Source organism: Nothobranchius furzeri, chromosome 1 (genome assembly GCF_043380555.1).
Source record: "Nothobranchius furzeri strain GRZ-AD chromosome 1, NfurGRZ-RIMD1, whole genome shotgun sequence".
In the NCBI taxonomy this organism is placed as follows: Eukaryota; Metazoa; Chordata; class Actinopteri; order Cyprinodontiformes; family Nothobranchiidae; genus Nothobranchius; species Nothobranchius furzeri.
Genome location: NC_091741.1, coordinates 94,995,154 through 95,104,795, shown reverse-complemented (window position 1 = coordinate 95,104,795; position 109,642 = coordinate 94,995,154). Strand labels below are relative to the sequence as shown.

The 109,642-nt window shown below is 41.9% G+C and overlaps 3 protein-coding genes across 7 annotated transcripts; 2 read left to right on the top strand and 1 right to left on the bottom strand.

Annotated features, from left to right (window-relative positions):
• The first annotated feature begins 14,369 nt into the window (after positions 1–14,369).
• gfpt2 (glutamine-fructose-6-phosphate transaminase 2) lies at positions 14,370–27,821 on the top strand. Of its 2 annotated transcripts, none has more exons than XM_015944729.3 (19): positions 14,370–14,492; positions 16,018–16,125; positions 16,983–17,087; positions 17,248–17,373; positions 17,891–17,949; positions 18,268–18,402; positions 19,246–19,307; positions 20,973–21,052; positions 23,024–23,141; positions 23,256–23,419; positions 23,660–23,755; positions 23,909–24,006; positions 25,156–25,276; positions 26,211–26,368; positions 26,514–26,628; positions 26,741–26,868; positions 26,990–27,157; positions 27,264–27,425; positions 27,632–27,821. In XM_015944729.3, the coding sequence occupies exons 1-19, from the start codon at positions 14,486–14,488 to the stop codon at positions 27,674–27,676; spliced, it is 2,055 nt and encodes a 684-aa protein (XP_015800215.1). In that variant the 5' UTR covers positions 14,370–14,485; the 3' UTR covers positions 27,677–27,821. The 2 variants fall into 2 exon arrangements, with proteins under 2 accessions (XP_015800215.1, XP_015800206.1); XM_015944720.3 differs by having other exon boundaries at positions 23,021–23,141.
• A 910-nt stretch (positions 27,822–28,731) lies between these two features.
• On the top strand, positions 28,732–88,779 carry mapk9 (mitogen-activated protein kinase 9). Of its 3 annotated transcripts, none has more exons than XM_054739020.2 (12): positions 28,732–28,943; positions 57,900–58,046; positions 71,204–71,333; positions 71,582–71,640; positions 71,803–71,941; positions 72,065–72,230; positions 75,696–75,767; positions 86,307–86,489; positions 86,635–86,759; positions 86,847–86,910; positions 88,246–88,317; positions 88,425–88,779. In XM_054739020.2, the coding sequence occupies exons 2-12, from the start codon at positions 57,931–57,933 to the stop codon at positions 88,559–88,561; spliced, it is 1,263 nt and encodes a 420-aa protein (XP_054594995.1). In that variant the 5' UTR covers positions 28,732–28,943; positions 57,900–57,930; the 3' UTR covers positions 88,562–88,779. The 3 variants fall into 3 exon arrangements, with proteins under 3 accessions (XP_054594995.1, XP_015800226.1, XP_054594994.1); XM_015944740.3 differs by lacking the exon at positions 75,696–75,767 and adding an exon at positions 72,358–72,429; XM_054739019.2 differs by lacking the exon at positions 75,696–75,767 and adding an exon at positions 72,358–72,429 and having other exon boundaries at positions 86,635–86,910.
• A 1,116-nt stretch (positions 88,780–89,895) lies between these two features.
• Positions 89,896–103,196, bottom strand: si:ch211-247j9.1 (rho GTPase-activating protein 24). 2 transcript variants are annotated; one of them, XM_015944752.3, is made up of 2 exons: positions 102,181–103,196; positions 89,896–90,212 (listed from the first exon to the last, which is right to left on the bottom strand). In XM_015944752.3, the coding sequence occupies exons 1-2, from the start codon at positions 103,035–103,037 to the stop codon at positions 89,975–89,977; spliced, it is 1,095 nt and encodes a 364-aa protein (XP_015800238.3). In that variant the 5' UTR covers positions 103,038–103,196; the 3' UTR covers positions 89,896–89,974. The 2 variants fall into 2 exon arrangements, with proteins under 2 accessions (XP_015800238.3, XP_054594996.1); XM_054739021.2 differs by lacking the exon at positions 89,896–90,212 and adding an exon at positions 94,642–94,774.
• Positions 103,197–109,642: the final 6,446 nt, after the last annotated feature.

The window sequence follows — 109,642 nt, the reverse complement described above, 5'->3', positions numbered from 1 at the left end:
AGCCTTCTGGGACACCTAATATATTGTGTTGATTTTCTTTGAGGCATTTCCATAATTTCATGCTGGTTTTTATGCTAATTAGCTTCCCCGTTCCGTTATCCGCTTTCACCGCGGCGCTGCTCCGCATCAATCAGGCTGTACAGCAGGATTTCCCCTCGTAGCGATATTTTCCATAACTCTGATTGCTTCATGCTATAGATCTTTGGAAAGCTGCTTTTATGTACTTTTAGGGACCGCTGGAATTTTTTTAATCTGATCAGCCATTCAAAAGTTATAAAACGGAGTATTTTGGATGACAAACTCAGCACGTCTCTGAATCTGTGTTGTGATTCGTTGCGCTCAAGACAGGGAATCCCGGTGGCTACCGTAATGTATTGTATATGCACGGATCTTTTCAGCACTTTTGGAATTTTAATGATATCTTGAATGGTTCAGGAATTATGGTAATGAGAAGTGCGCATGTCCAATCCCGTCTGCGGCGACAGGTTGGTAATAAGAATATTGTGGCATTAACAGAGGGGTGCCGGCGGTCAGGGCTAGGGGGCCCCCCAACACAAGGGGGCCCCAGGCGGCCGCCGACCTATGCCTAATGGTAAAACCGCCTCTGTACATACATACATACATACATACATACATACATAAATACATACGTACGTACATGCATACATACATACATAAATACATACATACATATATTCATACATACATACATGCATACATACATACATACATACATAAATACATACGCATGTACATGCATACATACATACATACATACATGCATACATACATACATACATACGCATGTACATGCATACATACATACATACATACATACATACATACATACATACATACATACGCATGTACATGCATACATACATACATACATACATACATACATACATACATGCATTCATTCGTTCATTCATTCATTCATACATACATACATTTATACATACATACATACATTTATACATTGCAACACATTCTCACACCCAAAGCATCAAAATATGACGGCTGTGACCAAGCCTCAATATATGACGATTCAGGATGCCCCAGCGCGTCAGGAGAGGACGACTTGAGGACGCACTGTCCCAAAGCGTCGGCATCCGACGCCTGCAGTGAGACGGACATTAGACCGACTTGTGAACTACTTAACCTTCCCCTCACCCCATTCTAACCTTAACTCAGCTGAGTTACTGAGTTAAGATTAGGAATGGGATGAGGAGAAGGTTAAATCGTGGAATAATGAACATGTGACCGTGGGCGCCAAATACAGATGCCAGCAGTGCCACGTGTCCCTGATCATCCTCTCCTGACGCGCTGGGGCATCCTAAATCGTCATATATTGAGGCTTGGTCACATGCGTCATATTTTGATGCTTTGGGTGTGAGAATGTGTACCTGCATACATACATACATACTGTAATGTCCACAAATGGTCAGTTTTCACCTTCAGATGACCTACAGGTCATCTACAGACCTAATTCAATCCTATGAGGTGGATTCTATATTCTAGCTGCCAACAAGCCACAAGATCCTGAACTGCTTGTTGACATCCTGGAATCATAACATTGACATCATGTTCTTTCCAAGGTCCCTCACAGAACACCCTTTTATCTAAACTCCTCACTTCAAAGAAGAAAAAAGATTTTAAAATTAAATATGAACTTCAAAAACTTAAGCTAGATAATCATTAAATAAATGTTTATTTATTGCTACTTATATAATTATAAATATTCAAAGGTTTCATTAAGCTGTGCTCATTGATTGTTTCAGCATGTTTACTTGACATGGTCATAACATTTGCACTCACACAAGTACAAAGTAAGGTAAAGTTAAGTCCGGATCAAAGAAGGCGTGTGTTTCTGAGATTCTTGGTAACATCCAAACTTGTCAACCTTTGGTTGGCTACACAGTCATAACATGAGAACATTAAAACCAGAGCACGCTGGTGATTCTTTAGTTCTAGAGAAGCTTCAGACCGGCCACCTGAAGCTCACCTCTTTAACCCACCAAAGATTTTGACACGTCGTCAAAATCTTTTTGCACCTGCAAAGTTGATACAACAAAATAATTCATGCAGAATAAGCTGATATTGTTTAGACTCCTTAAGAGTCCCAGACGCTCGGTTCCATCTGTCTGTCGTGACCCGAGACATCTCTGGACTGAAAGGATCAGTACCACGGTATTCTACAGCCCTTCGGTGCTAGCAGTCATCCGACCTCTCTGACTTTCGGATCCAGCAAGAGGGTCTCTGAAAACGGGTAATGTAGACAAACAAATAGCATCTGATGTGGGTTTTTGACAACAATCAACCTCATAGCTTAACGCAAGCCAAATTATTTTACATCCAGAACTCAGCTCTCTGAGATACGGAAGTTCTGACCAACATCGCATTCACACATAGGTTCCAGACATCACCTTTTAGTTCCATGCATTCACAGTAAATAATAGTTAACCAATTTGTCAAGTTTTAATTGTTTGTAAAATAAATTCTTACTTTTGTAAACCTGACTGTTTTTTGAATCAAAACGAAGTGTTTACAATCCCCTAATAAATAAAGGATCCTAGAATCTTCTGATTAAACACAATAAAGACCAGGCAGGGTGATATTCTATATTTAGATAGAGTATCACAGCTCATTGGTCATAAGTGGAGTTAATATATATTGAGCTCCTAAAGTACTCAATTTACCTAACCCTACAATACGTACGTACATACATGCTTCCATCCACCCATCCAATCATTCATCCATCCCATGCACAATCAGAACACATTTTAAGGTATCAGTTTCAGAATTCAGCACATGTTTCTAAATTCACAGTTCAGCTGCAATTTTTGTCACTTCAGTTTTGGCAGGCAGAGTTTCCCCACAGTCCCAACGCTTCCCTAGGGACTCTTTTGTTGACTGATGTGCTAAGCATCCCTTGAGGTTGAATGGATTTTTTTTTCCAGATTCCTATGAATCCCAGGGGCACTTTACAACAAATTAGCCATTCACGCCTTTACAGACTGGTGAGCTACAGCATAGCCACAGCTGCCCTGGGGCTCACTGACAGAAGTGAGGCTGCCATACACAGATGCCACTGGTCCCTCTGACCACCATTAGCTGGTGAGGAGGGTGAGGTGTCTTACGCAATGAAAAAAAAGACTGTGAAAGTCAAAGAGAACAGAGAAGAACTACAAGTCTTCGGTCTTGAGTCACAGAGACATGAAACAATACACAGCTGGGTCACAATGACCATCAGTAAAACTAAAACACACACACACACAGTGGGTGGAGACACACATGGAGAAGGGAACGCAGAGAGCAGAGGGTGGGGTACCCCAACAGTCATGACGTAATGATTATTTGTCCCTGTCTGGATCTGACATAAGGTGACGGTGACCCCCCTCCCCCTCTTGTTATCCCCCCCCCAAAAAACCCCAAAAAACATCAGGCCTTGTTGGTGACAGATGTGGAACCCAATCAGAGTGACCATTCACGTGAACAAATAACAGGATCAACTCCAGTCTGACACAATCCCCTCACTTACTCACACATGCTCAAAAAAATTGAATGAGTCAGTCCAACAGCAACAACTCTGAATCCTCACTCCCTTTTAATGAGCTACACTAACCAGAAACCACGTCTTTTCCCCTCCCTCCACAGATCCAGGTTTATGTGAGCTGGTAAAAGTATGACAAGCTGTTGTAAAGTCATAATGTGGATAAAGGTCGGCTCTGAAAGCGATCGTATGAGCTTTTATCTAGAACGGGAGTGTAAATGGCTGTGTGTCAGGGTCACCTCCGTGGGATTCCCTCCTGAACACATACAAGTAAAAAAGAGTTTAGGGCAAATAAAGACAGACATGGGATTTAAAATTTGTCCTTCTGATTCTTTATTAACCTTTGGAATTTTCTAAATGATCTCCATGGCAACAAGACAGTAAAACAAATGATAAGATAATATTAACCAGCAGCCTTTATTAATCATAGTGCACTTGTTTTACAGCTTTACATCATCTCTTATCCAAACAACCAACATCATTAATAGCAGACACTGAAAATCAACCTGACATCCCTAGGGGTGAGGGGGGTAAATGTGTGTCAGTCACACAAGAGATGGCTGATTGTAAGGAAGACATAAGCAGAGGGGGACCCCTTCTGACGTCATGATTCTGCTGCATTATCTGAGTCCAGATCAACATCTGGGGATGATTTAGAGTTAAGAGGGTGGAGAGGAGAGAGAGAGGTGCGTTGTGTGTAAGCCTGAAGGATACAGGTTTTAGACTGGATCTGGTGAACAAAAAAAGAAATCTGATTACACAAGTGGTTGAAGTAGTGCAGGAGGTCGTCAAGTAATCATGACTTCAATAGTTTAACTCTGACGTCTTCGGTTGTGTCCTTGGGCAAAGTGCTGAGCTGGTGTGGCTCAGAAGGAAACAGTTTCTATTTTCTAATCGGGCCGTGGTTTCAATTTGATGCAATTTGATGTGAACAAAATTTAAAAGAAATTGTGGACAAATCCCACATTCACAGTACAGGGATTTTAGGAAAAAGAGTAAGAAAACCCAATGTTCTCTAGAGCTATACAGTTCAGATCTATGTTGAAGCCCCATTCTGTAACTTTTACACTTTTACACAATGTTTTTTTGAAAAGTTTTGGTGGCATGCTATCATATGTTGTGTTCATTTTCTGAGCTGTGAACGTGTTATGGGGTCCCACGTCTGTTTACCATACTATACCCGCGGTCCGCCGCTGGAAGTTCTGACTGCGTGTTGCTTTACGGAAGGCTTTCACTCTCCAAAGCAGTGACTGTAGAAAAATAAAATGTGGTGATGTTGCACTAATATTTGACCAATCCAAATATTCAAAAATGTTGGCAAACAAACTCCTTTTGTGCCCCATACAAACATCATGCTAGGTATGGGGTCAGATTTGTGCCAATAGGATCAAGAAAAAACACTGGAGATCAAACAAATATTAAGACATTGAGAGAAAAATAAAATTGTTTCAAAGTAAAGCTTACGATCTGAATCAGCTTCTTAAAATAATCAAGAAAAACAGTTTGACGAGCAAACAAAATTTAAGAAATTGGCAGAAAAAAAATTGACTAAAGAAAAGAAATTTGTTTCAAAAGTTAAACTTACTATCTGAATAAACTCCTTTTTCTGTTTGCCGCTATGTATTTTTGTTATCAATTTCCTTTGTTTCATTCTTGCTGCTCAGAGTTTGCTCTCACCGCCAGATTTGCACTTACACTTCCTGGCTTTCTCCTTGCAATCCGTAAATTTAATAAAATCTATAGTAACTATAGTCCGGTGACTATAGTAAATACTGTAAATACTGTATTTACAAAACCTCCCATCAGTGTCATTTAATACCTCCACAACTAAAATAAGTTCTTCGTTATGCCAGCATTAATCTTTATATTTTATTTTGAGATAATTGCACTTTATTACTTTTGCAAACGTAACTAGCTCTGCTGTAATGAATTATTATTTTGCACCACTAGACCTCTTTACCACCTTTGGGTTCACTTTTGTCAGGGAGTGGAAGACAAAGGTGTTTGGTTACTGTAGTGACCCCAATGATGCCTCTGGCATCAGTTTATCAGTGCTGTTGATCTTGATCGTCCTCACACTTTGTTCCAAGCTTGGCATTATTATAAAGGAAAGCTGCTACATGTTTTGGGCAGTAAGGTCAAGGTCAGCTTTATTTCTATAGCACCCTTACTATTGTTGCTCACGCAACCCAAAGTGATGTACACAACAATACCCCATAAAACACACCCAAAAAGAACATGTTAAAAAAGACAAAAAGTAGATAGTAAAAATAATTAAACCATGAATGAAGTGACAGGTTGAGAGTAAAATAATAATTACACGATCAAGTAATAAAAGCTCAGTAAAACTAGACAAAAAGTAAAAGAATAGCTACACAGATCAACCAACATTAAAAGCCAGGTCAAAGAAATACGTTTTAAGCAATGACTTCAAATCCTCCAACGTCTCAGAGGTTCGTTCCAGAGCTTAGGGCCAGCCACTGAAAAAGCTCTATCTCCTAGGGCCTTTGGAATAACCAACAGGGACTGGGAACTAGACCTCATATTCCTGACAGGAGTGTAGGTTGACAGGGAGGGGCTCAGCCATGGAGAGTTTATAAACAAAAAGTAGTCATTTAAACTGGATCCTGTAACGTACAGGAAGCCAGTGAAGGGAAGCGAGCACCGGAGTCATATGTTCACACTTCTTTGTACCTGTCAAAAGTCAAGCTGCTGCATTTTGAACCAGCTGTAAGTGATTTAAAGAGGAGTGTTCTAGGACATAATAGAGGGAACTGCAGTAGTCCAGCCGACAAGAGACAAACAAATGAATAGCATGTTCAAAGACAGATGCGGCTAGATATGGTTTGACCGTTACCAGTTGCCTTAAATGATAAAAACCAGACTGGGCCACTGAATTTACCTGCCTATCTAGTTTAAAAGAACCAGCCAAAAAACCTTAATGTGTTTTACATTGAACTTTACAAAGGCTGAGAAGGGACCAAGTGGACTCACTGCCCCATTTTAAAGGTCTTTACTGCCAAAGACTAAAATCTCTGTTTTTTGATCTTTTAGTTTCATAAAACTAATTGACATCCACCGCTTCACATCTGTTAAGCAGTCCGTTAAGGAGGCAACTGAATTAGGGATGAGTGGAAGATAGATCTGAACGTCATCTCAAAGTAATGGAAAGTCTTGTGTTGAGTAGGACCTGGCTGCAGACATCAGCTGGCGTGTCACCGGAAGAACTTTCTAGCGAGAACAAGATGGCGTGTCATTACTTTTACCAGAAAATCGATGAGCGAAAGACCTCGGCCGGAAGTTGGTCTTTTTTGGCGGCTGCTTTTGTTTCAACCATACTCGGCGGGCTTCAAAGAGGAAAGGTAAGGATGAAATTAACTAATTGTTGCAGCCGTTCTTAGTTCTTCAATGTAAGCACTATAACATTTAAAGCTTTACCAGAGAATTGTGGCAGAGGCACCGTGTTTCATAGCAAATTGTATCAATATTAACACGCAGTCTTAAAACTAATGCAGAGAGTTCACAAGCTAACACAAAAGCTACATAAATAAAGCAATCAGCAATTGTAGCTTAGCTTTAACTTAGCTATTTGATTTTTCTGGTCTCCCTGTTTGTTAAAACAGTTAAAGTAATATTAACTTTATCTATAATTTAGATACGATATAAAGACCACGGTTTCTAATACTGACTTGACTGAAATGTTAATACCCTTTTTTAATTAAAAAGCGTAGTTTTTCAGAAATTTGTAAGTGTTTTCAATCTCTAGTTTTCATACGAGGCTAAAGTTAACTTCCGATTCGGGACATGGCTAAAGGGCTAATACACCCAATTCTTCTCTACTCTGATCATTTTTAATCTGCTCTAGCTCAAAAACTACAACACATACACTCTTCAAACCTGTTTTAGATTATTCTGGGCTCGTAGCAGAATGCATAAAACATAGTTTGTGGTTTGTGAAACCTTTCTCTGATTTGTGAAACTTCAAAAAGGACAGATTTATGAATTTATTTTTCAGCATCTGGCCCACACTGGAACTGGTCCTGTGCACCCAAAAGTTTAATTTTTTTTTTCTGGACAAGGTTAGCTTTCAATATCTCTAAATATTTTTAAGTTATTGCGTGTGGTATTGTGCTGAGTCATTCAACTGTGGTTGCACAAATCAGGTGTCCTGCAACTGGTACAATAACTTTGAAATAGTAGCCGCTTCTCTAATGATTGCCTCCCTCCTTCTGATTCTGTTTCAGAATAATCCTAACCTTATAAAAAATAGATATTTTTGTCGACTGACTTTGATCGGGTATGGTTTATGTAAATATTACCGGATTTAAGCACATTTAGCTGCAAATCATTCAGGAGTTAGAGGCCTTAAATATAGATCTAAAATGACTATCAGACATCTTCAAGTGACACAGACAAAACTCCTTACATGTGCTTGTATTCTTCATTTGCTAATAAGATGTATTTTTATCTGTATTACAGGACAATCGAGGCTTTGAAAAATGGAACCCAGGCAGTGATTTCAGATGGTGAAATCAAGGTAATGTTTAATTATAATAAATTAAGATTCTAAAATTGGACATAGGATAATGCAATCCCTTGTTTTCTGTGGTAATGTTGCTTATTTTTAACTCTTGTCTCTACTCAGACTTTGTATAAGGATCTCTGCAGCGGTAGAGTGAAGTCTGGCCTCATGTATCTGTGGCACAATCCAGGTGTCTCGCTTAAATTAAAGCAAAGACTAAAGCCACTGATGTTCCACTTTGCTGATGCACAGGTAAATGTATACTGACTTACAGTAAGCTGCATCACATTTATTTATGTCGATGCGTGGCCAGTGGGCCACCTGGGTCCGTTGTCTAATGCTGAGAGGAATGTTTTGTTCATTTTTATGTGTTTTATGGGTTGATGAGCTGACGGAGCGGATTAGTTCATGCTCAGGAATAGATAAACTAACAAAGAAGGGAGAGTTCCAGTTTCTGGACTTGGTGTTTTATGTCCTTGTTCCAGAGGTACAACGCTGTCTTCAGCAGTGATTGGTATAAAAGTTACTTTTTGAAAACATTTGACAGTGTATGAATTAATCCTGCATGTTTTTCAGGTGACAATAAAAGTGTTGGAAAAATGGGAGGGGATGAATCGATATACAGCTGAGAAAGCCATGCGTCAGCAAATTCATTTGTACCCAAAATAAAATGGTTGTGAAATTAAGTGTTTCTTTGGTTTTATTGTCTTTCACTCAAAATAAATACCAACTAGCTAAATAGTTATCAGCTGTAGTCTTTAAATTCTGTTGCAGTGAGCTGCTGTGATACACATATAGGACAGTGTTATATACACACACACACACATATATATATATATATATATATATATATATATATATATATATATATATATATATATATATATATACATATGCTATTGTCATAAAAATTCCCTGTCTGAAGGACAAAGGGATTTAATATGCAATTTTCATGCAACGTAGGTAACAACGTTATTTAAAAGTTTGCCAGTCCAGATCTGAAGAGAAAAAAAATCCGAATTAAAAAGCTTTTTCCAGTAAATTTTGTTTAAAAAAAACTACTTCCTGTGAAAGTAATGACCTCTGGTTAAGGTAATGACCCACCGTATAATTTTTCTCTTAAATATGTATATGTTTATATACATATCGAAGAGAAAAACGACACGGTATGGTTTTTCTCGACAAATCCGAACTACGTCCGGCGAAGGTAATGACCCAATGTCTTGGTTTTCCGGATACGTCATTTCCGGTCAGGGCAAAGACGCCAGCTGATGTCTGCAGCCAGATGCTTGTGGTTGTGTTTGGCAAAAAATAGAGCCTAAAGGCAAAATCTATAATAAAAAAAAAGTGTGGGCCCCAAAATAGAACCTTGTGCAACACCACTGGTCACAGGTGCTGTTTGTGATGTGAAACTCCCCAAGTTCGCATAGAGGGACCTATCATGTAAATAGGACATGAACAATTGAAGAACAGTGCCACTTATAGGACACATGACTCCAGACGAGACAGCAGAATGTCATGTTCGACAGTGTCAAATGCAGCAGATACATCCAATAACAGTAGTGCAGCTGAGTTGCCAGAATCACTGATTATCAAAAAACCATTAAAAACCAATAAAAGAGCACTTTCGGTGCTATGACGTCCTAGAAGCCTGGCTGAAATTTATGCAAGGTCAAATAGTCCTGTAGCTGAGAATGAGCTACTTTCTTTAGAACCTTTGACAAAAAAACTGAGTTTAGAAATTGGCATATAATTAACAGTTGGATCTAAACTTGGATTTTTTTAATAGTGGAGTCACAACAGCATGTTTAAACACACAGTGGGGCACAGCCTGAGAGGAGGGACCAGTTGATTAGCCGATTAAGCCGAGTTTAAGAGCCTGCACATAAGAGGTGGAACACAGTCTAGAAGACAGAAAGAAGGCCTTGAACGATTGATAATGACTGATAATTCCTCCAGCGAAACTGATTGAAACTGGCACCAGGATGTTAGACAAGAGGGGAACGAACTGGGATCCAGAATAGACAGTATGGAAATAGAAGATCTGATCTATGTAATTTTGTCCAAGAAAAAGGTAAAAAAGCTGTCACATAACTTCTGAGGGTATAATGCTACTGCCATTGCTAGGGTTCACAATACTGGTAAAAGCCCTGAACAGGTCTGTGGCTGTTTGTGGAGACAAGATTGTACATGAATGGTATACTGGTGCACCATTTCCAGGAACTAGTAGTGACCCACATCACAGCTGAGCTTCAGATGGCAGGTTTTGGACTCCTGATATTTGACATCTCCCCTCAGATTGGATGTCAGCAACACAACTCGACCACTGACTTGAACATTGATGTTTTATCTCCACAAATAACACAAGGCTGAAGGAGCTTCTGCCGTGTGGTGGTGTTGCTAATGCTAATGCTGCTTCTATTAGTCGAGACGTTTTCTGCTGTTTCATTCCCCATTGTGAGTCAAGATGAGTGAGTCCATGTTGGCAGTATGATGTAGATCTGTCAGGCTTTTCAGATCCTAGACTTTCACCATCTATTTGCATGAGTGACCAATTAGTATCCAAAGTAATCTTTAAAAAATGGGTTTTCAGTGTTGTATATCTTTAAGTTAACCACTCCTCCTTCTTTAATTATTACTGTCATTGTATTTGTGTTTTACTTTGCATTTCATCCTCATTTACTTTTTCATATTTCACCGATTTGGGGATTAACAAATTTGAATCTAATGCTGTAAGCAATTAAAGCAATCTGCAGTACTAAAATAAATAGAAAAATAAAATAAATAAATTTAAATAAAATGTACTAATTATAGTAAAAATTATTTTCTTTTGCTCTTTGATGGGGGGGGGGTAGAAGTGCTAAAAAGCTATTGCTTAATTCAGCTTACTGGAATTAAGTTAATTAAACAAAAAAAGTTTGCAGTTTGTTGACGTGTGTTCTGGTGAACAAGCCTCCTCCTGCCATCCCCCACTGAGGGAGACCATCAAGCCCTGCTGTGGTGGCCTCAAGGCCCTAACACGAAGCAGATGTGTGAGGAGAATCCCTCGGAGCAACTTCTGAACATCCAGCTCACAGGAGTCACGTACGACTGATGCAACATCCATGACAAAGTGCTCATGCCAAGCCAGCTGTGGTCATCCTAAAGAGAAAGTACTGTGTGTGTGCGTGCGTGCGTGTGTGCGTGAGTGCGTGTGTGTGTGCGCGTGCGTGCGTGCGTGCGTGCGTGTGTGCGTGTGTATGCGTATGTGTGATGATTCATTTCTTGGATTTGCAGTCACGAGGGATGAATGTCCGGTGGGACGAGTGGCCAAAGTATAAAACGTTTCTCTTATTTGGGTGAACCAGGCTGCAGGTCTCCCTGTGGAGTTGGCTCCAGCGATTAACATGTCTGTTTATCTGTAAAACGGGCTGCTGACCTGTTTACACCTTCATTCAGTTTCTGTCAAACTAAGCGCTTCTCGACGTTTATTGCTGCTTGTTCAAAATGTTCAAATTTTATCTGGATTTTTCTGACGTTTCACGTCACTCTCATCGTTATCAGCTGCCCCATCACAAGTTAGCATAAACTAGTCGTAAACTACCAAACTACATCGCTGAGGTGAAAGGTTAAAAGATAAAAGCAAGGATGAATCACCAAGCTGAGGCTTTCATAAACTCCTTTATGAGCTGTTTCTTTTATTTGAATATTATTTATTGAGGGGGAAATCTTCCAAGAAAACGATGACTTATACAGAGAAAATGGATTCATGTAAATAGATCCAATGAAGCTGCTTTTAAAGTTAATGAAGCATGAAGCGACAGAGTGTAAAGATATGAATTGAGAAAAATAATACTGACAACACAGTAAAACTGTTTCCTCTCTTGCATAAATCAAAGCTTCTCATAAAAGCATCATTTAATAAGAACCTTTGATCTTTTAGGTGGATCTCGTTGGGTTAGAGGGTCAAAGTGCATGCACGACTCTAATTATAAATCCACATCTTAGGCTCTTCTCGTTGGTTCTCTCTCACACACACGTCTGGAACTCTGTCAGCAAACAGAGAAAACTGTGGTCAGAAAACAAGACGGTGGCATGAAACTGAAGGTCTGAGCAGTTTCCTGTTTAAGTGCACTGGCTGATTCAAAATTTGGGTTTGGGCTAATGTTCTCACTCATCCTGTTTGACGCGCTTTTGGAAAATACGGTGTGGAGAGGAATGTGACTCGGCCACTTGTACGTTTATTCATCATAGACTTGAACTGGAAGTGAACACGATGTGGTCAGACCTCTGTGGGTTTAGAGCTACTGTATTTATTTGGTAGGTGTCTTTCAAAATAAGAGCAGTAGCTCTGTCTTTTGGGAGCCAACAGCTGAGATAAGTCATGTCACTGCCTGCTTCTTGGCTTGTTTTTGCTTGTGATAACAGCATTTATTAAACAAACAAACAAACAAACAAATAATTCAAAGCAACAGTTTTGGACATTTTCATCTCCTCTAGTATTTGTCTCATTAACAGAAATGGGTCAGAGTCATTTAGTTTTGGGCTGATTGGGATAAATTGTGCCCTGGCATCAGATTAAAGCCTTGCCTTTGCTCCAGAGGGGGTTAGTGGGAGTAATCAGACTGGTAAAGTGAACCAGTGAGGGGTTTCATCTTCATCATCTTTAATAATATTTTCACTGATTTTCATCACCACTGACACAATTCTGGCATGAAACATCTAAAAAATGGAGGTAAAAAATAACCCTCAAAAGTAGCTTCATTCTAAAATTGACTAAAGGAATTAGTGGGTATTATTAGACATCATAGATGTTTTAAGCCTCTGTTATTCTAGTTTTTCTTGGTATAAATCTGTCAGGAAGAAAATCTGCAACAATTTTACATTTTGTTTTGTTTTTGGGTGCAGTTACTAGTCAATCATCAGTGAATAATTGTTTCAGTGAAACTGAAGACTTAAAACACAAGATGGAAGAAGAGATTTGGTATGAGAATGAAGCTTTTATTCATAACTTTTCATGGGTTTTTTCCAAATTTTTATTTTCTTCATCATCTTATCAGAGAGGTGAATGTGGCCGCTGCTTCACTGCTTTGAGAACCATATTTTAGGATGTGAACTTGGACCGCAACCAAATCATGCATAAAACCAGATCTAACACATCTTTTAAAAGGAAGAATTGTGAGATAATCTGTCAGCAATCAGGAAATGAGTGAAGCTGTCTCTTTCTCCCAGGTAATGTGAGAAAGTTACCGTAAATGACCAATTCTTACCCTGTCGTTTTTTTTTATCATTTAGCTACTTCATCTGATTACCATTCTGGGTATATTTAGACTTCAAAATAAATGTATAAAACTAGCTAAACATTTGTTGTACAGACATTTTCCCCTTTGTGCTGCAGTATTTTTGCCTTTGCGTCATTGTTCATTTTAAATGTTCAAATTAATAAAATGTTTTATTCTTTTAATTAGAGAAAAGTAAGAAAACCTTTATTAGCCTCTGGGTAAAATTTTCTATAGTAAACTGAGGGCAGATGGAGACAGACAGTTCTGTCTGACTCCATCTAAAAACATGATTTGAGCGTCATCAGGTACTCAGTTAAATTAGTGATCGTTTTGAACTGAGAATATTAGATGTAGAGAAAAGAAAGAGATTTTGGTTTAAGCTTAATATGAATAAAACTGACTAACATCCCCCTGCAGTACAGCCTGGCCCCTCTCAGTTGCCCCCTCCTTTTATGTCCTTTGCAAAGCTTCATTTGGATTCTGCATTTATTATTATTATTATTATTGTTATTATTATTATTATTGTTGTTGTTGTTGTTGTTGTGGAACTTTTGTTTTTATTTTTCCTGTTATGCCAGATTTCCCCTTAAGAAAACATGAAACAATAAATTGTTGTCAAATATTTTCTGTAATTTTTTGGCCGAATTCATTCATAGATAAGAGATTTTCACACGGAGAGATCCAGCATAGCCACCTTTTGCACCACCCACTCACACACACACACACACACACACACACACACACACACACACACACACACACACACACACACACACACACACACACACACACACACACACACACACACACACACACACACGTGAAAAAGTTCTAGATCCGACATAGATTGAATTGAATTGACTTACTTCACATAAAGCAGGATACCTTTGACGTAAGCTTGAGAGTACGAATGAACAGTGTGCTGGGTGGCTACTGTTTCCATCCATCATTGGTAAAACACCTGAGAGAGCTTGGCAGAGGGGAGGTGTCAGAGGAGGTGGAGCAGCCTCCTCTCACCGTTTAAATGAGCAGGAGGAGTGTCGGAGTGAGCACTCCGCTCGGATTTAACTGCAGCAAGCCCAAAGCATCACTCCAGCTGAGAAACTTACGTTCAGAACTGTGTCCAACAATCAGGAGGAAGCGTGAATCATGTGCGGTAAGTCTGTTTTAGGGGGTTTGGGGAAATCTGTGAAACAGAAGGAACAGAAAATAGCCAGAATGGATCAAAGTTTGTGCCCGTTGTGTAAGAAGGGGACTATTTATCATAAAAGATGCGCTCATCTTGCGCCTGGTCATATGTGGCGCAACAGTTGTCTGGATAAGTTGGATTTCTGGTTTGTGCGGATTCCTGGAGCGCATTACACGTGCCAGACTTTGATGGTGAACCTTATTCACCCAGATTTTATTAATAGCATGGTTAGATCCTTCTGTTGTCTGCTGCGCGCGGCTCTGTGAAGCCAAACATTAAATAACAACATTTTGAATCAGTCTTCTCCAACACACACTTCTACGATCTAAAGTTAATCTTTAACTCTACACTAAAGGGTCAGACACATTCAGGGATTTACCGCACCCTGTTCCAACACTTCGCGCAATGTGCGTCCGTCAATGGCCAGCTGTGTTAGCGGGAGGCGAGCTGGCCGGCCGGAAACCACGAGCGCGGGCGCGCGCGCGCACGCTATAAAGGCTGATATGTGCTTCTGTGACGGCGACCTACCTGTTGTCTTGTTGTCCTACTTAATCATATTTAGGCCAGCCTTCATGATGGAGGACACAGCTGACAGCAAGGATCTGTAAATCAAAACATTTTAAATCTCAACGTCAGCGTTTTTACCATTTAAATCCTGGTAACAATAAAATGGGGTGGGACACTTTTAAAGCTAGGGAGAAATTCATCCAACTTTTATTTTGGCAGTCGTTTCATTTTTACAGCAGGCTGAGTTTGCACGTTTTATAGATTTTTAGTTTGAAACTTCAAAATGCAACTTTTAATATTTATTTTGTTCACTTTAGACCAGAGGCGCCCAACCTGGGGGTCCTTGACCCCCAAGGGGGTCCCCACAATTTTGTCTGTATGCGATTGTGAGATTACCAAGATTATATTGTTAAAAGTTAAAAGTATTAAATCCTAATAACACACCTATTTGTATTATCAAACTCGTTATAAGAGTTATAACTCTGAATGCCTGCATAAAGTTTGTAATTAATTATCTTTAATGTGTGTATGGGTAAATGTTGGGGTTGGGGGTCACACACAAGCAAAGGGGTCCTCAAGAAAAAAGGCTGCTTTAGACACACTTTAGTCTAAAGCAAGAGACACAAAAGGGAAAATAAAATGTGTGTTTAAGTTTGAATCTTAATATTTAGATTTAACTTGTTTACTTTAAATTCCAGATAAGTATATTTATCTTCACATTTAAGTATATTGCCATTATTTCGATTTAACTGTGTATTTAGGTTTGATTCTCTTGTTTTAACGTTTTATTTGAAGCTAATATGGCTTTTAATTTTTAATGTATTACTTTACAATGACAGCTGCATAAAATAACAGCTCCAATGTCCTGCAATATAAAACTATTTTGAAAGAGCTGAGTTAATCAGCTTAAGCTGTTAGAAAGAGTTGGGCAGCTGCAGCAGCTCTGAGGGTCTGAGTCATGCTTCTGCTTCTGTCTTTATAAAAGGGATCTTTGCTTACCTGAACTACCAAGTTCCTCGCACCAGGAAGGAGATATTTGAGACGCTGGTAAAGGGACTGCAGAGGCTGGAGTACAGAGGGTACGATTCAGCAGGTAAGACACTCAGCTTCATACAGAGATGCCTCTCTCTCTCACACACACACACACACACACACACACACACACACACACACATGGGTGCATAATCCATGCAACACTTGTTAGTGTGCAAAGCATTAGGAAATCTTTCTTTGGAAATGAATGTTTTGAGCCAAACCCTCGAATGCTGTTCAAAACACATTCAGGTCTTTGAATTGTGGGTGGGTGTGTCACAACAAAGACTTAAAATGACAGGGAGTTAAAATCCCAGCAGAGATGCATAAGACTGTGAATCCAACCTGTAGGAGTGAATATGAAGGCATTCCAATTAAATAATCCAACCTCAGCGATGTTGGGCAGGATTAAACTGGTGTAACAGGTGACACCAGCACATGCGTCATACAGTCCCACCTGTATCTAAGCAGTTATTCTAAGAGAGACTCAAACTCTTTCTAGATAAATATCTACTCCTGCACAGATCATCTCATTCAGATTGTTTTATTACATGGCTGTTATTCTCAAAAAGACACACCCATTGTCTTTATACTTTGTTTGTGCATCCTATTTGAACAGGGTGGAACACACACATACACACACACACACATAGACAAATGTATGACTTTAGCGGATACACCATGGGAGCAGGGCTGGGATCTGAACTACATTTCCAGCCTCAGCCGTAATTACTAATAAACCTAACCACCATAACTACCTAAGCTTGATCTCATCTTTCTCCCATTAACGTAACTATTAATCAGATGAAAGACCCAAATAAGGCAGACATGTTGCTATGAGACTGTGAGCTGGTTCAGACTGCTGAGACATGAGTGAAGAGCACATTACTACTTCATCTGTCCCTGCTTCATCTGCAGGCATTGCTGTGGACAGCCCTCACAAGACAACCAGTGACATCAACAACAGCATCTGCTTAATTAAGAAGAAGGGCAAAGTCAAGGCTCTGGATGAGGAGATACATCGTGAGTTTGTGCACATTTAGCAGCTTTTGCTAAGATGTTTGTGTTTTTGCTGTACCTCAAATAGTGGTCACCATGGTTGTCCAGCTGTTGTTGCTTTAGAATTAGCTTGTTTTCTCTTTTAATTTTGTAAAAACAAAGTTAATGATTAATGTATGTCCAGAGAAAGAGTTGCTAGACCTGGACGAGGAGCTGCACACACACTTTGGCCTGGCACACACTCGCTGGGCCACACATGGAGAACCAAGTGCTCTCAACAGCCACCCTCATCGCTCTGACAAGAATAATGGTAAGTCATGTATTCATACTTTTAGGATGGTATGGGTTTTGTTAATTTATTTATTTACACATAATCTAGATGAATAAACCCCTTCAGTTGAACCATCTCACTTTCAGGAAAGTCCTTTTTGGAGTCATTTTACTGTTTTCCTCCAATACCAACTTTTGAGTCCAGGGTTAGTGTGAATGGTTGAGCTGTTAAACAGACGCATAAAGACTCATGCATCGTTTTATTCATTATAGTAGGCGTGACGATTAGCATTAGGCCTACTTACGTTATACAAACAGACAGAAGAGGTGGGCTGTAGCTCTTCAGTCATACATCAGGTTATCTTAAGAACTGGCACTGTTCAGCCTGAAATAAACTCTTTCCAAGGCCAGCCTGTTGGACTTGCTTCGCTACACATGCCCGAAGGTGTGGTACCTTTCATAGCTCTAATTATAATTTGTGAAATTCTTTCAACAGAAAACTAATTTAAATAGACCACAGCAGTGTTTAAGGTCGTCTTTTACCTTTTTTTTGTCAGAGTTTGTCGTCATCCACAATGGCATCATCACCAACTACAAGGAGCTGAAGAAGTACCTGGTAAGTTGTCCTGCCACCTTAAAATCATCCAGCAGAAGAAAGGAAAGCTTTTCCTTGGATTAAAATCATCTCACGAGTGAGTCAGAAAGAGGGCGTGATGCTGGTTATACGATGGACAGAACATTAATGTTGAAATGCAATCTGAAATCAAGAAGGTGCTCTGGAAGATCATTTTTGTATTAAAATTTGCACCGAATGACGTTAGTGTTACACGATTAAAAGAACACCAGGAAAACTCGTCTAGTTCCGGGAAGTTGTTTGGAACAGCCGGTTTTACCATTCCTTGTTTTTTAAGTGGTGTGTTCTCATTCCCTGCAGATCACCAAAGGATATGAGTTTGAGTCGGACACAGACACGGAAGTGATCCCAAAGCTGATCAAATACATTTATGACAATCGAGAGAACAACAGCATCACCTTCTCCACACTGGTAGAGCGAGTAATCAAACAACTGGTGAGCTGGTCACACCCTAGCTCACACTCTTCACACCAGCATAGGTTGTGACATCATTAGTACTCTGACGAGGTTTTCTTTGTTCTTGGCTTTTCTTTCATTTAGACATTTAAATGTAGACATTTGGTCTGATTATTATGAAAACAAACGTTGAGATTCATAGAAGAAATGTAATCCTGTCCAAAACGGTGCTCCACGTTCTCCCTAATAAAACATATACAACTATTTTCAAAAAACAGTCTCCATGGCAACTGCCCCAATATACTTAATAGTGACCTCATCCTCGCTGTCAGATTCATTTGGGTGAAGCTGTTCGAGGCTTGTTTTTCCACTGTGTGAGCCATGTTTGAAAGCTTCCCCTTTCTGTGGCGAAAGCATTTCTTTTGGGCTAGGAATGATGGAAACCAGATAGCCCAGTCTCACATCAGCGTCACCCTCCTCCTCCCTCCCGCTTTGTGTTGTCTTACCCCCCCACCCCCACCCACCCACTACAGAAATCACACTCTCAGCCAGCTCTGCTTCCAGTACGCACCACAAGCAGCCTCGTAGCCAGTGCTGTCGAAACACAGCTGATGTTATACAATAGACCTCCTGTTTCTTCTCCCCTCTCAGACCTTCCCTCTGATATCCCAAAACTTTTTTAACCCCCACACAGACAACAAGGAAAAACATAGCAGTGTGTTTCAACAATTTGTTGACAACGAATTCCTACTTAAATATATTTTTTTTGTCTTGAGTGTGGGTTTTAACACCACTTCCTGTCAAGCAGCCAGCTGACATTTATTTATTTAACCATTTTCCTCAGGCTAACACAAACATTCTGTTTCTCTGTGTGTGTGTTAGGAGGGAGCTTTTGCCCTGGTGTTCAAAAGCCGTCATTACCCTGGAGAGGCTGTGTCTACCAGGTTGGTAACACACACACACACACACACACACACACACACACACACACGCACGCACGCACGCACGCACGCACGCACACACACACACACACACACACACGTCACGGTTTGTCCAGCTGCTCAGTGGGCCAGACGCACTGCGATATGACTCATCCCTGTTATTACTACATGAAGCAATATCAAGGCTGATCGTAGAAGACTTGCAGATGTAAGTGTGTGTGTGTGTGTGTGTGTGTGTGTGTACTTGTCTTTATAGTTTTAAGAGTACAAATGTTGACTTAAACCTGTAACGTGTGGACAGTTTGCTGGTCCACACAGTGCTAAGCACCCTAGAACTTGGTTTTAGAGGTAAGGTGTGCATTAGCTTTTAGTTTAGGTTAGGGTCCGGAATAGAGCCCCATTGGTTATGGTTAGGGTATAAATTAGGAGTCGCCAACATGAATGGAAGTCAATGGAAGCCCACACACACAAATAAATGCACATGTGTGAGTACTATATACGTCTTAAGACCTGAAGTTGAATTCAGGTTTTTCCATTCCCCCCCCCCCCCCCCCCCCCCCCCCCCCCTACCGGGCCCCTCTCCTTGGTTGTGGCGTCTACGCCTCCTTTTCTGTGACTCATTAGCAGGAAAAAAAAGAGACTCCTTCTGGTTTAGCTCTGGGAATACACCCAGGCTGCGTAAAACTCCAGGTTAACTGCATCTTTTCATGTTTATGTGACTGTCCGGGGTTCCGTGAGCTGTCTCAGACCAGGGTAAAAAGAAGTTTCCAGAGGACAGCTCAGGTGGCACTCTTGTTATCGACGACACTCCTCTGCCAAAGTCAGTATCCTTTATGAACTTGGTCACTAGTTTCTGAGGAAAGAAACCTATCAGAGACCCAGGTGCTAGTTGAAAACATTTAGCTGCTTTAACTAAACACTACTTTAGGTGGAAAAGTCAACTTATCTGCCTGGAATGGAACAAGACAGAAAATATTTATTTCAGGTAGACGCCCTGCTTTTGTTACCTCAGTCTCCCAACAGGATTCCCATATCTTAGTTTCCCCCTCCTTTCTTCCAGACCGTCCTCATTCTGTCATTCAGACACTTTCTATGAGGACACAGGCCCTCTTTTTGACTTTGATCACTATGTGCACATCTGTAGTCTATGCAACATTGAAATCATGTCTGAGTGGATAATCGTTGACCTCAAGGCCATTAGTCTGTCCTCCCATTTCTCAGCATAAATATTGTGGATAGGGACCACATGTTTGTCTTTGCGAGACTCCTGCATTGAGCTCCACACCCTGACTAAACAAAGTCCTTGCATCAGTGTGGCTCTGGGGAAAAACATTAGTGAAAATTTGAGGAGATGTTCTTGTTTTTCTTGAATAGTCATCACAATTTATTTTCTGTCATTAAAGAGTTCCATGACCTGCATTTTACCTTCAGTGTAGCAATAAAGATGATGGAAGTGCATCCACAACGTCCCTGAAGAAGAGCTAAAACTGTAGTAGTTTAAAGTTGGCCTGACTCAGCTGGATTAGATGTCAGGTTGTTTAGCATCACCTGTGATTGGATTAGACGTTGTGTTTAGGACCCAATCATTCTTCCACTAACGCACACTTCTCTCCCTCTCCATCTGACTCCGGCTCTTCCGCTCCGCCTGATCTGTTCTTGTCTCGGCAGGAGAGGAAGTCCACTGCTCATCGGTGTGCGAAGCGAACACGAGCTACACACCGAGCACATCCCCGTCCAGTACAACAACGGTGAGCTCAGTTCCTTTCTATCCCTGCAGCCTCAAACTACTCCCAACGTCACACACTAGAAATGCTTCCTGGAAACTCAGATTTCTTCATATTGTTCTGGATTAAACAATAAAAAGTTTCCTCTGACTTCCATAGAAGTAGCCAAATGGAACAAAACCACATAGATAGCCAAAACCATTTTCTTGGCTAGGAGCAAAGGGAGTTGCTTCAGTCTGTTTTTATTTTATTATTTTTTATTGCACAATAATTCTTCAAAGTGAATATCTTAGAAATCAGTTTTCACTGGTGCCACCACAGCAGCCGTGTGCTTTTAAAAGATGGTGGACCAATAGAACCACACTTTGAGAAAATATTTGCCTGAATAAAAATCCAATATATTTGTGGCTAGTAGCTTGTTTTCCTAATAGTTTCTTTGCATTAGGTGTGTGTATTTTGCTGTCGTATCAGCAGAGGTGAGGAGGCAGCAAATTTCAAAACATTCAGGTGGAAAATTGTCATGGGCTGTTGCTTTCAGTGGTCAAAAAGTATTCTATTTAAATTTCTTTGAATTGAATTTAATATTTATGATTTGTAATTGAAAGTCAAGATATCTTCAGTGCAAAAACTAAATGTGTGGCCGTGAAATTAGGTTGTAAGTGAAGCATGTTTAACAGGATGTACAGGTTTACAAGCAGCACCAGTCAAATGTTTGGACACACCCACTTGTGTAAAGTGAATATCCTGTTCTCATAGAAATGAGTGAATATTTAGCTGAATTAATTAAATGTCTACCAGACTTCTGAGATCCACCAAAGTTTTCCTAGAAGGGTTTGAAGTTAACCATTTGCTAGAAATATTGAAAATGAAAGTGTTTCAGCATGGCACTAACGGCCTATTTACTAAAATGTCCAAATAGGACTCAGAAGCAAACATCTTTAGCCCCTAGATCATGCATAATCCCTCTGAACTCAGTGACCTCCTCAAAAGGTTGTTTGAAAGGAAAAATCAGCAAAGCATCCAAGTCAAATACCAGTAAAAGATTTATGCTAAAGCTAATGTCAAAGCTTTTGGTAAGTTGCACTAAATGATTATCATGATTAATTTATCTTGGAAAGCTGCAAAAACATAAACTTTCATTTACTTAAGTCAATAATATAGTTTCCGATGAGCAGACATGCTAGGAAATACACATGCAGGAAGAGAAGAGAGCAGAAACCGGATTTTTCCTGTTTACCTAAAAGTTATGCTAGCATTAGCATTGCAGCATATTGTGTTAAAAACAGATGTAGAAAGACCAAAACGCAGACTCAGAGATGGAAAAGTTCAGTGAAAGACCGTGGTTCTTAATAAATCAAACAGTAATAAAGTTACAGTGAACTCAGGCAGGGAGAAGGCAGCAGGAACAAACAGGAAGAACCAGGAAACTAGCTGCAACATTAATCTGCAATTGGTATCTTTATTTGCTTTTATGACTACAGGAACTTACTTTGTTCAACCTTAGTACTGGATTTAGCCAGAATCCCCCAGGAAATGTTCTGTTTACCTCCAAGTACAAATAATAAAATGAATAGCAGTGTCTTTAGGGAGAATAAGGGGGGTTAGGTAACTGAACTGTTGTTGGTTTGATCGCAGCTCAAAGTCACTCTGTTTTTGTGTCCTTGGTCAAAACACCTAACACACCTTGCTGGCTCTTCTCACCGTCATTTTGGATAAAAGCTTCTACTAATGTATAAACGGAATGAAAAAAATAAAACACAGGAAATCCAGTTTCACGTCTTGTTTGTTTGTACGGTGCTGTAAAAGGCAAATGTGATACTTGAGTATACATTCAGGGATTTGTTGTCATGCTAGCATATCAGTTTGGGAAGATTACTGAAAAAACCTTGACATTTCATGAATCTCTTGTCTTCAAGTAGAACAAAAACAAGACAGATGTTTGAGTGACTAAGTGTGAGTTCAGCCCACTGACCCTTGACCTTTTCATCTCAGCAGGTCACTTCAAGGAGGAAGTGCAAGAAAAGAACAGCCACAACAAGTCCGACAGCTCCAATGCCATCAACTCCGTTGGGGATGGCAAGGCCGTGGAATACTACTTTGCATCTGATGCAAGGTGAGGAAGCCGTTTGTGGTGAATGATGCCTTATGGGATTTTTTCATTCGTCTCTCTGCTGTCCATCCTGTCGGTATTTCTACCAATTGTGACTCAGTGTTTCTGCCCGCACAGCGCCATTATCGAGCACACCAACAAGGTGCTGTACATGGAGGACGATGACATCGCTGTAGTGAAAGGAGGGAACCTCTCGATCCACAGGATGAACCGGCAGGCCGGTGAGGATCCAGTGAGGGCAGTTCAGACCCTCCAGATGGAGCTGCAGCAGATCATGAAAGGTCAGCTCATAGCAAAACAACCTTTATGCAGAATTTGATAATACTTTATTGCTTTTGTTTCCATATAATATAGTCCAGCAGAGATAAAAACACAGCAGATAAGAAGTCATAAAGAATTGCCTGTTTTATTGCACAGATAAATCATATAGAATGATGTTTGTTCGCCCTCTGCTGGCTAGAAGAGTGAAATCAGTTTGCTGTTGGTCGTTTTTTTTATTTGTTCTGTTTTTTTTTATACAGGAAACTTTGAAGCCTTTATGCAGAAGGAGATCTTTGAGCAGCCAGAGTCGGTTGTCAACACCATGAGAGGGAGGATTTGTTTTGACACCAACGCAGGTGATCCCTCATCTAAGTCACAACTTCTGCTTTCAAGGCTAAATAGATCATAATTTTGAGCGTTTGTACTTTTGTATAAAATGTAGTAGCAAATGTGATTATCCAAGTTTGCTGTTTGACTAAACATTGCTGTCTGCTCTTGTGATTTCTAAGTGGTTCTTGGTGGACTGAAGGACCACCTGAAGGAAATCAAGCGCTGCAGACGGTTAATCATGATTGGTTGTGGCACAAGCTTCCACGCTGCAGTCGCTGTAAGTCCAGCTAATCGTTTTTTCTGATTATGACTATTAATAAGAAGCATTAATCATTAACCAGTGAAGTTTAAAGGTGTGAAACACTGAAATTTTTTTTACATGATTATTTTTTATTATAATCAGTCACTCTGAGTTTTCCATACAGTCTGAACATGAAAATAGTCTCCTACACCTACCTCCTGCATTAGCTTCTGATAGAAAATAGACAGTGAAACTGTAGGATTGGAAAAGCCTGACAGATCTACGTCACACTGTAATATAACATTCATGGACTCACTCATATTGACTCATGACGCGGAAGGCTGTTGCTGGTTTAGCATCCAGGAAAGAGCAGAGAACGCCTCGGCTTGTAGAAGCTAACCATTAGCATTAGCAACTTCACCACAGGGCAGAACTCATCCATGTTTGTGTTATTTATGGAGACAATTCAATGCATTTTATTTACAGTATATAGCGCCAAATCATGGCAATAGCCGTCTCAAGGCATTTCACCAAGTAAACATTCCAGTTGAGTCCAAATCATTATGCCAGTTAGTTTCCTATATAAGGAACCCAGCAGGTTGCCTTGAGTCAACCCCAGAGGTCATCATCCCCCCTGCAGTAAGAATGTGTAACTCCTCAGTTCATCTGGTACTGGCATTATCCTGTTACACAATATCATCAATGCAATATTCATTATGTGTTCAATATTTTATGAATATGATTCTATTCTATTCTATTCTATTCATCAATGTTACAGAGCAAACTGAATCAGTGGTAGAGTCACGTTTCTCTTATCCAATCCAATATTTTTGTCCAAATATCAGGAAATAAAACTCCAAATCCTGTCATCTGAAGCTAATTTCTCCTCCAGGGATTCATTTCTATTATAGACAGCTGCAAATATACTGAATAAACGAGTGAACCACACCTTTAAGTTGGAATGCATCACTTGAATGTTTTAACCCTCTCGGGCTCAAAATAAGTTTTGATAAAAGGACGAACAACAAAGTCCTTCAGGGGTATTTCTAAGTAAAAAAAAATCGCCATGAAATACGTATGTGGAGTAACCAGGTAGGTAGGGTTTAACGTTCCAAATCTGCAACGCCTGCCTCCAGAGGGTTAAGGCAGTATTCATGTAACAGCTGCATTTGTTCTTCTCTTCAGACCAGACAGATCCTCGAGGAGCTGACAGAACTTCCTGTCATGGTGGAGCTGGCGAGTGACTTCTTAGATCGCTATACCCCTGTCTTTAGAGATGATGTCTGCTTCTTCATCAGCCAGTCAGGTAACAATGATACCTGTTTGAAGATCTGTTGTTATGATTCTTTTCTTCCATCTGAAACAATTGACACAGAAAACAACTCAGGACCCAGATGTGCTTACATTGATGCAAACATCAACAACTGATTCACTGTTGGAGTGGAGGGCGCCATCAACTGGCACACAGCTGCCAGCCACTTAACATTCTCCCTGTCCCGATATCAACTTTTACTTTCTTTATCATTGAATGTGCTACTTACTAGTTCACCTGTTGAATTAATTATAGATTCACTTAAAGACAACAAAGTTTATCTCTTACTAAATGGAATATCTTCTAAGAAATCACAATGTAGCCATAGAAAAATTACTCAGTGTGTGTGTGTGTGTGTGTGTGTGTGTGTGTGTGTGTCTGCTCTGTCTTCTTGATCCCCAGTGGGTCATATTTATGCTTGTAAACGGGTTATTCTGATCAACTCAGAAACCTGAATACCGACCTTAACCCGATCATAACCCGGATATTGGCTGCATGTAAACGTAGTCTATGAGGACTGCTGTAAAGACTCCTGACACTAGTCAGTGACTCGATGCAACCTGCTGGGTTCCTTATATAGGAAACTTTTCACAGATGGGCATAATGAACTGACCTGTATTGGAATGTTTACTTTGTTAAGTGTCTTGAGACGACTCTTGTCGTGATTCGGTGCTATGTGAATAAATTGAATTGAACTAAAATGGATTTAAGATGGACATCAAAGTAATCTTATCCAATTTGACCATGTGTAACAGCTAAAGAAAGGCAGCAACAATCCCTCCTTTTTTACATGATTTGTGTTGTAAATTCAGGCTTTTTAAATAAACTCAACTAAATTAAACAATTTAAACATAGACCCTCTAACTGCATATTTTTTAAGTTAATCATACATAATTAACTTAAGGTTTCGCTCTCCTCACTGCTGTAGGAGAAACAGCAGACACTCTGATGGCTCTGCGCTACTGCAAAGATCGCGGTGCTCTCACAGTTGGCATAACAAACACCGTGGGGAGCTCCATTTGCAGAGAAACCGACTGTGGAGTTCACATCAATGCAGGACCAGAGATAGGAGTGGCTAGCACCAAGGTACCTATCGTTTAAAAAGAATTCTGATACTATGACTGAAGTACAGCTATGCCTCAGTGTGTACAAGCATAGAACTGTGTGTAACGTGACACTCTGTCCACCACTTGAGGGTCATACCAGTGTGTGTGTTGTGTCTGTGCTCCAGGCCTACACCAGTCAGTTTGTGGCTCTCATCATGTTTGGTCTGATGATGAGTGAGGACAGACTCTCCCTGCAGAAAAGAAGACAGGAGATCATCCAAGGCCTCAAAATGTTACCTGGTCAGTGCACTAGCAAAATCCTTCATAGTCACAAACATCAGTGTAAAACCAACAGTGTTGTGTTTTCACGCTGAAGTCTTTACCTTCCTTTGTTCTGTCTCCAACCTCACAGAGCTGATCAAAAAGGTGCTGTCGCTGGATGAGAAGATCAAAACCATCGCCAATGAACTGTATGAGCAAAAGTCCCTTTTGGTCATGGGTCGAGGTTACAACTACGCCACTTGCCTTGAAGGGGCACTGGTGAGTTAAAACATTCCTGTTCGCGGTGAAATTGGTTTAAATTAAAACACATGTGTCTTATCTTTTTATTCTGTTGGATTCTTATTTCTCTAACAGAGAAAATGTATTTATTCCAATGTAGAAAATTAAGGAGATCACATACATGCACTCAGAGGGTATCCTGGCTGGAGAGCTGAAGCATGGTCCTTTGGCGCTCATAGACAAACACATGCCTGTCATCATGATCATGATGCGTGATGCTTGCTACACTAAGTGTCAGAACGCCCTGCAGCAAGTCACTGCCAGATCGGTAGGTTCTGGGAAACATTTTAACTGAAACATGGCTGCAGCCACAGTAATGGATTCTTCACCTAAAGGTTTAGAGAATTCTTACACCAGGTTTCTCCCTCCAACAGGGCCGACCCATCATCCTCTGCTGCCAGGAAGATTCAGAGGCGATAAAAGACGCCTACCAGACCATCGAGCTGCCACAGGCTGTGGACTGCCTGCAGGGCATCCTCAGTGTCATCCCTCTGCAGCTGATGTCTTTCCACTTGGCCGTTCTGAGAGGATACGATGTATGTTTGTGTTTTAAACACTTATATTATAATATTTGTTTGCACACATGTTGAAATTCGACTTTAATAACACACTGAATCTAAAATTCAGACACACTTTTCTGTCTGGTAGTAAAATGCTGCAGATTGTGGATTATATTTTGTTTTAATTAGTCTGCTAAAGTGAATTATTATTTTAACATGTTTTCATCCTTCACTTTTTTCAGGTGGACTGTCCCAGAAACTTGGCTAAGTCTGTGACTGTGGAATAATTATCATTTGTAAACTCCAGAGAATTGGCTTTAGAAGATTCACAGAAAAATTGTGCAATCAAGAGTTGTGTGTGTGTGTGTGTGTGTGTGTGTGTGTGTGTGTGTGTGTTCGTGTGTGTGTGTGTGTGTGTGTGTGTGTGTGTGTGTGTGTGTGTGTGTGTGTGTGTGTGAGAGAGAGAGAGAGAGAGAGAGAGAGAGAGAGAGAGAGAGAGAGAGAGAGAGAGAGAGAGAGAGAGAGAGTGTGTGTGTATTGTGTGAATGGTGATGTGAGAGAGGTCTTGAAAAACTGAGACATTTAGATTATTGAACTTGAAGTACAGAAAGAAATGTGACATCGGACCAAAACCTTATGAGGGATTCTGCAAAAACTACAATCATACAGCCAAAGTGACCTGCTGTGCCTTGAATATGTCACGACACGAGCCAAACTTGCCATGAGGCTTAGAAGAAGAAAACTTGTTTATTGAAGTGTTTACAAATGTGCAATACTGACACTAAACATGGATTATGAATGTATATAATCACAGGGCCATTTTCTGTTTTTGTTTTTTGAATTTATTACCTACAGTGGGGTCTTTATTATTTTATTTTAATTTAAATGTCATTGTCAAGAACCAGTTTATACAGGGTTTACTTCATTTGTTTCTGTTTTTCTGCTTTTGTTGTCAGGTGAAACCATATGAAATAAAGAGCAGTAAAATTAATGTTAATTTTTCTTAAATGGCAGCACTTTGTATGGGTTTTATGATGATAATAATAATAATACTTTGTTTTTTAATACTTTTACAGGAAATAAAGACATTGAATGGTATATTCATGATTGCACTGTATATTGTTAATTTTGTATGATAAATAAATAAACGTAAATCAGTAAATTAATATATTACTTTTAAAGTGAGCAGTTGTCCTTTTTCCCTTTATTCTGTTTGTAAAATCTATTTTGTAAAAATTAATTTCTAGGATGAAGAAAATATTTGACATTTTGAGAAAATTATTTAAAAATTAATAATTAATATCGCGTAGACGCACACTGCGTAATGACGTCACTCGGAGCTCGAGCTCTGCTTGTTGGTGGTGCTCCGTCCGTTCCTCTGTGCTGCAGTTGGAGTTAGCTTAGACAACGGCGGACGGTCTCTTTAGTCGTGACACCCGGGTTGGTGGTTTTTCCGTAACTTTTCAGACTCACGGTTGTCCCTGAAGGACCGTGAGAGACTTTAATCTGTGTTTTGGATGTATGGGAGCTTCCTGGGAGCAGCGACGGGAGAAGGTAGGTCTCGCGGCTGTGGCTGCCGCCTCCTGTAGTCTGTCGGACCGCCAGGGCTCCTAGCTCAGCCCCGACGGGCCGACAGCTGCATTGCCCCCGATAGAGCGAGAAACGCGAACAGTTTAGGCCCCGCTAAGTTCGAGTCATATTTAAGGTGAAGTATGGTTTAATTCAATTAAACTTTGATAGAGTAAATGGGAGATTTATGTTTGTCCTAGATACCAGCGGACAGCGCTGCGGTCTCCATAGGAATGACTCCCTTGTGTTGCAGCACGCGTGCTTCATGTTTTAAATTAAAACCAAGATATGTTTCACATCTGCCCTAACACCTGGATGTACACATCTTAACCCTTTGATGCATGAATTATGAAATCTTGAACCATTATTTTTTTAACAATTTTTTTCATTCATCTTCAGGTGTGAATGAAACAAATTTCAACAAATATTTTTTTGTAAAATTTTATAATTTACAAATAATTTATTACATGTCCACCTCAGTGGACAGCGTGCATTCTGAACATGAAATATGTTGGCTTGGCTTACTGAAGTCCAAATGGAGGGGCTCAAATGCAATAAAGTCTTCAACAGCTGTGCTTAATAGCAAAAACAAATGCATAACAATTTTGAGTACCTGTCCACTGTAGTGACCATTATGCATCAAAGGGTTAATCATTGATGCACATGTAACACATTACGTACAGTGGACCTGATGACCACAATTATCACACAAGCACATATGTTGTCAAAACTTCCTATTTTCACCCATATCTAGTTCGTTTGTTATTTCAGAGACTTGTTCTGATATATTATCACATACTAACCTTGTTAAAGCATTCCATAATGACTTGATCTGTGCAACAGTGAATGAATAATAGAGGAATAGTGAAATGAAAACATCTAACTCATCTATAAGAGAGGTCGATCACGGATCTTTAGCAGACATCCGAAGCTGCAGCATCATCCTAGATGTAGCTGTTTTGTAACCCTGCTACATGACAATGAGACTTTAAATCTTTAGGACTTGTTAATGTCATCACCAGCTCAATGACTACCGTCTGACTCCCTGCTGAGAGTCACTTCAGACCCCAAAGCTGGACTGGGCAGAACTGGACTTAAGGCCATGATGAGTTAGGGGTTGAGGATGGTTATGTGAAGGTCGCTTATGAGCCCTTTCACCAATAACAGTAATGTTTTCAGTTAAGAATGGGTTTAAAATCTGGTTAAAAACATAATATAACCCATCATTCCTATTTATCTATGACAAATTATCATAAATGCTGTTAACGAAGTGAAATGTAGCTCCATTTACTATCTTTAGTTTTCACATTGATGCTCCGCTCTTTTTTGCATCAAATTAAGTAGTTTTCTCTATGCAGATCTTTTCATATATTTAGTATTTGTTTGATATTTGAATAGCTCTCTTTAGCACAACAGTATGCCTGTTGTGTCTGGGATTGAAAATATTTTTATGATTCACTTTTAATCCAAGGACATCTTCCAGACTAACACAGACTAACACAGCACATCTAGTATTTTTATTACAAATGATTTTAAATGCACACTATACAATTTTTTTTCTATTTTCAAATCATTTTCTTGAGCCAGTAGGAGCTAAAGTGACCCTTTACAGAGTGAATGAAAATCCTCTCCACCTCTTGTGAGCAGGATGCCATATGTGAAACATCAACCTCTCTGGACCACTGCCCCGAAGTTTCACAAAGTCACACTTTACAGCAGTCCATGTTTACACCTCAGAACAGGCAAGGTTTAGAAGAAGAAACAATCCTTTATATAGCGGCTCGCAAGATAAAAATCACGAGGCACTTCACAAGAACAAAAACTAAAAACTAAAAATATATATAAAATCGGAAAAAGTTAAAATTGTAATTAAAAATGTGAGGAAAGTGAAAGAGATTATGAATAAGAAAAGGTAATCATTTGATCCAGAGGTAGGCATAATTGGTAGATAGAGCTGAATGAGGAGAAGGTAGTGATGAAGAGTCAACCGAAGGTCACACCAAAGCCAGCTTGAACAGGTGAGTCTTCAGCTGCTTTTTAAAGGAGTCCACTGATCTCAGGCTCAGGGGGAGAGAGTTCCAGAGTCTGGGGGCCACAGCAGCAAATGATCTGTCACCTTTGGTCTTTAGCCTGGTGCGCTGCACAACCAGTAGGCATTGGTCACTGGACCTCAAGGACCTGCTGGGAGTGTAGGGACAGAGAAGATCACCAATGGATGATGTTGCTTGTCCATGTAAGGCCCTATAGACCAGAACCAGGATCTTGAAATGAAACCTGATGTTAACTGGCAGCCAGTGAAGCTGGAGGACAAACAGGATGATGTTGGTGTATTTTCATGATTTGGTCAGAAGCCGAGCACAGACATTACCTTTTAGTTAGTCATTTATTGTAAAGTGCTTATCATGGCAGAGCCTCAGAGGAGACAAGGAAAACATTTATCTGATGAAGTTAAAAACTAAAAAGGATAAACCAACAGAACAGAAGTCAAACGAGTCAACGTTGGGAGTTTTATGACATGATTCCTGCATGTTTTAGATCACAAACACACCTGATTTGTTTGAGTTCGTGATGAACCACTGTTGTAGAAATGAATGAAGGCTGATGAGACTTTTCAGCAGTTAGGATAAGGTTTTAAAAACACAAATGGACAGTGAGGAGGACGGTTTCAGTTTCATTTTTATGACATTGAATTAAAACAGACACTATGGGGGTGCTAAAAGCGCAGTTTCCTTTTAAAGTGACAGTGTGTAGTTTTTATCATTAATCTCTGGAAATAGCCATCAAAATGTTGTTGAAAATGAATCAAATGATGTCCAGTTGTTGAAAAATATTGGTGGCTTTGTAACTAATAACCATAAAAATCTGGTCTAAAATACATGGGAGCGGGTCTAAGTCTCTAGGTGACACCATATTAGATGCCGTGTTTCCTTCTACGGGAGCCCTTGAGGGTGAAACACATTTACTGATTTGTAACAAATGGTTACAAAACTGCATTCATAAATGTTGTTTTGAGGGTTGAGAATTTTAAACCAGTTCTTGTTTAGAACCGGTTCCCATTGTTTCAGTTCCTAGGAATCGTTCGGCACTTTTGTAAACAATTCCCCTTATCAATTCCCGACGGTGCGAATGACGTCACCACACTCGTTGCATAGCTTACGGAAGCAGGAATAATGGTGTCTAATAGGGTTGTCACGGTAACCGGTATAGCGGTAAACCCCGGTAAAAAAGTTGACAATAAAAATAACCGTCCAGTTTTTAAAAAACTATATTATCTCGGTGGGTTTACCGTGGCTGCGGTTTCAGCGCGGTGACCCTTACCAGCCACCGTCGCTTCAGCTGAAGTTCCCGCGGCGCGCACACGCACTTTTTAGTTTGCAACGGCACCAAAACTTTGAAGCTGAAATAATGGCCGAAGGAGGAGACGGCAGCGCCCAGGACATCCATCAGCCCTCAAAGAAGACTAAATCGGAAGTATGGGCATATTTTGGATTTCTGAAAATGCTGAGGGACAGTTAATAGAAGACTGCTATCCCGTTTGCAGAACGTGCAGGAAACAAGTGTCTGCAGAAGGCAGCAACACTTCGAATCTAATGGCACATCGATCTCTGAGTGACCATCACCCACGTCTCTACAGCCGGTGCAAGGTAAGTTAACATTAGCATTTTAGCTTAAATGCATGACGTGAGGACTTTTGGTTGAGGGAGAATGCAACGAGACACTATATACTGCAGCCGCAGTGTCCTCTGCCAGCTTTTAAACCGTGTCACGGACACCCTGTTGCTGGATGAAGCATCTTATTTGTTGATGATGAAGAGAAATATACGATTAGTTCCTTGTCATTGATTTGTTTACTTATTCAATGCCATTTATACTTGAACATTTGGATTTGATTACATAGTGTAGTAGTTATTTTAGTAATTTGTTTAAAGTGGCTATTTATTTTAAATACATATTTTTTAAGGTTGACTTGTACAGTGCTCAAGTCAAGCGTGGACTGGAGTTTTAGATTTTCATTTTGATAATGAAGAAAACAAGTATATGAGAAAACAAGTGGTGTTTCTTTGATTTGTTTACATATTGTTTATGTTTTGAATGTTTGGATTTGTATCATTTAAACCTGCACTGACTACTGTAACATGTTCCAGAAAAAGAAGCTATTTGTTCCTTTACTTGTGAAAAGTTGCACTTTTGCTAAGGCTTTGTGTTATTTTAGGTTTAATAAACACTGTTAAACCTTTTCAGAACTATTTCAGTTTGTGTAGAACAGGACTATCAATGCTTTCTGAACATATGCAACACCGTTTAAAAAATACCGCGATAATACCGAAAACCGTGATAATTTTGGTCACAATAACCGTGAGGTTAAATTTTCATACCGTGACAACCCTAGTGTCTAAGTGGCACAAATGCTCAGAAGGTTGGTTATATTTTACAAGAAAGCATTACAACAGGGTAACTTTCAATAATTGCATAGTAAATATTTCAGCGAGGAAAGGAAAAGGCATTTGGGCACAAAATACATGATAACTTTAAGTTAATGACATGTTTTGACCCGCTACGACTAGTGAATATAAACGCAGCAGCAGCGGTGACGTTCGCACATCCTCTCCTGTTAATACTGCAAGTAACTAATCAACTAACACTACCTATCGTGTTAGTGTCATTTACCTTATATTTACACCTCCACTTGCAGACTCCAGCGGCAAAAGTCTGATCTGTGGTGACTTTTTTTCCGACTCTGCAAAAGCTACAGCAACACTGCACCAAACAAGAAGATGACTCTGCCTTCACAGGGAGCATAAATGAGAATATTTGGAAAGATCTTTCCAACCAATACAGGTACAACTGATTATCATAAATAAACCAACAGTTATAATGCAGGAGGCCATGTGCTATTAGTTTTTAACCACCTATTGAACTACTCTGGAATTGATAAGGGAATTGGATCGATAGACTGAATCGACAATGCCATTGATATTGATAAAAACGTATCAATTCCCGCCCCTAGTCATTTTACTCATTTACCTCTTCACTCATTGCCTGTGATGAAAAGGAGTCTGATGTGCTTGTAATTTTGCTGAAGTTTGCACTCCCCGGGCCTTTTTTTACCCTAATAGGCATCCATTGATAAGATCTTACTCCAACACAAAAATACTGCTTGCTTGCAATGATTTAGGTATCTACTGCCCCATCGACCAGAAAATAACACACTGTCTTTAAAGAGGATACGTTTATCATCAAGACTAATAAAAATGTAATTCTTGTAAAATTGCAAGTTATGCATAAAAACTATTCTTACTGTAATGAGTTAGTCAAAACACATCTTTTCCTTCTCTTGAGTTGTTTTTTCAGCTAAATAAAATGTTGTGCTGTCCTCGCTCTGAATTTCCTAGTCTTCACCAGCTAGCCAGCGAGATGGCGACATGAGTTTTCTTTTTTGTGTTGATTTATTGAAGAATGGCCTCTGACCATTGCCTTCTCTTTGACTATCATAAAACTGAAAAAATACAAATGAGAAGTTGAGCTAACATAAGAAACTAGCTTGTTACATGCTAACACAAGTAACATGTTTAAAATGCTAAACCAAAAGTACTAATTGTTAAACAACATCAGAGAACAATAGCTGCTCAACACGGGAACATTTCAGCATTACGTTCAGCCATCTTGGAATTTTCTGCAGTTTCAGGGCAACCAAAACAATACTAGAAGCAGCCACTAAGGGAACTCTAGGTCAACTAACAAACACACTATCCTCTGTAGCTCACAAAAGGCAAAATAAATGTAAATGGAAATTTCAGTTTATAACAAGAAAGCTATAAGCTCACCCATTCCTGCTGTGTTTCTTTTTTCTTGTGTTGGGAGATATTTTTGCTGGAGCTGCAGGGTTTCCCCCAGAAAATGAGTTAAGCCTGGCGGCTTCGGCCGTCGAGGGGTGAGGGGTGGGGGTGGGGGGAATCGCGCGCTCTGTCCCGCAGTGCTCCTCCATGACAGGGGGGTGGGGGGGTTGCACGCTCTATCCCGCAGCGCTCCTCTGTGAGAGCGGGGGTGGGGTGGTTGCACACATTCTGCAGTTTTTCTCACCAGTATCAGCTGATGGAGGGCTCTAGTTTCGCTGCGCCGTTCGTGTCAGTGGACACGGTAGGGTCGGTGAGGGGGCGGGGCATGACGCTTAGCCTGGCGGGTGGGCAAGCAAAGCCTGGCGGCCCGCCAGGCTTATAAAGGGCTGGGGGAAACCCTGAGCTGTTTTGTCCTCGACCTTAACAGGAGCAGTCTTGATGCCATCATCACTGAGGGCTAGAAATGTGATAGTGATAGATGGCATGATAACTACACATTGCAGTGTACCTTCAGTGATCCAGGTTTTCCACGAGAACACCAACTTTACTCTGATCTAATCACATCCTATCGGAACGTCTCCATATTTCTCTCCGTTTTCTGATATGGACTAACTGGTCCCTGTTCAGCTGTCTGGCCAAGCGTCTGACAGGACACAGAGTTTTTATGGGATTAAAGGCACAGTCTGCAACATTTAAATGTAGAATAACTTTAAAAATGTTTGATTTTGACCATCTGACCCAATTTTATTAAAAAAAGTAAATAATCTTTAATATTTCAATTTTCTCCTAAGTCCCTCCCCTGCCCTGTAGAGCTCAGCCAATATTTCTGCAAGCCTAACGCATTGACCAATAGCGCTGCGTTTCCACCAGGGGGCAGCTGTCAATCATCGAGCACGAGCAGATCTCAGCGTGCACAACAGTGTCACGCACCTCACTCGGCTTACTGCAGAAACTTGGAGCAACAAAACCCCAAATTACCGATTCCTCGACTGCCTTCCACATCTCAAAAAACATTTAAAAAGTTTAAAAGCCCTTCTTCAAAAGTGGCTGTAAGACGTTTAAGACAGTCGAGTAGAATTTACATTGGAGATTGTTTTACACACGATGGAGATATTTTCGTGATCTACACGGCCTGAAAACGGATGAAGAGTTGGCAAAGTATCTTTTAGACAGGTAAGTTATTTATTGTTTTTCGGATAAATTTACTTATAATCTTTCTTTCACTGAAAGAAGTAATAGAGCAAACAAGCTTTGTATGCTTGGTGTCCTATTGGCTAATGTAGCATTAGTTTGAATGCTAAGTCGACATGAATCGATGCTAGTCGAACTATTTATGCTATATTGGAAGAAGTTTGAGTAACGAAAGGGGATTTTAGTTTTTTGTTTATATGGGAGCTAATGATTAGTGTGGCATTTAACTATAGGCCACATCAGTATATTGTTTTAAGCTCTTGTTTATAACTTCCCCGTTAGCGGGGTTCAGTTAGCATCTTGAAAGCTGAATTAGGTGTTTACACTTGCCTGAGCTGCGTGTTTGATTAAAACGAGTAATCAGCAGCTCATGTAGCACTTGTAGAAGTCTGAGGAGATGATTCAGCAGTTAGAATTAGGTGTGATTGATCAGGAACGTATCCAAAACCTTACGTTTCCATTAGCACTGAAAGACATATTGTGCTAACCTGGGTGGGCCACGTGTACAGATTACCGTCTGAGTTTGTGGTCTTACCTACGTGAAAACTCCATATTAAAATAAAAGGAATTCTAATCAGCTCGTGCAAAAATCTGTGAAGGCTGGGGAGACTTGTTTAGCTTGTGATCACAAATTTTTGGGCTTTGTTTTTTACAGTCATCAGTCCAAATATGAAGCATCAACATCTACACCATTGAAGCGCCAACAGTTTATTTCTCCAACACCAGTGCCAGCTCTGTCTAGCATTCATGGAGAGTCATCTGAAAGGTAAATAGCTGCGTAAAAACCTACCAGGAATATTATAATTTTGCCTCTGTTTGTTTTAAGTTAGTGGTGGATTATTTTGAAAAAATTCTAGAAATGGGATAATGAATGACTATAAAAAATGTATAGAAATAAATAGTAAAACTACATTTTATATAGCGCCTCTCAAGATAAAACTCTTGAGACACTTCACAACAACAAAATTAAACATATTTAAAAAAATTATATTTTTATTTCAAAGTTTATGAGAAAAAAATAACACAATTGTGTTTTTAAAATGTAAAGAGAGAGACAGGAAATTATTTGTAAAGAAGGAATTCAGTGGATACAGAGAAATGCGTAGTAAGTAGAGTGAGAAAAATAAGGAGAGGGTGATGATGACGGCCAATAGACGAGGTCTGTTACCTTCAAAATGACAAAATATGTATTGATTCTAATCATATTCTTGTGCTTGTATTTTATTTTCATAGGGATGATAATTTGGAGGAGGTGATGGAACAAGGTGAAACTAAAAAAGAAGGATCTTCACAAATGTAAGTACAAGGTTGTATCTGTATACGGCTGTCACATTTGTCAGGAAAAGTAAACAATAATTACTTTTTTAGGTTATCTTGTGTGGGAATTGAAGCAAACATTGACGAGGAAGAGTTCAACAATATTCAAAACTCTGTGTAAGTATTCAGATGTTAATAAAATGTGTCTAATTTTCCATACTAAAAACTTTATATTGTGTATATTCAGGATAGTCATCAGATGACACATGGTCACCAAACAGAGAACCAGAAGTTGATTCGTCTTCAGAGGAGGACGAAACCATCGAGATGGACAGCGGTACTGATGACAGCGGTGATGAGGACTACACACCTTATATACACATAAGGTAATTCCTTTCGTTTAACACAGGGATTCCCAAAGTGTGGTGCGCACACCCCCGGGGGTGCGCGAGCTGCCGCTAGGGGGTGCGCGAGGTGAAAAGTGTAATGGCTGCGGAGCTCAGAGAAGTCTGTCATATGTCACCATTAGCGTAGCCAGAAACTCATTTGTGGGCGGGCCTAAGAAAACGTAAGTGGGCACAATAAATATAATTGAAAACAAGTATATTTTTGCGCGCACGTGTGTGTGTCCTCCACATGTGCCCTAGCTTCATAATAACAATGCGCCGAGCTTCAGCACTCTGGCCTGCGCACGCCTGGCGATATGTTCCGTATTTGATCATTTTTAACGGTGTTGGAGGAATCTGAAGGTGAGTCATTCTGGCAGATTGTAATTAACACCTGTCTCATGCAGGTGTTCTGACATTGTAAACCTCACACACAGAACATTGTGGATGTAACTAAATAAATAAGAAATGTTTCCCATTCAGGCTATTGACAGCGTGCCGGAGATCTGAAGTTCAGAGTGCGTCTGTCAGAGGTCAGACGCTTGCCAGCGGAACCACGGCTCACGGGTGCACAAGTGAGCACATCTGGGCTGGGCAGAAGTCATTTTACAACATTGGTTTAAATAGCGCCAAATAACGAGGCGCGGTGACTGGAGCGGCTCATGGAGCTGTGCCGCGCGCACACACACACCCAGATTCAATAACCCCCAAATTCCACTACCTCCGCTCCGCTCCGACACGAACGCCGGAGCAAAATCGGTCCCGTTGTAGTCAATCAGAGCAATTCCACTACTGCGGCCGTGCTCCGGCAGTGCGGCGCCGTGCGGCGCCCTCTGTTCCGGCGTCCGGCAAAAATAGAATCCATCCTATTTTCGCCGGACGCCGGAGCACCTCCGCAGTAAATGGACAGAAATCACAACCGTCCAACAGGAAAAGGAGCAAGCACACTTTCCGTTTTTCACAATAAATCGATAAACAAAAGGCGTTTTTTGTTTCATATGCACAGGTTTAACAACTTTTAACAACTATCAATGGCGGCTGAAGTTTAAATGCACAAAAGTAAGCCATAAATACAGTTTCCACTATCAAAGTAGTCACCCTTTGTTGATCCAAACACTGCTGATCTCTCAACACAAATGATGGGCAGATTAAACAGTTCATGTCGATGCTTCTCCCACACAACGGGTGTTTGGATCTAACTTCCGCGTTTATTGCTCGGACTGTATCGCAAGATCTCGAAAATCCCGCGCATGCTTGTTTGCCCCCCTCAGGTCTCCGCACCGGAGCGGAGCCGTTGTAGAGCGGGTACCAGTAAAAATTGAGTTCGGAAGCGAGCGGCTGCGGAGGGCGGGGGCGGACCGGAGCGGAGGTAGTGGAATTTGGGGGTAAGAGCGCACGCTGCGCAAACTCCGGCGCCCCAGAAATCAGCGCTGCCTCCTCTGTGATAAAAACTTTTAAGAGGTTTTATAACATTTTTCATTCCAGGTCAAATTAAGATATTAGCTTCTATTTTGGGATGACGTATTAAAGTCGGGTCCGCTCCAGCCAGTGACTCCGAACCTGACTACAACCCCTGTTGCAGCATTTGTTGTTCCAGTCCGCGTGGCAGCGGATCGCAGATTCAGTCACACCATAAAACAGCAATAAGTCGGTCTGAGGCAAAAGTGAACCTCATGGCTTTTCCATATTTTCCCCTATAGACATTTGATTGCGCACAAGTAGGTGACCAGTTCAGGTTTACACAGAGCAGAAGGAAGGAGAGCGCTCTGGCCGCACAGGTTAAACGTTCCTACTTTAAGAAAACCGTTAAATTGCATTGTTTATGTTCTACCTGGGCACTCTAAATATTTATTTAAAATTAAATCAAAGGAAATCGTAATGGTATCGAATGTTTATTAATTACTATTTAAAAAATGAAAGTGATGGGGAAAAAGGTCGATCATATTTTTTAACCCTGTCTGTTTAGCTTGACGTCTGATATATATATATATATATATATATATATACATATATATATACATACATATAGCCATGCCCTGATGTGGGGGCTGGGGGGTGCGTCGACATGGTCGGGACATAGAAGGGGGTGCGCGGCTAAATAAGTTTGGGAACCACTGGTTTAACATTCTATAAAACTGCAATAGCGCATAGTTAATAAAAAGCTTTTGTTCACAGGACTGGAGCAGCATTACAAAAAACATTACAACTTGAGACTCTGCAAGAAATTAACATAGAGGATACAGTTCATGACTGTAATATCCCAGAAGCAACTGACCGACGTTTGACAAGCAAGAAAGGTCTTCCTCGACGCTACAAGCTAAGGCCTGAGGATCCAAGGCGTTATGGTTTGCTGTCCGGAGTTCCTGCACCATCAACAGAGGAACTTCTACAACACCTACGGACTCGCGGTGATGGTAAAATAAAACATTATCTGCCTTACATCTTCCACACAATAGTCCATTGCTAATTGAGTTTATTTTTTATTTACAGGTAAAACTTTGCCACAGACATAGGTGTTGGGGGAGGCAAGAGAAAACCCAAAACCTTCTTTATTTTTGTTTCCTGTTTTTTTTTTTTTTTTTTTGAAAATAAAGATATATTTTGGGGAAATAAGGACTAATAATTTAAAAATTTATGTAAAATGTTGGAGGTAGACATAATTTTTTGTTGTTGTGCAGGAGTTTTAAAATTTATGGTATTTTTACAAATGCAACACAGAGTTGTGCTTTAGAACACTTTATTAGAGCATCAAACAAAAATATATAAAAACAAACTTATGTAAAATATCAAATATATACATTTATTTACAATCGTCTTGGAATAAAACCAGTGTAGTTACCATTGGGGTCAGGGAATTTTGCAGAATAAACTCCTCCATGTGTGGTACAGTTGAAATACATGTCTGGGGAGGCTGTTGGCAGCATTTCTTTTCCAAATCAGTTGGCATATCTCTGCAGTGGGAGCATACACACCATGAAGGTTGATTGGGTGTTGGAGGTGTTGTGGCAGGTGGACCAGAGAGGGCAAGTACATCAAAGAGAACACCAGTGTCTGTCCAGCACCATGGTAAGGATGTCAGTAGCCTGCTGAGGGTTCAGGTTCTGTATGTGTTGCTACAAAAGTGGAAAGAGATGCTACAGCAACAGTTATGCTTACACGTTCAAAGTCTTCACTCAGAACAAAGATTCCGAACTCGAGAGAGATCATCTCCAAGGTCCACAGCTGAGTGTCTCACACTTCTTCGGCCTCTGGATGCACCGCGGCCTCTAGACACACCACGGCCTCTGGATGCACCACGGCTTTGAGATGATGTTGGGCATCTCCTTTTTGCACCACGTCTTGAGGATGCAATAGGAGGTTCAAACTCTTCCTCTGAGGATTCCTCAATCACTGAACTCTAAATTGTATTAGAATAAAAAAAATACTAATATAAAAAGTACTCTTGCATATTAATCAATTTTGACACAGATCAGGTTTACATCTAGTCAAAATTTGGGCTAAACCAACAATAAACAGAAACCCTATGAAAACAACCATGATTATAGGAGGACTACACAGAATGTTGTGTTTATTCATGATTTCCACATAAATTATTTATGTGCTTTGATATATTCATCCCATCTTGAATGGCAAAGCAATTAAAAATAAGCTAGTTACTTCTTAGGTGTGTTCTTGCTGTGTCTTTGTAAATCCATGCTTTCGTTCTTTTTTAAACACAGAAACAGTTTTGTTTACCTGTTTGTAGCTACGGTTTCGCCGACAGCTGCCGGCTTCTTCAGGCTGACGCTGATGGTGGCGCGTCACTTCCGTCTCCGTTTATCTGCGGGCAGCAGAGGACGTTGTCGCCCTCTACTGCCCGCTCTCCCCTCTCCGACGATGCAGTCCCATGCGTGGTCCAGCGTGTAAACTCCGTCGTCCCTGTTCATGGTCCCACATCCACGTCTCCTTATCTCTATTGCTTCCTTGATCCATCTTTTGTATTTTTGTTGTTCAGTGGTTATGATCCGTGTGCTGTCCCAGTCCATTATATGGTTTTCTCTTAAGCAATGATCTGTTACGGCTGACTTTTTTATTGTACTTTCTGCTTCTTCTTTTGCTGCTCTTGTGTGTTTACGATTTGCCTCTTTCTCGCACTCCTTTCTGTGTTCTATTGTCCGTGTATTGAGTTGGCGTCCGGTTTCTCCTATGTATGTTTTATTGCAGAGTTTGCATGGGATTTCGTAGATGACTCCACATTTTTGTCCAGCTGATATTTTGTCTTTTGGGTGTACTAATCTGTTTTTAACTGTTGTGTATGGCTTTGTTGGTGTGTTTATGTTGTGTTTTTTCATTGTTGCTCTTATTTTTTCCGTTATGCCTCTGATGTATGGTAGGGTTATCACTGGTTTTGGTTCTTGTCTTTCTGGGTTTCTGGTTCTTTTTTTGGGTTGTTCTTTGCTTTCTGTTTTTGTTTGTTGTTTTCCTTTGTTTATTGCCCATGTCGGGTATGCGCAGGAGCACACACAAGAGCAGCAAAAGAAGAAGCAGAAAGTACAATAAAAAAGTCAGCCGTAACAGATCATTGCTTAAGAGAAAACCATATAATGGACTGGGACAGCACACGGATCATAACCACCGAACAACAAAAATACAAAAGATGGATCAAGGAAGCAATAGAGATAAGGAGACGTGGATGTGGGACCATGAACAGGGACGACGGAGTTTACACGCTGGACCACGCATGGGACTGCATCGTCGGAGAGGGGAGAGCGGGCAGTAGAGGGTGACAACGTCCTCTGCTGCCCGCAGATAAACGGAGAAGGAAGTGACGCGCCACCATCAGCGTCAGCCTGAAGAAGCCGGCAGCTGTCGGCGAAACCGTAGCTACAAACAGGTAAACAAAACTGTTTCTGTGTTTAAAAAAGAACGAAAGCATGGAGCTAGTTACTTGTAATAAAATGCTAACAATTTGATAGGATTAATTTTATTTACAATATAGATTGCCAACTGTTACTGGTATTTTAAAATATAAATATATTTATAGATATTCTTTATAAAATGCCTTTTGTAAACAGTAAGTGTTTAATGTGCTGGTTAAATACAACTTTCTTACCTCAGATAACTCCATTGCTAACACTAGCTCAGCTCTATTACAAGAAGCAATGCTCCGATGTTGACTCTGCTTTTCCTGTGCGTGCACATTGGGAGGTGTGGCTTTCGGCTCTTTCAGGAAGGGCGGGGGAGTGAGCAACAGCCGTTCGAATTTAAAAATCTCCTCCTCCTCACCCTGACGGCGTCATCCTGCGGACTGTGCCTTTAAGTCAGTAAAAGGTTTGGCTGAAACAATCCTAAACAGCAAACCTTCAGCCTCTGTGCTGCTGACCCAACTTCACATTTTGCCTGAATTTGTGACAAGCTCAGCAGCAAGTGAAAGATTGTTCATCTGCTGCTCTTGTTCTAGCCTAGATGAGTCTTGCTTATGATAAATGGACCCCCGGCAACTCGCTCGTGTGCGTTTGTGTGTGTGTGTGTGTGTGTGTGTGTGTGTGTGTGTGTGTGTGTGTTGCGAATCACCACACCTGAAGCTTAGTTTAAATAGCCTAGTATATGATTTCATATTGCAGGATATATTATTCTGATTATAATGGGTCCGCCAGGCTGTTAGTGGGGGTAAACTTGGGAGGAATCCAGAGGAGTGAGGAGACACCAGCTAAATAAAAGAACAAAGACCAGGAAGGGAGGAAGAGAGGAACTGAAGGTTTCTGAAATTTTGCCTTCAGGTGTTTAGAGCCAACTGGTAACACCTGAAAGACAAAACAGAAGATTATTGTGGAAGACATTTCCAAGCTTTAAAGCTGCAGTATGAGTTGTTTTTGCCTTATTGCTTGAAATGCTCTTTACATACTGATGGCAAGCAATAAATAAAATGTTTTGTCAAAAAAGGATACCTAATCACCTAAATGTACAATCGTGGAAAACCCTCGTCCAATCATTGTGAGCTATCAAACTACCCTCAGACTGTCTCCCCCCTGCTGCAGATGATACAACACTGTTTTACTCAGGATCAAATATTGAGGAGGTGGCTAAAGTGATAAATGATCAACTGATTAAAATTAAAAACTGTTTTGATATAAATAGATTGACACTGAATCTTAATAAAACAAATGTTATACTGTTTAATGATAAAAAGAACAGTGATGTGTCATTGGAAATAGATGGGATTGCAATTCAAAGAGTAAAAGAAACTAAATTTGTAGGAGTTCTTATTGACGAAGACTTGTCATGGAAATCCCATATTAGTTACATAAAAGGTAAAATTGCCAAATCCTTGAGAGGGTGCTCACTGCACAACTACAAAGGCAGAGCTGCACCATAAGGTGGAGCTGCACCAGAGTCAGCCCCGCCCATTCACGCAAACTCAGCCTAGCCCACTGACTTCTTCTGTTTTTGTTTTTTAACTTTATAGCAAACTAACCTGACCCACATGAATTACGGCTGTTACTAGTTTACAATTGTTAATGCTATGTTCTATGCTCCATTTAAACAAGATAAATATAACTTGCTACATGACAAAGCCTGAATATATCCCGAAATGAAAAGGTTTCTTTTAGCGAATATCTGCCCACAGCCGCTCCAACAAAACCAGATTTTCCAACAGCATTTAAGGCTACTGAATGGGTTCTGGTAGTCCAGTGGCAAGATCGTCTGATGTAACATTTGCTTTCCTCTCAGCTGATGTTGGTTCGACACTCTGTGGGTTCGGCAGGAATCTATTTAGCCAGCTGAAACATTTAATTTGTTTATATTTTAGTTGTAATGTTTATTTTCTGCAAAATATTTATGTCTCTAAAAGTTCTTTGAATTTGGTCGTTCCTAAACAGCATTTTAGTTGAAACTTTGCTCACAAATAGACTCACACTGGCTAAATAAACGAATAAATGAAAAATAAAAAAACACATTAGTCATTATATGTTAAACGGTAGGGCTGTCGCAATAATCGCAAGAACAATATATCGCGATATTAAGAAACCCACCGCGCTGCATGACGTGCCACCGCAATTACCGCACTTGATTAAATCTCGCGACAGCGCATGCTGAGAGGTAAAGTCCGCGCTGATCGAGGAGATAGTAGGGCACTTTTTTTTATTTCTGTTAGATGTTGCAACCAAATTTGCATTTCAAAGTTAAACCTCCTGAATGTTGTTTTTAAGTTCAGTCAGAGAATGCCGTTACTGCCCTTTTATCTGCATTCAATAAAGTGTTAAACATGGTCGTGTATTTTTTCTAATATTTTTTAAATGTGTAAGCACAATGTTTCAAAGGAAATATTGCCATGAGTTTAGTAATTAACAAACAAATTTGCTAAGTACATAAATAAAAACTGGGTGCAATAATATCGCATATCGCAATATTGAGCTGCCCTGACTCACCGCAGGGGGAATTCTTCAATCGCGACAACCCTATTAAACGGTATACCAATAAATTGTTGTAAACATAATACTGGCAAGTGTAGCTAGAAAAGAGGAAAAAGAGTTATAAACTACCTTTACACTGCCGCTACTGGGAGGTGAACCTGCGCAAAATTGCATGCCAGTCTAACTCCATAACCACTTCACTACTACATCTGATAAAATGCATGTGGCTTTACATGTAATTGTGTCATCCAGAGTGTCTTTGTAGATGGAGTGTATGGTTTTTCGGTGGTGTCTCAGTAGAAGTCATTTCAGAAATAATTTGTCAGAAAATTCACAGAATATCCAGATTTCAGAACCAAGACCAGACCCGCTTCAGGGGAGGAGACCAAATTGAAGCTGAGATGAGAGGAAAATGCATGAATGAGTTCAAAAATGGCTTTGGCATGTTTCTTATGAGGAAACGACAATATAACATGGTAAAAAGTTCCAAAAGTTAGATTTTTAATTACAAAAACTGTTCAATTAACTTCTCAACTCCGTCCTCAATCTTGCATTTGAGATGATAATAGCTATAACACCCTCTTTGGTTCCAGAATGCTATCAAGTCTGACAACTGAAGCAATTGGACTGACTCTGATGGAATGGGCGGGGCTGACTCTGGTGCAGTCCCCCCTTCTGGTGCAGCTCCGCCTTTGTGGTTCTGCAGCGAGCACCACTTGAAATCCTTAGGAGTATTACATAGTCAAGTTTTTACTGACTATTTCTGGTTTGTTGACATTGTACAATTCACTGATTGTTCCATACTTGACTTATTGTGTAGAAATCTGGGGAGCAACATACAAAAACTATACACAACCCTTATTTATTTTACAGAAAAGAGCTCTGAGAATCACCAATTATAGTGGCTGTAGAGATCCATCAAACCCATTGTTTATTAAATATAAATTACTGAAATTTCATGATTTAAAAGACTGGAAAATCATACAAACCATGTATAAAGTCAGGGGATATTTGAAAAGAGAACTAGTAATTACATGCTGAAAGATGTAATTACAAGATGTGTTTACAAAACCTAGATTTAGAACTAAAATTAAGGAGTGGAATATATCTGTAAATGGTGTTAAATTATGGAATAACCTTAAAAGGGAAATTAAAAAAACTTTGTCATTTAATAATTTCAAAAAAATGTACCAAATTGAGTGTACTAAATAATTGTCCATCCATCTTCTGAACCCGCTTTGTCCACGCAGGGTCGGGGGGGGGGGGGGGGGGGGGGAGATGGGGGCTGGTGCCTATCTCCAGCAGTCAACAGGCGGGGTACACCCTGGACAGAGAGCCAGTCCATCGCAGGGCAACACAGAGACACACAGGACAAACACCCATGCATACACACACTCACACCTATGGACAATTTAGACAGATCAATCAACCTAACAGTCACGTTTGTTGATGGTGGGAGGAAGCCGGAGTACCCGGAGAGAACCCACGCAGGCACAGGGAGAACATGCAAACTCCATGCGGAAAGATCCAGGGAATCGAACCTAGGACCTTCTCGCTGCAAGGCAACAGCTCTAACCACTGCGCAGCCCACTAAATAATTGTGAAAATGTAAATTAAATAAATGATCATGATAGCGCTGGAATTTAGAACAGGAAAAAGTTTTGAATTAATCTGTGTGTGTCTGACAAACTAAAATTATATATAAATTGATTATTTCTACTGGAAAAGGGGGCAGAAATTATAAGATGTTTTCTTGATTCTGTTCCTTTTCGTTCAAATTTGATTTTTTGTTATGTTTTTCTTATTGTTTATATGTTTTATTTGTTTTTATTTTGAATGAAATAAACGAAAAAATAAATAAATAAAAATAAGAATAAATTATAAATAAATAGAAATAATAAATTACAAATGTATAGGCTTGTAACTGAAAGGCCTCCTGAGAAAGACTGTAAAATTAAATATGTTCTCTAATAAAAACACCAAGTGTCAAGCACCTTTAAAATGTTTCGCTGTAGGACTACAAAAGACTACAACAAAGTGCATTTAGAACATGTGAAACAGCTGACAGATATAACAATATTTTCTGTACAACATAAAAGTGTTTCAAAGCAAAGATTAGCATCGCCTGTGGGCTAAGGTTGGGTGATGGGACGAATGAATCAACCAGCGGCGATGGGCTGAGCCGTTACGGTTGTTTTTTATGTTTATGTTTGTTTATGTTTATGTATTTAGCAGACGTTTTTGTCCAAAGTGACTTACAAGTGATAATCGGCATGTTGCCCATGATGCTAACAACAACAATTACAACAACAACAACCAATTTCCAGTCAGTCATAGGTAGGGTTGTCACGGTGTGAAAATTTAACCTCACGTTTATTGTGACCAAAATTATCAGGGTTTTCGGTATTATCGCGGTATTATTTTAAAACTTGTTACATTTTCAGACAACTAAATAAACCTTGTATATCAGGAAAATATTGCCCTCAGTTTGTGTCTAAATTTTGCCTAAAATTTGTTGTTTTGTAAATATGTTGTTTATTTGTTTACATTTTCCCCTTTAGTCTTTAAAATACCAATATTCGCCCATAACTTCTTATTTTATGTCTGTTTGGTGTCATCATTTAAAAATATTAGATCAGATGATACTCAGTACTCAAGTAGCCTTCTAATCAGATACCTTTTTACCGTTACTTGAGTAATAAACCCTATATCAGGAAAATATTGTCCTCGGTTTGTGTCCTTCCTGTGAGCTTTGCAGATTTGGGAAAATGTCATCAGGCAGTAATCATTGTTAAATTCATAATTGTTCTCGGAGAGAGACCAACTCTTATCTGCCCCTGGGAGCCCCGTAATGCATAGCGTCATTTCAATAAGGGGGTGTCCGCGACACGGTTTATATGCAGGTAGCGGGTGCTGCGGCTGCTTTATATAGCGACTCGTTGCATTCTCCCTCCACCCAAATCCTCGGATCACGTATTTTAGCTAAAACGCTAACGTTAACTTGCCTTGCGTTGACTGTGGAGTTGTGGGTGATGGTCACGCAGATGTGTCATGAGATTTGAAGCGTTGCTGCCTTTCACAGACACTTTTTCCTGCACGCGCTGCAAACAGGATAGCCATCTTCTATCAACTGTCCCTCGGCATTCTTCAAATATCCCAAAAAAAATGCCCATACTTCCGACTTTGTCTCCTTTGAGGGATAATAAATGTCCTGAGCGCGGCCGTCTCTTCCTTTGGCCATTATTTCAGCTTTAGCTTCAAGAAAGTTTTGGTTGTGAACTACAAAGTGCGCATGTGCCACCGGCAACTTCAGCAGATGATACGGTGGCTGGTAAGGGTCACCATGCCTACACCGCAGCCACAGTAATCCACAGAGATAATATATTTTTTTAAAAACTAGGCGGTTTTTTTTTTGTCAACTTTTTTACCGGGGTTTACCGCTACACCGATTACCGTGACAGCCCGAGTCGTAGGTGGCAGTGAGGCAGCATGATGAATCATGGAGAGGTGGGAACAAGGAGTGGACAGTAGAGAGGGGGACGGGTGCAGGGAGGGTGCTAGTTTAGAAGATGCAGGGTCTTCAGGAGTTTCTTGAAAGTTGAAAAGGAAGCCCCTGTTCTTGTTGTGCTTGGTAGGTCATTCCACATTTGTGGAACGATGCATGAGGAGAGTCTGGATTGTCCTGAGCGTGGTGTAGGCACTGCTAGCCGACGATCCTGTGATGACCGGAGCGGCCGCCAGTGGAGCTCAATGAACAGCGGGGTGACGTGTGCTCTCTTTGGCTTATTAAAGACCAGACGTGCTGCTGCGTTCTAGACCATTTGAAGAGGTCTCACAGTACAGGCTGGAAGAGCAGTTGGAAGGGCATTGCAGTAATCGAGGCAGGAAATGACAGTAGATTGCACCAGGAGCTGGGTTGTGTTAGGTATGGTCGTATGTTATACAGCGCAAAGTGGGGTGGATGAGCAACAGAGGCAACATGATCTTTAAAGGTCAGGTGTTCATCAATCACAACACCCAGATTTCGAACTGCCTTTGAAGGAGCCAGAGATAGGAAGTCATTTTGGATTGAGATATTGTGCTGTATGGATGGTTTTGCTGGGATGACAAGTAATTCAGTTTTAGAGGGGTTGAGTTGGAGATGGTGGGATTTCATCCATTTTGATATGTCACAGAGACAGTTTGATATTCGTGAAGAGACAGTGTGGTCGTCCGGTGGAAATGACAGATAGAGCTGGGTGTCGTCTGCATAGCAGTGGTAGGAGAAGCCATGTGATCGAATGATCTCACCCAGTGAGGTGGTGTATATGGCAAAGAGAAGAGGTCCTAGTACAGAGCCCTGGGGGACTCCTGTGGCAAGATGATGCATGGTAAAGGATTGTCCAAGCCAAGATACACTGAATGATCGTCCTGTGAGGTACGATTCAAACCAGGCGTGTGCTTTCTCTGTGATGCCCATGCTAGAGAGTGTGGACAAAAGGAAGCCATGGTTGACAGTGTCAAATGTGGCCGATAAGTCGAGCAGGATAAGCACTGAGGATTTGGCAGTCACTCTAGATTCTTTTAAGGTTTCCATCTCTGCTAACAGAGCAGTTTCAGTGGAGTGGCCCTTTTTGAACCCAGATTGGTAAGGGTCAAGCAGACAGTTTTGTGAGAGGTATTCTGTGATCTGCTTGAAAGCCACCCTTTTCAATGATTTTGGACAGAAAAGGGAGGAGAGATAAGTCGGTAGTTCTCCACATGATTTGGAGGAGCAGCGATTTAACTTGACCATGCTTGAGAGTGCTGGGAAATGTACCAGATGTCAGTGAGGCGTTAATCACGTGTGACTGCTGCGGCTATTGTAGGAGCAATAGCTTGGAGCAGCTTAGTTGGAATGGGGTCGAGGGGGCATGTAGTAGGGCGGCTGCACGTGAGAAGCTTGGACACAGTTCTCAGTGAGAGGAGAAAAAGAGGAAAATGAAGCATTAGGGCTTGAGATGGTTGGGCTAGAAGGAGTGGCCAGTTGAGTAAACTGTTTGCTTATAGCTGCCACTTTGTCAGTGAAGAATGAGGCAAAGGTGTCAGCTGATAAGATTGTTGGTTGGAGGTGGAGACGGAGGGTTGAGCAGACAGATTAGCATAGCCTGTGGGCTAAGGTTGGGTGATGGGATGAATGAATCGACCAGCAGCGATGGGCTGAGCCGTTACGGTTGTTTTTTACAAGAGGCTTCGTCGTCGTCTTCGTCTTCGTCTTCCTCCTCTTCTCCGGGTCCGGGTCGCGGGGGCAGCATCCCAACTAGGGAGCTCCAGGCCGTCCTCTCCCCGGCCTTGTCCACCAGCTCCTCCGGCAGGACCCCAAGGCGTTCCCGGACCAGATTGGAGATGTAACCTCTCCAGCGTGTCCTGGGTCGACCCGGGGGCCTTCTGCCGGCAGGACATGCCCGAAACACCTCCCCGGGGAGGCGTCCAGGAGGCATCCTGACCAGATGCCCAAACCACCTCAACTGGCTCCTTTCGATCCGGAGGAGCAGCGGTTCTACTCCGAGTCCCTCCCGAATGTCCGAGCTCCTCACCCTATCTCTAAGGCTGAGCCCGGCCACCCTACGGAGGAAACTCATTTCGGCCGCTTGTATCCGCGATCTCGTTCTTTCGGTCATTACCCAAAGCTCATGACCATAGTTGAGGATTGGGACGTAGATCGACCGGTAAATCGAGAGCCTGGCTTTCTGGCTCAGCTCCCTCTTCCCCACGACAGATCGGCTCAGCGTCCGCATCACTGCAGACGCCGAACCAATCCGCCTGTCGATCTCCCGATCCCTCCTACCCTCACTCGTGAACAAGACCCCGAGATACTTAAACTCCTCCACTTGAGGTAGGACCTCTCCCCCGACCCGGAGGTGGCAAGCCACCCTTTTCCGGTCGAGAACCATGGTCTCAGATTTGGAGGTGCTGATCCTCATCCCAGCCGCTTCACATTCGGCCGCGAACGTACCCAGCAAGAGCTGAAGGTCAGAGCTGGATGAAGCTAGGAGGACCACATCATCCGCAAAAAGCAGAGACGAGATTCTCCTGCCACCAAACTCGACACACTCCACACCACGGCTGCGTCTAGAAATTCTGTCCATAAAAGTGATGAACAGAACCGGTGACAAAGGGCAGCCCTGGCGGAGTCCAACCCTCACTGGGAAAAGGTCCGACTTACTACCGGCTATGCGGACCAAACTCACGCTCCTCTGGTAAAGGGACTGAATGGCCCTTAACAGAAAGCCACCCACCCCATACTCCTGGAGCGTCCCCCACAGGGCGCCCCTGGGGACACGGTCATAAGCCTTCTCCAAATCCACAAAGCACATGTGGATTGGTTGGGCAAACTCCCATGCCCCCTCCATCACCCTTGCAAGGGTATAGAGCTGGTCCACAGTTCCACGGCCAGGACGAAAACCACATTGCTCCTCCTCTATCTGAGATTCAACTATCGATCGGACCCTCCTCTCCAGTACCTTGGCGTAGACCTTTCCAGGGAGGCTGAGGAGTGTGATCCCCCTATAGTTGGAACACACCCTCAGGTCACCCTTCTTAAAGATGGGGACCACCACCCCGGTCTGCCACTCCCTAGGAACTGCCCCCGATGACCACGCAATGTTGTAGAGACGTGTCAACCATGACAGCCCTACAACATCCATAGCCTTGAGATACCCAGGACGAACCTCATCCGCCCCCGGGGCTCCGCCGCTGTGTAGTTGTTTGACTACCCCAGCAACTTCTGCCCCCGAGATCGGACAGTCCATCCCCAGGCCTCCCAGCTCTGGTTCCTCCTCGGAATGCGCATTGGTGGGATTGAGGAGCTCCTCAAAGTATTCCTTCCACCGTCCGACTATAGCCTCAGTTGACGTCAGCAGCTCCCCATCCCCACTGTAAACAGTGTGAGCGAGATGCTGCCTTCCTCTCCTGAGGCGCCGGACAGTTTGCCAGAACCTCTTTGGAGCCGATCGATAGTCTTTCTCCATGGCCTCACCAAACTCCTCCCACGCCCGAGATTTTGCCTCGGCAACTGCCACTGCTGCACCCCGCTTGGCTATCCGGTACCTGTCTGCTGCCTCCGGAGACCCACAGACCAGCCACGCCCTGTAGGCCTCCTTCTTCAGCCTGACGGCTCCCCGAACCTCTGGTGTCCACCAGCGGGTACGGGGGTTGCCACCACGACTGGCACCGGCCACCTTACGACCACAGCTAGCAACAGCCGCCTCGACAATCGCAGAGTGGAACAAGGCCCACTCGGACTCAATGTCCCCCACTGCTCTCGGGACGTGGTCAAAGCTCTGCCGGAGGTGGGAGTTGAAGACCGTCTTGACAGGTTCTTCTGCCAGGCGTTCCCAGCAGACCCTCACTATGCGTTTGGGTCTGCCAGGTCTACGCGGCATGTTCCCTTGCCATCTGATCCAACTCACCACCAGGTGGTGATCAGTTGACAGCTCCGCACCTCTCTTCACTCGGGTGTCCAAAACATACGGCCGCAGGTCAGATGATACGACTACAAAATCTATCATCGACCTGTGACCTAGGCTGCCCTGGTACCAAGTGTACCGGTGGGCATCCTTATGTTCGAACATGGTGTTCGTTATGGCCAAACTGCGGCTTGCACAGAAGTCCAATAACAAAACACCGCTCGAGTTCAGATTAGGTGGGCCGTTCCTCCCAGTCACACCCCTCCAGGTCAAGCTGTCATTGCCCACGTGAGCATTGAAGTCCCCCAGCAGGACAATGGAGTCCCCTGATGGAGCACTATCTAGCACTCGTCCCAGGGACTCCAAAAAGGGTGGGTACTCTGAACTGATATTTGGCCCATAAGCACAAACAACAGTCAGGACCCGTTCCCCGACCCGAAGGCGCAAGGAAGCTACCCTCTTGTCCCCCGGGGTAAACCCCAACACACAGGCAGAGAGTCTCGGGGCTAACAAAAAGCCAACCCCAGCCCTCCGCCTCTCACCCGGAGCAACTCCAGCAAAGTAGAGTGTCCAACCCCTCTCCAGGTCTCGGGTTCCAGAGCCAATGCAATGTGTCGAGGTGAGTCCGACTATATCTAGCCGGTACCGCTCAACCTCTGCCACAAGCTCCGGCTCCTTCCCCGCCAGCGAGGTGACGTTCCATGTCCCAAAAACTAGTTTTCTTGTCCGGGGATTGGACCGCCAAGGGTCCCGCCTTGGTCTGCCACCCGATTCGCATTGCACCGGACCCTTCATGTTCCTCCTGCGGGTGGTGGGTCCACAGTTGGACGAGCCCATGTATCCGGTTCGGGCTGGGCCCGGCCGGGCCCCATGGGCGAAAGCCCGGCCACCAGGCGCTCGCTCACGGGCCCCAACCCCAGGCCTGGCTCCAGGGTGGGACCCCGGTAACCCTCCGGGCCGGGTACTCCGACTCTTCGTTTTAACCACCATGAAAGATCCTTCGAACACCACAAGAGGCAATTTGTTTATTTATTTATTTGTTTATTTATATACACGTTACGCACAGAGAACATTGCGGAGGTAACAATCAAGAAAAGATCACCATCAGTGCATCTGAGCCTTTTCTCTCCTCCTCCGCCTCTGGCTGCTGACAGTGCACATGCAAGCGTCACACTGAGGAGGGGTTTGGAGAGCGTCGGTGACACACTCAACATCGTGTACTACAGCACGGCGTTGAGTGGAAAGTGGAAACACTTCTGTCTTTCAGAGTCTGGAAGACTTCTGGTTATTTAATTTGGAAATTTTTTTTCCTGATTTAAAACTTTGGCTGAAGTAGAGCTCGTCGGTATTCAGCACCTGCTTTGAGTGTGTCAGCAGAGCACAGATCCATCCAGAACATTATTTAAACAGCCATGAGTCTGTCTGAGGCAAAAATCTAGAAGCTCAGAACCTGTTCAGCAAGCTTCCTAGAGACATTTGATTACACACAAGCTGCAGGTGGCCAGTTCAGGTTTACGCGGCGCAGGAGGAATGCGCGTTCGAGCTGCAGCAGGTGAAATGTTCCTAATTTAAGTGAAATTGTTTAATTGCATTGTTCATGTTACTGCGGCATTCTAGTCAGCTTGGTTGGACTAAATATTAATTAAAATGAATGGAAATTCAATTCATAATTTTAAAAATGAAAGTGACGGGGATAAATGGATCATTTGACTTCTGGCAGCGAGCTGCCTCCTCAGGTTGTGTTCAAATGCAGCAGCGATTCATTCCATCCCCTACTTATGAAAGAAAGAACTCCAGAAGTTTTTGTTCAGAAAGAAACATTTTGCTTAAAGGGACTTTACGGAGTTTTGAATTTTTATGCTCGCGATTGCCCCCTCAGGCCAAAAGCGTAACGGCAGCTTCAATAGTAGGCTCTTGCACGAGGCACGCATGCTGTACGTGCACACTCCTTAACGAAAATAACACCTGAGGCAGTCCCGTGTGTGTGTGGGGGGCAGAGGACAGGAGAACGCGCAGCTAATTAATTAAATAATATGGTTCTGTACCTTTCTCTTCAGCACAGCCGACAAAGGTTTATGATGGGTCAGTCCTCCTGCATGCTCAGATCATTCCCTTCCCTTGCTTGAAAAATTGTTCCAAAATGAAAGTTGAACCCACATCTTTTTTATCTGTGAATTCAATGCCGTTCGGTGAGTCTCAAATAAAAATGTGGGCATCTTAAAAAATATATACCATTAATGTAAAAAAGAAACTCTAAATAAACTAGGTTCACATCCAGAATTGAACACGGGTCTTCTGCACGAGAGTCTGACGTTTAACCAGGTGAGCTAAAGCACCAGTGACGTTTTTTGTATCTGTAACATTTATATCCTTGATGATAGTTGAAACAATGTTCAAAGAACGGTTCGGAGCGAAAATGTCTTTTTTGTTGCTAATTTGCAGGAAATATCTAGAAAAAAGTAGCTAAGGTCGTCAGAAATGTAGCTAGGCTCATCACTAGGCGTTAGGAACAGTGACAAAGTCGCTGAGTTGGCACTACCTCACCCTCTGCTGCTAAAGCTACTGAAAGCAAATGCGTGTTTTGCGTTGTGTAGTCTAGAAGAGGTGATTAACACTAGGGCTGTCGCGGTTCAGGAATTCCCCCTGCGGTGATTCAGGGTGGCTTAATATTGCGGTGTGCGATATTAATGCAGCCCTTTTTTATTGCAGTACTATCTAAACATAATGTTTACACATTTAAAAAAGGTTAAAAATTGCCGTGCCTTCTTTAATAACACTTTACTGAATGCAGATCAAAGGGCAGTAACAACACAGATCGCAGTAACGTTTGTTTCTCCGACAGTCGGAGTCTGACTGAACTTAAAAACAACAAAATTCAGGAGGTTAAACTTTTAAATGCAAATTTGGCTGCAGCATCTAACAAATAAGAAACAAGCCCCCATTTTGTTTAGTTGTTTAAAATCAAGCATGAAAAATTACATGTACCGGGCGCGCGCGCGCCGGGGGTCGGGCGCACTATCATTTCACTTTCACACACACGAATGACGGTGATTTATAGCTCGGTCACGTCCTTGTTACCTACAAGGAAAACCAGCATGTTAACCATATACGCGTTGAGAGAGGATCTGAGAGGGGTGGCAACATTTCCAGCAACACTGAAAACCCTCTCGGATGGTGCGCTCGTTGCACTAACACACACGTACCTGCGTGCGACTCTGGCGAGCAAAGGGAATCTCTCCCGGTTGTTGCTCCACCATGTCAGGGGGGTTTCTTTAGGGTGGATGCATTCCTCCTGCAGGTAGCGAGTGAGCTCCAGCTCGGCTCAAACTCTCTTCGGGACGGTTGCAGAAGCAGTGCTTGTCCGGGACTTCAGCAGGTCTCCGAGCGTTTATTATTATTTTTTTGCCGCTGGTGGCAGCTCTGTCTTGGCCAAGGACTCTGGCTGCGCAGCAGCTGACGTACTGAAAACCAAAGTGCTCCCAAAGGAGCGAAGTAACGTTTCGTTTTGATACCAGTGCAGCCATCCTTCTCAACATGCATCATTGAGTTGAACCAAGTTCAGTAATCGCGGTGGCCCATGATGCAGCGCGGTGGGCTTCTTCATATTGCGATATTTCATTTTTGCGGTTACCGCGACGACCCTAATTAACACCTCACAATCAGGTCCCGATCAGCAATTATGTGGTCACACAAATATCAAACATGTTTGATATTTTGCTCTTTCCTTTTGAGTTTCTTGCACTGCTAAAGCAGCGCTGTGCCCCAAAAGTACCAGAACCGCGGCGCTCACACAGCACATGCATCAACGCAGCTCACTCATCTATTGTCGTATGAACACACGTAATTTATTTTTATTTTTACACCTTTCTCTGCACATAATAACAAGGATTGTCATAAAAGTGTGTTTTCAGTGTTTAAGTCATGGAACTGAAAGCTACGAGTCGCACAGTGTAGGCCCGGCTTTAGGGGTAAATGGGCTGTCTTTGATATAATGCTTTCTTAAATCCTAGAACGCCCAATGACCTTTACAACATAATCGGTCATTCATCCATGCACACGCATGCACACACACACACACACACCCTGGGGGTGATGAGCTACATCGTAGCCACAGCTGCCCTGGGGCGCACTGACAGAGGTGAGGCTACCGAGCACAGGCGCTACCGGTCCCTATGAACACCACCAGCAAGCAAGGTGCGTTAAGTGTCTGTGACAGACTAATTGGGGCTTGAACCTGCAACCTTCGGATTACGGTGCGGGCACTTAACTCCTCTGCCACCGTTGTTCCTAGAATGTTTTGGGGAAATAAAGGGGGTCGTACTTTTGAATTGTATATTTTTGAAAGGAAGCATGTTTGAATGGCAAGATAATTGCTAAATTTGTAAAAAATACAATTAAACTTATGCTGCTAATTTTCCGTGCCTCAATTAGTTTCAAACCGACTAAAGCAAGAATTAATCCGTATTTTAAACGCTTTTTGAAACTCATGAATGCAGCATCCTCTAGGCTACAGATGAGAGGGACGACTGTTTCTCAGCACATCATTGACAAGCAGCAGGACTTCCTGTGATGGTTCACAGCTGTGTTAGTGCACATGAATTAAAATAGTTCTGCAAAAGACCATCTTTACTGAGCTACAAGGTTAGAGAAACTGGTGCTGCCACCCAGATAATATGCTTTTCAGCTGATGACATGCATTACTTTAGCAGGATGATGCTAAAGTACGTTCCACTTGTATCACAGATCCAACATGGAAAGGTCAGCAGTGAACAGGTCTTTGTCTCAGACACAAAACATACCAGTGATTTGAATGAAAATGAAAATAAATAAATAAATAAATGCCCTCAGTTCAACTTGTGGCTATTTTCTAAGCAAATGATGGATGACCACTACTGCTGCTGTTGCATAGCTACACAATTGTGTGTTGTCACCCACACACACACACACACACACACACACACACACACACACACACACACACACACACACACACACACACACACACAGTACACTGCCAAGAATAAGATGGCTCTGCTTCCTGCTTCAGGAATCAAACTGCCATGTTCATTATGAGCCCACCCACACACATACACACACTGTGTGTTTTATCAACATTTATGTTCTCCGGACTGAAGCTACATGCAGTTCCATTTTAACATTCCTAAATTAAAGTACACCAGTGTGTGTTTGGTGAGGATGAGTGTGTCAGCCTGAGGAGCTGCTGTCACCCTCCTCTGTTCTCTGTGATGTTCGAACACGATCATACACGAAAACATTCACAGCTCCACCACACAGCTTCTCCTAGCAGATTATGGTTTTAAACTGATCTGATCTAACAAAATCAAAAGAGAGATATCTGTTAAGAGTATTAACCTTATCTCGCTGCGGTCAGAGACAGCTTAACTGCCCGGGATGACCTCCATCATGTCTTATTTGTGTTTCTCTGCAGACTGTGCCGGTGGTCCTGATTGTTCAGCAGGATGAGTGAGGCGGACGGACAATTCTACAGTGTTCAGGTGGGAGACTCCACCTTCACTGTGCTGAAGCGCTACCAGCAGCTCCGTGCTATCGGCTCCGGGGCCCAGGGCATCGTCTGGTGAGAGGCTTGTGTTAGTGTTGATGTTGTCCAGACCTTCCATGTTTAAAGAGTCTTTTGATGTGTTAACAAGGAAAATTAGTCGATCATTTATTCAGCTCTACTCTACAGATGGTTTGTTGTTTTCTCTTGCTCATTGTCATGGTGTGTTAGCTTATCACAGCGTGAGTGGAGCCTTTTTTAATCTTATTAGAATCATCTGTCTTGAGGTGAGGTCATTGTTTTCTTGTGTCAGTGTCACAAATACAAAATACTTTACTTTAAACTTCTTTGACCCTTCAGTTAAAGATATATGTTGGTCTTCTTGTGGTAAGTTATAAATAACTGAAGTCTCATCTTTTGTAGATAGCTGTCTGAACAGCCTTTGTTTGGGGAAATAGCTGTTACACTCTACAAAACTATCCAAGCACAGACAAGACCAAAATGTGTTTTTGCCATTTTAAATCTGATTCAATCTCCAAAAGTTCTCAGTAGGTAGATGCAATATCTTTGTAAATAATTTCCACCAGAAGTCTTGTTGACCATATAAACTATGTTTACAAACAGGTTCAGAAAGCTGTTTACTTCTGGCCACCCAGTGATTAATGTGTTCATCTGAGGGATGCATGTTTTCCAAAATGTCTTTAACCAGTTAGTGGTGCCCCTTAATTGTTAATAGCGGGTTAACCTGAAACCAACACCCCCCGCCCCCTCCCGATGCACACAAACATTTGCCCCCGCTCTATAAATAATGAATAATGCTTTTTCCATCTACTCTTTTTAATTTTAATTCAGACACACAACTAAAGTCCCACACTCTTTACATTTATGAACAAGAAGTAAAAAGAAAGTGGGATGACAACTGAAATGTCCGTCAGACCCAGAGCTTGTTGTGCAGCGGACTGTCTAGCATCAATTACTCTATGCTGCTTGCGATTATGTGTTTATGAGTGCATTCTGGAGGCCACGGTTTTTAAAAAACACTTTAGTTTCCTTGCATTAAACTAAATATTTACACCGACATTTCTTTATTTTATTAGACAAATTAGGAGTCAGACACAACAGACACAAGCAGGAGCGTTATGGCCGACTGCATGGGTGTCAGAAGCAAAAAAAATGGGGTGAGCAGAAAAATAAAAATGTTATAGATGCCATTTCCTGTACTCTGGTGCATTTACATAGGTTGTTAAACACCTATTTTCCCTATAAAACTCAATAACTATTTCTCAGTAACTATTTGTGCACCACAAACCTCTTGCTGTTTTATGCAGAAAATTCTAAAGCACTAAAAAAATAGATACTTCTAATAAAAAATTTGATTGCATGATTTTCCCTCCACTTCACACAGTAAAAAAATGAATGACCCACACTTGTGTAGCACCTCTCAGAGTAAGGACGCCAAAGCACTTTACACTATAGTGTATCATTCATCCATTTCACACACACATTCACACACTGATGGTGATGAGCTGCTACCTTGTGACAGAGGCGAGGTTGCCGAGCACAGGCGCCACCGGTCCCTCCGACCACCACCAGCAGGCAAGGTGGGTTAAGTGTCTTGCCCAAGGACACAACAGCAGAATTCTCTGTCCGGAGCCGGGATTGAACCTGCAACCTTCCGATTACTGGACAACCCGTTCAACCTGTTGAGCTACTGCTGCCCCAGTAGACATTCCAATATAGTCCACGCAGATTTCAGAGGGCTTCGTCTGGGCTGTTAGCTTCATAAGTAACGTTGCTTGTATGATCGTCTGTGAGGTTGGGAACAAGTTCACGGCGTGGAGGCGCAGCAGCTCGTTTCACTGCATTCAAACAAGGATAACTGTCATTAGCGCCAGAGCTTATTTTGAAAAGACTCATTCTGATAACTGTCTGCTGTTGGATCGCTGGCTGTAATGCACATGAATCACAAGCTTACAATTGCTGGGTTTCACTCACGTGACTAGTGTGACCTCACAACCGCGCAAAATTTGAGTGGGGGGCAGGAAGTGTTTTGCTGTGCTACAGAACACAATGTGATGGAGGACAGCGAGTATACAAAGGCTTTAAATGGACGGGCATAGATGCGATATCATGAAAAAATACAACTTCATTTAGGGAATGATCCATACAGTTTAAAAAAGTTGGACTTTTCTTACAACCTTGAGGATTTACCCAGTGTTGAAGCTATTGACATAAACTACTTCGTTTTGCAAACTTCTTATTATAATGCAAACCAAATAAAAGCTTTCTAAAGCCTGGAAGCGTACAACTATTTTATTTCGGGTTGAGTTAACCATTTAGGAACCGGGGTGTGTGAAATCAAATGTCCACAGAGCAAACAGCATGAAGTCAGTCTGAGGATCTGTGCTGGACAGCCTGGCTTTTGTCTCATCAAGGAAGGAGATGCTGTGCAAATTGACAGGAATCATCCTTACTACTATCAGGCCCTGGCTCAGCTCCACATAGCAGATGTGCAATATTGTTATTTCATTGTTTGGAACAAAAATGACATTCATGTTGAAAGAATTCTGCCAGATGTTCAGCTGTGGGAAACAGCAATCCCCAAAGTTCAGCTGTACTTCACACACTGCATCCTACCTGATGTGTTGGGACAGAAATTCACAAGTGAATGACTATTCAAAAATGTCGGAAACAAAAATTAGAGGGTTGTTTGATGACTGTAAAAAAAAATTGTGAATGGTGTTTGATTCTGTTTTTAATTTAAAAAAAAACCACAGACAGATGGTGAAAACTGTTTTTGCTAACTTGCTATGTTTCAGCCACATCTTTAGCATTCTTTATTTTACCCTACACCTGAAATGCAGTGGAGGAGCATGACCCCAGGAGTCTGAAAAGCTTGAATAGAACGTCTGTCAAAAATTGTGACATCATGAAGCGTACATATGTGGCTGAAAAATGTCATGAAGACTTTGTGTGAAGAAAAGAAAATGTTTTACCCATAGATCAGTGTGAACCTCATACTAGCAGTTTGTTCTGTTTGTAGCACTTTATTTTTTGTTGCACATCATAATAAAAATAGAAAAGTAATCAGTTTTACTAAATCAGAACTTGAGGTTGAAATGTGCATTTTAAATATATTGTTAAACAATTCCTATATAAACTTCACAATGGTTACCAGATGCATCAACTTCAAGAGTACTGCACTTATTTCAATTAGTAGCAACTGTTAAAAATCCTGTCATCTATTGACACATAGTCCTTCATTGTTTTCTTATAAAATATATACAAATATGGTCAGTAACACAGCAATGCAAAAACACATTTCACAACATTAGAAATGTACATTGAAATATCATCAGAAGGACTATTTTACCCTCCCTAAGCAATAAGGTTTTAGATAAATCTGAATGTGTGTCTATACCAGAGGAAACAATGGACAGTTTTGTCCTGGTAGGAGCTGAGACTCTTAATAAAGTTTTCTCCTCAGTGAAACCTTCCACATGTGTCCTGGACCCTATTCCAACTTCGTTTTTTAAACAATTTTATGGATCTTTTGTGATGAGATTTTAACCCTGATGAATTGCTCCCTTCAGACGGGGGTCTTTCCTGCTGCCTTTAAAAGGGCAGTGGTGAGGCCCCTGTTGAAGAAGAGCAATTTAGATTTTAATGAATGAAACAATTATCGACCGGTATCCAACTTACCATTTTTAAGCAAAATTTTAGAAAAGTTGGTTTTAAATCAACTAAATGATTTTATAAACACTCATAATGTCCTAGAGAAATTTCAGCCTGGTTTTAGGGTGAACCACAGCACAGAGACGGCCCTTTTGAAGATTTTAAATGATTTTAGATTGAATTATGATAAACTGAAGGTGACGGTGTTGGGGTCGCTCGCTCTGTCCCGCAGCGCTCCTCTGTGAGAGCGGGGGTGGGGGGGTTGCACACGTTCCGCTGCTGTTTCTCACCAGTATCAGCTGATGGAGGGCTCTAGTTTCATAGCGCCGTTCGTGTCAGCGGACACGGTAGGGTCGGGTGGGGGGGTAGGGCATGACGCTTAGCCTGGCGGGTGGGCAAGCAAAGCCTGGCGGTCTGCCAGGCCTGTAACGCGCTGGGGGAAACCCTGACAGTTGTACATCTCGTGTCTCCTGATTCAATTCAATTCAAATTCAATTCAAAGATACTTTATTAATGTCAGAGGGAAATTAGAGTTTCAGTACACACAATTCTGAGATTAGACATACATAGGCAGAGACACATGACAAGAATTGGTGACTGTGGTCATTCGCAACCCGAGTCGTGCTACCTTAATAGAGAACAGAGGGTTTACATGAGGATTGAGTCAGGTGGAGGAAAAAAAGGCACTTCAGAGTTACCCTCCACAGGGAGGGCAGCTTTGCTATTCAAAAAACACCTCAGACAAATGCAACAGACTTCAGACATTATACAACATAAGTGTCCACTAGGTGGGGTGGTAGGGTTTGGGACTCTCCACACGTCAGTGCATGCAGCCACGATAAGCAGTGCTCGTCACCTCAGTCTGGACAGGGGGGGGGGGGGGTTGTTGGGTTTAGAGGGCACAGTGACTCCTGGAACGATTCAGCGGCCTTCACAGCTCGCAGTCCCGCCCAGGCTGGGATAGGGAGACAGAGTTGCCATGGCGACTCTCTCCTTGATCGCATCCATCTTTTGGGCCAGAGCCTGAATCTCAGCCAAAGTTCCAAGCTTACGACTCATCTCGACAATTATGAGTCTGCATTCACAGCACGGTGTAATCCATCCCTGAGCTCTGGGAAAGAGCCGATATTCATCGACAGCTCATTAATTTTCCGGTAAGCCAGGTAACTTCCCAGGCCAAAAAGCAGGAAACCTGACACCAACGCCACGAATATCCATACGTCTTCAGAATCCTCTACAGACAGTTGAGATAAGCAGATCAGGTTCAACTGTTTCCAGGAGTCCATGGTATGCCCAACTGGATCTGTCCCAGAGGGGCACCCGGGAGCCGCTTCTCCCGTTCTCATTGTTGAGAAAATGTTATCAATCGTGTTGAGAGACCAGCTGACCTGGTCCATTTTTAATAATTTCCAGTTTCCAGAAAAAATGCAGAAGCGCCGTACACCCAAAGACAAAGAGCCTTGGGGATAAGATAGGGAAGAGAGGAGGAAAAAAGTGTCTGTACTCTCCAAGAGCCAGAAGAAGAAGATTGTACATCTCCGTGTCTCCTGATGACTCTCGGCCAATGGATGCACTTTTTAACTGAATTTTAGACATCAAATCCTGAATTGCAGAGAACTTTCTCCAGCTCAACCAGGACTAGGGATGGGTACCTTTGACATTTGAATCGATTTGGTACTTAACGGTACCAATTTTCGATACTTTTGAGTGTTTATTATTTTAATTCTCTTTTATAATTAAATATATATTTTTCTCAATATATAACAATATTTGATAAATATCACGATAAATAACATTCAACTGTTTGTATTTAAACATCGTCCTTGTAGTTTTATAAGCTGATTATTATACTGAAGCAAACATCTTTACTGTGAACTAAATTTACTGTGTATCTTCATTCCTTTTACCGTCCTTTTTCAATCGATTTTTCCTACTGGGAAGTTTGAATTTCCGAGGAGAAAGCGAACGCACCATTAGCTGATAACAATGGTGGCAATGGAAGCTAACATATCAAGCTAACATTATCTTAAACAGTTTATTTAGCTGCTGGAGCAGATTAAAATGATGAAGCCTCACACTTAGATCGTTGTCACTGACTTCATCTTCACCCAATCACCCGTCACATTTAGTAAAGTGAAGCCAAACTTTAGAGCGCGTTCATGTTCTTCTAATCGTGAAATCGGAGTTCCGAGGAGAAAGCAAATGCACCATTAGCGAAACGGAAGCTAATATATCAAGCTAACATTATCTTAAACATTTTATTTATCTACTGGAGCAGATTAAGATGAGGATGTCTCACTTAGATCGTTGTCGCTGGTTTCATCATCACCCAGTTACCTATCACATTTAGTGAAGTGGACCCAAGCTTTAGCGTGCATTCTTTCTACCATGCTGCTCTGTTTACAACTGGCTCGCAGCGACCGGTGACATAACGCTCTTGCGCATGCGCAGCTGTCTTGGCAAGTTCTCGTTATGAAGGACGGGTACCAAAACGAGGCACCGTTTGAAATGACATGAATCGGTGCTCAGTCGGTACTAGAATTCGGTCGGTACCTTAAAAAGTACCGAATTCGGTACCCATCCCTAACCCAGGACAAAACTGAAATTTTTGTTATTGGTCCTGAGGCGCAGCGAGAAACTTTTACCGAAATTACAATCTCTGTCTTTTAATCCTTCTGAACAAGTGAAGAACCTGGGTGTGATTTTTGACTCTGAGCTGACTTTTATCCCACACATTAAAAACATCACAAAAATAGGTTTTCATCATCTAAAGAACATTGCCAGAGTCCACCCTATTCTCTCTCGGGCCAATACGGAGATGCTGATGCATGCTTTTATCACCAGTAGAAAAGACTACTGTAATGCCCTGCTTTCTGGTCTTCCCAAAAATAGCATCTCAGGTTTACAACTTCTACAAAATTTGGCAGCACGTATTCTGATGAAAACCAGGAGGCAGGAGCACATTACACTGATTTTAGAATCATTGCATTGGCTCTTTGTATGTTTCAGGATCAATTTTAAGGTTCTTCACTCCTCTGATGGCGTTTCCTTGCCTTACCTTACTTGGCTCATCTGGACTCAGCCGAATATAAATTTTTATCGGTTTGTGTGTGTGTGTGTGTGTGTGTGTGTGTGTGTGTGTGTGTGTGTGTGTGTGTGTGTGTGTGTGTGTGTGTGTGTGTGTGTGTGTGTGTGTGTGTGTGTGTGTGTGCGTGCGTGCGTGTGTGTGTTAATGTTTTTAACTGTTATGGGAATTTGGGGTCATTTTAATTCTGTAAAGCACTTTCAGTAGCACTTTGCTTGAAAACTGCTTTATAAATAAAATTTGATTGATTGATTGATTGATTGAAAAATCAAAACTTTAAATGTGTTCCAAAAGGTATTCCATCAACATTACTCCAGAGGGACAATAGACACAGAAATGTTGGTCAGTGCAACTCAAATTACAGCAATTTTGTCAGCCAATGCAAGTGAGTCAGTTGATTTGACAGCCATGTGCTCAATGGGCATAGCCCTACTTAGCAAAATCTGGTACTTTCTCCTATACTTATTACTCTTTCTACATGAATATGAATGCTATGCCAGTTTCCTTGTTTGTTCAACCTCATAAGCAGACAGTTGCTTTTTCCCTTTTGTGAAAGCAGGCGTCTTTAAAGAAGCACAGGAAAACCCTACACCGTCTTCAACAGTGAATCCTCGATCTGCAAGTACAATATCTCCTGGTAACAGCTTGTTCAAGATACCACACTCCTCTGTTATTTGTCACTGGTTCTTCCTCCCCACACACTTGAAATATAAGTGACATAACCCTGAGGAGCAATACCAATAAGAAATTTTATTGTGTTGTGGTGCTTATAATTTGACCAAGTTTGTGCTCTTGCCATAAAGTTGGTAGGCCTTTCAGTGAATTCTTCAAAACAGTCCAATATCACCGCAACTTTGAGTCCAAAGGCTTTCCTGAATGACATAGGCATGGTTGATTGTATTATTTCTCGGTCAGGCCACTCAATGAGGAAATCCAGTCTGTCATGGAGAACGTGTATCACCTTCATCCAAATTCGAGACACAGTTGCTGTTGACACATTGAATCGGTAGGCAAGGTCTTGGAGTTGAAGATTTAATCTGAGACGCATAAGTACCATCATGAACTCCTTAAATTTGGAGAGAGCAGATAACGATGATACAGTGATGTGCTGTTCACAGAGCTTAAAAATTTGCATCAAAACTAAAAAAGTGGGCAAGCCAGTGTAGAACTTTGTTTTCTCGTTGTCCTGGAAGGCTTCTGGAGTGAATTTAGTGTCCAAAAGTTTTTCCCTAAGGCCACAAATCTCAGACATGTAATCTTTCACAGCATCCTCCAGCCTTGTGATGTTGGCCATGGTCAGATCTGTCTGGCACTCTGCGTTTGCACACATTTAATCATTGTGACTATTGATGTTGTGGTTTAAGGTACTTATTTAAAAGAATAAATGGAAGATTATTTACTTTTAAAAAAATTGGTGACCCCTCATCAAAGAGAACACCTTCCGAGTTTTCGTTCTCCAGTACCGTCTGGCACTCTGCGTCTGCAAACATTTCTTCGTAATGACTATTAACATAGTATTAATATTGTGGTTTAAGATATTTATAAAAAATAAATGTAAGTTTCTTTACCTTTGGAAAGTTCTCCATCAAGGATGGGTGAGCCATCATCTGCCTTTGCAGCCTCCAGATCAGTCTAGCACTCCGTGTCTGCACACATTTAATCATTGTGACAATTAATGTTGTGGTTTAAGATAATTATTTAACAAAAAAACCCTGAAGATTATTTACCTTTTACAAAAATTGGAGACCCATCATCACAGAGAACATCACCCGACTTTGCGGCCTCCTTGATGCAGGCCTGCTCACTTGCCTTAGCTCTTTCCTCCCTCTGGTGTGATGCTTCTGTTTGTGGCCTCTCATTACACTTTAAGTAACCCAGGTTAAGAGTAGGGGCCCAGTCTTCAGAATCAACATCTGTTACTGCACTAGGACAACCTAAAAATGTAAAATAAGGTATAAATGCCACATTACAACCTTAAGCTAACTGCTAACAACATTAGCACTCTGATACTTGTCATGTGTTAATTGTACTGCAAATGGCTATCAAACTGCTTACCTGCCCTTCTTACAGCCGTGTGGCTAAAACACTGCAATAAAATGCCATAAAAACATTTAGTAAACCCTTACCTGTGAGAAAGTGATCACTGCAAACTCTGGCATTGTCCGATTCCGCTCCTCCTGTTTTCAGCCGGAGATTTTTGATTCACTTCTTCCATCGTCTTTCAATACGTTTTTGTAAATTAAGTCCTTGGTGGCGGTGGCGCACAACTTTCGGGACACGAAAAAACTTTTGTTTTTTTCCCCCCCGATTGGAGCGATTGCTACAACCGTAGACTGCACAGACTTTGGGCATTTTGAGGCAGAGTCAACAAAGCAACAGTTTCTGTTCAGCGGCGTCTACGTCCTGACCCCCACGAATGACACTCCCACAGTGACGTAGATGCAAAGTAGATGAAACGTCATCTGAAACCCAAGAATAGAAAGAAGTACAACACCTGTTCCCTTCCCCTCCGGCTCAGCTGTGTGACCGGGGGGTGGGTGGTTGGTTGGTAGGGCTGGGGGTAAACGATTAGTTTTAAAATGATTATTCTGACGATTATTTTATCGAATAGTCGACAATTCTAATGACTATTTAGACGATTAATCTAATTATTATTATTTTTCTATTGCACAATTAATAAAAACCAGAAAATCTCTAATAAATTCCTCAAAAAAAGTGATCAATTGGTACTGTAATAGAATAAACACTACAGGCCTTCTATTTTGTGTAACACTGCTTTTATTGTGCTGCGGTTGGTTATGTTCTGGTGACATGTAAAACATGGGGGTGCAGGCTGCTGCCTGAGAGCTGGTTGGAGATGGAGTGTCTCCATGCTGCTTTCTTTTGGTCACTTATGTGTGTGAGGCGAGTGGTGTTACGACCCTTCCTGGGGAGTTTGGCTCGTGTGCAAAAAGGAAGGGACAATAACGGGATTTAAAAGTTTAAATGATGATCAGGTTTATTTACAACAACAGCAAACATAAATCTTTCCATCCACAGGTTGGGAATAATAAAACTAATTCTGCCTGTGGGGAATTAAAACAAAAGTACACATAACTAGGGATGTCCCACTGGGCAAAGATTACTGAGTTCTGGACCAAAATAAGGATCTCCAAAGGTCCAAACTCTAAACTGGGTGGTTAAACCAAACTCAAGGTGATATTTTAAACTAAACCAAAAACCCTCAACACTCTAAATGTAATAAAAGGGAGATCTACACCACAAAAAAGTTGAACTCTAAACCAACACGTAACAGCTTATCCAAACGCAAGAAGCTCTTAGCGAAGATGCTAACAGTAGCTTTACCAACGTTAAGTTCAAGTTACCAAGTTTAAATAAACCAAAAACACCCAGCAAACAGACCAGCACGGAGGAGAGACTGCTACCACCAAAACAGCTCTCCTAATGTCTGAAAGAAGCTCCTTTATGAAGGGAGAAACGCTCCCGGTGATTTTCTACATCTGCGGTAGAGACGAAGCAGCGCATTTGACCCCGGAAGTTGTTGTCCGTTGCCGGGAGACGAAGGCAGGCAAAACAGGAATCTTCTAGTGAACGGACATTGTTCTGGGTCTTCTGTATTTGGTGGAGATGTTAGTGAAGGTGGAGAAGAGGGCGAACTAGAGGAAAAACTGGCAGATTCCTCCTCTATTTACAAACTCCTGGGGATGCAACAAGTGGGCGTTGTGCATCGACTATCGGAGCTGACGTCGACGAATTTATAGAATCGAGCCGTCAACATCATCGACGCTTCACTACAGCCCTAGTGGGAGGGTGCGCTTAGCTGCTCTCATGTTGCTGCTGGCTGTGAATTTCACCATCGCTCTATGTCACGGCGCACCTCCCGTTCGCCCGTCGTCCAGGAGGTTGCGCGCGGGGTTCGGGGGCCACAAAGAGGGGGCTCACGGGCCGCCTATTGAGGACCACTGCTCCAGAGGATCCTGGATCAGTATAAGCAGCCATCCGCCACGACTCACTGGGGATCGAGAAGACAGATCACACACACACACAACTTTACAACATATATACCAAGTAGTGTTTCTATGGTTACATTGTGATTTCTTAGTAAATATTCTATTTAGTAAGAGATAAACTTTATTGTATTTATCCTAGTGAATCAATAATTAATTCAACAGGTAAACTAGTAGTAAGTAAGTAAGTAAACGTTCATTTATATAGCGCCTTTCACAGATATAAATCACAAAGCGCTGTACAACATGATAAAGATCAGGGCAAATACCTGAAACCAATAAATACATCAGAAAAACAATAGCAGTGATAAAGTAGAAAATAAAATCATGAGTATAAACAAAGTGAAGGTGTGAACCCGAACAAAGCCATCTTTTTGAACATTTAGGGAGGGAACGCCTGGATGAAAAGGTGAGTTTTTAGATGATTTTTAAAGACCTCTACAGTGTTAGAGAGATGGAGATTTGAAAGTAGACTGTTCCAAAGTCCGGGGGCAATAGTCTGAAAGGCCCTGTCCCCTTTGGTTTTCAGTCTGGTTCGAGGAACAGCCAGGAGGTTTTCAGATGTGGATCTAAGGTTCCGAGAGGTGGTGTGTGGGGATAAAAGCTCAGATAGGTAGCTTGGAGCCTGGTTGTTAAGAGCTCTATAGGTCAGGACTAAAACTTTAAACTGTATTCTATATTCTACCGGGAGCCAGTGGAGGGACTGTAAAACTGGAGTGATGTGAGCTCGTCTGCTGGATTTGGTTAGGAGTCTGGCTGCTGCATTTTGGATGGCTTGAAGGCGTGAGAGGGAGGTTTTGCTGAGACCAGTAAAAAGAGCATTACAATAATCTAAGCGTGATGACACAAAGGCATGGATGATTTTTTCCAGATCTGCAGTAGAAACCAGTTTACGGACTTCTGAAATGTTTCTCAGTTGAAAGAAACAAGAGCGGGAGATGGTTTTGACGTGTGAGTCTAAACTTAAAGCTGGATCAAAAATAACTCTCAGGTTTCTAATGTTGGCCTTGGCTGATGGGCAAAAAGAGGCAATTTCTTGCTCGATTTTTGGCTGAAGTTCCGGGGGTGCAGCGATCAGGGTCTCTGTCTTGTTAGCATTGAGGACAAGAAAGTTGCTGGACAGCCAGTTACTGATATGGGTCAGGCAGAGTACAAGTGTGGCCAGCCTGTCCAACTGGTGTGGCATAAAGGACATATAGAGCTGAATATCATCAGCGTAGATGTGGTAGGAGATGTCTGGGAAAAGACTGAATGATGCCAGCTAGGGGAAGAATATAGAATGTGAATAGTAGAGGCCCTAGAACTGAACCTTGTGGGACCCCGCATGTTAGAGAGGCAGTATCTGAAGAGAAGGTTTCGGACTTCACTGTGAATGTTCTGTTGGTGAGATAGGAAGAGAGCCAGTCTAGAGCAGAACCTGAGCTACTACTAGTAGCACATTCACTGTCAAAGTGTGTTCCAAGAATAAAATTACTAAGAATAAATGGTGCTCTTTGCTAACCGCTTCATTTTTTAGCACATTTGTTTGGTCATTTGACAAATTCATTTCTTTTTCTGCGGTTGCCCGGTAAACATATTTTGATAGCAGTGCTCTTGCGCCCTCTAGTGGCACAAACTATATTACACCCCAGCACAACAGAAGGATGTGAAACAGTTAACCGGACAAAACTATTTTACCTGGTTACCACATTAACGGCCATTAACTGGTTAACTATGTACATCCCTAGTTCCTCTACTCCAGTTTTTCTACTCTTTATTTGCATGGTGACAAGTTTGACTAAATGCCGTTCACAGGGTGGTTTGGACTATTAGGAACACAAAACATTTTTGGGAAAAAAATTGGAATGCAGATCAAAATTAAATCAAACATTATACGTAAGACAAGGCATAAAACATCCTTTTTAAAATTTTAATTCTGTCTTATTTTCACCAATAAACAATCATCACATAGAGATCCAATGGATTGGGTCAACATAATAAATATTAATCTGAGATTTAGGAGTAGCTCAGAGTAATACAGTCCTAAAATGCTCGTCTAAAATGAAACGCTGCTGTTTTTAAATCCTTTCCGTACCTTTTAAGGTTTTCATTATTAATGGAGACAGAAATCAGCATTCATGCAAATCCTACAGTTTACAGATACAGGGGGTGGATTATAATAGCCTGTTGTACCCTGATAGAATTAGAATTAGATCTTCTCCCTGTAATCACCCTGATAACCAAACATGCTGCTACGTTTACATGTGTTTTTATGTTTCGGGTTGTAGTGATTACTTCAGGCTCTGGTTACCTCTAAGAAGGCTGCAGACTAAGCTGAACTTTGTTTGAAATATTTTACATTATTCTACTCATTTGGAAAAATAGTTTGTTTACAATAAGTAGAACAAAATCTGTAATTTGGTCTGTATCTTTTTTTCAGTGATAGCTTTGTCTGTAACTGTGTCCCTGTCCCTTTGTTGTGTCTCTAGTTCTGCTCTAGATACAGTCCTCAGCATACCAGTGGCAGTGAAGAAGCTCTGTCGGCCCTTCCAGAACCAGACCCATGCCAAGCGGGCCTACAGGGAGCTCGTTCTACTCAAATGTGTAAACCACAAAAATGTAAGACTCAGCCCTAACGCACAAATCTGTCGTTTCTACCTAAATATGGGCCTGGTTTTAATTATTGAGAGTCAGTACATCGAGTCATGAAAGATTGTGGAGGTTTTGGTCCGAAGCTGACCCGAAGCTGAGGCATGAAGTGCTTTGATTGATCTAAGTGACTGTAGGAAGTGGAGAGAAGAGGAGTGGATGTACATGTAGATGTGAGAGTAACAGAGTGAACTAATGGCCTGTCTCTCTGTCTGCAGATCATCCGTCTGATCAATGTGTTCACGCCTCAGAAGTCTCTGGAGGAGTTCCAGGACCTGTGAGTTACAGTAGAGCGTTTTTTAGTGCCCAGCTTCAGTTTCTCTGTAGTGTGGCCTAAGTGTTTCTATCATTTTAACCTTATCCTCTCTCGTTTCTCACGAATATTTCTGTGTTTATTTATTTGTACCTGTTCCATCTTTTACCTGTCTGTCCCTGTCAGGTACCTGGTGATGGAGCTGATGGATGCCAGCCTGTGCCAGGTGATCCACATGGACCTGGACCATGAGAGGATGTCCTACCTGCTCTACCAGATTCTTTGTGGCATCAGGCATCTTCACTCTGCTGGCATCATCCACAGAGTAAGTCCAGGTGATGTGCAGCGTCATGGAGACGTCTGCCATTTTAACCACCCAGCATCTGTCTATAAACCAGTAACCTGTGTGATATTTTCCTGTAGATTTATAGATTTTCTGTTCCTTCAGGATCTGAAGCCCAGTAACATTGTGGTGAAGTCTGACTGCACCCTGAAGATCCTGGACTTTGGTCTGGCCAGGACGGCGTGCACTAACTTCATGATGACTCCTTACGTGGTGACCAGATACTACCGTGCCCCGGAGGTCATCCTGGGCATGAAGTATAAAGAGAATGGTAAATAAAGTTGTTAAAGCTACTTTAAAAAAATCTTACTGAGTGTAATGCAGTCATGCCCTTACTGCCTTAACTGGTTATTGATCATACTGTTGAATGCTTTTACCTCTCTAACACCCTGCTTCAGTGGACCTGTGGTCAGTTGGCTGCATAATGGCTGAAATGATCTCTCACAAAGTCCTCTTTCCTGGAAAGGACTGTATCCTTCCCTTTTGGTCTTTGGTAACTAAACACTTGTTCTTTTAAGCACATGAATATGATAATGAGATCTTCCAAATGCCAGCTTGGAGGTTGTCAGTTTTTCTCCTTTGCAACCAAACAAAATAGAGAGGTGCACAGAGAACTAGTCTGGTAACTCACAGGCAGAGGCACATGAGGGGCGGGACTAAGCAGCTCAAAAAGAACCGATCAGAAAAAAGACGGAAATCCCGACTGTACCGCTTGACGCTGTAGTTTTCTAGTTGTAGTAAAAAAAAAATAGCGTCTGGCAATGGCGCAAACATCTTTTTTTATGTTTTATTTTTTATTTTTTGTTTTTTTTTAGAAGAAATGCTTTTAGCGCTTCTACTTGTGGTTGTAAAGACATTCAAGTCATTTAGAACAGAGGAAAGCCGCAGCGAACTCCGCTGCTGTCTTTGTTGTTTATGATAAACTGAGCATCGCTGTGTGTGACGTCCGCGACGCTGTAGTTTTTTTAGCTGTAGTCAAAAATGGCGTCTGGCGACAGCGCAAACATCTTTCTTTAGAAACAAGGCGTTATGCACTTCTACTTGTGTCCAACTTAGGGCAGGGCGATATGGCAAAAATAGAATATCACGATTTTTCCAATATTTTATCACGATTTCGATTTTATCACGATTTTTTTATCCATGAATAGCATAACTTCAATTGCGTATTAAAGAAGAGAAACATTGAATAAATAAACATTTATTCATATTAGGGATAATCAACACAGCGCTAACACACTTATATTTTAAACTCACACCAGAGATGATAAAAGCCCTGAGAGAAACAATTACAAAAATCAGTTTTTCTCGTTTTTCAAGTAACTTAACATAAATTAAAATCGTAAACACATTTAAAGTGCAAACATGTCAATTGCAAACGTATTGTGCAAACATTAAATGGTTCAAAATACTATGTAGCTCCCAGTTGCTCATGTAGTGGATAGTTAAGCTCAAATACGGCTCTGATGTGCGGCTGGACCAGAGATCGCTTGTGGCAGCAAAAAACTGCGCATTCTGAATATTTTCTGCAACAAGTCTCTAAATAAAGTAAAATTTTCCAGTGCAGATTGGAGACAACCCATAGAAGCACTGATTTGATCTCATTTCAGAGAAAAATAGAACAGGTTAGATGCACCTAATAAATAAAATTACTAACATAAACTCAGGAATCTTTCTTTGCTTCACTGTTCTGGTGCTGAAAATATCACTAATGCGGATCAAAGGGGATACACAGATGAATGAACCTCCTATTTATTATTTGGAAACTACATTTACTGCAGCTGGCAGAGGCAGAGATTGTTTCTATTGATACACGGATTTACAGAATCATTTTAAATGTTAATAGGGGAAGACTGCAGGAGGGAGCGGTGAAATACAGGGGGTCCCCCAGCAAAAACAAGAAACTACGAGTCTGATGAAACCTGCTGGTTTTCCATTAGGCAGTCACGGGGCAGCTCCAGCGACCCAGTGACCGAGCTCAGTCGGTACCGACACCGGCTCGGCAGAGGGTGGACGAGCCAAGGCGGCGTCGTGCTCTGCTTAAGAAGCGGTGTTATCTTCCTGCTTCAGAAGAAGCGTCCAACGTGTTTTTACGCTTTCTCCGAGACATGTCACGTCACTAAGCTGTTAGCGCCGCACGCTAAGGAAACCCTGCGTTCCTCTTCGGAACGAAAACCTCGTTGTCGCTCAGCCGCGGCCGAAGCCATGTTTGTTCACACACAAATGCAAACAAGCGGGCCACTAATATATTACTGTGACTCATTCTGATTGGTTAAGGGTCAAACAAAGGCGTGTCATTCGCCTGGGGTAAGTTCCCTTTTCATTCAGAGGCAGAAATTCAACAGCAGAGCTGTGAATCGTGATAAAACGGTCTCTCAAAAATGACAGACCGTCAGATGTGTAGATCGTAAAACGGTCTAAAATCGTCATATCGCCCAGCCCTAGTCCAAGTCATTTAGAACGGAGGAAAGAGCCGCAGCGAACTCCGCTTCAGTCGCCATGTTTGACAAACTCAGCATTGTGGTGTGTGACGTACGCTACTCGGCACTGATTGGCTCGGTTAGAATTCTGATGGGGTGGGGTTATTTGAATAGGAGAGTGCCCAGACTCTTTCTCTGTGCAGAATTACACAGAGGAGGAGTCTGGCAGGCCAGGCTAGAGATGTCGTCCCACCAGGACACCACACAAGACAAATCACAAACTTCAGGGCTGAAATGTTTCTGCTATGTGGGACATTTTCTACTGGCAAAGAGGACTTGAAAGTAAAACCCACAATAAAAACACATTTTCTTACCAGAGATGTTAAAAACACGTCCTCACCACTGAGGTCCTCTTTCGTTTCCATGGTGGAGCTTCATACTAACCCTCTGAGCTGCTGGAGCCGTGGGGTTGATCCGTCCTTCAGCCGGCTCTCCTCCTTTCCTTTCAAGCTGAGATATGAACAAGAGTCGTTTTACAATCCTGTGGCAGGAAGTGTTTGTGATCCTGAGTCTGTGTGGTTTTGATTTTGTGGGTCCCAAGCTGAACAGACGGTTCAGTACAGTCTTGTTAAGGTGGTCCTCATCACACTGTGGTTGTGATTTTGTCATTCAGATTTGTGAGTGCCCAGCACAGAATTAAACCCAAATATGACGATGTAGAAACCCAACATTCAGGATCCCCGAGTCATAAAAACAATACATTTGTGATTGGTGTACTGTCTATGCAGACTCTGCAGGACGAGAGAGACGGAGCTTTCAGCCTCGCTGAAACTCCAACAGAGAAACCAGCAAATGTCCATTTACCACTTATAAACGCTCTCATGCAAGCAACCAACTCAGAGCAAGAGGGAAAGACAAACTACAGCATACACACACACACACACACACACAAGAGGTAAAGCAAGAGAGAGAGAGCAGCATCTGTGTAAACTGATAAGCAGAGGCTAGGAGAAAAGCCTGGAAGGCTGAAGATGAAGCAGCAGACATCACACTGCAGCAAGAAGGAGCTGGTGTTCAGCATCCAAATGTTCATCCCTCCCCAGACCACCCTCCACCATTCATCTGTGTGCATTCTTGTTCCACTGTTGTGTACATTTTTGTTATTTGTGTGTTTTGTTTTTTCTTTACAAGATTATTTTAATTGAATATCTTTCTCTCTCTCTCTCTCTCTCTGTGCGTGTGTGTGTGTGTGTGTGTGTGTGTGTGTGTGTGTGTGTGTGTGTGTGTGTGTGTGTGTGTGTGTGTGTGTGTATTCCCAGTGGACATCTGGTCAGTGGGGTGCATCATGGGAGAGATGGTAAAGGGCAGCGTCATTTTCCAGGGCACCGACCGTATCCTTCACGTCTCCCATTGTCTCTGCTTATGGCAAGCCAAATGAGCATTTATTCTGATATCAGGATATCAGCCAGAATTGTCATGAACATGTAAGCCATTTCTGTCCACTAGTTAACTAGTTAGCCATGTTTGTGTCAACTAGTTAAATAGTGACAGCCTAAATGTCAACTAGTTAACTAGTAAGGCCTAAATTCTCTCTAGTTAACTAGTTAAAATGTTTCATATCTTACTAGTTAACTAGTATTGCTCAGTGTGTTCACTAGTTAACTAGTGGACAGATCAATGTCCACTAGTTAACTAGTTAAAACACATTTAGTTTTTACTAGTCAACTAGTAAGGTACAAAAACTCGTACTAGCTGACTACTGAATGTAAAAATCCCACTTGTTAACTTTGCCCAATTTGGCCAGCCGCTTGAGCATTAATTCTGATATCTTGTCAACAGGTCAACTAGTTAACTAGTGAGGGTAAAACTGTACACGCTAGTTAACTAGTGAACACATTTTGACCTTCACTAGTTAACTAGTTGACACAAAAATGGCTCATTAGTTAACTAGTAAAGGCCAAAATGCATACCAGTCAGCTAGTTGAAGGTATTTGTGTCTCACTAGTTAACTAGTCAGGGTCAAAATGAGCCCACCAGTTAACTAGTGGGAGACGGAAATGTTCACTAGTTAACTAGTGAACACATTTTGGCTTCACTAGTTAACTAGGTGACACAAAATGGCTCACTAGTTAACTAGTAAAGGCCAAAATGCATACCAGTCAGCTAGTTGAAGGTTTTTGTGTCTCACTAGTTAACTAGTGATGGCCAAAATGTGCACACCAGTTAACTAGTGACAGAAGAAATGCCCACTAGTTGACTAGTGAACACATTTTGGCTTCCTAGTTAACTAGGTGACACAAAAATGGCTCACTAGTTAACTAGTAAGGGCTAAAATGCATACCAGTCAGCTAGTTGAAGGTTTTTGTGTCTCACTAGTTAACTAGTGACAGTTCAAAGTGTCCACATGTTCACTAGTGAAGGCAAAACTCCTAACTAGTTAAGTAGTTGGAGTAGGGCAGTGCCACTAGTTAACTAGTGAACCATTAATGACTCACTAGCTAGCTAGTTGATTGTAGCAGGCTCACTAGTTACCTAGTTGATGCATCCATTGTCCAAACTAGTTAACTAGTGAGGACATAAATGTATACTAGTAAACTAGTTCAAGCCTACATTCACACTAGCTAGCTAGTTGCACAGAATTCTAATTAAGAGGCAGAGAATTTCTCAAATTGAGGCTTTCTATTGGCTCACTATGTTAAAATAAAATATGACAACCAATCACAGTGCGGAATTTTGCAAAATCCCACCCCAAACATTTGCATGCGGCACACAAGTTAACATGCTGGCCAGAGGAACCTCAGCTAGTAAACTAGTAGTGGCTTCAGTGTGACACTTACATGTAAACTTGTGAAGGCGGAACTGCTCACTAGTTAACTAGAGAGGGTACAAATGTCCACTAGTTAACTAGTGAGGTGCAAAATAAGTGTCACTAGTTCACTAGTGGGCCCCAAAACGCCCACAAGTTAACTAGTAAGGTGTGGATATGCTCACTAGTTAACTAGTGAGGTGCAGATTTGCTCACTAGTTAACTAGTGCACCCTTAAGCGCCCACTAGTTAACTAGTAAGGTGCAAAAAAAGCATCACTAGTTAACTAGTAAGGTGCAGATATGCTCACTAGTTAACTAGTGGGCCCCAAAACGCCAACTAGTTAACTAGTAGGGTGCGGATTTGCTCACTAGTTAACTAGTGAGGCGCAGATATGCTCACTAGTTAACTAGTGACGTGCGGATTTGCTTACTAGTTAACTAGTGAGGCGCAGATATGCTCACTAGTTAACTAGTGAGGTGCGGCTTTGCTCACTAGTTAACTAGTGAGGTGCGGATTTGCTCACTAGTTAACTAGTGAGGTGCGGATTTGCTCACTAGTTAACTAGTGAGGTGCGGATTTGCTCACTAGTTAACTAGTGAGGTGCGGATTTGCTCACTAGTTAACTAGTGAGGTGCAGATATGCTCACTAGTTAACTAGTGAGCATATCTGCACCTCACTAGTACCTCACTAGTTAACTAGTGAGCATATCTGCACCTCACTAGTTAACTAGTGAGGTGCGGATTTGCTCACTAGTTAACTAGTTACATCTAAAAACACATACAAGCTGACCATTTTTGTCCACTAGTTAACTAGTGGAACAATTGAAATTTCACCAGTTTACATGTGTGGCAGTGCAGCAGCTCACTAGTTAACTAGTGCCTGAAACACAAATTATGCATATTCTAATGAGAAGGCGGGCAGAAGACTCCTGTTGGGTATAAGAATCCCACCCAGTCTAAAACGTATGTGCTGTGGCCTCACAATCACATACTGATGGGTGTCCCTGAGCGCCAAGGCTTGCACTCATTAGTCATGGTTTGACACCTACTGGTTGGTCGTTGCGGCGGGTTCGAATCCCGCAGATGGCATTCCGCAATTGCTGTAACATTATTTATTTTCTCTTTGTGTTGTAATGTTCAAAGTTTTATTGTTTTACTGCTTTTATTCCCCCCTCCCAAATCAAGTAAAGCACCTCGTTTGGTGTCGTGTAAGGGAGATCAGTTGGCGAGTTCAAGTCCCATTGAGGAGAATTGGAATTTAGTGTGCCAGTAATTTTATTGTAGTTCATTTTTGTTTGGTATTGAAAGTTTGGTATTGAAAAAGGCTATATTAAAAATAATTATTGATATATATATATATATATATATATATATATATATATATATATATATATATATATATATATATATACATCCATCCATCCATCCATCTTCCCAAGAAATAGATCAAATGACACTGAGGGAAAAAACTGTGGTTATTTTGGAGAGGGTGCTGGCTGCAAAACCACAAAGGCGGAGCTGCACCCCGCCCATTCACGCAAACTCAGCCTAGCCCACTGACTTCCGTTTTTGTTTTCAACTTTATCGCAAACTGACCTGACCCACATGAATTACGGCTGTTACTAGTTTACAGTCGTTAATGCTATGTTCTATACTCCAATTAAACAAGATAAATATAACTTGCTACATGACAAAGACTGAATATATCTCGAAATGAAAAGGTTTCTTTTAGCGAATATCTGCCTACAGCTGGTCTAATAAACGTGGTGTACAACAGCACTTCAGTTTATTGAATGGCCTCTGGTAGTCTAGTGGTAAATTCGTCAGAGTTGGTTTTTGCTTTCCCCTCAGCTGATGCTGGTTCGATTCTCGGTGGGGTCATCAGCAGTCTATTTAGCCACATTCAATTTGTTTATATTTTAGTTGTAATGTTTCTTTTCAGCAAAATATTTATGTCGCTAAAAGTTCTTTGAATTTGGTCGTTCCTAAACAGCATTTTAGTTGAAACTCTGCTCACAAATGGACTCACACTGGCTAAATAAACGAATAAATAAATAAATAAACACATTATATGTTAAACGGTATACCAGTAAATTGTTGTAAACATAGTACTGGCAAGTGTAGCTAGAAATGAAGAAAAGAGGTTGTAAACTACCTAAAACTTACACTACTGGGAGGCGAAACAGCATGTCAACCTGACTCCATAACCACTACACCACCACATCTGTTATAAATCAAGTGGCGTTACATGTAATTGTGCTTCCCAGTGTGTCTCTGAGATGGGATGTATGGTTTATTGGCGGTGTCTCAGTAGAAGTCATTTCAGAAATAATTTGTCAGAAAATTCACAGAATATCCAGATTTGAGAACCAAGACCAGATCCGCTTCGGGGGAGGAGACCAAATTGAAGCTGAGATGGGAGGAAAATGCATGAATGAGGCTAAAAATGGCTTTGGCGTGTTTCTTATGAGGAAATGACAATATAACATGATTAAAAGTTCCAAAAGTTAGATTTTTAATTATATGGAACCTTTACAAAAACTGTTCAATTAACTTCTCAACTCCGTCCTCAATCTCGCATTTTTTAGCTACAACACCCTCTTTGGTTCCAGAATGCTATCAAGTCTGACAACTGCAAGGAATTAGACTGACTCTAATGGAATGGGCGGGGCTGATTCTGGAATGGGCGTGGCTGACTCTGGTGCAGCTCCACCTTCTGGTGCAGCTCCGCCTTTGTGGTTCTGCAGCAAGCACCACTTGTTATTTTGAGCTAGTACCAGAAGACAGTGTAACCTTTTTTAGTTCTCTCCAGTCAAAACAAAACTTTAGACTTTTTTCTTTTTTAAATTTAACAGGGAACAGCAATCAATTGAACAGGGAACTGCAACCAGTAGTCACACAACAAAATAAAATCACACAAACAAAATAAAGTTACTCTCCTTTTTTCTTGGTGTCTGAAAAGGGCAGGGAAAACCATCAGACTCCAGTCACCCATCGAATGGACTCTTCACCCTCCTGCCCTCTGGGAAGCGCTACAGGAGCCTATGGACTAAGACTACCAGGTCCCGAAACAGTTTCTTCCCCACAGCTGTCAGACTCCTAAACTCTGCCTGCTGACATAACACCCCAAACCAGCAGCACCCTACATAAACTCTGTAGAAACAAGAAAGCCCTGCAAATCGATGCAGAGCGTCGCGGGATATGCCTGACTGGTCATATATATTACCTCTCATGACACTGACCTCTGACCCTATGAACTTGTGTATGTGATGAGTTTATTTACCTTTGATAGGGAGTTATGACCTCTGATTTTGTCAAAATCCTTCAACCCGTTCAGGAGATATTGCACACAAAAGCCAAATTTTCATATATACGGCCTCACACAACCTTGACCTTTGACCCTATGAGGTTTTGTACCTCATGAGTTTATTTACCTTAGATAGGGAGTTCTCACCTGCGATTTGGTCAAAGTATTTCAACCTGTTCAGAAGATATTGCACACAAAAACCAATTTTTCATATATACGGCCTCACACGACCTTTACCTTTGACCCTATGAGGTTGTGACCTGATCAGTTTATCTACCTTTGATAGGGAGCTATCACCTCTGATTTGGTCAAAATCATTCAACCCGTTCAGGCAATTTTTGATATATATATGACCTCACACAACCTTGACCTTTGACCCTATGACATTGTGTTCCTAATCAGTTCATGTACCCTTCATAGTAATAAAATACACAGGCGAGGGTCCAACTCTCTGGAGGACGCCATGTTGGATTCTAAGTTTATTTAGCTGTATTTGTGGTTTTGCTGGTGGTTTTTGACTCCTTTGAAAACTGTGCAACAACACTCTTCTTCTTCCTTTTCTCGTGTGTTATTTGGCGGATGGCACTCAACATAAAAAGATGCATTTCTCAAACAATTAATGTATTGGAGCGTGAACCTGAGTCATTAATCTCATATCCTAATTTGAGAGTTACAGCTAGAGTCCAGAGGGTTTTGTTGGCTTTATGAGCATTAGTTAGTAAGGTCCTCACTTGAACAAAAAATACAGCTTGTTTGCAGTGACTTTGGTATTTACTACCCCCTATTGCCAGAAATCTACACACTTTCCCTTTAAGCGCGTTGTCTCTTTAAGACTGGTCCTGGGTGACATTGGAGTTTACAGCGAGGCCGTAGAAATTCTCTGTCTGGATATTTATTGTGGAGATTAATGGACTAAAATGGGTTGCTGCACCGTGACTGTCTTCTCCTTTTTTTAGAGAGTAAAAACTATATTTTGGTTTTTAAATGCTGCCGCTGCACCGTGTTAAGAAATCATATTACTGGTTGGTTCGAAATGGGTTGAAATGTTCACATTTCTTCTTTGCTTTACATGCTGATCACTAAAGCGTGCTTTAATTAATATTGCGTTTTCGTAAAACGTAAGAGCAAACAAGGGGGATTTTAATTGACAAAAATAATAAAATCAGCACATTTCCAAGCCAACTGCGGTTAACATTGGCACGTCGGCTTGAAAAATATCTCCTTTTTGCCGTAAATAACACACATTTCATAGCTGTTGTGGGTTATGTATGTGTTCATCAGTGCTTGAGAATTGTAACTTTGGGGAGCGGGTCGTAATTGTGGGCTTTTAATGCGGTGCTGTCTGTGGCGAGGTGTTGGTAGGGTCTGATCGGAGCTGCAGCCAGAGCGTTTCTCCCGACCAGCGGCTGCTGGGAGCTGGTCCACGGTGAAGCAGCCCACGCAGCCGAACGAGGGCTTCCCGGCTAAGAGCTGACCGCAGCGGCCCCGACAACCGCGGGCCAGCGACCCGAGAAATAACATGGGGAGTCCTGCTGCTGCCTGCTGTTGTTTGTTTTCCGTAGTAAATACCTGAATATGCAGAGACTCAACAGGTCATTCAGTTGTGTGGTATCATTCAGATGATCAAATGAAATGTTGCAACATTAATATCAGTTTACCTGATCTTGATCAATAATCACATTGATGAATTGGTGCATGAATAACTACAGACCCTGCTTCCTGCAGCAGCTTTTTCTGCTCTAGATTTATGATCTGCTATTTGTATATTTCAACGAAAAAGACGGAAATGGCGTTAATTATTTAGATTTATTTGTGGATTTTTTTTGTCGATGTTAACCCTGTTGTGTCTCAGTTCATGAAGCTGTTTTCAATGTTTCCCGCGATGCGAGCAGCTGATTGTGCAGCAGATGGCCGCGGACATGATCAATTTCGAAGTGCTAGTTCTGGATCAAGAGAAAGCCTGCTGTGCTGTGCCGATGATTTTATTTTGCGAGGATGGATTGAGGAAGGGGGACACACATGCTTAAATATCGACTGTCGGCAATAATCAGATTCATACTCATAAAATACTTGTTTACATGTTTTGTGTGTGTGTGTGTGTGTGTGTGTGTGTGTGTGTGTGTGTGTGTGTGTGTGTGTGTGTGTGTGTGACTCTGCCCACTAATCCGTTACGTATTTTGTTTCTTGTTGACATAAATACAAAAATTATGCAAAAGAAAAGAAGTGAAATAATGTACAAAACTAAACTGTATGATCCAGTATCGAACCCGCAACCTTCACCATTGCAGGCGAACGCGTTAGTCACTAGACCACCAACACGAGGTGGTTCTTCTCGCAAATTTATACCTTTAAAAGACTATGAGTGCTGGCAGGCTTTACAGCAACGTATGTAAAATAGAGCCTTTTTTATTATTATAAACTTGTCGCTTCCGTACAAATGTGAAACAATATATCTGACGGAGATTTCTGCGGAGTTTCTGCACTTTCCTGTCAACAGAAACAGACATGCTGTCTGCCGCTGCCTTCCGCCTCCAGGCTTTTTCAGACTAATAACTGAAAACTAAAGACTGCACACGTTAACTGAACAAAGATTACAGCAATACACCACAACTTTCTCGCTACAAATATCGTCAAAACATATTTATGTGCTCAAACGATCTTAGTTTATCAAATTTTCTCTTAGAACAGCCTGAACAGAGTCCGCCATACTTTCTCTGTTTCTCAGTCCTAAATGGACCAATCACATTGCTGTTCTGCATTTCTTCATTTGCATGTAAAGGCCGGATTTGCTCACTAGCTAACTAGTGAGCTGTACAGCGGTCGAACTAGTTAACATGTTACACAGAATGCCAGCCAAGTGTGTATTTATTCAAATTCCACAAATTTACTAGTTTTAGGGGCATTTTTCTGCAGCTAGTTAACTAGTGACAGTGTTTTGTGTTCACTACTTAACATGTAAGGCTCAGTTTGCCCTCTATAAGCTAGTGAGAAAAAATTATAATGCAGATATGCTCACTAGTTAACTAGTGAGTGCTTCCTGTCCCATTACAAGTGAACTAGAAAGGCCAAATATGTCAACTAGTTAACTAGTGAAGGTAAATTTGTCACTAGTTAACTAGTAAGAACACATTTTTACATAACAAGTAAACTAGATTGCTCAAAAAACAGCAACTAGTGTGCGTCTTGTGCGCACTAGTTAACTAGTGAGCATATCTGCACCTCACTAGTTAACTAGTGAGCATATCTGCACCTCACTAGTTAACTAGTGAGCAAATCCGCACCTCACTAGTTAACTAGTGAGCAAATCCGCACCTCACTAGTTAACTAGTGAGCAAATCCGCACCTCACTAGTTAACTAGTGAGCAAATCCGCACTTCACTAGTTAACTAGTGAGCAAATCCGCGCCTCACTAGTTAGCTAGTAAGCAAATCCGCACTTCACTAGTTAACTAGTGAGCATATCTGTGCCTCACTAGTTAACTAGTGAGCAAATCCGCACCCTACTAGTTAACTAGTTGGCGTTTTGGGGCCCACTAGTTAACTAGTGAGCATATCTGCACTTTACAAGTTAACTAGTGATGCTTTTTTGCACCTTACTAGTTAACTAGTGGGTGCTTTAGGGCACACTAGTTAACTAGTGAGCAAATCTGCACCTCACTAGTTAACTAGTGAGCAAATCCGCACATCACTAGTTAACTAGTGAGCATATCTGTGTCTCACTAGTTAACTAGTGAGCAAATCCGCACCCTACTAGTTAACTTGTTGACATTTTGGGGCCCACTAGTTAACTAGTGAGCATATCTGCACCTTACTAGTTAACTAGTGATGCTTTTTTGCACCTTACTAGTTAACTAGTGGGCGCTTTAGGGCGCACTAGTTAACTAGTGAGCAAATCTGCACCTCACTAGTTAACTAGTGAGCATATCCGCACCTTACTAGTTAACTTGTGGGCGATTTGGGGCCCACTAGTGAACTAGTGACACTTATTTTGCACCTCACTAGTTAACTAGTGGACATTTGTACCCTCTCTAGTTAACTAGTGAGCAGTTCTGCCTTCACAAGTTTACATGTAAGTGTCACACTGAAGCCACTACTAGTTCACTAGCTGAGGTTCCTCTGGCAAGCATGTTAACTTGTGTGCCCCATGCAAATGTTTGGGGTGGGATTTTACGAAATTCCGCACTGTGATTGGTTGTCATATTTTATTTTGACACAGGGAGCCAATAGAGAGTCTTAATTTGAGAAATTCTCCGCCTCCTAATTAGAATTCTGCGCAACTAGCTAGCTAGTGTGAATGTAGACTTGAACTAGTTTACTAGTATACATTTATGTCCTCACTAGTTAACTAGTTTGGACAATGGATGCATCAACTAGGTAACTAGTGAGCCTGCTGCCATCAACTAGCTAGCTAGTGAGCCATTAATGGTTCACTAGTTAACTAGTGGCACTGACCTACTCCAACTAGTTAACTAGTTAGGAGTTAAGCCTTCACTAGTTAACTAGTGTGCACATTTTGGCCATCAATAGTTAACTAGTGAGACACAAAAAACCTTCAACTAGCTGACTGGTATGCACTTTGGCCTTTACTAGTTAACTAGTGAGCCATTTATGTGACAACTAGTTAACTAGTGAAGCCAAAATGTGTTCACTAGTTAACTAGTGCACATTTATGTCTACCACAAGTTAACTAGTGTGCACATTTTGGCCATCACTAGTTAACTAGTGAGACACAAAAACCTTCAACTAGCTGACTGGTATGCATTTTGGTCTTTACTAGTTAACTAGTGAGCCATTTATGTGTCAACTAGTTAACTAGTGAAGCCAAAATATGTTCACTAGTTAACTAGTGCGCATTTATGTCTACCACAAGTTAACTAATGTGCACATTTTGACCGTCACTAGTTAACTAGTGAGACAAATACCTTCAAGTAGCTGACTGGTATGCATTTCTGCTTTTACTAGTTAACTAGTGAGCAGTTTTTGTGTCAACTAGTTAACTACTGAAGCCTAAATGTGTTCACTAGTTAACTAGTGCGCATTTCTGCTGTCACTAGTTAACTAGTGGGCACATTTTCACCCTCGATATTTAACTAGTTGACACAAACATGTCTAACTAGTTAACTAGTGGACAGAAATGGCTTACATGTTCATGACAATTCTGGCTGATATCCTGATATCAGAATAAATGCTCATTTGGCTTGCCATATCTGCTGCTTGTTGTGCGTTCATTACAGCTTTGTGTTTTTCTGTTCCTCTCCTGTTGGGTTCATTTACAGCCCACCCTTTTTTAAACAGACCCATGTGTTTCCTGTTCCCCTCACTGGTTATTAATCTGAGCTTGTGCTTCAGTGGCCTTAATTGTTGAGTCAAATCGAAGCACTTCACATCATTTGCATTTATATTGTTTGTCTCTGTCTCTTATCAGTTTGTTACCTCTCTCCCCAGCGGTTACGTCTAGAGCAGCTTAGGTTGCTTTTTTCCTGGGAGTAATGTCCTCCTCTAGCTATGAACCAGCAGACTGTATCTGTATTTTAGCCTGGCTAAAATGGATTCTGTCCAGCTGGTTGGTGCCATCCAGAATCTGAACATCCCCTTGGCTGAGCTGAGACATCACTGAGCAGATCTGTCCCGTCCTGCTGGAGTCTAAGAGATGTCAGAACAGACTTAGATGTACATTTTTTTGTTTTGTTTTCCCAGAACTAAGCATGGTTATTATTTGTGCAACACGTATTCCTGAGGTGTTTTTATTCTACTCTCGGTGGATACACTTGTACCATATGACATCATAGTTTTCCGTAACCAGTGCCTTGTCCAGACATCGACCAGTGGAACAAGGTGATTGAGATTCTGGGCACGCCCAGTATAGAGTTTATGAACCGGCTGATGGAGACCGTGAGGAACTATGTGATGAACAAGCCACAGTATCCTGGCGTCAGCTTCGCGGAGCTTTTCCCAGACTGGGCGTTCCCCTCAGAGTCCGAACATGATAAACTGAAGAGTAAGAGCTCTAACTCATCGGTTGTATTTCAAGTTTGTTAATAAACTCAAAAACACAAAATGAGTCAGTTTTCCTCCGGACTGCTTACGTGATGACAACCAGTTGTTTCCATAGTAACTCTCCCCTTCATGTGTTGCTGAAACAGCGTGCCAAGCCCGGGACTTGCTTTCCAAGATGTTGGTTATCGATCCTGAATGCCGTATTTCTGTAGAAGAAGCGCTCCATCACCCTTACATCCACGTGTGGTACGATCCCGGAGAGGCAGACGCGGTGAGGAGGCTGATGGGGAAACGTTTTATAAATGCAGCAGCTATAAATGGGATTATTGTGATTGATACATGTCCTTTTGTCTCTCAGCCTCCTCCCCAGATTTCAGATAAGCAGCTGGAAGAGAGAGAGCACACCATAGAGCAGTGGAAAGGTGGGATACTCTGCCCTCTAGAGGCACAAAGCAACACTACACTTCAGCTTCTTGGGTTTTTTGATGATTTATGCGTTTCCTTCACTACTAAGTTTTTAAGGAAAGGTTTTATTTACATTGAGTAATATTTATCATTTAATATTAATTTTTAATATTAGGAAGCCAATTAGCTCTGACTAGTGCACATGAGCAGGAGAGCCCAGATAAGACAAATCCAACTAAAGTTTCAATGGTTTCTTTATTCCTGTGGGGGTGATAAAAGACTTTAGTCTAATTAATGCCTATTCATTAACTCGGTCTCAAAGACACGACATCACTGACTATGTTTAGAAAGAAAGAGCTGATTTTACATCAGCGGCGTCAAACTCAACTTCACTGGAGATTCTTTTCATTAAATATGTCAATAATCTTTATTTCTCGTGTTTCTCATTTCATCGTCCCTCTGCCGTTTTTGCTGATTATTTTTTTAATTGAACATTTTAACACAGGTTGTGATAATTGTTTATAAAAATCCTTCAGCTTGCTCATTAATATTTATGATATGCACATATCTTGCCTCTGATTGGCTGACAGCAACATGACTCTTCTGCTGCCTCCATTCTCTCTTCTTTCATGGGTTGATGTTTTATCTCCACAAATAACACAAGCCTGAGCAAGTTCTGCTGTGTTCTGTTGCTAATGCTAGCAGTTATACGAGCCGAGACCTGCTCTGCTCTTTCCTGGCCTTCAGCCTTCAGTGGTCTCAAGCCATGGTGAGCACGGCCGTGAATGCTTATTTACAGCATTACGTAGATCTGTGTGGCTTTTTCTGACCCAATCATTTCCCTATTTGTTTTCTATCAGCGGCCAGTGCAGGAAATAGGGGTAGAAGACTATTAACATGTTCAGCTTGCATGTGAAACTCCTATTTCAAAAGTAAAAAAAATGGTTTCTCAGTGCACCTCACTTTTGAGTTGATGCATATTTGGGATTAGGCTCTCAGGTTCTCAGGACCGTATCATGTAGAATCTCTAATCTGATTTTTTTCAGGAGAGTCGTGAACGCGACCTAAAGTTGCTGTGACCGACTCTGCCTCTCACCTGTAGGCTGAGTCCTTCCTAACTTCATGAGTCAGCTTCTGCAGCTGGGGGAGGGGCAGCTGTTCTTTAGAAGGCTCAGCTTGTTCCAGTGCATTATGGGATTTATAGTTTTGTTGTTATTTATGTTGTTCTAATCTGCACAACTCAGTGGACAAAACATGTAGAATGTTGTTGTCTCTAATCTGACGTGCAGAGTTCCACATTCATGCTGAAACAATCAAAATAAAGCCACTCAGAACCTTTTCTGTCTACACAGAACTCATTTATGAAGAGGTGATCGACTGGGAGGAGAGGAACAAGAACGGTCTGATGAAAGAAGACAGCTCAGGTGAGTTCAGCCTCCATCAGGTGTGATTGGTAAGCTGATCTCACCAGGACCGCTCCAGCCATCCGTACCGTATGTTTCTGAACTGTCTTCTGTCATGTCTGTCTCAGATGCGGTGTCTGCCTCCACCTCCCAGTCCTCCTCTGCCAACGACATCTCATCCATGTCCACGGAGCACACCTTGGCGTCAGACACAGACAGCAGCAGCATCGACACGCTGACTGGTCCTCTGGATGAGAGTCAGTGAGCTCCACCATCGGCCCTCCCCTAGCAGTCCTCTGACCAATTTACAAAATATGTCTCAGCCATCTTCCGTTTTCATCCCCAGATCGGGTTTAAGCCTCTGTGAAAAGATTGTTTGGGACTGAAGCCAGGAGGTCTAACCCATCTGTTTCCTCTTCATGTTCTTGTTGAATGTTAATCTTGATCAAGTACACGCTCTTTGGTGTTTGCTTCCATATTGTTTTCAGGAGTAGCTTCACAGTGCTGCTGTATTTTAATAGTTTTATTTTTTTAGCTGGAGGTTTTTATAATCCACAGACGTCAGCTGCTCTCGTGCATGTTACGCCAAAAAGAACAAACACTTATCAACCATATCCGGTCGATCAAACACGGATCTCAAATGATGGTTTTCTGCTAGCGTGTTAAAAGTATCACAGGTTCCAACTGTGGGGCTTTTGGCACATCTGCTCGTTTATAAACTGGCTTGTGTGATGTGGATTATGAGCTTTTACTCCCAACAGCTAGGAGGTGCTGTGGCTTCTGTGTGATATGACGTACTGTATGTAATGACGTCATACAAGTTAAAGAGCCAGAACAGGTGCGCCCGTCCTCTTCGCAGGTAGAAACCTTACGGTACCACCTGTCACCTGATCCTAAACCTGTAAATCTAAATGAGGCATAACTTTTTGACATGTATTTATTTTTTGATTTTCTCATGCTAAATTTTGCACACAAACCACACTGAAGCCCAAGAAACATAGAGGCTTCCTGTTAAAGCATTTAATGGATGAATTAAAGCATGGGCCACTCTTCTCTAAATCATTCCCTTTAGTGCTGGAAAAAATAAATCATAACATCTAAGAACACGTAGATGACCAGAATCATGTTCCACCTGCATGAAGGCATGGCACCTATAAGGAAAACGGATCAGTGAACACATTCAGGTCCGATTTACTTTCATGCTTTGTGGTTCCGAGAGCTTGACTGCAAATTCTTGTTTTTACTTTTTTCCTGAATTGTAATTCTTTGTTTCTTTGTGATATCAAAATGTACCTTTGAGACGGCGGTCGCTCTGTACACAAAGAGTCTGGATGACGACTGTGGAAGAACCTTTGGAGCGGACTACAGAGCTGCTTTTTTCAGTGACTGAACAGAGACGCGACACAACGGAGTCACAAGGACTCGTGCATCATGTTGTACACAACCATGACTTTATTCTTTCTGTTAAGCCTTAAATAATTTGATGAGTGGCCAAGTTCTCCAAAAGCTCAGAGATGTCCGGTGTGATCGCCATGACAACAATACTATCATCCCCCAGTCTTTCACCCCTACTCAGACTAATAAAGTGGACTTCAGTGAGACTGTTGGTTTAATTCTTTATGAGACAGTTTAAAAAAGAAAGATTCATTTGGTGACATGCTAGAATTTAAGACTAATCTCAAAAGCTCTTGACGATATATTCTGTCTTCTTCGCCTCATTGTTGAGTTCTCCAAAGGTGTCGAAGAACTGCTCCATCTCCTTTTGCAGCGTGGTGTTTCGGAGCTCAGCCGCAGCGCGGGCCCTCTCAGACTCCACAATCTTGGCCTGGACCACCTGGTACCAGTGTTGCTGCTGCGAGAGGTTTGTCTTCAGGTGGACAACCTCTACCTGCAGCTCTTCGTTTCTTTGCTCCAGGCTGATGACAAAGACGGGAGAAAGAGCAGACTGAAGTTCAAAGTTTGGTGTCCAAATCTACCAATGAGTAAATGTTCACGGTTAGAGATTAAATGCACTTATTTGGGATGTGAATTTCATTAATGTGTAGCTTTTGATGACTTTTTAATTTTCCTTTTTTATAGTCAACTTCCAAGATCAGTCAAAAGGAAAATTGAGGTGCATACATTTGAGTTTCTGGGTGGATTTTCTCTTCCGTGGTCATATTGTACATAAACATGCTCAAATTTATGTCCATTCTTTGATAATAGGTACTGGTGGTGTCTTGACAAGGTCAAAGTTCACCAAGGTCTGATTAGTGATCACGACTGACAGCATTGCAGCTTCTCTTTGTTGGTATAACAATTATTTTATCATTTGATTAAACAAAACTCATGCATCAACGTCAAATAGAAACTACTGAGTCACGATAGGAGCCCAGGAAATAAAAGAGGCACCTTCAAACCCAACCAAAAAAGACAAGTCACATGTCTCCTGGAGAAACGTTTACTGCACAGATGAGTCAACTCTAGGGCCACACTGAGACTAAAGTTATGTTTGAAGGTGAGAACATCGTACTGACTGTTGGACATGGTGGTGGTAACATCATGATGTGGATAGAAGGAAACAGCATGGCCTCTACATGTTACCTTTAACACAAATTATCAACTCTACCAGGAGGAGGATCTCAAAAACACCAGAACTGGTCTGAATGGATGGAGCAGTCAGTTGGAAACACATGAACTCTGCTAAAAGCCAAGTTCATGACAGGAAACCAAAGATCAGATTTGAAATAGTGATGCTATAAAGATTGTACAGCAGAGGGACTAAATTAAACCCCCGATTACACTTTCACCCACTTGTCTTGTTTTTAGATCCCTGCCTTCTTCCCTTTTGCAGGTCAAAAAGCTTCTCCGCTTGTTTAACTGGAATCATCTTTTGGTTATAATTTCTAATTTATGAATATGATTACATTTTTCAGCAGTGCATCTACCTCTCTTCTCCCTGGTCTGTGTCAAACCAAACCCTCCTTGTCCTCACTAGCGAGACCCAACGTGTGACCTTACTCTGAGACATGCTCTATCTATATCAGTAATAAATGGGGTATGTGTTGTGTCTAGGTCAGCAGCATGGACCCTTAAATTAGCTCTCTTTCCAGTGTCGAGAGCTGTTTTCTATATGTCAGCTGAGCTTTCTCTCCCCACGCCTCGCACCAACCAGCTGTTTGCTCGAAAAATCAGTGGAGAAATGCTTCAACTTTTAATACGATCTGTGTTTTAAGATAATCATATCGGATTAGATTTGTGCCAATAGGATCAAGAAAAGCACTTTGAAGATCAAACAAATATTAAGACATTGAGAGAAAAAAAATTGTTTCAAAAGAAAAACTTACAATCTGAATCAGATTCTTAAAATGATCAAGAAAAACACTTTGATGGTCAAACAAAAATTAAGAAATTGATAGAACAAAAATATTGACTAAAGGAAAAAACATGTTTCAAAAGTAAAACTTACTATCTGAATCAACTTCTTAAAATGAGTTACAAAGAATGTTTCCTTTTTCTGTTTGCCTCTATGTGTTTTTGTTATCAGTTTCCTTAGTTTCATTCTCACTGCTCACAGAGCTTTGCTCTCACTACCAGATTTGCACTTACACTTTCTGGCTTTCTCCTTTGCAATCCCTGAGTTTTTGGTTGCAATAGGCTCTATGCACGAGTCATTTCCGTGTTTTACATAAGGCCGCACCCTCACTTCCGGTCAGGAGAATAAGCCGGTGTAATGGCAGATACTTTGCAGTTCACTCAATGTTTGTTGGAATTACCACGATTTACAGTAAACGATGTGCGGAGAATTGTATGAGGATGCAGTACAACACCGCAAAGTAAACTGGAGAAAGGTTTTAGGTTTTATGTGTCCTCGTATCTCTGCATTTATGAAGGTAAGTTGCTAAAGCTAGCGAAAACTAGCTACTTGCTAGCTGACTAATGCATGTGTATCCTCCGTATGCTAAGTTAAGACCTCCTGTGTCTTGGGCTATCTTCTAAATAAACATAAAAACGATGTCCCCAGTTAATATTTTTGTACTTTTTTTTTTCAAATGTCAGTGAGAAACCGGGCCACCAGTGAGATCTCGGTTAGAGCTCACTGCTATCGGTCCATGAAGAAAGCAGCCAAACCACACCAGCTGAGAGTAGGCTTTGCAGTGGTAAAATGGTAAATGGTAAATGGCCTGTATTTGATATAGCGCCTTCTAGAGTCCTGAAACCCCCCAAGGCGCTTTACAACACAATCAGTCATTCACCCATTCACACACACATTCACACACTGGTGGGGATGAGCTACAATGTAGCCACAGCTGCCCTGGGGCGCACTGACAGAGGCGAGGCTGCCGAGCACTGGCGCCACCGGTCCCTCCGACCACCACCAGCAGGCAATGTGGGTTAAGTGTCTTGCCCAAGGACACAACGACAGCGACAGACTGAGCGGGTCTCGAACCTGCGACCTTCCGATTGCGAGGCGGGCTCTTAACTCCTGTGCCACCGTGAAGATTGTTGAACATGTTCTGATTTTCACTGTTATACCATGTTTCAGCTTGGACAAAAGGTGTGATAAGTTGCTTATCTTAGCAAATAATGGATATATGTTGAGAATTATAAAATATGATACATAAATATTGATAATAGACTTGAGCCTGAAAATAAATCCCAGCTGAAACGGTGGTTATGCAGTGTTGCAGTAGCTGAGTGAAAAGGTTCTGATGGTTTAAAGTCAGTGCATGCAACTAAAATCAAAGTTAAACGATTATATTATCTGTTAAATGAAAATAAATATTTTATAAAAAATAGAGCAATGACCATCCATTCACTCAGCTTTTCAGCTGCTTATGTTCTACCTCAAATCTGTCTGTCATCTTTTTATTTTCTAGCTTTATTGTTCATTCGTATATGTACATAATGAGTTATTTTAAGTTCATTGACAGTATTTGTTTGTGTGTATTTCAGATTACTTTATGTGATTCTGATCCAGTTGTGCTGGTTACCAGCTCATGCTCCTGTGTGGCTGGAATTGGGCTCTGTGACCATTTGGTTGCATTGCTTTACCAGACAGCCCATTATTCAGAGTGTGGGATGTCTGCTGTTCCTCCTGTCCTTTCATGCACCGAGACAGAACAGAAGTGGCACAAACCTCGAACAATGGTTTGTATATAAAATTAGAATATCTGAAAGTAATGCTATGTTACAATGTGGTTAAGAGACATGATAAAACGTGTAAAGCTAATTTTTTTACCCAAATTTACTTAGCTATAATTTTGATTAGTTGTGTGATGTGAGTGTGTGGAACCAAGAGAAAATCCCTTGATTGCATAACAAGGAAACTTATTCTGCTTCTGCTTCTATCCAACACTAAATAGGGTGTGAAACCAGGACCAGTAGATCCCATGGTGGTAGTGAAACCCAAACCAGGTGCTACTTCATCAAGTGGAGTTAGATAAGCAAACTGTGTTTACATGCAGCCAATAACCCATTCAAAACCGGGTTATTACAAATAACATTGTTGGGGTTATTAGGTAGCAAATAATTAGTAAGCTTCTACTTACTTTTGGATTCTTCAGTAAATTCTGTAAATATGGGAATATTTACACGAGTTATTAATTAATTAAGATACAATTAAGTATCTACGGGGCACCATCCCCTTTAACCGGGGAAAAATTGAATCCAAAACTCTTATCAGTCTATCTTAAAGATGTGAATCCTAGGAGCAGAGATTTCTAGTCAACACAAGAAGTCGCTTGAGACAAAAATCTGAATTTTATAACATTTAATTAAACAAGGAGATTAATAATGTAAAACAATGGTATAATTGAAAATGTGTGTAAAATGGAGGATGACCCCACATGATGGATTTGTTTCAGTGGTGAGTCCCCACAAACACAAAAAAAAAAAACACGTATGAGTGTGTGTGTGTGAGTGTGTGTGTGTGTGTATGAAATCAATGAAAGCTTTGTTTTCCCGGAGCAGGTGTGCGCGTGCTTGTGAGTGTGTGTGTCTGATAAGGCTGGAGGAATGAGCTGTAAGTGTGTGTGGGGCTCTCCCCCTCCCTCTCGCATACACAGGAGAACTTAGTGTCCAGTTCTCAACTTTCAATTAGTGGCTTAAAAATCACAGTAATCTAACTTTAACACTTCAAAAGTTTAGACTCTTAAACAACAAAGGTCACTCGTAAATTATTTAATCTAAACAGAGTCGGCAGCCTGGCCACAGCTTACCGACAATACCAGATCAAATAAACAATAAACGGACCTTACTTCACGATAGATATATGCGTATTTGGTCACGGAGAAAGAGAAAAACCGTCTGATAATTTGAAGCAATAGCGGTGTAATTGCTTATTGTGAACTATAAGAGACGAGAAAAGGTAAAAGTTTAAATGAAATAAAAACTTGCAGGAGATAACAGCTGTTCCGGAGCAAAGCAAGGCGTCCCTTGTGTTCCCTGATCAGATGTGATTTCCTCCGTTGTTCACTCACGAGGGTCTCCCACTGGGCTGGAAGAGAAAGAGCGAAGTTTCTTTTTGTGCTGATGTGATGACTTACAGCGTGAGCTGGATGGAGCTGGAGCTGCTTTCCAGCGGTTCGGTGTTTGATCTGCTCACTTTGATCGGAGCGTGCAACGAGCGTTCTTTACAGCCAGCGAACTGGACATGAGAACAGTTAAGTTTCGTTTTTCGCTGAGATTTATAACCTCCAGCTGGTTGTTGTTGTAGTGGTTCTGCGCATGTACAGAACCCCTGCTCAGCCTTGGCGGTGACGTCATCACATTTCTTCCGTGTGCAAAGCATCATGGGAAATGAAGTTTCTTGGCGCTGATGTGATTATTTGCTTTTTCAGAGCAATTTAGCACAGTCTTTTGGAGAAAATTACCGCAGCAATTTCTCACGAGGGCATACCCTCAACAACATGGTTCCACAAGGCCATGTAAACACCAGCAAAAACTGGGTTATTACCCCTGGGGTAACCCTTTTCTAACCTGAATATCAGGTCATGTAAACGTCTATCGGGATAACCCTTTCATAAGGTGCGCTCTGCGCATGTTCTATTCACAATTCAATTCAAGTTTATTTATATAGCGTCAAATCACGACAAGAGTCGTCTCAAGGCACTTCACATAATAAACATTCCAATTCAGGTCAGTTCATTAAGCCAATCAAAATAATGTTTCCTGTATAAGGAACCCAGCAAATTGCATCAAGTCACTGACTAGTGTCAGTGACTATACAGCAATCATCATACTAAGCAAGCATAAAGTGACAGTGGAGAGGAAAACTCCCTTTTAACAGGAAGAAACCTCCAGAGAATCCTGGCTCAGTATAAGCAGCCATCCTCCACGACTCACTGGGGATCAAGAAGACAGAGCAGACAGACAGACAGACACGCACGCACACACACACACACACACAGACACACAAGTAATGTGTCTATAGTTATATTGTGATGTCTTAGTAAATATTCTATTTGGTGAAAGATAAATTTTATTGTATTTATCCTAGTGGATCTATAATTAAATGGATAAACTAGTAGTAGCACATCCAACGTCAAGGAAAGCAAAAAGTTATTATCAGGAGAGGGATAATGTTTTAGTGGTTAGCAGCAGTGTGCTAGTCGATGGCCCCCTCCATGAGGCCACCACAGCTCAGCAGAACATCGTTGTAGCTTCTTCTGGGGAGAAAAACACTTACAGAGAAAATAAAGTTAACAGCTGAAATTGCAGAAAATAGTACAGTTTAAGAGCACACTGTAGAAGAAAGCAGTAGAGTGTGAAAAGTGGTCAGTGTATCCTCCAGCAGTCTAAGCCTATATCAGCATAACTACAGAGATAACTCTGGATAATCTATCCTATTTAGATGGAGGCATGTTGGAGTCAGGGCAAGGGAGAGTCGTCTTTACCGACTGTACACTCCACCTCCCTGTAATCCCCCACTTGTCCAGATTTAGGCTAACATCAGATTTTAGCCATAGGCCCTATCAAATAAAAATGTTTTAAGCCTATTCTTAAAAGTAGACAAAGTGTCTGCCTCACGGACTAAAGCTGGGAGCTGGTTCCACAGGAGAGGAGCCTGATAACTAAAAGATCTGCCTCCCATCCTGATTTTAGATATTCTGGGAACCACCAGTAGACCTGCAGTCTGAGAGCGAAGTGCTCGGTTAGGAACATATGGAACAATCAGATCACTGATGTATGATGGAGCTTGATTATTAAGAGCTTTGTATGTGAGAAGAAGGATCTTAAAATCTATTCTGAATTTAACAGGTAGCCAATGTAGGGAAGCTAAGACAGGAGAGATATGATCTCTCTTTTTAATTCTCATCAGAACTCTAGCTGCAGCATTTTGGACAAGCTGAAGACTTTTAACTACATTCTGTGGACTTCCTGAGAGTAATGAATTACAGTAATCCAGTCTTGATGTAATAAATGCATGAACTAGTTTTTCAGCATCACTCCTGGAAAGTATGCTTCTAATCTTAGCAATATTCCGAAGGTGGAAAAAGGAAATCCGACAAACTTGTGAAACCTGGGATTTGAATGACATGTCCTGATCAAAGATAACACCAAGGTTCCTTACTTTGTGCTCGGAGATTAATGTAATGCCATTCAGGTCAGGTGATTGGCTAAGCAATTTCCTTTTCTGGATTTCTGGTCCAAAGATGAGAACTTCCGTCTTGTCTTGATTTAAAAGCAAAAAGTTTAGAGTCATCCAATTTTTTATGTCCTCAAGACAAGCCTGTAATCTACCCAACCGATTAGGTTCATCAGGGTTAATGGATAAATATAACTGAGTATTGTCGGTACAACAGTGGAAGTTTATCCCATGCTGTCTAATGATTTTACCAATTGGGAGCATATATAGAGTAAAAATAATTGGTCCAAGCACTGAACCCTGTGGTACTCCGCAAGTAACCCTGGAGTATGAAGACGATTTGTCATGTACATTTACAAAATGAAATCTGTCAGACAGGTAGGATTTAAACCAGCCTAACGCTGCTCCTTTGATCCCTACAACATGTTCAAGTCTTTCTAAAAGAACATTGTGATCAACTGTGTCAAAGGCAGCACTGAGATCTAACAAGACTAGAACAGACACAAGATTCTTACCTGAGGCCATGAGAATATCATTTGTAACTCTCACTAATGCAGTTTCAGTGTTGTGATACTCTCTAAAACCAGACTGAAATTCCTCAAACAGAGCATTAGTGTTTAAATGCTCACATACTTGGATGGCCACTATTTTCTCCAGGACTTTGGATAAAAATGGAACGTTAGATATTGGTCTGTAATTCATTGGGTCATCTGGATCCAGAGAAGACTTCTTAAGTGAAGGTTTGATTACAGCAACCTTAAAATCTTGTGGTACATATCCATTTACTAAGGATAGATTGATTATATCTAGAATGGGGGCAGTGACCAAAGGAAATGCATGTTTAAATAATTTGGTTGGGATCTTGGTCTTTTGAGTAGATCATGGGTCTGCAAACTTTTTCCCATCAAAGGTCCATTATCACCAGTTTACCACAGTAATGAAAACACTGGGAGCGCAGCAGCCGCGGTGTTGTGGGCGGGTCTACCGGTCTGAGCAGGAGCTGCTTTTTTAACGCGCAAATGTCTCTTAAAACCTGTTTAAACTGTTTAGAACACAAATCCTGGCTCTGTCTCGTTTGGATTGTTGTAATTAAACTTTGTACTGAACGAAACCTTACATTAAACAATTGAAAAGATAAGAAAAAGATCCGATCTATTCATTTTTTTCCTTAATTTACAGTAACAGCGCAGTGCGTATGGCTCTGGTGTTAATTGAGTTTAGAAGGTTTTATCTTTCTCTTTGCAACAATCTTCACAAGAAGGTAAAACAGTTAAATAGCAGGGTTCGTGTTGAACGGATAATTCCAGTATTTAACCGTTTCTTTTGATGGAAAACCTAGTGATGTGCCACTGAAGCCTCATGAAGCGCTTCAAAGCATTCCCAATCCCTACTGTGCCGATACATTGAGTGTGTTTACATGCAGCCAGTAACCCTTTTAAAACCCGAATATTCACATAACCCGGTTCCGCACGGCCATGTAAACACAGCTAAAAACCCGGATATGCTCATAACCGGGTTTTTAAAAACCCGGTTACTACACCTGGGGTAACCCTTTTCTAACCCGAATGTTTGGTCGTGTAAACGCATATCGAGATATCCCCATCAAAGCGTGTGTTCTGCGCAGGCTCTGTTCGCAAGGAATCTTGGTCTTTTGAGTAGCGAGACGTCTTGTATGCGCCAGAACACCGGAAGTAAACAACAAGTTGGGAGCAACATGGCGAGTCGCGGCACAGCACCACACTTTTGGAGTGACGAGGAAACCTCTGTCTTCATCGGTCTGGAGAAAAGTATGAACATTATGTCTTTTGTTGACGGCCGAAAGTACAGAGACAGCGAAATATGACGCATATTGCGTCTTGACGTTGTCCATACGTCCTGACGCTACCCCAATGTCCGCATTTAAATCGGGTTATGCAAGTTAGGGGTAACTCTTTCTATTTATGCTTGTAAACAGGTTATTCTAATCAACCCAGAAACCCGAATACCGACCTTAACCCGATCATAACCCGGATATTGGCTGCATGTAAACGTAGTCACTGACTCGAGGCCTCAAACACATTAGTTGTGGCTCCATCTAGTGTTACAATGTAATTTTACAATGCATTAAAATGCTGTGTGTCTGAGGATATCATTGCAGGCAAAAGTGCATCAAATCTGATTTTATCTGAGTCTGAACAGCACAGATCAGATTTGGGGGGGGGGGGCTGGGGGGGGTGGTCCCCATGATTGAACTTAATACCAAACATTGTCAGTGAATAATATAGTTTGGGAAGACAATAATAATAACAATGAGAGGATTGAGAGAATGAGAATGAGAGAATACTGCCCTTAACCCGATCAAAACCCGAATATTGGCTGCATGTAAATGTAGTGACTGTTGTAAAAATGGTTTCTTATGCTCTGATATTTCAGATCAGCACTTTATAAAGGCTACAGAGGTGAGCTGCCAGACCCAGCAACTGTCACTAACGTGCCGGTGAGCGAAGCGGAGATGAGGTGAGGATGCAAACGGGGTGAGGAAGGCAGGCAGACAGGTAGGAACGTTTAACAATAACTTAAATCTGAAACACACAGGACATAGAAACAATGATCCAACACGAGACAAAGAACTGAAGGGGTTTAAATACAAGAGGGTTGGGAACTTGGGTGATTGGAAAACGAGAGGCAGGTGGGAGCAATTAACAGAGACACTAGACTAAACCATAAGGGGAGACAGGACAGGATGTGACAGCAACCCTCAACCCGACTGCTGTCTACACTGACTTTGACCCTGACTCTCTTCCACTGATCTGTTCAGTGAATATCTCACCTGACAAACCCCTTGTGGACTCCATCTTTGGTAAAGTACAGGCTGGCAGCATTCTATCCTACCAACATCCACCTCCTACATCTGATTGCGTTATCACCCACATGGATGCCCCACTGTTTCCAAAAGTGCCACTTGAAGACTATCACCTAAAGCCAACGGACTGTAAATATGTGCCAACAGAACAAGAACAGCTGCATTTGCAATCACTGTCCGTAACAAAGTCACAGTCACACAACACTGAAGAGTCCACACGAAACCAGAGTGCAGCACCTGAGTGGCATTCACTGAGGAAGGAGAGGGTGACAGCTTCCACTTTTAGGGAGGTAAGCCATGTTAGAGGTGCATCCACAGCTGAAAACCTGGCAGAGAGGATCATCCGAGGAAACGTCAAACAGCACTCATGAAGAGAGGACTGGACCTGGAGATGGATGCCTTGAAGGACTAAGCAAAACTTAAAAACCTAAACTTGCAAAAATGTGGACTGGTAATTCATCCAGATGCACCATGGCTGGGTACATCCCCTGATGGGCTCTAGTGTATGACCCATATGAGAGGCCACCATTTGGGTTAGTTGAAATGAAATGCCCAAATGCACAAAGTTACATTGACTGCAGTTACATCTCAGTTATTCATTGCATGCACAAACTAAAGGAAAGTCATTCTTATTATTCGCAAGTGCAGGGGCAGTTGCTGATCACTGGTATGGAGTGGTGTGATTTTGTTGTTTGTACCAATGATGACATGTTTGTGCAGCGCATCTACAGAGACACACCTGTGTTAAATACCCTGTGGCACAGATGTGATTTATTTTTCTTTTATACATATTTGCCAAAATATCTCTGTGTCGCTAATCAAAATGCTTAAACTGGAGCTGGGTGAATGAATTCATGATGCATTGTTTAATTTCATTTGTTTAATTTTGATAGTTCATGTGATTCCATTCAAATATTTGTTTCGAAACATAAATAACACATTAAATATGCACATTTGTTTTTTTACAATTGAATGCATCACACATATACTTTGTTACATTTAAAATCACATTTGACTTCTGAGGGTCTGTTTTTCTAACATTAAAGTTAATCCATGCACACACATCTGTTTCTGGTGTTTTAACTATTTCCATTCCATGCATTTAGGACGGGGGTGGGCAATTCTGGTCCTGGAGGGCCGCTATTCAGCAAGTTTTAGTCATTTCTCTGCCTAAACACACCTGGTTTGAATCTGCTGGTGATTAACAGGCTGCTGCAGAGCCTGATGAGCTGCTGAACAGGTGGTTCATCCAGTAATCATGTGTGTTGGGAGCAGGTAAACCTACTCACTTAGATAATTATTCAGTCAGAGTTGCATCATATAATCCATTCGTTTCACTGAAAATGGAGCAGGCAGAACTATGAACTTATTTAGCCCGTCCAAGTAACATGGAATAAAAATGAATATGTTAAGATGAGTTTTTAATACGTCTCTCTGGAACAATAGACCATTGTCCTGAGGCTAGCACAATGGCTTGCTTAGCAGCTAGCTAGTTAGCTAACGTCTGGTTAAAACCAACTTAAAAAGTGGCTTAACTTACAGATTAACTAAGAAAAGATAAAATATATTATCAATACTCACTTTAGATCCTCAGTAGACACCACAGACAGCAGAAATAATGTGTTTGGGGCTCAAAATTCATGTTGTTGACCAAGGTGGAAAAAAAATGTCTCGGAGGCTACATCACTTCCGGGTCACTGAACTGTCACTCAAGCCACTGTCCTATGGGAGAGGGCTTCTCAGAAGTCCCACCCACCCGAAAGGGTTGTGTCAGAATTGCAACCAAAAACTCAGGGATTGCAAAGGAGAAAGCCAGAAAGTGTAAGTGCAAATCTGGTAGTGAGAGCAAAGCTGTGAGCAGCGAGAATGAAACAAAGGAAACTGATAACAAAAACACATAGAGGCAAACAGAAAAAGAAAACATCCTTTGTTACTCATTTTAAGAAGTTGATTCAGATAGCAAGTTTTACTTTTGAAATACCTTTTTTCCTTTAGTCGAAACATGTTTTTTCCTTTAGTCGAAACATGTTTTTTCCTTTAGTCAATATTTTTGTTCTATCAATTTCTTAATTTTTGTTTGGCCATCAAAGTGTTTTTCTTGATCATTTTAAGAATTTGATTCGGATTGTAAGTTTTTCTTTCTAAACTAATGTTTTTTCGTTCAATGTCTTAAAATTTGTTTGATCTCCAATGTGTTTTTCCTTGATCTTATTGGCACAAATCTAATCCCATATAATCACTCGCCTCTGGGGATGTGTGGGAAAATTCAACCATGTGACCTAAACAGGATATAGGGTTGAAGCTGAGAGTCAACTGAGGAATTAAAACAGCACAATCTAACACACGCACAGACACACACACACACACACACACAGAGTGATAATCAGGCAGGATAACTCTTGAGTTTCCAAAGTTTTACATAATTTGAAATAGTTCTTTAACTTAACTGTCCCTTTACATTAAAATTAATTACCTGACCAGTCGGGCTTCGTACTCCTCCCTCTGCCTGATGATCTGCTGTTGGAGGCCGGTGAGGAGGCTCCGTAGAGCACTAGCTGATGGGTCAGCGAGGGGAACCGGAGGAGGCGTCTTCGGGTGCTTGACAGGAGGCCACAGGCAGTCTGTTTGGCTCAGCTGGTCCTCCTGCACAGACTCACAGGGTCCAGAGTCCAGCTCTGGATCCTGTTCCTGCTCCTTGTCCTGGTCTGGGTTCCAGTCCTGCTTACTGGAACAACCTTTATTGAGGAAGACTTCACAAGAAGACCAGGGGCTCTTGTCTATACTTACAGCATCATTTAGGATCAGTTCTTCAGGAACTCTGTAGGCATATTCCTGAAGGCTTGTTTCCATATCAGAGACCTCCTGAAGACTCCCAATTAACCCAGTATCCATCAGATTATCGTAGAGAGACAGAGCACTTCGATGCTCCTCGCTCTGGGATGGGCTGTGGCTTAGATAAGCTCCATCCTCTGCTCTCCACTTGACTCCCTGCTGTCCTCTTACTTTGTTCATGCCCGAACTTGGATCTGACTCCCAGGCCTGTCCTCCCAGGACGCCTGTGCAGCTGCAGTAGCTGTGATCTGGCCAGAGTTCAAGCCCTCTTCCTCCACCAACCACTGTCTGAACCTCAGCCAAAGCAGGGACCAAACCCGACTGAGGGCTGCTGGGCTTCGAGGGTCTGGTTACTACAGGACACACAACTTTAATCTCTATTTCCTTCTCCCTGGCCTTGTCTCGCTGGGCAAAGGGGGGGCAGTTGTCGTACAGGAGATCCGTGGAGCAGGAGCTGGCTGTTGTGGGGCTCCCAGTAGGAAGACAGTGCAGCTCCATGATCCGAGCAGGCACATGGGCGTGCAGGGAGCCTTAGATAACCCTCCCCTTTTCTGTCTGCGGTCACTTGGGTTTCAGGGTTTGGATTAGTGTCATGGAGCTTCTCATGTGTTGATGTGTAGCTGACCAGGAGAGGAAGGAGCAGGAGTCCTCCTCCTCCTCCTCCTTTTGGATAGTGCTCTCTGCTGTGCCTGCACTGCTGGAATAGGTTGGGGTGTGTGTGTGTGTGTGTGTGTGTGTGTGTGTGTGTGTGTGTGTGTGTGTGTGTGTGTGTGTGTGTGTGTGTGTGTGTGTGTGTGTGTGTGTGTGTGTGTGTGTGTGTGTGTGTGTGTGTGTGTGTGTGTGTGTGTGTCTTTAAGCAGGACTGACATCAGCTGTTACTTTAGCAGCTTCTGGGGGCGGAGCCAGGATGTAAGACGGCCCCCTTCATTCCCAAAGACAGTCACACATACCTTGGACCACAGAAATAGATGGTGGTCCACAGAACAAATTGTGAAACACATCCAATGAATCTGCAAACAATATTAGTGCAGTACCATCTGACTGATCTTACGCTTAAAGTTGAGGTTGTTTTTTTTTTACCATCTTAAACTTGTAACATTTAAAGAAGAGCTTTAATAGTTACTTTGCTATTCTGTCCATTCCCAGTGTAGACTGGACTCCTCCAGTGCTGTCCCTGGTCTCTGATCCTGTCTGTGGTGTTGGAGGTCAGGGAGCCACATGGAAGAATGGTATCTGGTTTGGAGATGATGGGGTTCTGTTATGTCATGACATGAATTGGGATAAATGGGATAAAGGTCAGCTCCACTGGAGTGAAGAGGAGGAAAAGGGGTGTGAAGTAACGTTGGAGTCTTGTTACTGATGGTAGTGTAATGTCCAGCAATGGTCAGTTTTATGTACAGTTTGACCCTTCAACATCTGGTCAAAATGGAGACATGAGACTGCATGTGTTCCCTTTAAATCACATATGTCAGAGTCAAGGTCTTATGTGGCCCGCGAGATAAATATCAAAAATATATTAAAACTGGCCCGCTGGCCGATTTTACCGCAAAGACTTCAACTCCCATGATGCTTTGCGGCGTCAGCGCGGAGCCGACGAAGCCCCCTCCTTTGTGTTTTTCCAGCGCCTGCTGCCAGTGTCTGCAGCTCCGCTGTCTCAGACAAACTAAACACTCCTCTCACTCAGCGCCGAGTTCACTCAGCTATTTTCTGACGTTGAAGCCCAGAAACGGACATTCTAGCCGCTCAGTAATGTGTTCACGACTGAAAGAGAAAGTTTTCCAACTAACGTTCAGACAGAGCTGATATAACTCCAGCGAACAGCGACATGCTCAAACCAGCACGACTCTGTGGCTTCTGTAGTTGTGTTTCCTCCCCGACACACAACAACGTGGTCAAGCTGCTCAGACATGTTCATCAGCACAAACTTATGTGAGCACCTGTTGTCATCTAATGTTGTCATTATTATGATGAAGATGAACAAAACAACAGGAGTCTCCTCCTCATCTCAGATCAACCCCATGATATCTGGCTGGAACAGGTGAGCATCACAGTAAACCAGTGGAGCTAACTGAGCTTTAAATATGTTGGTTTTATGCTCTTTTTCTGCTCCAAAACATGAAAGTTAACAGGTGAGATGTTGCATTTTCATTTAAGATAAAATGATATTTTTATTTTGTTGTTGGCACGTGAGAAAAGATTTAACCTAACAGGAAGTGGAAAGGCTGCAGATAGATGAATAGAATAGAAAATCCCTTTATTGTTCCTCAGTGGGGAAAGCTAGATGTCACAGCAGCGATGACACGTATTACAGGAGAAAAAAAGGAGAATAAAAAATAAGAAAAATGAATAAACAAGAAAACAAAAATCCTGAATAGATTTTAAAAATGCTGATTATACCACAAGTAATGAATACCACTGATGCCTTTTATTTAAAACTGACTTGCTCGTGTGTATTTTGGTTATTCCACATTCAGTGTTAATGCAGAAATATGTTTGTTTCCAAATTTAAAGGTTCAAAATTGCATATATGTTGATAAAGAAAATGTGCAAATTTGCCGTCACTTTTTCAAAAATATTAAGTTTGGCCCTCGACTCCGTCCCAGAGTTTCATTTCGGCCCCTTGTGAGTTTGAGTTTGACACCCCTGCTTTAAATCGACCTGCCTTCATCCCATCAGCTGGAGCTCAGAGCCTCTCTGCATCTCTGAACACAACAAACTGTCAACAATGATGTTCCCTCCTCAAGGTCAAGCTTCCCTTATCGTCCTATAGGATTCTTCATGCCTTCAAATAAGGAGCACTCACAGCTCGGATTAGTTGCTAAATCAAAGAATGGTTTCTTAAATTAAATATGAACTTCTAAAACTTATAAGCTAGATAATCATTAAATAAACGTTTGTTTATAGCTACTTATAATAAGTATAGTATAATGAAATGTTTCATTAATCTGTGGTCAATGATTAAAGTTTGAAATGAATATTATTTTGTGATTACATTGATTGATATGGCAAGGTCATCACCATTTGCACTCACACAAGGACAAAGTAAAGTTAAGTCAAACGCGTGACACATAGATAGCCCTTTACACCAGATCAGAGCATCCGGATCAAAGAAGGCATGTTTCTGAGTTGTCATTCCTCAACTTGTCAACCTCTGGTTGGCTACACAAATCATAACATGAGAACATTAAAACTGGATCCCTCTGGTGATTTATCAGTTTTTATTTATTTATTTAGTTAGTTTTTTTTAACCGTGTCCTGTCTGGCTGTGAAGCAAACAGAATTAATGTCTGGATGTTGTTGACAAGCCTTACAGATTTACTCTCAGGTGGATCATCAAAGCTTCTGCTTTTAATGTCACGCCTGATACTTAAAACTTTATTGTTATTGTTTTTGAATGCTTTGTAATTCCGACCAGACACGGAGACAGAGGTGAAAGAGAAAGGAAGAGACAGGGGGGGGGGGGGGGGGTCCTCAAAGACAAACAATCAATGATGAACAAGAGTCTACTTCTAGACTTGCAGAAGGAGAGAGAAAAAAAAAGAAAAAGAAAAGGGGCACACAGCAGTACAACAGGAGCAAGCTATCACTGCATCAACCTGATGAGGAAATATAAAATCAGCATTGTTTTACTGAACAATCATGATAATAAATCACAGTGCATTAAGTGCCAACCACAGCCTTAAGACATGTGTTGAACGTGCCCAAGTCCATACTTATGAGAGCACCATGTGAGCACCTGTGTGCATACCTGTGCTTGTATATGTAAAGTTTGTCTACATGAGCATCCAATAGAGAGTGTGAGGGGCCATAGATCTGCCCCCCAAAGATGCGTAGGAGAAGGAAGGAGCTCCAAGTCTCAGAGATCCAGGAGCTGCCCCAGAGCGCAGGAGCCCCAGGGAGACTGCAACCAGAAAAGCCCCTGCTCCCCTTGAGAGGCGCGGAGGATTGCCCCGGGGGCCACAACCAGCAGCCGGCAGAGTCTGGGGGATATCAGCGACAAGCCCACAGGCCCGCCCACAGCCTCTCACCCTCAAGCCGGCCGAGCCCGGAACCCAGCAACCCGGGACCCAGGGGTGACCAGCCCCGCCGGGAACCCAACAGAGCCCAGGGGCCCAGATCCCACCAGGCAGCCACCGGGATTAATCAGGCAGACGCTAAAAATTTAAAAACCCCTGACCCCGGAGCCGCGAACACTCAGGCAGACCAAGGCACCACACTCCACACCAAGTGTGACAGGGAGAGGGGAGGCAAAGATTTACAGCAACAAAAGAAGTCCCAGGAGAGGGGAGGAGTCAAAGGCCCCACCTGACACATACAGTCATACACAAACACAGTCACACACTCCCTCCCTCATGCTCACACATACACATACAATTTGACTCACAAAAATGCATGCCAGACACCCACTCATGCTCCCCATACAAACCCTATTCACTCTGGTCCCGGTACTGCTGCACATGGGGTACAACCATCACCGGTTCCCAAAGTTTGACCCTTTCTGCTGGGGTGCTGATGAGCAGGCTCCCCCGCCCAACGCCGAGCAAAGCGACCCACCACCCAGACCCCAGCCAGATGGCCAGATCCCCCCTCCTAGCCCCGGGAAGCCAAGTGACAAAAGAGATGTGCTAAGACCCCTAGTCACCCTCCGCCTGCTCCACTACAGTGATTGTGCGTGTTGATGAGGTGTATTTGTGGCTGTGGTGAGCGGGCAGTGAAGGCATTGTCTGGCCTATGCCAGCTGATGCCACCACACCACCCCTCTTCCCCCCACAGCCCTCTGTGTCTAAGTGCAGATTAAAATTGGAAGTGGGCACCGGCATCTGGGATGAGGCTGAAAGATCCCCTTGCCAAATGCCGTTGTATGTGTTTGCATGGAATGTTGTTGGTGGAAGTGTTTAATGTGCAAATAAAATGGGGGGGTGGGGGTGGGGCGGCTAGGCTGCCTCAGGAATGCGGAAATGGGGTCCATACCCACACCCCCTGACTTGTCCACCTCCCAAAGTCCTATGTGCATGTTTGTGTGATGATGTGAGTGAGCAGAAGGAGAAAAAATTGTGGGGATGGGGAGGAATGGCTGGTTGGCCAAAGCTCTCCAGGGAGCCAGCTCCCCCACTGGCCCCAATAGGCACCTCCGTTGCCAAAATGCCACCCAGGGCATGGAGACCCCAGCCCATCTTGCCAGGGCCCAAAGCAGCAGCATTGCAGAGCTCCACGGAGTCCGAGGAAACCAACGCAGCCCCACCCCAGCAGAATATCTACTCTCATCCCTGCATTTGCGCAGCTTCCAGAATATATAAGACATGGGACATCCAGGTACGGTTGGGTCCTCCCCCTCCTGGGCATCCCCCTCCCCCGTGATGGACAGCAGAGGAGCCAAGGTCTTCCCGAGGTCCCAGAGCCCAGGCCAGGCTCTGCCGCATGTTCCCGCCTTCTTCCCAGCAGCATATATGTCAGGACTCGATCCCCAAGGCCCCACCCAGATCCCCACACGGGGCAGGCCAACCCCACACCCCGTGCCCCCACTCAGACCTACTCAGGGGCATTGCAGCCACCAGGCAGCAACCCATGGCCACCGCCAAGACTCCCAAGGGGCCCCACTCACAACCGCCAGTAGTCCACCCCCCGAGGCAACCCAAGCACCTCCAGAGGGGGGCAGCAGCCCCCCAGCCCCAGACACCCCCGGTGTAGCCACCCTCAAGGAACGTCCGGATACTCCAAACTCAGACCCTCCACCCCACTACCCACATCATCCCGCATGACAATATCAATGACCCCCATCATTGCTATGTGATGGTCCGATCAAAGGAGCCCAAAGAGATTGATTTGACGTGGAAGCAGAGGCTGTATCAAGTGCAATATGATCTAACAAAATATTTCTATACTGGTTAATGCAAAGAGTATCTCCATTTTTCCAATTCATGAGGATAGTTTCTTAGCAGTGCACATGGCAGTCAGAACCACGTGAACCAAAGATACTTCAATCGGGACATCGTCCAGGTTTCCCAGCAAACAAAGAGAGGGAGAAGTTGGGATATGACATTTCAGACACTGACAGGTCTTCACATACTCTACCCCAAAATTCCTGGACAGGTGGGCAGGACCACAGTGCATGAATGTAATTGTCAGGAATGTTGTTTGTGCAGTGTGTACAGGTGTCAGTCGACACAAACCCCATCCTGATCATCCGATGACCTGTATAGTGTTCTCTGTGTAGGATTTTGTACTGAATTAATTGTAAATTGGAGTGTCTGATCATTTTAAAAGTTTTTAAACAAGTTTGGGACCAGAAGTTCTGGTCATAGCTAGATAGATCCACCTCCCATTTTCAATAGGGATTGCTATTCTATCGTCTATTTTGGACAGTGTCTTATAAACTTGAGACAGTAGTTTGTGGGGGTTGAGGTTATAGAAGTCTAACACCCTTGGTGGTGTTTTTAATTCTACTTTACTGAGCTTAAATTTTTGTTTGACTACAGATTTAATTTGGTGATATTCTAAAAAGCTATTCTTATCTATTCCAAATTGGGAGACTCTTCTGTTAAATGGGATGAAGTCCAGTCCTTCATATATGTGTTCCAGGTATAGGATTCCTTTATTTTTCCATTCCAGAAGGTTCATCATTTTATTATTTTGAAAAATATCAGGATTATTCCAGATAGGTGTGCGTCTGCATGGTATTAGTGAAGGCTCTGTCAATTCTTTATACTCCCACCATGCTGTCAGAGAGGTGCTGATATTAATACTTTTGAAGCCTTCATGTTTTCCTATGCTTGAGCTAATAAATGGTAAGTCTGAAAGCTCTATCGTATTGCAAAGTGTCTGTTCTATATCTAACCAGGACTCACCTAGTGGGTTATCTTGCAACCATCTTGGTATATATTGCAGCCTGTTGGCTAAGAAATAATAATAAAAGTTGGGTAGATCCAGTCTTCCTCTGTCTTTGGTCTTCTGAAGCGTTTTTAAGCTAATTCGTGGAGGTTTATCCTGCCAAAGGAATTTAGTGATTGAGGAGTCCAGAGATCTAAACCAGTCAGCTGGTGGTTTGTTTGGGATCATTGAATATAAGTAATTTATTCTGGGTAAGACCATCATTTTAATTGTAG

Excerpts from the sequence above, each read along its gene's own strand:
- mapk9 (XM_054739019.2), top strand. The coding sequence starts at position 57,931 with ATGAGTGAGGCGGACGGACAATTCTACAGTGTTCAGGTGGGAGACTCC. Across the intron at positions 58,047-71,203 it reads GGGGCCCAGGGCATCGTCTG|TTCTGCTCTAGATACAGTCC; the intron begins GTGAGAGGCTTG and ends TTGTGTCTCTAG. Across the intron at positions 72,430-86,306 it reads CCTCTTTCCTGGAAAGGACT|ACATCGACCAGTGGAACAAG; the intron begins GTATCCTTCCCT and ends TGCCTTGTCCAG.
- si:ch211-247j9.1 (XM_015944752.3), bottom strand. The coding sequence starts at position 103,037 with ATGGAGCTGCACTGTCTTCCTACTGGGAGCCCCACAACAGCCAGCTCC. Across the intron at positions 90,213-102,180 it reads TACGAAGCCCGACTGGTCAG|CCTGGAGCAAAGAAACGAAG; the intron begins GTAATTAATTTT and ends CTTTGTCATCAG.
- gfpt2 (XM_015944720.3), top strand. Across the intron at positions 23,756-23,908 it reads TTGTTTTGACACCAACGCAG|TGGTTCTTGGTGGACTGAAG; the intron begins GTGATCCCTCAT and ends GTGATTTCTAAG. Across the intron at positions 26,369-26,513 it reads TAGGAGTGGCTAGCACCAAG|GCCTACACCAGTCAGTTTGT; the intron begins GTACCTATCGTT and ends TCTGTGCTCCAG.